Genomic DNA, 114,067 nt, shown 5'->3' with positions numbered 1-114,067 from the left:
GGGAGCGTGGACCACAGTGACCTCTACAGTATAAACAATTAGGGTTCAAATTTCTGTTGGCTTTTGCATGCAATGTGGTCATCTAACCACATGGTGGCAGTATTTTGACTACAAAGTGACACAGGACATGTTATAGGGGTATTTCCATCGCCAAGATCTTATCCCAGTATGTAGTAGGTGTAAAGTAAGGTAATAATATTAGCAAATACCTCCAGTTAGAAATGCAGTATAGTTCTTCTGATTCGGTATGTTGCTTACTCCATGTGCAGGGCATTGCAGTAGCTTAGATATCCATAGTTACGACCACTAACAAAAAAGGTCTTGATCCGGCGCCTCCTCTCTTCTTACAATTGCCATGCTCCTTCTTGCTTTGTGTGGATTATGCTTCCTACGTCACCCACATAATGTCCTCGCCATCGTACCCCTGCGCAGGCTCACTTCTCCCTGCCCTGCTGAGGGGAGAGCAAAGTTCGCGGGGAAAGGTGAAAGAGCACCAGCGCACACGCACTACAATACTTTGCTCTGCCCTCGACAGAGCAGACGAGTACGCTTGCACAGGAGCGTGATGCCGAGGACACTGTGTGGTGACATAGGACGCATCATCCACATAAAGCAGGGAAGGAAGATGGTGTTCGCAAGAAGAGAGGAGGGGCTGAACCAAGACCAGCGATGCGGATTGGACCGGAACGTCCCATAGTTGACTATTCTAAAAGCTATTTATTTTTTTTATGGAAAGCGCATTGGGGACCATACACATCATTCTAGAATGCTGTATATGAGGGTGTACAGGTGCTGCCCTACTTTATATGGGGAAAACTTGGTGACAGGTTGCCTTTAATAAAGGGTACTTAAAATTCTGTGGACCCCTACGGCATCCCTGTACACCTCCAATGTAGCACAAACATTTTAATGTAGAAGTGAAAAGATCTGCCATGAAAAGCGCAGCTCATAGAAGGTTGGGAACATTTAAGACTACATTCACACTTGCATTTTGTCATTCCGTTACATGACTGATGCAAACTGAAGCAGACTTCTAGGTTCTTTTATCTCTTTCTTTCTCTCGAACTTTCTGTTTCTTTCTCTTTTTCCTGTCTTCTCTCTCACTTATTGTCTTTCTCCCTCTCATTCTCAGGTCTTTTTCTTTCATTCTTTTTTTGCTTTTTGTATCAATCTTTATTTTATAAATTATATCACATGGCAAATGACTGTACTTTATGTGAAGGGAAGATTTAAAGAGCAATTAACAGAAAGTTTATGGGTGAGGCATGGAGGTTGTGGTGGTAAGCCTTTCTACTTCTCCTCCCACTGGAGACGGTCACTGGCAACAAGCTGTCCCATCAACACAAACACCCAAGGAGCAGAAAAGAGGTATGTAGTTGTCGTAGTATATTACAAGACTACATTTCTAATCCAGCATGCTAAATGGCATGTGGAAGAAAATGTAAAATTAGTATTGGGCAAATAATTTCTTTATGCTTTTTAGTTTTCCTCTACTTAGCTCCTGCCATATGGGTCACGTGTTGCTGACAACATATTCATGACTGTTGTATGTTCTCCTTGTCGTGACAAGACTTCTTCTGAGGACTTTGGTTTCTTCAAACACTAACAATTTACTAATAATTCCCTAATGTGTTCCCCATAGGGGACAAGGACTGATATGAATAGTGACATTTTCTGTACAGTGCTTTGAAATATGTTGGCCTTAAAAAATCTGCATTAAATAGACTTGATTTAGGCTCAACCAGATTAGATATATGTTACCACGACTTAATTGCACAAAGAAATCACATATAGGCCAAGTGTTAAAACATGTAAAAAGAATGTGTACACCAAAATGATGAGACAGGTGTATTTTGGACGCTTGGTTGTTTCCCAAATCCGCTTTTTCCTCAGCGCTGAACCAAATATAATGACATACAAAGACTGGTGCGTTTTTCCTTTTTGAAAAAAGCTCTTTGCGGTGCCTCAGGCTATCGATTTAGGCTGTGGATGAAGAACGGAGTTTCACCTTTTTTCGCAATATTTCAGCAGCATTACATTCCTCTGCTGGAGTTCTGTAAAAAAACCAAAAAAAAACAAACAAACCCAAAACTAAACCTAACATAGAAACAAAATGAACATATATCCTGCTATAAGTAAAACGCAACAGTGCATATAGATAACATGGGGCACTTAGTAAACACTGTTGTTGATAAAAATAAATAAAAAAAAGCGTAAAAGCCATCCCACCAGCGCCAAGGTGTACCCCATCGGGACAGTCCTAACCTCTACTGGAGGTCTGTAGCAAATATGTTCCATAGGAATGTAGCCTTAGATAACTGTTGGCTCAGGTGCTTGTCCAGCCAACAGCGGTCTCTTCTGACTCCCCAATATGTGGCCAAGTGTAGATGAGTTTCAATGGGAATAGTGGCATAAGCTACTGACAGACGCCTCGGGCGGCATGGTTTTCTCCTAGCATAACCAAGGAATAGGGTGTTAGAATGCAACAAGCTTGATCCGTCTCTTACTGAAACCATCTGTCTGGTGACAGTCAGAATACCCCAAGCTTAACAGATGGTCGGTGGGGCCCACTGAACCTAAATCATGGGGTTTGACTGACTTTTATCTCATATATGAGGCCTTTATAAATGATCATGGTTATATAATCTCCTTCCATGTATTTTCTGACTTTCAGAAAGGAAACAGAGGAAAGTCCAGGAGACAATTAACATGGACCATAAAATGGTAGTTCAAGTCTACTCTTCTAATGGTTGTCACTGCAAGTGACCTGTACTTACGTGTGGGGATGAGAAACAGTTTTATGGGCTAGGCTTGTGTTCTCATGAATATAACGTCAAGATAAGATATCTATTATACATTTCTAGTCAATAAAATGGCTGTGGGTGGTGTTTATGAGGTTATACTGAATTCTGGTGTTACTGAGTGGTTGCTGGTCAACCATTAACTGCTGTGAATGGGAAAAAACATGAACATAACTGTCTGCAAAGAAATGGGTCAGCACAGAATGACCGTTCAAACTAAATCCAGGCGCTCGGTGCTTCACCTGCTGGTTTTCATATATCTCCACCCTTCTCTGGCCCTATGAAGCCAGAGCTGTCAATCAAAGAGGGGGTGTGGAGATTAAGGGAAAACAAGCAGGTGGGAAGGTGTATTTAAATGATTGGCCTTGCTGTCAATCACCGAGCGGTGGGACTTAATTTGAACAGTCATCCTGTGCTGACATAGCCCCTTTAAGGGCTCGTTCACACTGGCAAGTAGCCAGCGTAAAACTCGGACGAGTGCTACCCGATGTTGCACTCGGATCGTACGTTATCCCAGTGCAGTCTGATATACGCCGAGTCATACAATGGAAAAGATGGAGAAATTAAAGAGAACCTGGCAGCAGGATTTTGCATTATAAACTACAGACAGGGCCATATTAGTGCTGTAATACTAATTAAAATGATACCGGTGCATCTCAGTAAATTAGAATATCATCAAAAAGTTAATTTATTTCAGTTCTTCAATACAAAAAGTAAAACTCATTATATAGAGTCATTACAAACAGAGTGATCTATTTCAAGTGTTTATTTCTGTTAATATTGATGATTATGGCTTACAGCCAATGAAAACACAAAGTAATTTGTGATGATACAGTGTAAAATCTTAATTAACCAGACGATTAGATTTGTTAATTCAAGAGAAAAACCTTATTGTGGTTTATTAGAGATTGCTGGCTGTATTTTATTAATGTTCTACTTGCTGGTCAGTTTACGTACACTAATTTAACTTATAAAGTGTCCAGCATTCCACTAATCTCATTAGTATCTCAGGAGCCTCGAACCATTGTTCAAAAAAAATCATCTAGGCCCATTGTGTAAGTGTTGAAAGAAGATACGGCGGAGCCTTCAACACAGGGAGTCCCACATGTAAACCCAGGTGATGATGTCACCTAAGAAAGATACCTCCACTAAAGGCCCCGTCACACATAACGAGATCGCTAGCGAGATCGTTATTGCGTCACAGTTTTGGGATCGCTAGGGAGATGTCAAACATGCAGAACTTCCCAACGATCTCGGCCGCCCCAGCGATCTAACCAACGATCTCGGCGGTCGTTGGGACACTTTCACACAGCAGCTATTTCAACGATCCACACCTTGATAGGGACTGTACTGTGTCACAAAGGCGTGCATAAAATTACTTTTCCGCGCCCTCCTCATCTCCAATTGGTGGACGCTACTGCGTTCTGATTAGGTGGCCTTGGTTTAACACTGCGTCTCTGGTCAGATGGGATTTCTAGTGCGTCTCCATTATAAATGGAAATTCATTTGAGACCCCAAACAATACCCACCTCGCTAAAGATGCCTGATTTCTTCAAAGTGGAGTCACAGCCGGAGAACGCTGGTGGGATCTGAAAAACAAGGACGCAGTAGCGACCACCAATCGGGGACGAGGAGCACAGAAAAGTCCAATTTATGCACGCCTACGTGTCTCAGTTCTGAATCGCTAACGAGGTCGTTGATGAGGTGGCAAATACAGCGATGCACACTGCCCAGTGGGAGCGCAACGACCCAGGAATGGTCCAGGAAGCTTTGTAACGATCAGCGATCTCACAGCAGGGGCCTGATCGTTGCTACCTGTCAGACATAGCGAGATCGCTATTGCGTCACCAAAACCGTGACTCGCTAGCGATCTCGTTATGTGTGACGGGGCCTTTAGTGTGCATTAGCTTTGGGTGGGGAGGATTGAGAGCAGTTCTGCCATTCAGGAGGCTGAGTCCGCAGAAGCAGAAGGGACATGTGTTTTTGTAGCAGTCAGACTTGAAACAGAGATTGGAGAAATACTTTACAAGGAGAATGAGAGACATCCTTCAGGACAGTAGATGGGTTGCACGGTGGCTTCATTTGGATTTTACATGATTCTAGTCTAAGGGTACCGGCCCTGACTGGAAAGATACGGATCTGCTCCATTGACCATCAGAGAGACATGGATACATTTTGGGGAGACCAGAGTTGGGACGAAGAAGTCACCTGGCCCCATGGATATGTTGTTTGGGGTTGCCAGGAGGGACCCAAGGGTCGCCTGCAACCTACAGAGAAGACAGATTGGGACCAGACGGTCATCTAGCCCCATGGAAACTCTCGGAGAAGCCAGGTAGGGACCCTCAGGTCTCCTGGCCTTGTACCTTGATGGACTGCTAGCTTCCTAAGCTTGCCGCTACCTCCTCTCTGTGGAGGTTTGTCGAAAGTAGGGGGCCACTGGTGGAGGTAGTTAGCTATGGAAGTCTCCAAACTCGCAGCTGTTCTATCTCAGGCGGGCGGAGAAGAAAGGGTGAGACTGTGTAATGTTGTACCATCGTGGGTATTTGCTGGTACTGTTCTGTATTTATTGTCTGTTTTGTGGTTCAATAAAGGATTGCTACGCTGTTTTACCCTCACCCTGTGTTGTCTGAGTAGCGTTACGCCCACGGAACATCCTGGGTCAACATAATTATCACAGTAAATTAAAATAATTAGCAAAAAACACCTGCAAAGGCTTCCTCAGCATTTAAAAAGGTCCCTTAGTCTGTTTCAGTAGGCTCTACAATCAAGGGGAAGACTGCTGACTTGGCAGATGTCTAGAAGGCAGTCATTGACACTCCACAAGGTCCCAGCGTTCCAATTTTCATTTAGAAATCAAGGTCCCAGAGTCTGGAGGAAGAGTGGAGAGGCACACAATCCAAGCAGCTTGAGGTCTAGTGTGAAGTTTCCACAATCAGTGATGGTTTGGGGAGCCATGTCATCAGCCGGTATAGGTCCACTGTGTTTTATCAAGACCAAAGTCTACCAGGAAATTTTAGAGCACTTCATGCTTCCCTCTGCCGACAAGTGTTTTGGAAATGAAAATTTAATTCTCCAGCAGGACTTGGCACCTGTCCACACTGCCAAAAGTACCACTACCTGGTTTAAAAACAACAGTATCACTGTGCTTGATTGGCCAGCAAACTTGCTTGACCTTAACCCCATAGAGAATCCATGGGGTATTGTCAAGAGGAAGATTAGAGACACCAGACCCAACAATGCAGACAAGCTGAAGGCTGCTATCAAAGCAACCTGGGCTTCCATAACACCTCAGCAGTGCCACAGGATGATCGCCTCCATGCCACGCCGCATTGATGTAGTAATTTATCCAAAAGGAGCCCCGGCCAAGTATTGAGTGCATTTACTGAACATACATTTCAGTAGGCCAACATTCGGATTTTAAAAACATTTTTCAAGCTGTTGTTATAAAGTATTCTAATTTACTGAGATAATGAGTTTTGTGTTTTCATTGGCTGTAAGCCATAATCATCAACATTAACAGAAATAAACACTTGAAATAGATCACTCTGTTTGTAATGACTCTATATAATATGAGTTTCACTTTTTGTATTGAAGAACTGAACTAAATTAACTTTTTGATGATATTCTAATTTAGGGAGATGCACCTGTACCTGCAGGGAAAAAAACAGTTTTGCGGTTCTTGTGTAATGAGCGTTTAAAGTTTTGCTGTACTCATGTCTTCGTGCATTGGGGCGGGACTAAAGGCAGGCTTGTTGCTCTGGCCCCCCGTCTGCCTCATGTTCCAATGACAGGTCAGTGATCCATCAGTGACCTGCCTCCTATTTTAAATATCGCGCCTCCGAAGTACTTTATTTTGTCTCCAAAAACGATTGTCTCTCAATCTGCGCATGCGCTGCCCACTGCGCCCAATGGGACCAGCGCAATGTTTATGGTCTCCTCTTCTGCGAGGTTTCCTCTTCCTCTTCTGAGAATTAGTATAGACTTGTAGATGCGACTGCACATGCACATGCGCCTCCGCTGCCATTTTGTGAGAGACCTAATTTTTTTGGGAGACAAAAAGTACTGCGCAGGCACGGTATTTATATTTATTCTTGCATGAGAGAATCATCAGATGCTACTTACCAGTGTGAGCGAGCCTTAAAGTCCCACATCAGCAGCATTTTCATAATACAACTATCCAAACTCATAAATGGTCTTTTCTGGCTTTGTGAACATTTGCCAGACCTCCTGCATTTTCTTGTAGGGCATAGGTCTTTAGCCAATCTTAGAGCTGCCACTAGTCATTGGTTATGGGGGCATGGCTACTGTTATAGCAGAAGTCTTAATGTAAAAATTAGATCGTGAGATCAATGGGGGAATTATCAAGGTCTATACTCCACTTTTCTGGCTTAAAAGGGGTTGTCCAGGTTTTATTGTGATTTTGCATGCGTTTTTTACTGCCGTTTTGTCAGTGTTCATTCATCTCTTGTGCATGCTGATAAAGTTTAGTGCCCAAAAAAAGTAACCCAATTCAACTTCCTCAGGTTTTGGCAGCAAAACCTGATACCTGCATTTTTTCGTGAAAAACGCTGAAAGAAAAAGTGATATGCTGCATTGTACAAAACCAAAGGTTTTGCACAAAATACTCAGGACAAAAAAAAAACAAGTTGGCTTTGCTTGTACTGTAAAATGCAGGTAAAAATTTGCAATCTTACAGTAAGTTAGTGTCAGAGTACAATTGGGGGAGAAAGGTTGAACTTGATGGACCTAGGTCTTTATTCAACCTATGTTACGTTACTAATGATCGTAGATTGTGAAGATCAACTGGACTTAAGTTGGTATTATTCTTTTTAGTGCCCCCATTCACACCTTACTGGGACATAGATGTTAAATGCAGACTAGTTCAATATGCTATCCAAGTATGATGGATTGACTGGACCTGCTACTCAGCAGCTATCCTTTGAACTGTATTTAATAGAATCACCCCAGACCGAGGGCATCGTCCACAAAACCTCCTTACCAATATCAGTAATACTGCTAGTAAAGGGTAGTGAAGCTTTGAGACCTTAGTGGCAACCCACCGTGAGGCAGACAGCTGAGGAAAATCCTAGACCTAACGTGGCAGGGTTTTCCGCAACTATGAAGCGGTCTGAAAAAAACCTCCAGACAGGCCAACATGAGACATAAGCCCAGACCTTAATTGGCATGGGGCCCAGCCATGGGGCTCAATGCGCAAGCCATGGGGCCCAGCCATGAGGCTCAAAGCGCAAGCCATGGGGCCCAGCCATGAGGCTCAATGCGCAAGCCATGGGGCCCAGCCATGAGGCTCAATGCGCAAGCCATGAGGCCCAGCCATGAGACTGAATAAGCAAGCCATGAGGCCCAGCCATGAGGCTGAATAAGCAAGCCATGAGGCCCAGCCATGAGGCTCAATGCGCAAGCCATGGGGCCCAGCCATGAGGCTCAATGCGCAAGCCATGAGGCCTAGCCATGAGGCTCAATGCGCAAGCCATGAGGCCCAGCCATGAGGCTCAATGCGCAAGCCATGGGGCCCAGCCATGAGGCTCAATGCGCAAGCCATGAGGCCCAGCCATGAGGCTCAATGCGCAAGCCATGAGGCTGAATAAGCAAGCCATGAGGCCCAGCCATGAGGCTCAATGCGCAAGCCATGGGGCCCAGCCATGAGGCTCAATGCGCAAGCCATGGGGCCCAGCCATGAGGCTCAATGCGCAAGCCATGAGGCCCAGCCATGAGGCTCAATGCGCAAGCCATGAGGCCCAGCCATGAGGCTCAATGCGCAAGCCATGAGGCTCAATGCGCAAGCCATGAGGCCAAGCCTTGAGGCTCAATGCGCAAGCCATGAGGCCCAGCCATGAGGCTGAATAAGCAAGCCATGGGGCCCAGCCATGAGGCTCAATGCGCAAGCCATGAGGCCCAGCCATGAGGCTGAATAAGCAAGCCATGAGGCCCAGCCATGAGGCTGAATAAACAAGCCATGAGGCTCAGCCATGAGGCTGAATAAGCAAGCCCTGAGGCTCAATACACAAGTCATGAGGCTCTATACACAAGCCATGAAGCTCAATATACTAGCCCTGAGGCCTAGCCATAAGGCTCAATAGACAAGCCATGGGGCCTAGGCCAACCAAACGGTGGTACGGAATCATTAAATGTAGATTCTTCCAGATTGATGTTAGCATTTCACAGCCCAACTGGGCCCCTGCTCACTGCCACTTACTAGAGGTTGGTATAGAACACAGCATGGTGTTCAATGATTCACGGCTGCTCCAGCGGTGTGCTCCAGGCTTCTACATCCTTGAGGACAGGAAACCACTTTGAAGGAGGAAGTGGGTCTTGCCTTTTTATTTTGTGCTCAGGGCTTCCTGTCCGGTAATAGGGGCAGAGCCTACTCTCTCGTATGGTGCTGTCATGGGTGAGGGGAAAAAAGAAAGTTTTTCTTGCGCCTCATCTGTTTTGCCTCCAATGTGCGGGTTTTTTTTTCTCATCCATTTTTAAAAACTGAAGGAGGAATAGTAATCAGTTAAAAACAGACCAAACACATGAAATCTGAAGAAAAAGACTTGTATTTTCACAGTTCCTCAGACTTTAATGGCATCCTGTCATCTAAAATAAGGCTGTTAACGTGAAGATATGGGGCTAATCTGCAGGTTAATGGCATTCTGACACCATTCAGTGCTGGCACTGAGAGCCCTGCTGCCTGGAGGAAAGAGATTAGTTACTTACCGGTAACGGGATTTCTCGGAGACCATGACAGCACCACGAGAGAGGGCATCTGCCCACCAAGGACAGGAAACCTACAGGCTTAAAAGGGGGCGACCCTCCCTCTCGCCTCAGTTTGGATTAAAGAGCATTGAGAGGACCGCCGGGTTAGTAGACATAGCAACATAATCATGAAACAAACAGTATATACATTTTCTTACAACACCAATGTGTGAGAATAAAGAATGAAAACAGATAAGAAGTGCTCCCAAAAAGGGGTGACGGGAGGGAATATAAGGGTGCTGTCATGGTCTCCGAGAAAACCCGTTACCGGTAAGTAACTAATCTCTTTATCGATCGACCATGACAGCACCAAGAGAGAATTGCAGAGATGAAGATTCTAGGGAGGGACCACCGCTTGGAGCACCCTTCTCCCAAATGTGAGGTCAGACGAAGCACCCAGATCTAGCCTATAGTGCTTATAGAAGGTAGAGGGAGAAGACCAGGTAGCTGCCTTACATATGTCCTCCATCGAGACGCCAGACCTCTCTGCCCATGAGGTTGCCACCGCCCGGGTAGAGTGAGCTTTCAGGCCACGCGGTGCTTCCTCTCCGCTGGATACATAGGCTAGCGTAATGGCCTCCCTAATCCATCTAGCTATGGTGGATCTAGAGACCTTAAGCCCCTTCCGAACCCCCTGATAGGAGATAAATAAGGAACTCTCTCTCCTCAAGGGCTGAGTGACAGCAAGGTACCTAACCACACACCTTCTCACATCTAAAGCATGGAAATCTGCTTCTATCTGATTACTAGGGTTCGGACAAAAAGAGGGTAATATTACTTCCTGAAGTCTATGAAACCGGGAAGCTACCGTAGGCAAGTATGCTGGATCTGCTCTAAGAATTATTCTGTCGTCCAGAACCTGGGTGAAGGGAGGGCCAGAGGACAGAGCCTGAATATCACCAATCCTCCTAGGTGATGTTAGGGCTACAAGAAGCGCTGTTTTGAGGGTAATAGATCTCAGGGATACAGAATCTATTGGTTCAAAGGGTGCCCCAGCTAACGCTTTCAGAACCAGGTTTAGGTCCCATGGAACGACATTAGTTTTGGTAACCGGCCTGGACCTACCTACTGCTTTTATAAAGAGGGAAATCCAATAGTTTTCTGCGAGGGAACAGTTATAGAGGGCACCTAGTGCCGACACTTGGATCTTCAAGGTGCTCGTTGCTAACCCCAGCTCGAAGCCCCTTTGTAGGAACTCTAAAATCTTCCCAATTGGCGCTCCCTTATCCACTGAAGATTTAGAAAAAGATAAAAACTTGTTCCAAACTTTTGCATAAATTTTGGTAGTGACAGGCTTTCTACTACGTAATAAAGTAGATACTAGACTCTGGGAAAAACCTTTTAGTTCTAGCAGGGACCTCTCAAATTCCACGCGGTCAAGTGGAGGCCCGAGCTCGCGGATGGAGCACTGGACCCTGGCTGAGGAGATCCGGAACTTCGAGCAGGACCCAAGGGTCCGAGATGGACATGTTCCTCAGGCATGAGAACCAGGGTCTTTTGGGCCAAAAGGGGGCGATCAAGAGGACCCTTGCCTTGTCCTCTCTGATCTTTCTTAGCACCATAGGCAGAAGGTTTAACGGTGGGAAGGCATAGGCCAGACTGAAGTTCCAAGGGATTTGGAGAGGGTCTACTGTCAGGGGCCTTTCTCTCGGATCTAGGGAGCAAAAAACCTTTGTCTTCCGGTTTTGCTTTGTGGCGAAGAGATCCACCACCGGAAGACCCCATTTCCGGACTAATAGGGAAAAAATGTCCTGTTTTAGTTCCCATTCGCCTTGCCTTAAAAAATGACGGCTTAAGAAGTCTGCCTTTGAATTTTCTTTCCCTTTGATGTGGAGGGCTGTTAAAGAGAGGAGATGGTGTTCTGAGATCTGAAAAAGATGATCCGCCACTCTCATTAGTGATCCAGCACGAGTACCCCCCTGATGGTTAATATAAGCTACTGCTATATTATTATCGGACAGGATCCTAATGAAGGAATGGTAAGAAATGATTAACAGCCCTATCAACTGCCAGTAGTTCCCTAGTATTAGAGGAAAGAGCTCTCTCAGCGTCCGACCAGAACCCCTGGGCAATCATATCCCCCAAGTGAGCTCCCCATCCATGTAGACTTGCGTCAGTTGTAATTATTTCAGATATTCTGACCACCCAGGGAACTCCTCGAGACAAGTTTTCTAAATTCACCCACCACTGTAGAGAGTCAATAGACCGGGGAGATAGGAACATCCGTCTCTCCAAGTGCCCATGTAACGAGACCTCATTCTGTAGGACGTCCCACTGTAAAACTCTGGAGTGGTATTGTGCCCACATTACCCCCGGCAGACAAGATATCAGGGTACCAAGTAAGGACATTGCAGCCCTAAGGGACATGACCGGGTTCGCAAGAGCTCCTTCCACCAGCCTTTTGACCTTCTGTTTTTTGGCTTCTGGAAGGAAACACATCTGGAGGTCTGAGTCTAGCATGATACATAGGAACTGCTGTACTCTCGAAGGGACTACCCTGGATTTCTCCAGATTTAGGATCCAGCCCAGGCCTTCCAGAATAGAGGAGACCAATTTAAGATGGGAGAGACAATGAGAGGCTGAGTCTCCAATGATCAAAAAATCATCTAAGTAAGGGATAATTAACACATTATGTTCCCGTACATGAGCCATCACCTCCGCTATCACCTTCGTAAATATTCTAGGGGCTATAGCGAGACCGAATGGCAAGGCAGCAAATTGGAAATGTCTGATTTCATCCCCTATGACCAAGGCCACTCTAAGGTATTTTTGGAAGCTTCTGTGTATAGGTATATGGTAATATGCGTCCTTTAGATCCAATACTACCATGTGACAGCCTGAGAACAATAGTTTTACAGTAGACTTAATGGACTCCATTTTAAAGGTGGGAATTAACAAAAAATTTATTCAGGGCCTGCCTGAGAACAATAGTTTTACAGTAGACTTAATGGACTCTATTTTAAAGGTGGGAATTAACAAAAATTTATTCAGGGCCTTAAGGTTAACAATACACCTAAAGGATCCGTCAGGTTTAGTGACCAAAAACAACGGTGAGTAGAACCCCAGTCCCTTCTCTGCTATCGGGACCTCCACTAAGGCGGCCTTATGGACCAGATTCAGGACCTCCACTTGTAGGGCCATCTGCTCCCGTGTTGAGGACCGGTTTGGGGTCAGGACGAACCTCCCACGAGGGACTCACTGAAAGTCGAGTCTCAGGCCGGAACCTACCAGACCAAGGATCCAATTATTAGAAGAGATATTTGTCCAGGCAGGTAAGAAGCCCAATAACCTCCCCCCTACCTGGGCCGCGAGTCATTGGCTCGGTTTTCGGGGGCCTTGGCTAGCAGAAGAGGATCCGAACAGGAGCCCTTTACCTTTCGGTCTACGGTCTTCCCATTTATCCGGACCCTTCTGGCGCTTATTACGTAGAAACCTTCTTTTCTGAAAAGGACGTTTGTACGTGGGGGCAGATAGGTTAGGAAAGCCCCTTTTTATGTCACTTGCTCTATCCAGTAGCTCATCCAGAACCGACCCAAAGAGATGTCCCCCTTCACAAGGGATAGCGCAGAGTCTTGTCCTCGCATGAATGTCCTCCGGCCAACATTTTAGCCACAAGGCTCTCCGGGCCGAGTTAGACATGGCGGCCGACCTTGCTGCTAATCTGACGGAATCTGCTGATGCGTCCGCCAGAAAGGCTGCCGCCCCCTGAAGAAGAGACATGTCCGCCAAGATTTCCTTCCTGGGGGTATTGTTTTTAAGATGGGCTTCCAGCTGGTCCAGCCAGATCATTAGGGACCTGGCGGTACAAGTAGCTGCCACCGCGGGTTTTAGGGCTCCCGCCGAAGTCTCCCAGGTCCCTCTAAGGAAAGAATCAGCCTTTCTATCCAGGGGGTCTTTAAGAGCTCCCATATCATCAAACGGAAGGGAGGAACTCTTAGAGGCTTTGGAAACGGCCACATCAATCTTCGGGGCTTTTTCCCAGGAGGAAGAGGCCGATTCCTCAAAGGGGTACTTCCTTTTGAAGAATGGAGGTAGAGCGCCCTTCCTTTCCGTTTTTTTCCATTTGCTAAGGATTAAGCCCTGGATTTTTTTGTTCAAAGGAAAACTCCTTCTCTTCCTTTGACCCAGCCCCCCGCACATAACGTCCTGGACTGACTTCTCCTGCCTGGCCTCTGTGATGCCCATGGTGGACCGAACCATTTTAATCAATCCGTCCACTTCACCAAGGGGGAAGCAATTTTGTCACACACCACTATCAGAGGAGGAAGCATAGGAAAAGTCTGCACTATCTGAATCCGACTCATAGGGAGAGGATAGGGGGTCATCCAAGACTAAGGGGATCTCACACTCCGAGTTCATTTTCTCTTTAACTCTCTTGGAGAGGACCTTGTGAATCTCTGTTTTAACTAAGGTTTTTAAACCAGAAGCTAGAGCAGGACCCTCTTCTGCCAGTGTCTGGTTTATGCACAACTGACATAGCTTTTTAGGGTATCCGTCAGGAAGAAGAGACTTGCATAGCGCACACTGTATATGCTTTGCCTTGGCGGTACATTTCTTCCCCTGATAAAATATGGAAGGGGAGAAGGGATACCATATTACTAAGTGAACTTACTCGAAGATCACTTACCCAGGCGGCTCAGGAAGAAAAAACAGTTGGTACCGGATTGGAGGAAGGACCCTTCTCAGCCGGGGGACCTTCCCTAGAGGCTGCAGATTCGTCCGTTCTACCCGAGCTCCGTTTTCCTGAGGATCGGCTACCAGGACCACGTGCGCGATGCGTTTTTTGGGGCTCCCCAGACAGCCGCTGAGATGGTGAAGATGGCGGCTGCTCAACCTGCTGCTGCAACTGGACACCTTCAGACTCCATAATGAAAGAATGAAGGTTTGGGAAGCACTGAGCCATGTTACCTGATAGGTTAAATAGGTACTGGCTCCTCCCCTCTAGCAGCGCCTCAGCACACTCCATCTATTTTATTTTTTTTTGAATTTCGCGCTCTTTTGCACATGATCGCCGAGTCGCCGTGACGTCATCGGGCCGCGACTTACCGAAACACGGAAGTATGCGCCGCACGAGCTTCGTGCGAGGACGCATGCTGTCAGCGCTTCCACAGGTAAGCCGCGCTTTCACGACGTACCGCGCTGCGTTCACCCAGGGCAGGGCGAGGGGACACAATCACCTTGGCCCTCGCCCCCCCTTCCCATACTTACGGAGGGTGATGGTGGGCTGTCACCCCCACTTGGAATGCAGACCCCACCGCACTTTTGGGGCTCAGCCAGGGCCTACACTCCCACGGGAGGCGCACCTGGCTGAGGCAGAAAAAGGGGATGCCACCCCAGACAGGGGCGCAGCCCCACTGCAAGCAAAAAAAAAAAAAAAAAAAAAAAAGAGAACCCCCAGTGCCTCAGGATGCTGTGCCTCTCCCATATAGGGGAGCATGAGCATCGGCCAACGCTGGAGCTGCCGTCCCCAGACAGGGGCGCAGGATCACAGCCGTCGCCATCCATGTTTTATGCCTGCGACCGGCTTCCTCCATCAAGGACAGGAAACCAAACTGAAGCGAGAGGGAGGGCCGTCCCCTTTTAAGCCTGTAGGTTTCCTGTCCTTGGTGGGCGGATTCCCTCTCTCGTGGTGCTGTCATGGTCGACCGATAAATTAACTTTATTCCTCCTGGCAGCATTAGGGGTGGCGCTGGCTCGGTTTCAGTCACTGAGTCCCCAGCACTGACTGTCGGCATTAATGCTGAGCCTTTCAGTCAGTGCTGGGTGGCACGGTTACAGCCGCCACACTCTATGCACAGAGAAGTGACTGAAATCATGCCGGCGCCACCCCTATGACTGGAAGCCAAACTCTGCCGGGGGAAATAAAGTGCACTTCCTCCCAGCTGCGGGGGTTCTCTGTGCTGGTGCTGCACAGTGTCAGAACACTATTACTCTGCAGATTAACCCCATAGCTGCAGATTAATAGAGTTATTTTACATGACAGGCTGCCTTTAATGGCAGTGTGTGATTAGCAAAACGGATGAGAATAAGATGTGCTGCGAGTCACATGGATCCATTTTTCAAATGCATGTGTGTACAGATCAATAAGACTCTATGGGCCTGCGTAGCACACAGACGACGGACTGATGCAATGGACTTCTTACATTCAATCTCCACTTTGACCAAGAGCTTTTGATTTATTAACAAAGGATCCCTCTTTTTTAACTGGAAATTCCACAATAAGTTCAGTAAAATGTGGTTTATAAAAAAGACAATCCTTTCAAACAGCTTTGTCGCACCACATTGTGCCAATGGTCCGGATAATATAAAATTGACCATCTATCCAGCGTAGTGGAAGATAATTTTTCGGGTACATGACTATATACATTAAAATATATTTTGGTACATGGCTCTAGCTCAATGTGTTTGTACCTATCAACCTTTTTGTCAGAATATTTTATTGTGCAAGAACATTTACTTAAGGCCATGGCCCCACTATCAGTATTTGGTCAGTGTTTTTTCTCAGGAGTGGGAGCCAAAACCAGGTGAGGAACAATCATAGAAAAAGTATAATAGAAACAAGTCACCAATTCTGCATTTATCATCCACTTCTGGTTTTGGCTCCCACTCCTGAGAAACAATACTGACCAAATACTGATAGTGGGGCCATGGCCTAAGAGAATAATCAGATCAGCTCCAAAAGAAGGGTGGCAGTATTTTACCCATCCATTACATCCCAGCCCAATGCCAATAGGAGGCAATGATCCTCACCTTATTCTCCCTCACACTCCATGGAATTACAGGGTAGAATGGAAGCTTCTATTACGTGATCTAGTGTTATTCTAAAGATTTACTTTCTGTTAAGTTTCAGGATCTAGGAGAATTACAAAGAATAAACTATAACATGGAAAATATCAAAATCCCGAAGATCGAACGACATCATCCACTACTCCAGGTACGTGGCCATTGTCAAAAAAAAAAAAAAAACACCTCTCAACCTGGTTCCGGCTTGCATTGGTTCATAAAAGTCATTAGATTATATTCATAACTTCCAATTTTACATACAATTTGTTTGTACAGGCCATTTAGAGTGATGGTAAAAGATTGGCATCCATCGGATATTGGAAAACCTGAATTGTTTGTTCCAGGAGGTGCACTTTGTGGGTATTACAAAGCTTATAAGTAATGGCTGGAGCTTTTGTTACACACTGTATTAATTTCCCGTATGGTTTGTGCAGGGTAATGGAAGAAATAATACTTACACTTTACAGGGGATGCTGGAAGTGGTTTCTGCCAGGACTAAGCAAAGTTGAGCCAGTCTTATTTTCAGCATCTTGGACATGCATTTCACTTTGCGGGTTTTAGTTTGTACCTTTCCTGGGGAATTTGTCTCATAAACCCTACCCTTTAGAGCTGACTGTGCTAGGAAGAGAAGAGCTGATAGAAGGGTTTATAATGTAACACAGCTAAACGCTATACTGCCCTTCCCCCACAGACTCATGCAGGAGGTTACGCCAGATTAAGGCTGTCTGTTTTTGCACATCTTACACACTGTGAAACTTGCTCTAATCTATTGTGGGGGCGTGTTCTTCTCGCTGAGTGCTGCTGCCTGCATATGATTGGCTAGCATCATACAGGGAGAAGTACACCCCACCCTCCACCACTGAAAACTGTCTGATAACTCCCACTTGGACTTAGAAATGTTAACTCATTAGGTGACAAATGCTTGGATTGCTAATGGCAAAATTAAAAAAAAAAAGATTCAGCTCTGCAGCCACTATTGTATTGTTTGTACAGTCCTACATTAAAAATGTGGTGAAAGGTCCTCATTAAATATCCCCATTAATAAAAGTTACACCGTTGGGGCTAGTGACCATGGATGCCACAACACTGTGTTCACTGTAGTTTTACCATTACACTGTTTATATAAATCACGACCAATAAGAATTACCTTATACAAATCAAACAAAGATGTTAAAGAGAATCGGTCAGCAGGATTTTGTAAAGTACAGACATGGCCATATCAGTGCTGTAATACTGATTAAAATGATACCTGCAGTGAAGAAATCAGTTTGGTGGTTTGTGTGTAATATTTAAGGTTAGCTTTCTGCTACACCCCATGTTAGGGTATGTGCACACTATCCGTAGTGTCAGCGCTTTAAACGCAGCATACTTTATGCTGCGTCCAAAGCGCTGCGTTATATGAATACAGGTGAATCCACATGTGTTCATTGAACCATGCGGATGCACTGCAATCAATATATTGCACTGATCTAATTTCTCTTGCGGAGACTAGCAACTCAGCAAGGGAAATTGACATGCTGCCGTCTGGGTGATCCGCAGGTGCACGGAGACTCATAGTGGGCATGTAATTTCTTGCACTTTGCTTGTAATGTGGAACGCTGCAGTTTGCAAGCAGTGCAAGTGCGCTGTGTCCAGTCCGCAGCGTTTCCTGACCGTGTGCAGATACCCTTCCAGATATCAGCTTCTAAGGCGTGATTTTCTTAGACTGTAGGACTGAGGAGGCCTGCATATTGTTCTACAGGATCAGCCATGAAAATAAAAACCTTTTTTTCCCTGCGATGTTTTTCAGGGTCTGTCGCACGGAGAGCGTTGCTACATGTTCAGCATTATCAGCGTCTACGACCCAACACCAGCTCGGAGGAGATTATACCACAAGCACAAGGTGCTCTGCAACAAGGCTCTGTCTCACTATAAACGTTGAGAAAATATCAGCATCTGAACCCCAAAATAACCATTCTGAAACAATAACAGAAAAAGGACATTTATTTGCCCTCTAAAAATACAGGCAGCAGTTCACAGGAATCATCCAGGACCCCATATTTCTTGTCGCCATCTTCAGAACCACCTTTTCACAGTGGGCAGAACCTCTAATCACACTTTATTCACTCACAGGCACCACAACTAATTCACAGCGTGACAAGGTGTCAGAATAAAAATAAGACACCCATCATCCTAAACTTCCAGAAGCATCGGCAATACGAAAAGGCAATGTGGTATCATACATGTATGTATAAAAGCTCCACGTCGGCTGTGACAGGTGTATGATCTAGTCTGATTGCTCCATTGAATGATGCTATACTACCAGACCTCTGTGATATCAAATATTACCAAACCTTTATACCAGACTGTCTGAGCTCCTATAATTTCTGTAATAAGGACTACAGGGACAGCAATATATACATATATTTATCAATTCTGCCAACAGTGAAGGTTGGGAATTCCAGGAATCAGACCCCCATTAATCTAATGTTGATCTCCCATCTAGGGGATGATTAATATATTCTGCTGGACTTTCTACCCCTCTTATCATATTTTCTGTCTCCGTTCAGTTTGATGAAGTCTAGAATAGTCAACTACTCCCAATAATCTTGAGACTAAGTAACTAGACCCAATCTCCAGTATAAAGGAAAAGCTGGCAATGCATACACAGGATACAGAAACAAATTGGGGGGTGGGGGTGATATGTGGATTTATAGAACCCCCTTTTATTTTAATTGTCAAAATATTGGAAAAAAAACCCATCTATTAGGATATGCCTCCAAGGTTCAATTGTACATAAAGTAGAATAAAATGGAGTCTTTTGGGGCTGCCCATAGAGGAGGGTGAAAAATCACTTGATTTATTTCAGGTAAATTAAAACCAAAATAAAAGAACGTGGTAAAAACAAAGATTGGTGGATAATGAAAGAACGCGTTTTAGATCCAGTACTTGGATCTTCCTCAGGTTTATACTGGGCTTTGTTTGGTTCCCAAGATAAATGCAGAACTTTTGGTGGCAAAAATAAGAAGTTGTCAGAATAATTTAAAAAAACACATGGAAGTATATAAAACCAACTATTAACATAAAGAACTTCATTATAGAAATGTAAAACTTAGATAGTCGCTTAGAGCAATGAAATATTATGTAATTATTTTAAGGAGATGTACAATAGTAGTGCAAGCGAGAGAGAAAGAGAGGGAGCGAGAGGGGGATCGAGACCTAGTGGTGAAAAGAATATATAGCACCCCTATAGTCGCTTACAGCAAGTGAAATAGGTTTCAAATGTTTTTAATCAAGTTTTCTATGTTAATATGTGTTTTATATACTTGCATGTTTATGGAAATATTCTAATGTATGACCTCCTGATGCCATTTTTATTGATAAAAGCACTGCATTTATCCGAGAAACCAACAGAAAGATCTGAGGACGAGCCAAATACTGGATAGAAAAATCCTTTATTTTCAACTGATCTTTGTTTTTACCATGTTCTTTTATTTTTGTTTTAATTTTCCTGAAATAAATCAAGTGCTTTTAACCCTCCTCTACGGGCAGCACCAGAGACTACAGTTTTATCTACTTTCTGCACATCGTTGATCCTGGGCTCATCTGGTATTTCGGCTAGGAGTGGCAGCAGTCCCACCTTGCTATGCTATATTGCAGAGCTCACAAAGTGAACATTCTTTATTCATACTACCTACGGGAGCTCCTCAGTCTCTTTGATTTATTCACAGTGTTATCCCTTCTACCCAGGTCCAATTGGTCCTAATCCTGTGAACCTCGACTATCGCTAGAGAGTGCCAATTCATCTCAGCTTTATATGATCAGTTATTGACTTTGTTAAAGGTAACCCATCAGCGGATTCATGCTGCCCATATCACAAGCAGCATGAATCAGTGCTTGGCACAATTGCAGCCATAGCTTCTCCCTGCACTGCTTCAGATGATTGACAGTTCTCTATCTAAGTAGATACATGGAAGAGACCTGTCAATCACCTGGACTGGGGCTGTGAAAAGCCTTCAAACTATATTTTCTCTAAAACATTGGGGCGTTTCAGAAAACAATATTTAGTTACAATTGTGCAGCCAGGTTCACATTCATGCTGTCCGTGGTTTGGGCAGCATGAATCAGCTGACAAGCTTTAAGCCGACAATGTAGCCCATTAAGAAATCCAAATGGAGCTCACAGACACAGTAGCAATTAGTTTTCCAGCCACTTTGTACTAGTGATTGTGAGAGGGAAGGGGGAGAAGAACTCGTGGCACATGGGCCGCATAGCCAGCCGCTCTAACTCTGCATCTCCAGTCTTAGTGGTGACATCTAGTAGGGAAGAGACAATTTAAAAGAAGCCAACAGAAATAAACGCTAATGCCCCATTCATATTAAACAAAAGTCAGCCCAACCAGCCGGTATTGGCAGATACTAATTTATATGGGGCCCTCCAACTCTCCCCAGACAGATTACGTAGGGGAACAGAAGGATCCAGCCATTGGAATTTCAAAGGCCGATCTTATGGGTAGGCAGGGAGATAAGCCGCTGCGAGAGGTGTCTGGTGGCACTCTCAGAGAAAACAGGAACGCTGGGTATTTCGTCTGTCATAACAACCCTCCTGCCTCCATCCTAAACTATACTTACTAATTGGTGGTCCTTTAATATTGGTCCGCAACAGATTCACCCTTGCAAACATTCTCTGGATTTCATGTTATCCCGTAACAAGTATATATGAGTTTCTATTAGCAGGGGTGGTCACACAGCTTAGTGATGGGTGAAGGGACTCTCCCAATAAATATTTCCATCTGATGCATGGTAGAGCCATTTCATAAAAATAAAAGTTGCATAAAAATAAAAATCCAAATAGCATCGTACGTCCTAACAGCCCATATCATCTGTGTCACAGCTTCTGCAGAAGTTCACCTATCACCCCTATGAAAAGGAGACTGCCACCATCATAAATATCAGCAAGTGATAATCCAGGCAGTGTTCCCTATTGGACAAGGCCTCTTGAGCGCCCCTAGTGGCAAGATAAGACTTATGCGGAGAAAATCTTACAATGTGGAGATAGAGGGCTGTGTGTGCGTGAGACAGGGCAAGTACAGGTGATGTCTTTCCCATGTTCAACCAGAAACATTGCACCATGACAAATCATTAAATGCTTGGCAACATGCCAACTATTCAGCCAATGTAAATACGATGGAAGTCATTCGCTCCAAAAGCAGCGTTGCATTTTGGGCACTTGCGCTGCCGCGTGTCGTATCTGGTTTTCACACACTCAAAGCAGAAGACGTGGAAACACTTTGTTAAGACAGCATCCATCTTGCGGGAGTTGCAGCAAGGACACGTCAGCCGGGACTGCGGTAGAGAAGAAGGCATGACATTAGAAAGGCTGTAATCTATAGATTACATACAGATTATCAGAAAAGCAAGGATTCGTATCATGTATCAAATCAGAAAACCTTAAAATGCCTTTCCCAGACTAATACCAACGGCTTAGCATAAGCTATCAATATCAGACTGGTGGAAGGTCCACTCTCACCGCCCATCGGTCAGCAGAAGGAAGAGAACCACCATTTCCTCTTCGTTGTTGCCCAAGCACAACTACGTAATGTTAGAAACGGTTGTGCCTCACATTAAAGCCTACAGAAGCTACACCCAATTCAAGTAAATAGGAAAAATCTCAAAATAAGTCACAGCCCACAGACCTTCCAAGTATCAAGTGTGTCTAGGCAATGTTCTGGCTACCATTGGACCCATCAGTCCATTTCAAAATATGGCTATAACCATGAGCAGTATAGGAACTACAATGCCCGGTCTGCTGGTGGGTCTCCAGACCCAAACTTACAGCCTGATCTGTGTCTTTCAGGTGGTAAGTTCTGGTCAGAAGACCTGCGGTCAGTCCAGGCATTGCAGTCTACCGGAAGCGACAAGTCAACACCATTAACGTCACCACTGTGGCTAGTGATTGGCTGCAGCAGCCATGAAGTGACAGGTCATCGCTGACTTCAGGTAAACAGAGATTGGGGAAGGCAAGGATTGGTAAGGTATGAATCTTTTGGATATTTTACACCATTGTATGGGGTCTTTTACCATCAACAAGTCACCTTAACTGCCTTGGTGACAACATTTAAAAATAATGAAAAAGAAAAAAAAAAAAAAAAGGGTAAATGTGTGCAAATAGGCAACCGATAATGGTCTATGATTAGCGGATTCCTCCCTACATACAGTTTGTATGTATGGAGAGATCCACTGAAAAAGTCCAACCACTTGTTACCTTGCACTCTTTTATTTCTTCCATTAAAATCTTATCACAGGTTGGTACAAGATCAGGCTTCTTGGTGGATTCCAGTTTCTTCCGAAGACGGGAGATATCCTCCTGCAAGAAAACAAGCAGGCACACAATTTAACCAGGCATAGGACAGAATATTGGGGACACATTCAAATAACCTGCTACTTTCTTAGTACATTTACTGTGACTTGTTACCACAGAACATGAGGAGCATCACAAGCAGTACTTTCATTTAACTCCCTAGACTTCACTGGAGAGAACTGCATGCCACGGAAGACACCTCGCTAATACAGACTAAGCAACTGGTGCCTGCCCTGCACCAGGAACCAAGTCAGAGAAACTCTGATAGGCATGTTGGGCATGCACTGCGGATATTCCGGGTAATCCCGGCATGCACTGCGGATATTCCGGGTAATCCCGGCAGGCACTGCGGATATTCCGGGTAATCCCGGCAGGCACTGCGGATATTCCGGGCAATCCCGGCATGCACTGCGGATATTCCGGGTAATCCCGGCATGCACTGTGGATATTCCGGGTAATCCCGGCATACACTGTGGATATACCGGGTAATTAAGGCATACACTGTGGATATTCCAGTTATTCACGTGACATGGAAAGGGAAAAGAACACTTTTTCATACCAAGTTTAAGAGCGGTTTTCGCTCGAAACGCGTCTGGTAGTGCACCCCTCCTTGGTGCCCCTGTGTTTCCCTTCTATTATTGTTCTTCCACCAGCTGGAGTTAAATTATCGCTATCTGGATATTTTTAAAAAATTCTAAATAAAAGACATTTGTTTTTATTATTGGAGTCTGTGGAGCTGGATCATCGTCTTTCCTATTACCTATTCACGTGACATACACTGTGGATATTTCCAGTATTCCCTGTGGATATTCCGGGTATTGACAGTATATATTGTGGATATTACAGGTATTCCTGGCATTTACTGTGGATATTCCGGGTATTCCTGGCATATACTGTGGATATTACAGGTATTCAACAAGTTTAAAGCGCACCTCTCAGCAGGATTATGCTCAGTAAACTACATACACTGTCAGATGGGCTACATTACATTGATTAAAACGATACCTTGGTTGATGAAATCCGTCCTGTGGTTCTTGTATAATCTTTATTTTCAGTTTGGAAATAATGATATGCTCGTGCTCCGGGGAGGCCTGTGGGGGGCACTCTATCTGGTGCTCTGCTTACATATTCATCTGTATGCTGTTATGACAGCTCACTGTGCCTTCACTGACCTGCCTCCTATTTTACCTAGCCCCGCACTACTAGATGCATTATGTAAAATAGGAGGCAGGTCAGTGAACGATCAGTGAGCTGTTATAAGAGCATACAGATGAGTATGTAAGCAGAGCACCAGATAGAGTGACCCCCACAGTTCCTCCCCGAAGCACGAGCATATCATTATCTCCAAACTGAAAGTAAACATTACACAAGAACGACAGGATGGATTTCATCAACCAAGGTATCATATTAATCAGTGTAATGTCGCCCACCTGATAGTGTATGTAGTTTACTGAGCACAATCCTGCTAACAGGTGGGCTTTAAGCACCAAACAATATGCACTATGCATCTGTCACTCTGCTCTGAGCTTGGTCAGTAAACAATAAAAAACAAAAAAACAAACAGTGGTGCTCTGCTACATTCAGCAAAATAATATTTGTGCATAGACGGAAGAAAGAGCCACTCACCATTTCCTAAAATTAAAGTCTTTTATTACAATTCACAAGACATGGACGCGGTGTGCAGGGGGTACTCCTCTCCAGTACCCCCCCCCCCCCTGCACACCGCATCAGTGTCATGTAAATTGGAATAAAAGGACTTTACATTTAGGAAACTGAGTGGCACTTTCTTCCATGTATACACAGATGCGGGCGCACGCACTGTGGATATCACGGGCGTTTCGGGCCCACGCACTGTGGTTATCACGGGTGTTTCGGGCACACGCACTGTGGATATCACGGGAGTTTCGGGCACAAGCACTGTGGATATCACGGTCATTCCGGGCCCACGCACTGTAGATATCACGGGCATTCCGGGCCCACGCACTGTAGATATCACGGGCATTCCGGGCCCACGCACTGTAGATATCACGGGCATTCCGGGCCCACGCACTGTAGATATCACGGGCATTCCGGGCCCACGCACTGTGGATATCACGGGCATTCCGGGCCCACGCACTGTGGATATCACGGGCATTCCGGGCCCACGCACTGTGGATATCACGGGCATTCCGGGCACACACACAGTGGACATCACAGGCATTCCGGGCACACGCACTGTGGATATCACAGGCATTCCGGGCACACGCACTGTGGATATCACAGGCATTCCGGGCACACACACAGTGGACATCACAGGCATTCCGGGCACACGCACTGTGGATATCACAGTCATTCCGGGCACACGCACTGTGGATATTTACAGGCATTTCTGGCACATACTGTGGATATTATAGGCATTTCTGCAAGATACTGTTGCTATTATACAGCAATGTATTTCCATTTTACCTGGGCTCTCTTGTAGTTAAAGGCATCCTTTTCACGGCTTGCGCTGTTTCCTATAATTTCCACCCGAAGGTCTTGCAACTTCTTCTGTGACAGCTCCAGCTGAGCTCGCAGCTCCTCTGCTTGTTGTGAGGCCTCCATTGCCTGATAATCATGAAATAAGGAGGTAATCGTACAAAGAACTGATCAGCAAAGTCTTGTATTCTCTATGGTACCCCGAAGCAGGAGTCTAAAATGAAATTGTATTGAGGACGTCCATAGAAAGCAGACAGAAGGCACAGGAGCGTGATGCTCAGCAGAAGCTTAGTCCCTCCATTAAGTGAGCAGTGGACATCGGAATCCTTGGACTTCCACAACTTCTCTTTTTCAAGGACTTTTAACAGGTAAATGACTATGACATACATTTTCATAAGTAGTTAAGGAAAATATGAAGCAGGCTCCGGAGCCGAGCATGCCTCAGATGTGGCAGATGTCGGCTGTGGCCATTGTGTGCCTGGAGGGCACATCAATCGCAATGGTTAAATTACAGTGGGGAAAATAAGTATTTGATACACTGCCGATTTTACACGTTTTCCCACCTACAAAGAATGGAGAGGTCTGTAATTTTTATCGTAGGCACACTTCACCTGTGACAGAATCTAAAAATAAAAACCAGAAAATCACATTCTATGATTTTTACATAATTAATTTGGATTTTCTTGCATGAAACAAGTATTTGATACAATAGAAAAACAGAACTTAATATTTGGTACAGAAACATTTGTTTGCAATTACAGAGGTCAGACATTTCCTGTAGTTCTTGACCAAGTTTGCACACACTGCAGCAGAGATTTTGGCTCACTCCTCCATACAGATCTTCTCCAGATCTTTCAGGTTTTGGGGTTGTCGCTGGGCAACATTGAGTTTCAGCTCCCTCCAAAAATGTTCTATTGGGTTTGGGTCTGGAGACTGTCTAGGCCAATCAAGTACCTTGAAATGCTTCTTACAGAGCCACTCCTTAGATTCCCTGGCTGTGTGTTTTGGGTCATTGTCATGCTGGAAGACCCAGCCCCGACCCATCTTCAATGCTATTACTGAGGGAAGGAGGTTGTTGGCCAAAATCTTGCGATACATGACCCCATACCTTTAACCCCTTCAATACTGTCGTCCTGTCCCCTTTGCAGAAAAGCACCCCAAAGTATGAGGTTTCCCCCACCATGCTTCAAGGTTGGGACGGTGTTCTTGGGGTTGTACTCATCCTTCTTTTTCCTCCAAACATGGTGAATGGAGTTGATAACAAAAAGTTCTATTTTGGTCTCATCTGACCACATGACCTTCTCCCATTCCTCCTCTGGATCATTCAGATGGTCATTGGCTAACTTCAAACAGGTCTGGACATGGGTTGGCAGGAGCAGGGGTACCTTGATCCAGGACAGCGTAGTGTGTTACTAACGGTAATGTTTGAGACTGTGGTCCCAGTTCTCTTCAGGTCATTGACCAGGTCCTCCTTTGTAGGTCTGGGCTGATTCCTAACCTCTCTCAGAATCATCATTACCACACGAGGCGAGATCTTGCATGGAGCCCCAGACCGAGGAAGATTGACAGTCACCTTGTTTTTCTTCCATTTTCTAATAATTGCACTACCAGTTGTTACCTTCTCACCAAGCTGTTGCCTATTGTCCTGTAGCCCATGCCAGCCTTGTGCAGGTCTACAATTTTGTCCCTGGTGTCCTTAGACAGCTCTTTGGTCTTGGCCATGGTGGAGAGGTTGGAGTGTGATTGACTGATTGAGTGTGTGGATAGATGTCTTTTATATAGGTAATGAGTTCAAACAGGTGCAATTAGTACAGGTAATAAATGCAGAGTAGGAGAGCTTCTTAAAGGGGTTGTCCAGTATTTTATATTACCTCCGCAATGTATCCCCCTGGGGTCCCTAAGGATTTTTGTAATTACCTTACGTCGCAGATACTGAATGTGAGCGGCGCTATCACTGGCCGCTCACAGGCATCACGTGACCCCCGGCTGCAGCCGGCTCTGACATCTGCTGATGTCACGACAAGTGCTGGCAGCAGCCGGGGGTCTCTGCCTTCCACGTTCCACGGTGGTTGCCAGGCTGTGGGCGGGGTCACCCCCTGCATCACACCCGGCATCCACCTCGCGCTGCCTCTCCCCATTCATTGGGAAAGCGTGCGGTGGACGCTGGGTGTGACGCGGGGGGTAACCCCACCCACAACCCAGCAGCCACTGCGGGGACCCCAGCGCTGAGACACGCCTCACTTGTCGTGACGTCAGCGGGGGGTCACGTGATACCTGTGAGTGGCCAACGATAGCGCCGCTCAAGGCAGAAACAGCAACACAAGGTATTTACAGATATACTTAGGGGCCCCGGGGGGATGCATTGGGGAGGAGGGGTAATATAAAGTACTGGACAACTTATTTAAAGAAAAACTAACAGGTCTGTGAGAGCCCGAATTCTTGCTGGTTGGTAGGTGATCAAATACTTATTTCATACAATAAAATGCAGTTTAATTATTTACAAATCCTACAATGTGATTTTCTGGTTGTTATTTTTATATTCTGTCTCTCAGTTGAATTGTACCTACGATAAAAATTACAGACCTCTCTATACTTTGTAGGTGGGAAAACTTGCAAAATCGGCAGTGCATCACATATTTATTTTCCCCACTGTATTTAATTTACTGTCTTTGACAGTATAATTTAACCCCTCGCCTACATTGCAATTTTCCACTTTTGGTGTTTTCAAAGAGCAATACCTTTTTTACAGGATGAGTTGTAGTTTTTTGAAAGGGACCATTTAGTTTACCATTCAAGGTACTGGAAAACGTGAAAAAAATCCAAGTAAACAGAAATTCCGCAAAACAAAGAAAACAATAAAAAATAATTCTGCAATTCTTTTTTGGGTTTTGCATTTACAGCGTTTCTTCGTGATGTTAAAATGATTTGGCAATGTGATTCTCCAGGTCTGTACAATTATGTCGATGAATGGAAAAAAATAAAACTCTGCGGCTATGTGCCCACGATCAAGAAGAGCAGCGTTTTGGACGCACCTCACCTGAGCTGAGTCCAAAACGCTGCGTTCTAATCATGCAGTTAAATACGCATACCGTACAGGCCAAAAGTTTGGACACACCTTCTCATTTAAAGATTTTTCTGTATTTTCATGACTTTGAAAATTGTACATTCACACTGAAGGCATCAAAACTATGAATTAACACATGTGGAATTATAAACTTAACAAAAAAGTGTGAAACAACTGAAAATATGTCTTATATTCTAGGTTCTTCAAAGTAGCCACCTTTTGCTTTGATGACTGCTTTGCACACTCTTGGCATTCTCTTTTTTGTGAAGTATATAATTCCACATGTGTTAATTCATAGTTTTGATGCCTTCAGTGTGAATGTACAATTTTCAAAGTCATGCTTCAATAGTCTCCATTGGAAACTAAATGTTGCGATTATCCGATCGCCTGTGCTACACACAGCAGGGTTTCAGCCCTGCTGTGTGTAGCTAAAGTGTTCACTTGCTATGACCACCGACCGCTGGGCTGCACTCATAGCATTCCGGCAATGACGACCGCAGGGGTCTACTGCAGACCCCGGGTTTAAATGCCAACCCATCGGCGACCCGCAGTCATGTGACACGGGCGCTGATGGGTGGGACTAGGGATGTGCTTCCGACACGGCGATGTTAAATGCCGCTGTCAGACATTGACAGCGGCATTTAAAGTGTTAACAGCCGCGGGTGGATCACGATGTTAGGGGCACATGACAGCTGATCAGATTTCATGTGCCCGGTTACATGCGGACTCAGCGCCGGAGCCCGCATGGAGTGCACGGATACCATCATGGACGTACTCATACGTCCAAGGTGGTAAAGATGTTAAATCACCACCTTTTCCCAATTCAAAAGTAAAGAGATTCAAAGATTTTAAAAAATGAACATATTTGGCATCATATCATCTGAAAAAGTCCAATGACGATATCAAATTATTGAAACTATACGTTAACCCCTTCACCCCCCGGCCTGTTTGCACTTTAATGACCAGGCCAAATTTGACAATTCTGGCCACTTTATGTGGTAATAACTCTGGAACGCTGATTCGGAGACTGCTTTTTCGCGACACACTGTACTTCATGATAGTGGCAAATTTATGTCGATATTTTTTTGCACTTATTTGTGAAAATATTGCAATTTTGGTGAAACTTTTAATTTTTATGCTCTTAAACCAGAGAGTTATATCACACAATATAGTTAATAAATTACATTTCCCACATGTCTACTATACATTTTTGCTAGCAAGTTAGAAGGGTTAAAAGTTGACCAGCGATTTCTCATTTTTCCAACAAAATTTACAAAAACATTTTTTTTGTTAGGGACCACATCACATTTGAAGTCATTTTGAGGGGTCTATATGACAGAAAATACCCAAAAGTGACACCATTCTAAAAACTGCACCCCTCAAGGTGCTCAAAACCACATTCAAGAAGTTTATTAACACTTTAGGTGCTTCACAGAAATTTTTACAAGGGTAACAGGAGAAAAATGAACTGTACAATTTGTTGTGCAATTTCTGCTGAGTACACTGATGCTCCGTATGTAGTGGAAAACTACTGTTTGGGTGCACGGCAGGGCTTGGAAGGGAAGGAGCACCATTTGACTTTTGGAGACAAATTTTGTCTGAAATAGAATGCCACACAAAATCCTTTTTGAAAATAGAATAAGTTTTCAATTTTCAAAAGGGATAAATTCTAAAAAAATTAACTATACAATTTGTTACACAATTTCTCCTGAGTATGCCAATACCGCATAAGTGGTTGAAAACTACTTTTCAGGCACAGTACAAAGCTCAGAATAGAAGAAGCGCTATATAGGAGTTCAGATTTTGCTGGACTGGTTTGCGGGTGCCATGCAACATTGGCAGAGCCCCGGAGGTGCCAAAAAAGCAGAAAAACCCCTTAAGTGACCCCATTTTACAAACTACACCTCTGAATAAATTCATCTAAGGGTGCAGTGATCATATTGACACCACAGGTGTGTCAGAGAATTTTATACCATTGGGCAGTGAAGAAAAAAAAAGACATTTTTGCCACAAAAATTCTGTTTTAGCCCCAGATTTTACATTTTCACAAGGGAAAATGGGTAAAAAGGGCACCAAAATTTGTCAAACAATTTCTGCAATACCCCATATGTGGCTATACAGTATTGCTTAGCCACAAGGAGAGACTCGGAACGGAAGGAGCGCTATTTGACCCTTGGAGAACAAATTATTGTAGAATAGTTTGCGAACTTCATATACAGAGCCCCTAAGTGCCAGAAGAGGAGAATCCCTCCTCAAGTGACACAATTTTGGAAATTACACCCCTCTGGGAGTTTATTTACAGGTGCAGTGACAATTTTGACACCATGGGTGTTTTTTCCACAAACATCAGCAGTGAATGCTGCTGAGTGAAAATTGTAAATCTGCCATCTATCCATATATTGTAGTAACCAGTACAAGCTGTAGTGACCAGTACACGTTGTAGTGACCAGTACACGTTGTAGTGACCAGTACACGTTGTAGTGACCAGTACACGTTGTAGTGACCAGTACACGTTGTAGTGACCAGTACACGTTGTAGTGACCAGTACACGTTGAAGTGACCAGTACACATTGAAGTGACCAGTACACATTGAAGTGACCAGTACACATTGAAGTGACCAGCTCATGCTCCTGGAGACATGAACCCCATAAATTAAGCGGGTGCTCATCGCTACAGAAATGCCAAATGTGGTTTAGGCACACTGTAGGGTGAAGGGCATTTGGATTTGGGAGTGCAGATTTCCCTGGATTTCTTTTAGGGGGTGAGGTGCCATAGCGCTTTTCCAGATCCTTTGTATTACCTGTAACGTGATAGGTCCTATATTTCCATTGACGGACCTGAGTAGGGACTTTCCTTTTTTCGTAGATTGAGTTGAAGCTTTTATTAGGAACATTTTACATAACATTTTGGATCACATTTATCCTGCACTCTACGCTGAGCACTTACATCGGGGTTTCCATCTTAATCGCTGAGTAACGTGATTCAGATGAAACCTCCGAGGGATCCATTCACTATAATGAGGCAGCAGAGTTAGTCTGGACTCTTTCCGACCTCTATTCATTCAGCAGTGTCCTTTCCAGAAGTGCACAAAACTGTGGCTGACCACACTTTTGTACACGCTTAAAAAGACAGACACTGCTGGATCAGAGGCCAGACGGCGTCCACAGTGCCTCCATCTGCCTCATTATAGGGAATCTTCTGCCAAGGTTTCTGTCTGAATCACGTATATCAGAGATTTACACGGAAACCCCGGTGTAAGCGCTCAGTATAGAGCGCAGGATAAAAGTGTGCAGAAACTTATTGCTATCTTTGGGAGGCAGAATAAACAAATTAACAGCAGGTGAAGAATTGATTTTATTTATTTTACACCGTCCCTCGTGTGGTATAAATAATTAGACGACTTTATTCTTCGGGTCGGTGTGATTCCAGCGATTCCAGATTTATTTAGTGTTTTTATGTTTGGTTGCCGTCGCACATTAAAAAAGGTTTTTTTTTTTGCAAAATAAAAAAAAAGTTTGTTTTACTTTTTTTTTTTTTTTCTTATTGGTACCATTTTCGGACACTGGACATTTTTTAATCGCTTTCTTGTCTAATTTTTGGGAGGCAGAATAAACAAAAACCAGCAATTGAGGAAAAGTTTTTTGGGATTTTTTCTTTTTATGCCGTTCCCCGTGTGGTAAAAGGCAGTTTTATTCCTCGGGTCAGTAGGATTACAGGGACACCACGTTTATATTATTTTTTTTTTATATATATTTTGCCGCTTTTACACAATAAAAATAATTTTATTAAAAAAAAAAAAGAGGGATTTTTGGTACTCACCGTAAAATCTCTTTCTTGGAGCCTTCATTGGGGGACACAGGACCATGGGTGTATGCTGCTGTCGCTAGGAGGTTGACACTAGGCAAAAAAAAGGAAAATAGCTCCTCCTCCGCAGTATGCACCCGCCTACAGGCACCAAGCTCACCAGTTAGTGGCTAGAGCAGTAGGAGAAGCATAAAAATAACCACTATGCAATGCCCAACAGGGCACAACCATGAAAACTAAATGAGATGCCCAACAGGGCCAACTGAGATGCCCAACAGGGCCAAATGGACATATGACCAAAACAGGGAGGGTGCTGTGTCCCCCAATGAAGGCTCCAAGAAAGAGATTTTACGGTACCAAAAATCCCTCTTTCTTTATCGCTTCATTGGGGGACACAGGACCATGGGACGTCCCAAAGCAGTCCCCTGGGTGAGAGAATAGAAGATGGTCACAGACTAGGTCAGACTGCGGCAACTGCCGCCTGCAGGACCTTCCGTCCAAGACTTGCATCAGCCGAAGAATAAGTGTGGACCTTGTAAAACCTTGAAAAGGTGTGAAGAGAAGACCACGTTGCGGCCTTACAGATTTGAGAGGCCGAAGCCTGATGGCGGGCCGCCCAAGAGGCCCCCACCGCCCTGGTGGAGTGAGCCCTTACTCCGGGAGGGGGAGGTTTGCCCGAGATGCGATGTGCCTCCAAAATGGTCGAACGTATCCAACGGGCGATGGTTGACTTGGAAGCAGGGAAACTCTTGCGGTGCCCCTCAGGGATGACAAAAAGGGCATCCGAGCGCCGAAGGGAGGCCGTTCTAGAAAGGTACACACGTAGAGCTGTGATCAGGTCCAGTTTGTGCAGGGACTTATCCCGTGGATGCACTGGAGCAGGGCAAAAGGAAGGCAAAATGATGTACTCATTAATGTGAAAAGCGGAAACTACCTTTGGCAAAAAGGAAGGCACCGGCCTGAGCACTACTTTGTCTTGATGGAATACCAGAAAAGGCGACCAACAAGAGAGGGCTGCGAGTTCTGCGACCCTTCTAATAGAGGTAACAGCCACCAGAAAAACCACCTTCCAGGATAGGAAAGAGGCTGGAATGTCCTGAATGGGTTCAAACGGAGGCTGTTGTAGAATACTTAGGACCATATTAAGGTCCCATGGTTCCACTGGAGGGCGATAGGGGGGCGCTAGATGGGCCACCCCTTGTAGAAATGTCCTGACCTGAGGACGGCCAGCTAAGTTACGTTGGAATAGAATGGGCAAGGCCGAAACTTGGCCCTTGAGAGTGCTGAGAGAGAGTCCCGCCTCTAGGCCAGACTGAAGAAAAACCAAAATGACTGGCAAAGAAAAGGACATAGGAGTTAGCTGATCCTGTTCGCAGTGACGAAAAAAAGGCTCTCCAAGTTCTGTGGTATATGCACGAGGTAGCGGGTTTTCTGGCGATAATTAGGGTCTGAATGACATTGTCAGAAAAGCCCGCCGTTTTCAACACCGCGGCCTCAACGGCCATACCATTAAATTTGGAGAACGAGAACTCTGATTAAGAATAGGACCCTGAGAGAGGAGGTCCGGGCGGTCTGGTAGTCTCTAGGGGGGAGTCGACAAGCAGATTTACCAGATCTGCGTACCAGACTCGTCTGGGCCAATCTGGGGCTACTAGGAGAACTGGTACTCCCTCTGTCTTGACCTTTTTGATGACTCGAGGGATCAAAGGTAGAGGTGGAAAGAGATAGGGCAGATGGAACTGTGACCATGATCGCGGGACCGAGCTACAAAGGACGGAACCTTGTGGTTTAACTGGGACGCCATGAGGTCGACGTCCGACGTGCCCCACCGTAAGAAGATTTGGTGAAACACCTCGGGATGGAGAGACCATTCTCCTGAGGCGAGGACCTGCCAACTGAGGAAGTCGGCCGCCCAATTGTCGACCCCTGGAATGTGGACTGCTGAGATTGCCGGGACTGTCCTCTCGGCCCAAAGTAGCAGTTTTGTCACCTCTTTTAAAACGGGCTTGCTGCGCGTTCCTCCCTGATGGTTTATGTATGCCACGGCCGTGGCATTGTCCGATTGTACACGGACTGGGAACCCTGCCAGGATTTTCTGCCAGAGACGCAACGCCAGGTAAATCGCCCTTATCTTCAGAATGTTGATGGGAAGGAAGACTTCATGGGGACTCCACCGGCCCTGGACCGTGTGTTGTCGAGGCCGAAGGGGAGGGCAGTGAACTGGTAATGCGCGTTCCTGAAGGAAAAGCGAAGGAACTTCTGATGTGACGCGCAGATTGGGATGTATAGGTATGCATCCTGAATGTCCACTGAACATAGATATTCCTCGGTTTGCATCGAGGCTATTACAGACCTGAGGGACTCCATCCTGAACTGTCGGATGCGTACATGTTGGTTTAGCTGTTTGAGGTCCAGAATCGGACGCAGTGAGCCGTCCTTTTTTGGGACGACGAAAAGATTTGAGTAAAAAACGGAAAACCTTTCCTGAAAGGGAACCGGGACTATGACTCCTGAGCGCAGAAGGGAGATGATGGCTTGAAGGAAACCGGGAAGCAGAGATGGTTGTGGGGGGCGGGACTTGAGAAAACGTGATCGTGGGCTGGAATCGAACTCGATTTTGTAGCCGGAAGTCACAATTTCTTTGACCCAGGCATGTTCTATTGCCAAGAAACTGTGAACAGAAGGAGATGGCCGCCCACCCTTGGAGAAGTCCCAGGTGGGAGTGACCCGTCATGCTGAGGAAAACCTGTTGGATCGAGATCGTGATCCAGAGGACTCGGAGGAGTGACTCTTTGGGCGCCAGTTAGGCGTGAGCCTAAAGGAGGGCTTACGACTGTCCCGCTGTGCTGGAGTACGGTCCTGTTGAGAGGAGGGGTTCGGTTGAGCGAACTGACGAAAGGACCGGGACTGAAGGGGACGTCTCCTAGGAAAAGGGCGTTTGGGTCTGGGCTGGGGGAGAGAGGTACTCTTACCCCCAGTAGCATCAGAGATTATCTGGTCTAGCTTGGATCCAAACAGCCTGGAACCTTGAAAAGGAAGATTAGTTAGAGATCTTTTGGAAGCCGGGTCGGCGTTCCAGGCTTTAAGCCAGAGAATTCTACGTAAGGCAACGAGATTACTGGAAACCTGGGCTGAGCATGCAGCGGAATCTAGGGACGCCATAAGTAGATATTTTCCAGCGTGGCCGATTTGATCAGCTAAGTCGGCCAGATCGTCCAGGGAGGCCCCTGCTAGGATGCCCTGTCTGAGCTGTTTGGCCCATGCGGACACCGCTTTTGATACCCAAGTTGAGGCGAAGGAAGGGCACAGGGAGATGCCCGCAGCCTCAAAGGCGGACTTAGTGAGGGCCTCAACCTGTCTATCCGTGGTATCCTTAAGGGAGGAACAGTCCGGAAGAGAGAGTACCGTCTTGGCGGAAAGGCGAGAGACGGGAGGGTCCACAGATGGGGACTCCGTCCATTTGCTGACTAGGTCATGGTTAAAGGGGTATAGGACGTTTAACTGTTTCTTTCCTGTAAAGGGCTTTTCTGGACGATCCCAATGCTTCTGAAAGACACTGTCAAATTCTGCATGGTTAGAAAAAGTGCATGCAGGAAGCTTAATCTTTTTGAAGGAAACTGAGTAGTCCCGGGAAGGGCTCTCGTCTTCTGTAACATGCAGAGTCTGATTGACAGCCGTTATAAGGCTGTCTATCATGTCCTGGATCCTGGAATACTGGTCTATGTCAGAACCAGAGTCTGAATCTGAAGCAGAGTTAGATCCTGGGGCGACCTCCGGGGAAGAGGTGTGAGACGCAGGGAGCATCTTGGAGTCTGGAGAGCTGGAGAATGAGCTTGCATGAGTCCGTTTCTGAGAACGTGCCGTCAGTCTGCCCCTGAGAGGAGGGGGGCAGGGGTGCGTGCGAATCGTCTGTGGGGACGTTCGGAGCGCTGGTGGCCGTGGATAACATAGGCAAACGTTCTGGCAAGCGTTCTAAGACCTGCACCAGAGATTGAGAAACCTTGGTGAGGTCAGAGACAGACTGACATAGCAACAGCCCACTCCGGAGAGGAGGGGGTTACCACGTCCTGATCGGCGGGGGGATCTTGGGGTGCCAGCATGGTGTGGGTTTTGCAAGTCGAGCAGAAGGCCGTAGTGAGACCCAAGGGCCACTTAGTACCGCAAAGAGCACAGGCGTAGTATGTGACAATGTGAGAGGGACGGACTGAGAGCTCCCTGGGTTTGGGCATATGTGCCTGACCAGGGATACTGCAGGGGAGGGCGCTGTGGGCAGGAAAGGGTGGGGGTCGGTGTCAGGACAGAGCCTACCCGATCCTGCAGAGAAGCAGTCCCGTGTCCCCCTGAAAGGCTCCGAAGGTGAGGCTGGAGCGGGTCACAGTAGGTGCCGACGGAGTAGGGAGCTGCGTGCGGCAGAGTGATAGCGTCGGTGTAGGGGGGAGGAGCAGGGGACGCTGCGTTGATGACGGAGCGCGTCGAGGCTCCGATAGGGGGATGGGAAGGGGGCGTGGCTTGAAAGGCCCCCTTGATAGGTCCGCGGAGGGCTCGAGGGCGTGACGGAAGCGTCACTATGCTCCTCGGCCCTGGTTGGTTAAATAGGAGGGGGCGTATAGCCGTCGGAGCGGTACCGCCCACCGGACACGCCCCCCGATGGATAAAAGCGCGGCAGATTTGCGTCGCATACAAAATGAAAAAGAAGGAGGAAGTACCGCCCACCGGACACGCCCCCCAGACGGGAAAAAGCGCGGCATTTGCCGCGCATACAAAATGACGAAGAGGGAGGAAGTGGCCCAGGGAAGCGCTGTAAGCGCCATGTTTGGTGAGAGGGGGAGGGGGGAGGGGGGATGGGGGGGAGGGCAGATAATGCTGGGGGACTGGAATCTACACTGAAAGACAGGGAAGTACCTGTCTTAGCGGAATCGTCTGTTCCTTTCTCTTGTTGAGGATGGTCTCAAGATGCCTTCCTGGATAGGGGGGGATCCTGGCTTTTCCTCCTTCCCGCACTGTCCGGTCCTAGACAGTGCAGGAGACGGTGTCAACCCCAGAAGACTGGGGGGGGTCACCCGCAGGGACCACCGTCTCCCTCCCAGGCCGCTCCGAGGAGGGGGCTGGGGTGAGGAACAGGCTAGGACTGGCCACTGAAATCACCCTGAGACACCCTAAGGTGACAGGGGATAAGTCCTGCCCAGTGGGTACGAGAGTGGGCGATGTGAGGGTAGCCACATTGCTCTCTCGGTCGCATGTGGGTTAACAGGGGACCCAGTGTTCCCTGTTAGCCTGAAGAGCTGTATCTGAAAGAGAAAAAACAAGGATTAATAAACACAACAGGGTTGGATCTGTGAAGATCCAGGTCTACCTCCTACAGACACTAAGCTTAAACTGGTGAGCTTGGTGCCTGTAGGCGGGTGCATACTGCGGAGGAGGAGCTATTTTCCTTTTTTTGCCTAGTGTCAACCTCCTAGCGACAGCAGCATACACCCATGGTCCTGTGTCCCCCAATGAAGTGATAAAGAAATAATTGTTTCTTTTTGATCGTGTTTTATTCCAGTTTTTGTTTGGTGGTATGATGAAAAAGCATAGTTTTTTGACACTTTTTATTTCTTTTTTCACTGAAGGGGTTAAAGAGAGCTTTATTGGTCGGGTGATTCAGGACGCAGCAATACCAAATATGTGTACTTTACTTGTTTATTTTTTTTTACATTAATGTATTTAATGGGCTTTTCTTTTATTTTTTGGTTTATTTTGTAATTTTTTTTATATTTTTGCAGTGTTTTTAAAAACTTTTTTTTACCTTGTCCCAGGATGGGACATCAACTTTCCCTGCTCTGATTGCGGATTTAATACTCTGCAATACTTTTGCATTGCAGGGCATTTGATCAGGCAATCACACACAGGCAGGAGGCGTGTCAGCTCCTGCTCTCATCAGGAGCTTACAGGCCACTGTCCTTGGGTGACCCTATGGCCATCTTTCGACCCAGGGTCACCATGGAAATCATCAGCACAACGCGATCATAATCGCCTTGTACCAATCGGAGCAGAGCAAGAGCTCCCTCCCTTTACAACCCAATCGATGCCGCTGTCATTATTGACTGCGGCATCAGAGGGGTTAAACGCCCATGAGTGGCGCTAGCACCGAGCATAGGTGTTGCCGCAGGGTGTCAGCTCTCATATAGTGCCGACACTCACTTTTGATCGTGCAGGCGCTTGGAGTGAGCCCACGTGATTGTCACTCCATACATGTACGGCGGATGTCGTGAAGGGGTTAAACGTCGAAAATAAAAATAATCTGTATGCCAGAATTGCCATTTTTCGGTCGCCACTCTCCCCCCTGCATCCTCCCCAAAAACAAACAAACAATTATAATTCAAAACAATGTGAATAAAACAGTCAGCTCATAGCAGAAAATATAACCCTTCACCCAGCTCAATAGATGAAAAAAAAGTTATGCCTCTTGGAATCAAGGGAGGAAAAAAGAAAGAGTAAAAGCAAAAAAAATTCCCTGGTCATTGAAGGGTTAAATAAGCTACAAGGTGAATAAAGCTTTGTTACCTTTCGCTTACTGAGATCTAGCGCTTGTGTGCGCAAAGTCAGCTCCTTCTCCCCTGTGGTGATGCTGCCCTGCAACAGATGCTCCTTTTCCTCTAGTTTTCGAAGAACTTGTAGCTGAGCATCCACCTGAAATGTAAGTGACATGTGTCTAAATATGTATCACTGGTCAGGTACAACACTCCAAGCCCTCCCCCACCCCACCCCACTCAGTCCTCCCCCACTGCACCCCACTCAGTCCTCCCCCACTGCACCCCACTCAGTCTTCCCTCCCCCCCCACTCCACCCCACTCAGTCTCCCCCCCCCCCCACTCCGTCTTCAACCCCCCCCACTCCACCCCACTCAGTCTTCCCTCCCCCCCCACTCCACCCCACTCAGTCTTCCCTCCCCCCCCACTCCACCCCACTCAGTCTTCCCTCCCCCCCCACTCCACCCCACTCAGTCTTCCCTCCCCCCCCACTCCACCCCACTCAGTCTTCCCTCCCCCCCCACTCCACCCCACTCAGTCTTCCCTCCCCCCCACTCCACCCCACTCAGTCTTCCCTCCCCCCCCACTCCACCCCACTCAGTCTTCCCTCCCCCCCCACTCCACCCCACTCAGTCTTCCCTCCCCCCCACTCCACCCCACTCAGTCTCCCCCCCCCACTCCACCCCACTCAGTCTTCCCTCCCTCCCCCACTCCACCCCACTCAGTCTTCCCTCCCCCCCCACTCCACCCCACTCAGTCTTCCCTCCCCCCCACTCCACCCCACTCAGTCTTCCCTCCCCCCCACCCCACCCCTCTCCACCCCTCAGTCTCCCCCCCCACTCCACCCCACCCCTCTCCACCCCTCAGTCTCCCCCCCCACCCCACTCAGTCTCCCCCCCCCCTCCGCCCCCCCACTCCACCCCACTCAGTCTTCCCTCCCCCCCTCCGCCCCCCCACTCCACCCCACTCAGTCTTCCCTCCCCCCCACTCCACCCCACTCAGTCTTCCCTCCCCCCCCACTCCACCCCACTCAGTCTTCCCTCCCCCCACTCCACCCCACTCAGTCTTCCCTCCCCCCCCCACTCCACCCCACTCAGTCTTCCCTCCCCCCCCCACTCCACCCCACTCAGTCTTCCCTCCCCCCACCCCTCTCCACCCCTCAGTCTCCCCCCCCCACTCCACCCCACCCCTCTCCACCCCTCAGTCTCCCCCCCCCACTCCACCCCACTCAGTCTTCCCTCCCCCCCCTCCGCCCCCCCACTCCACCCCACTCAGTCTTCCCTCCCCCCCCTCCGCCCCCCCACTCCACCCCACTCAGTCTTCCCTTCCCCCCCACTCCACCCCACTCAGTCTTCCCCCCCCACAGTCTTCCCTTCCCCCACTCAGTCTTCCCTCCCCTCCCACTCCACCCCTCAGTCTTCCCTCCCCCCCACTCAACCCCACAGTCTTCCCTTCCCCCCCTCCGTCTCCCCCCCCCACTCCACCCCACTCAGTCTTCCCTCCCCCCCACTCAGTCTTCCCTCCCCCCCACTCAGTCTTCCCCCCCCCCACTCCACCCCACTCAGTCTTCCCTCCCCCCCCACTCAGTCTTCCCCCCCCCCACTCAGTCTTCCCTCCCCCCCACTCCGTCTTCCCCCCCCCCCACTCCACCCCACTCAGTCTTCCCTCCCCCCCCACTCCGTCTTCTCTCCCCCCCCCCACTCCGTCTTCTCTCCCCCCCCCCCACTCCGTCTTCTCTCCCCCCCCCCACTCCGTCTTCTCTCCCCCCCCCCACTCCGTCTTCTCTCCCCCCCCCCCCACTCCGTCTTCTCTCCCCCCCCACTCCGTCTTCTCTCCCCCCCCCCACTCCGTCTTCTCTCCCCCCCCCACTCCGTCTTCTCTCCCCCCCCCACTCCGTCTTCTCTCCCCCCCCCCCACTCCGTCTTCTCTCCCCCCCCCCCACTCCGTCTTCTCTCCCCCCCCCCCACTCCGTCTTCTCTCCCCCCCCCCCACTCCGTCTTCTCTCCCCCCCCCCACTCCGTCTTCTCTCCCCCCCCCCACTCCGTCTTCTCTCCCCCCCCCCACTCCGTCTTCTCTCCCCCCCCCCACTCCGTCTTCTCTCCCCCCCCCCACTCCGTCTTCTCTCCCCCCCCCCACTCCGTCTTCTCTCCCCCCCCCCACTCCGTCTTCTCTCCCCCCCCCCACTCCGTCTTCTCTCCCCCCCCCCACTCCGTCTTCTCTCCCCCCCCCCACTCCGTCTTATCTCCCCCCCCCATTCTGAAAACTAAGGAAAGAACACTAGTTCCTTTCGCTGCTAGTTAGAGGAGTGACATCTGTTCTCAGCAATCATGAGAAAAGTGAGATGAATTGCATAGAGATGATTGGATCCATCTAGTGTTCCTGATCTAAAGATACAGTACCTGTGTACGCAGGGTAAGCAGTTGATCTGCCAGTTCCTCCTTCTCTTCTTTGAGTAGTTTATGGATCTGATTGGATTTTATTCTTTCGGACATCAGCTTGAAGTTGGCGTCATCTTTCTCTCTCAGCTGCTGCATCAGACGGATATTCTGCTCCTGCATATCTTCAAATGCCTGGCCTGTGACGTCCATTTCTGACAGCAAAGCATCCTCCTCCTGACAGGCGGAAACAAATATTTACCAAAATCCTACAAAATTCCCAATATAATTTTTATCATCATCATGGAATATACATATACACATTTCTGTTTTTCACGTTTTTGTTTTTTTTAAGACCACACAGGACCACTAAATAGCATTTAAAAATGATGTTTCGCTTTTTGTTAAAATAAATTTTACATATCGGACGATCATCAGGGCATGGTTACATACAGTGGTTCAGACTAGCATTGACAACCATCTTTTTTTTTTATTTAGTTTTCCCTATTGTTTTTCTTCCTTTATTTTATGTAATTTATGTCACATATTGTGTACCCCATAAGGTCATCAAAAACCTTTGGAGGAATTTAAACATTTTAAAAACACTTTTTTAATGCGGATTTACCCTGTAACTGGGGCTTGTATATCAACAGACCTAGATTATTATTATTTATTATTATAGCGCCATTTATTCCATGGCGCTTTACATGTGAAAAGGGGTATACATACATGAACTATTACAAAGATCTTTAACAAAACGTGACAATAACTGGTACAGGAGGAGAGAGGACCCTGCCCGCGAGGGCTCACAATCTACGAGGGATGGGTGAGGATACAGTAGGTGAGGGTAGAGCTGGTCGTGCAGCGGTATGGTGGAGCAATGGTTTCTGCAGGTTGTAGGCTTGTCAGTAGAGGTAGGTCTTCAGGTTCCTTTTGAAGGTTTCCATGATAGGCGAGAGTCTGATGTGTTGGGGTAGAGAGTTCCAGAGTAGGGGGGATGCACGGGAGAAATCTTGTATGTGCGATTTTGGGGAGAGGAGATAATAGGGGAGTAGAGCAGGAGGTCTTGTGAGGATCGGAGGTTGCGTGCAGGTAAGTACCGGGAGACTAGGTCACAGATGTATGGAGGAGACAGGTTGTGGATGGCTTTGTATGCCAGGGTTAGGGCTTTGAACTGGATTCTCTGGGCAATCGGGAGCCAGTGAAGAGATTGACAGAGAGGAGAGGCCGGGGAATAGTGTGGGGACAGGTGGATTAGTCGGGCAGCAGAGTTTAGGATAGATTGGAGGGGTACGAGAGTGTTGGAGGGGGGGGGGGGCCACAGAGCAGGAGGTTGCAGTAGTCGAAGCAGGAGATGATGAAGGCGTGCACTAGTGTTTTTGCAGATTCATGGTTGAGGAATGTGGAGATCCGGGAGATATTTTTGAGTTGGAGTCGGCATGAAGTGGAAAGGGCTTGGATATGTGGTTTGAAGGAGAGATCAGAGTCCAGGGTTACCCCAAGGCAGCGAGCTTGTGGGACTGGGGATAGTGGACAGCCATTGATGCTGATAGATAGGTCAGGTGGGGGGGGGATGAATGAGATAGTGGAAAGACGATGAATTCTGTTTTATCCATGTTAAGTTTTAGAAATCTGTCAGAGAAGAAGGATGAGATAGCGGACAGACATTGTGGGATTTTGGTTAGTAGGGAGGAGATATCGGGTCCAGAGAGGTAGATCTGTGTGTCGTCAGCATAGAGGTGGTACTGAAAGCCTTGAAACTCTATGAGCTGTCCCAGGCCAAGGGTGTAGATGGAGCAGAGCAGAGGTCCTAGAACTGAACCTTGGGGGACACCGACAGATATAGTGTGAGATGAGGAGGTGATGTGTGAGTGGGAGACTCTGAATGGTCCGGTCTGTTAAGTATGAGGAGATCTAAGATAGGGCCAAGTCTTTGATGCCAAAAGATAAGAGAATCTGTAGTAAGAGGGATAACCTCTACAGGCAGGCAGGGTCTGACTCTGCCCTATAACTGGGGGTAAGACGCAGCACCTCCTGCTCTCTCCCGGTACCTAACAATCACGATTGCAAGAATGGGTTTTCTTTTTTTCGAAACAGTTTACACAGCACTCATTGAGTGTTGTGTATACAGCAGTCAGGAAGGCAGAGATATATAAGAGACAAAGAAAAGCACCGCAAAAAGATGTGCACACCTGGTATAACAGTAAGTAATACAAAAAGTTTATTGAGCACAAGGACAATGGAGTTATAACCACTTAAAAAACCAACAAATGGTAGAATACATCCCTGGGTAATGAAATATAAATATATCAATGTAAGCAGCAACCTACATGTGGGACCAAGACACTCAGAAAAAATGTATATAGATATAGATGATCTCTTAGCAGAGAGTTTGGCCATCTCCCTGCAAGATTTCCATGCAGCTGCTCACTCTGCAATGACATTTTAAAATGTCATTGCAGAGTCATATGTGGAAAGACTTCAAATTTTAAGGTGTCAGGCGGTCCGCAAATTACTACAGTTAAAAAGAAATAACTCATATGCCCACAGTCAATGTGATTTTAATTTAACTGTCCAGACATGCACTCACTTGTTTGGCTGTTGACAGCCTCTTCTGCAGAGCCTCTGTCTGTTCCTCTGCCGCTCTCATTCGACGCAAAGCATCCTCATCCGCCATTTTTTTGCTGTCTCTACGTTCTCTCTCCTCCAATTCCCTGTGCCGTTGGCGAAGTTCTTCCAGCTTATGGAGAACCGAAAATGGGTAGAAAAAATGAGGACAGCTTCAACTATACTGATCAAGGTGTTGCAATGGAATATGTCACCTTACCTCTGCTTTGCTCTTCCTCTCTGCTGCCATTAGTTGCACCTTGTCCCTTTGCTCTTTGGGTGCTGAACGATACATATCCAAGAGCAGTTTCATGTCTCGTAGAGATTCCTGGACTCGCCTGGTTCAAAAGGTAAAAGAAAATCAAAGTGTTTTATTATCAGCCAATTGCTGTTTGTTGATGAACGGTTTGCTCTTCTGTAACCACAGATGAAGGCGATATGTCATGGCTACAGAAGACTTTAATTAGACCACAATAAGTGACATTCCTCTGTTAAAGAGTTGCTCCATTTATTTAATATTGATGATGATTATGACCTTTTGATGGGTCATCAATATTAGATCGTTGGAGGTCCGACAAATGGTACCCCCACTGATCAGATGTTTTCAATGCAAATGGTAGTTGGATGTTAGCTCCATCAACTGTGTAATGCCTGATGCGATGTACTACAAATCCACTGCTATTCATTTCAATACGGGGTGGATTTCCTGTACACAACAGCAGCCACTATGTAGTTAATGGAAATGTGCTACTCAGCTCCACAACATATTTATATTAGCTTATATGGCAACAAAATGAGTGGGGGGTACCGGATGCCCACTGATCTGATATTAATGACTTATCCTTAGTTTAAAAAAAAACCTTGCGACTATATGAATTGACAACTATTACCATTTCCCTAATCTAAGGAGCTTTTCACTACAAACTATGGCAAGGTCTATTTAGTGCTCATATTGTAAGACTGTTTAGTGATACAGCCTCATAAATAAAAGGGAATAGTAACAGTTACATAGGCTGAAAAAAAAAGGACAGAAGTCCATCAAGTTCAACCTTTTTCCACCAGTTATACAATATGTATCCCCAGATTAGTAATAACCCACAATATCATTTGTTGTGAGAAAATATCCAGCCCTTCATAGATACTGTTATAGTGTCTGCCATTACGACCTCTTGTGGAAGGACATCCTACAGTCTGACTGTAAAGGACTCTTTCCTATTTTGGTGCCGTAATCTCCTTTCCTCCACATTTAAAGGGATTTTCCCACAAACAAAGTACATTTTAATCAATAGATCTTGGAATAATAATAATTTTCACAATTGTATGTGTTTAAATAAAATGTTCCTGTGCTGAGATAATCTTATAAAGGTGCCCCTGGTTTGTACTGTGTAATGGTTGTGTCTGACCTAACAGGGCCATGGTCTGATCATACCACATCTCCTGGGCAGGGGAGGAAGAAAAGAGTATACAGACATTACAGCAGGGGATCACAGCTGATTCTTTTTGTGAGGTAAAACATTTCCCTGCCTGTTTTTAAGCAATGTTTTACCTCAAAGAAAGAATCAGCTGTGCCATCTACAGGTGCATCTCACTAAATTAGATCATCATCAAAAAGTTAATTATGTCATTATCTCAGTAAATTAGAATAATTAACAAAAAACACCTGGAAAGGCTTCCTAAGCATTTAAAAAGGTCCCTTAGTCTGTTTCAGTAGGCTCCACAATCATGGGGAAGACTGCTGACTTGACAGATGTCCAGAAGGCAGTCATTGACACAATCCACAAGGTCCCAGAGTTGCAAGTTTTATTTGGAAATCAAGGTCCCAGAGTCTGGAGGAAGAGTGGAGAGGCACACAATCCAAGCTGCTTGTGTTCTAGTGTGAAGTTTCCACAATCAGTGATGGTTTGGGGAGCCATGTCATCTGCTGGTGTAGGTCCACTGTGTTTTATCAAGACCAAAGTCAGCGCAGCAGTCTACCAGGAAATTTTAGAGCACTTCATGCTTCCCTCTGCCGACAAGCTTTTTGGAGAAGGAATTTCATTCTCCAGAAGGACTTGACACCTGTCCACACTGCCAAAAGTACCAATACCTGGTTTACAAACAACAGTATCACTGTGCTTGATTGGCCAGCAAACTCGCCTGACCTTAACCCCAGAGAATCTATGGGGTATTGTCAAGAGGAAAATGAGAGACACCAGACCCAACAATGCAGATGAGCTGATGGCTGCTATCAAAGCAACCTGGGCTTCCATAACACCTCAGCAGTGCCACAAGCTGATCGCCTCCATGCCACGCCGCATTGATGCAGTAATTGATGCAAAAGGAGCCCCGACCAAGTATTGAGTGCATTTATTGAACATACATTTCAGTAGGCCAACATTTCGGATTTTAACCCCTTAAGCCCCGCGGGTGGTTTGCACGTTAATGACCGGGCCAATTTTTACAATTCTGACCACTGTCACTTTATGAGGTAATTACTCTGGAACGCTTCAACGGATCCCCCTGATTCTGAGACTGTTTTTTCGTGACATATTGTACTTCATGATTGTGGAAAAATTTCTTCGATATCACTTGCGTTTATTTGTGAAAAAAACGGAAATTTGGCGAAAATTTTGAAAATTTTGCAATTTTCAAAATTTGAATTTTTAAGCCCTGAAATCAGAGCGATATGTCACACAAAAGAGTTAATAAATAACATTTCCCACATGTCTACTTTACATCAGCACAATTTTGGAACCAAAATTTTTTTTTGTTAGGGAGCTATAAGGGTTAAAAGTTGACCAGCGATTTCTCATTTTTCCAACAAAATTTACAAAACCATTTTTTTAGGGACCACATCATATTTGAAGTCACTTTGAGAGGTCTTTATGACAGAAAATACCCAAAAGTGACACCACTCTAAAAACTGCACCCCTCAAGGTGCTCAAAACCACATTCAAGAACTTTATTAACCCTTCAGGTGCTTCATAGGAATTTTTTGAATGTGGAAGAAAAAAATGAACATTTAACTTTTTTCACAAAAATGTTACTTTAGACCCAATTTTTTTTATTTTCACAGGGGTAACAAGAAAAAATGGACCGCAAAATTTGTTGTGCAATTTCCCCTGGGCACGCAGATACCCAATATTTGGGGAAAAAACACTGTTTGGGCGCACTGTAGGGCTCGGAAGGGAAGGAGCGCCATTTGACTTTTTGATTGTAAAATTTGCTTGAATAATTAGCAGACACCATGTTGCGTTTAGAGAGCCCCTGTGTGCCCAAACATTGGAGCTCCCCCACAAGTGACCCCATTTTGGAAACTAGACCCCCCAAGGCACCTATCTAGATGCATAGTGAGCAGTTGCAACCCCCAGGTGCTTCACAAATTGATTCGTAAAAATGAAAAAGTGAAAAAAAAAAACACTTTTTCATTTTTACGAATCAATTTGTGAAGCACCTAGGGGTTCCAAGTGCTCACTATGCATCTAGATAGGTGCCTTGGGGGGTCTAGTTTCCAAAATGGGGTCACTTGTGGGGGAGCTCCAATGTTTGGGCACACAGGGACTCTCTAAATGCAACATGGTATCCGCTAACAAATTGAATGGAAAATCGGCTCAAATTGTTAGCGGACACCACATTGCGTTTGGAGAGCCCCTCTGTGCCCAAACTTTGGAGCTCCCGCACAAGTGACCCCATTTTGGAAACTAGACCCCCCAAGGCACCTTTCTAGATGCATAGTGAGCACTTGGAACCCCCAGGTGCTTCACAAATTGATTCGTAATAATGAAAAAGTGAAAAAAAAAAACACTTTTTCATTTTTACGAATCAATTTGTGAAGAACCTAGGGGTTCCAAGTGCTCACTATGCATCTAGATAGGTGCCTTGGGGGGTCTAGTTTCCAAAATGGGGTCACTTGTGGGGGAGCTCCAATGTTTGGGCACACAGGGACTCTCTAAATGCAACATGGTATCCGCTAACAAATTGAATGGAAAATCGGCTCAAATTGTTAGCGGACACCACATTGCGTTTGGAGAGCCCCTCTGTGCCCAAACTTTGGAGCTCCCGCACAAGTGACCCCATTTTGGAAACTAGACCCCCCAAGGCACCTTTCTAGATGCATAGTGAGCACTTGGAACCCCCAGGTGCTTCACAAATTGATTCGTAATAATGAAAAAGTGAAAAAAAAAAACACTTTTTCATTTTTACGAATCAATTTGTGAAGAACCTAGGGGTTCCAAGTGCTCACTATGCATCTAGATAGGTGCCTTGGGGGGTCTAGTTTCCAAAATGGGGTCACTTGTGGGGGAGCTCCAATGTTTGGGCACACAGGGACTCTCTAAATGCAACATGGTATCCGCTAACAAATTGAATGGAAAATCGGCTCAAATTGTTAGCGGACACCACATTGCGCTTGGAGAGCCCCTCTGTGCCCAAACTTTGGAGCTCCTCCACAAGTGACCCCATTTTGGAAACTAGACCCCCCAAGGCACCTTTCTAGATGCATAGTGAGCACTTGGAACCCCCAGGTGCTTCACAAATTGATTCGTAATAATGAAAAAGTGAAAAAAAAAAACACTTTTTCATTTTTATGAATCAATTTGTGAAGCACCTGGGGTTCCAAATGCTCACTATGCATCTAGATAGGTGCCTTGGGGGGTCTAGTTTCCAAAATGGGGTCACTTGTGGGGGAGCTCCAATGTCTGGGCACACAGGGGCTCTCCAAACGCAACATGGCGTCCGCTAACAATTTGAGCCGATTTTCCATTCAATTTGTTAGCGGACACCATGTCGCGTATAGTGAACATTTTGAACCCCGAGGTACGGCACAGAATTTGTTTACATTAGGTCATCATATTGAATAAGTTGTCATTATTCTTGAGCGCAAGTGCTCGCTACTTGAGTTTGCATCGGGTACTCAGGTATGCACCATGTACAGCGTGTGCTCGAGTGACATGCTCGAGTCCCTGCTCCGCATGTTTCACGGCTATTAGACACCCAAAAAAAAACATGCGGGGATCGCTCGTGCATGGCAGGCAATCCCCGTAAAGTTTTTTGGCCGCGAAGCATATGGGGCAGAGACTCGAGCATGTCACTCAAATACCCACGCTACTCAATGCATACCAGAGCACCCAATGCAAACTCAAGTAGCGAGCACTTGCTCTCAACACTAGTCGCCATATCGTCATCTTTTTTTTTTTACTTTTGAAAAAAATCCCAACCCCAGCCCTAACCCCAGCACAACCCTAGCCCCAGCACAACCCTAGCCCCTAACCCTAGCCCAATCCTAACCCAAGAGTTTATTTTTGACGCCGTTCCTTGTGCGGTATAAGTGATTAGACGACTTTATTCTTCGGGTCGGTGTGATTACAGCAATGCCAGAATCATATGGGGTTTTTATGACTGACAGCTGTCACACACTAAAAGACGCATTTTTTGTAAAATCTAGTTTTTGCATCGCCATATTTTGAGAGCTATAATTTTTCCAGATTTTGGCAGACAGTCATGTGACGGCTCGTTTTTTGCGGGATGACTTGACGTGGTTATTGGTGCCATTTTCAGGCACGTGACATTTTTTGATCGCTTTCTATTCCGATTTTTGGGAGGCAGAATAAACAAAAACCAACAATTCAGGAATTGTTTTTTTTTTTTTTTTTTACTCTGTTCCGCGTGTGGTAAAATTGATGAGGTAGCTTTATTCTTCGGGTCAGTACGTTTACAGCGGTACCACATTTGTATAATTTTTCTATGTTTTGGCGCTTATACACAATAAAAGCTATTTTATAGAAAAAAATATTTTTTAGTATCGCTTTATTCTTAGAGCTATAACTTTTTTATTTTTCGGCTGATGGAGCTGTATGTCAGCTTGTTTTTTGCGGGACGAGATGTCGTTTTCAGCGGTATCATTTTTATTTATATGCGTCTTTTTGATCGCGTGTTATTCCACTTTTTGTTTGGCGGTATGGTGATAAAGCATTGTTTTTTGCTTCGTTTTTTTTTTTTTTTTTTTACCGTGTTCACTGAAGGGGTTAACTAGTGGGACAGTTTTATAGGTCAGGATTTTCCGGACGCGGCGATACCAAATATGTGTACTTTTATTGTTTTTTTTTTATTTTTTTTATAATAATATTTATTGATGGGTACATTATATTTTTATTTTTGGTGTATTATTTTTTTTATTTTTTTATAATATTTTTGCACATTTTTTTTTTTTTTTTTTTCCACTTTCACACAGTTTATACACTTTATTACTTTGTCCCACTCTGGGACTTTCACGTTTTTTTTTCTGATCGCCTGCATGGCACAGGAATGGAGCACCATCCCTATGCCATGAAGGCTGTCAGAAATGCACAGTGTGAAGATTGCTTGGAGATGCACTGCGCATGTCCAAGCAATCTTCCTGCTCTCTGGTGACCCGGATGTTGTCATGACGACATCGGGTCGTCATGGCAACACCCGGGAAGCCTTTGCAGACTGCGCTGGAAGCCGGAAGAGGAGGTGAGTATCGCCGATCACCTCCCCTTGCCCCCGCAATGCCGCGATCGACTTCGATCGCAGCATCGCGGGGGTTAATGTGCTGGGAGCGGTGCAGGACCGCTCCCTGCACATTGTCACAGCTGACACCCGGTACTATCAGCTGACACCCGGCGGCGATCGCGCCCGCACAGCCTGTGTGCGCGCGCGATCGCGATGACGTACTAATACGGGTCTGGCTCTTAAGTCCCAGGGCACAGACGCGTATTAGTACGTCAGATGTTATTAAGGGGTTAAAAACATTTTTCAAGCTGTTGCTATAAAGTATTCTAATTTACTGAGACAATGGCTTTTGTGTTTTCATTGGCTGTAAGCCATAATCATCAACATTAACAGAAATAAACACTTGAAATAGATCACTCTGCTTGTAATGACTCTATATATAATATGAGTTTCACTTTTTGGATTGAAGAACTGAAATAAATTAACTTTTTGATGATATTCTAATGTAGTGAGATGCACCAGTATATAATCTCTTTTGCGTCCTCCCCTGCCCAGGAGATGTGGTATGATCAGACCGTGTTCCTGTACGGTCAGACACAGCCATTACACAGTACACAGCAGGGGAACATTTATAAGATTATCTCAGCACAGGAACATTTTATTTAAACACATCCAATTGTAGAACCTATTATTATTTCAAGATGTATTGATTAAAATTAACTTTGTGACTGGGGAAAGCCCTTTAATGAGTGCCCCCTGATCGTTAAGGTCTTCGGAAGAAATAAATCATGTGCCAGTCCTTTGTATTGACCACATGTATTTATACATATTATATAAATGAAATCTCCTCTTACGAGTCTTTTTTTTTCCAAGCTCGTTATCAATTTTATTTAATTAATTCCCAGGAGCAATACTAGGGGTGCAGCAAAAGAGATGCAATAAAATTGCTATTTCATGTGGGTTCAACAGATATTTGTGAATGGACACTGAAATGGAAATGGGCTAGAATGTATAGTGCACTCACTTGAGTTCGGCCTTCATCTGTTTGACACCTTCCGCATCTTTGCGTTTGGTATCTGGTTCATGCTTTGACTTCTCCTTAGAGCCATCTCCTCTGTCTTTCTCTCTCCCCCGATCCCTTTCCCTTTCTTTTTCCCTGTCCCGTCTTTCTCTCTGTTGGGGCTGTGCTTGTACATCCTCCTCCTCACGCTTTACCACGGGCTCTGGCTGTGATGAAGCTGGTGTTGGAGGGGCACTTTCTTCAGGTTCTGTCTTTATTTCAACTGTTTCTTCTTTTGGCTCTTCTATGCTGGACTGTGAGGGTAGCAGGAAGAGACCACTACTACTGCGAGAACGCATCTAAAATACAGAGGAAGTATAGTCATGCTGTTCATGCTTTGGCAATCCCTACTCATCATACTTTCTCATTTACCTTGTTGATATCTCCCTGGATTTCTCGGAGACGCCTCTTGTACCGCAACACCTCACCCTTTAACTGGTGGTTGTGGTTCTGTAGGCTGCTTATTAAATGTCTCATCTCCCGATTAATAGGACCTACCAAAAAAATAAAAACACATAAGGAGCATTTTAACTTATATTTCTCAATAAAGGGGTCAACATAGGCATCAGGGGCATATCACTAGGATATGCCAGCACTTCATCTTCAGTTGATTGACCATGTGGCCACTGGAGAAAGGCTACATACAAAGACTTTAACAAGTCAACCATGTAGCACTCAAAGGAAGTCAATTGGATCTAGTGATCAGCAGTGGTCGGATATCAGTCAATCATACACTGACGGCATAGCCAAGCTATGTCATTAGAATTGGAAAAATGCACGTCAGACTTACCAGCCTGTTCATTGGCAGCCAGAGTCTGTTCAAACTCAATCCTGAGCATCTCATACTCCTTCCTTACTTGAGCAAGTGTGTCTTCCAGCTGAATAACCTCGGTACGCACTTTCTTCTGAAGGGAAACCTCATCTCTCTGGAAGACATTCATAGAGGAAAAATAGGTGGAAAGTTGACATGGCGTCGTTGACATAAAATGTTAAAAAGGAAGACAAGCAGAACATACAGATTTCATCTAAAAAAAGGCAGAAGGGTCTCTGGTATCACTGCTGACTCTTGTATCACTGCCATGTGCTGCTGGGAAAAAAAAAGGAATTCTTATCCAATTCTAGAAACCATAAAGATTCCTACTGGCAGTAATTTACACCCTCATGAAGTACATTATTCTGCAAAAGTTTTAGGCAGATGTGGAAAAAATACTTCAAAGAATGCCTAAAAAACTAAGTATGCATAGTTTATTTTTTATAATTTATCAAAATTCAAAGTGAATGAACAAAACAGAAAACAAAGTCAAATCAATATTTTTTTTGTTGTGACCGCCCTTTGCCTGCCAAACAGCATCAAAGCATCAATACTTCTCGGCTGTATTTTTGGGGCACTGTCTTGCTGCAGAATAAATTTGGAGCCCATCAGACATCACACTTATGTTACTTCATGAGGTTTAAGTATCTGGCTATATTTTTCCGCATTGGTATGATACAAGGACCACTCTCTTGTGGTTAATCTGCACTGTTGTCTACTCCAAGAATGTAAATTGCCGAGTTTCTTTGTTACAACCGAGAATCTGCAGGACCTCTGCCATTGCTTGACGATTGACTTCCTCCCTGATGGTTGATGTAATGTAGAAAGTAGAAAAAGTAATTGCTCAGAGTTCTAGGATGTTGATGAAAAGAAGGACTTTGTGACTCTTCTACCAATCCTGCAGTCAATTTCCAAAAGACTGCTCGCCAAACAAGAAGACTGGCTTCCGTCGTCACAATCTGCCAGTGAATAAAGAATGACAGAAAAAAATGAGGGGAGAGACCCGCTACCAGATCAGACTGGGGAAAGGTAACTGGGCGATCAAGAGAGAGGACCGACTTGTCCCAACAGGAAAATGGAGCAAGTTGTAGAGGACTGGCATAGGACTAAGCCAATGGGATCGCTTCGATGGCCGCCACCAATCTGCCTAGAACACGGAAGAGGCGAGGAAGGGGAGAAGGACGGCTCAGAGACTGGATTCCTGTTTTTAAAGCCGACATTTTGTACTCGGGAAGGAAACCTTTCTCTTAGATGGTGTTGAAAAGCATTCCCAGGAAGATGATGCGCTGAGCCAGGATCATAGACGACTTTGATTGGTTGACAATCTATCTGAAGCGGAACAGTGTCCAGTGTGATTTGCAGGCTCTCAGAGTAAGGCCATGTTCACATGCTCAATGTTTAGTCAGGAGAGGAACAATCAGAGGAAAAGTATAATAGAAACACGTCACCACTTCGGTATTTATCTTTTGGCTTACAAATACGGAGGTAAAATACTGACCTTATATTTTGCGGGAGGGGGAAGAAGGGTTAGGGCTTGGGGTTTGTGCGCCTTAGTAGGTACCATTCTAAAATTTTTGAAAAGTTCAGTTCAAAACACTGAACGTGTGAATGTGGCCTTAGAGGGAGCCTTGACGAGGATGACATACACGTAGGGGTTGACCACTATCCCCCTGACTTGCAGAAGAATCATGACAGCAGACATGACCTCTGTGAATACCCTCAGGGCCATAGCCAGCCCAAAGGAGAGAGCCACAAACTGAAAGTGGGAATGATTGATAACATAGCGAAGAAACTTCTGGTGTGGGGAAACATGGAGATGTGGATATAGGCATCTTCAATGATAGCATCGTTGTTAATAAGGAAATGGACCTGTAAGATTATGCACGTAGAGGGTCTTTACCAGGTTTTGGTAGCACTATAATGACAACCTGACATTGATTTCGGGAGTTCCCTCCTCTCCAGTGATTCCTACAAAACTTGAAGTAGTCTGGGCAGGAGGATCTCCTTTTGTTCTATAAATAATTAATTCACTAAGGAGACCGTCCACCCCCAGGGCCTTATTATGTTGATATGTATCAAGTGCATCCTCTAGCTCTTCCAATGTCATCTAGATCAGCCCTCTGGTCCACCGCTAGAATGAACAATTAAATCTTATCTAGGTATCCAACAATCTTCTGAATAGATTTAGACAATCTAGAGCACGGGCGGGCAATTCATTTTCCAGAGGGGCCACATGACAGACCGTGACTGTTGTGGAGGGCCGATGCAATAGGCTGAAATAAATTCTGTTCAATATTAATATTAACATATTAATTATAATTATTTATATTAATATTAATTGTATCACTTAATATTGAGCAGAGTTAAGTTTGCTGACATCCCCCTATATACCCTATGAGCGCCCACACATTCTCCTATATACAGTATATATAGGTGTCTACATCTATCCAGAGATAGATAGATAGTTTGGCGCTTTCTATATTGGGAGATAGCTGGCAAGTTCCTTCAGTTTAGTGAACTCACCTCAATGAGCTCGAGCTGACGCTGATGATTGCCACGTGTTCCATGTAAAAGGGAACGAGCTTCATCCAGCTGGGCTTTCAACTGTAGAGATTCATTATACAAGACAGAAAACTGAGACTGCATGCATCGATATTCTGGAGACACTCGAACGTTTTCCTCCACAGCATTTGCCAGCAATGCCTGATGGTAAAAAGAACAAGAATTTCAAACAGGAGCGTTTATATGACGGTGATGGGCAACTGGCAAATCTCAAGTGCCCTAACTGCATCCCCAAGCTCCATTGCCATATTAAGTTCCCCTATGACGCAAGCTTCAATAAGGTTTCCTGTTTTCGAGGAGACGTAGTAAGTGTGGCCGCTTAGTACATGAGAGCTGGAAGGCTAGCAGCACACTTTAGTGGACAGAACTGAGCCATTTCCATCAGTCATTATTGCATCTTGTACCAAAATAAACTCCTCATGGGCAGGACTTCCATAGTAAGCCTTCTGTTGGCGCTACCTGTAAATAAAAGTGGCTAGGTTTCCTCAATTGTAATAACTAATGGACATTTACATGTAACAAACCTCACTGTAACTTTCTCATTTCATTTTGATGCCAACTGACACACAAAGATTCATGTTGCAAAATGACTTCTGCACCAGCAATAAAGACTACAGGAGAATAAAGCTACCTGAAGTTCCTGGTTCTCTGAGGTCACATCCTGCAGGTCCTGTCTCAATTTGTCCAATTCCTGCAGGCGGTTGACTGCTAACTCTGTATTCATATCCACTTCTGACGTCATCTCTTCAAACTGCAGGAAAACGAAGGAGATCATAAAATATCTGTCGCATATATAAATACAAGGCAGGCTGGAAAGTGGAGTAGCTGCAAACCTCCCCATCCAGAGGGTCCAAGCTCTATTTTGTGACACTCCAATAAGAAACCAAAGTGCATTTGTACCTTTCCTCCAATGCATCTATAATACAGCAACTTGCTGTAAGGTTGTGTGTATACAGCTCCTATACAGAACAATGTGCACCGGATCTTGCAGCATCTCTTGTCTGTCTCACTAACATATTCATGAGTAATGTAGTGGAATCTGTGGTCTGCGCAGGTCAGGGCTATTCACACAAAGAATGTTATATATCATCAAGGACACTTCTGAGCTGCATTTTCACCTAAAATACCAGCTCGTACAGCCTTAAGAACGGGAAGGAGACACGAGCATGCTGGCCAGGTCAACGGGAGAAGAAAGAAGGAGGGGAAATGTGCTTTGACATTGCAGCTTCTCAGCCAAACCTTTTAGAGAAGGAACCAGAGGCCTGGTGCACTAATAACAGACTACATAATCAGACAACATGATACCTTATAGGCATTGATCCATTAATCAGTACAATACTTCACCTTCTTAGAATTGATGGTTATGGTTCCTCCATACAAGCTGCTTCCTGCACCATACACTTTGTAGCCCTTAGAATTGACCTGCCAGGATAATGACGGTTAATGACGATATATCAGAAATAATGTTAGTGCCATCTTCCACATCAAAATCGCTTACCCTCTCCAGAACCTCAGACAAGTGTCTGTTCAGGCGTTGCTCTCTTTTCCGGACCTTATCAATGTCCCATTGCAGATCTTCAATAAGACTGTCTAGCACAGAGACTCGAGACTCTGCATTCTCCAAACGCGTCTGCAACTGACTAAACTAAAATATGGAGGAACTAGAGTTACGTCAAGTCATACATTGTGACAAGTACAAGCTTAATATTTTGCACATACGTATTTGAAACATTACAAAGTACGGTAAATTTCTTCCCTTCTCCACTATCACTATATTCCCTTAAAGGGGTATTCTAGAGTTATTAAATTACTTTAATTAGTTAGACAGAATGAAAATAAGCAAGTTTTGAAAACAAATTGCTTTTCAATCTGCTGTAATTCTCCTGCAATAAGAGCTTTTATCTTGCATAGTGTACAGCTGGTTTCCATGGAGCTCGGCTACCAGTTCCTGCCCAGAGTGCACAGTAGTTACATTCCAGGAGAGGTGTTATCACCTAAGATCTCAGCCAGCTCTCTCCAGCTCATTCCTATGCAGCAGTAATCTGCTCACCTCCCTCTTAGCCCCTGAGAAGCTGCTGTTGAAAATCTTGCAAAATCACCAGTCTACAGCATCAGCTTATCCCAGAGCAGGTCTCTGCTCTGCGAGAGAAGGTCTGGGGCTGTGTGCTTGTCCAAATGCCCTGTTATCTCTATGTGTATATGAAGTGATACCAGTGTACACTGTGTTCCAAATTATTATGCAAATAATATTTTCTCAGATTTTCCCAAATTACCTATATGAATTGCAGTCATTGTAATTTTCCAGTCAAATAACTATTAGAGTACAATTGAAAGGTTTTTGTACAAACTGCCTATGATAACAGTATATTTTTAAAAAAATAAAAAACTCAAACTGCACTCAAAATGCATGTTCCAAATTATTATGCACAGCAGAGTTTTCAACCTTTTCATTTTAATAAAGAACAAAACAATGGTCATTTTTGAAATTATAAGCATTAGCAGGTTATTACAAACTGAAATCAAACAGTTTTCAACTCAAAACTTTATTCTAGGTGATGTTACATTTGCACATAGAACCTCTTGTTCAAAAGGAGCTTCTGAACTCTCTCGTCCATTGAATTTGTCAGGTTTTGGATGGTTTCTGCTTCAATTGTTTTGCATGAGGACAGAATACCCTCCCAGAGCTGTTGCTTAGATGTGAACTGCCTCCCGCCATCATAGACACTCCTTTTGATGATGCTCCAGAGGTTCTCAATGGGGTTGAGGTCAGGGGAGCATGGGTGCCACACCATAAGTTTGTCCCCTTTTATGCCCATAGCAGCCAGAGATGCAGATGTGTTATGTGCAGCATGAGACGGGGCATTATCATGCATGAAATGATCTCGATGGTCCAGATTGATGGAGTGGAGGATGGCTGGTTGATGGACACCCCATGCAAATACGGCTATGGCGCTAACAAGGAGGAGGTGGAGTAATGTTTTGGGCTGGAATCATGGGGAGAGGGATTGTCGGCCCTTTTAGGATCCCTGAAGGGGTAAAGATGAACTCCATAATGTATGTTGAGTTTCTCAAACAGCACTTCCTGCCATGGTTCAAGAAGAAGAACCGTGCATTCCGCAGCAAGATCATTTCATGCATGATAATGCCCCATCTCATGCTGCACATAACACATCTGCATCTCTGGCTGCTATGGGCATAAAAGGGGACAAACTTATGGTGTGGCACCCATGCTCCCCTGACCTCAACCCCATTGAGAACCTCTGGAGCATCATCAAAAGGAGTGTCTATGATGGCGGGAGGCAGTTCACATCTAAGCAACAGCTCTGGGAGGGTATTCTGTCCTCATGCAAAACAAGTGAAGCAGAAACCATCCAAAACCTGACAAATTCAATGGACGAGAGTTCAGAAGCTCCTTTCGAACAAGCGGTCCTATGTGCAAATGTAACATCACCTAGAATAAAGTATTGAGTTGAAAACTGTTTGATTTCAGTTTGTAATAACCTGCTAATGCTTATAATTTTAAAAATGACCATTTTTTTGCTCTTTATTAAAATGAAAAGGTTGAAAACTCTGCTGTGCATAATAATTTGGAACATGCATTTTGAGTGCAGTTTGAGTTTTTTATTTTTTAAAAATATACTGTTATCATAGGCAGTTTGTACAAAAACCTTTCAATTGCACTCTAATAGTTATTTGACTGGAAAATTACAATGACTGCAATTCATATAGGTAATTTGGGAAAATCTGAGAAAATATTATTTGCATAATAATTTGGAACACAGTGTAGACTTCAGAACAAACCACTGATAGCTGAATGTGCTACAGCAGAACTTGTGCTGAGCTTTATAGTTCTACTAATACTATAGCTCTGCTACTCACCAGAACTGTCACTCAAAGATGTGAGCACACCCTGCCAGAAACCAGGAAAAAAAGGGACTGAATAGTTCGGAGCTGCTCAAGAGACAGCTTTAAAATCAGAAACGATATAAAAGAAACACTGTTTGCTGTTTACAAGGTTAAGGTGACTGCTTAAAATAGCCGATTTGGTCAGTTGGTAACAACGGACCAATAACAGCGCGGTCATGGGTACATTTCCAAAAACGGCACGCTGGATTTATTTAAATCAGAAACATTTAGCACATATTTTTCAGACTATAGGATGAATACTCTTAATTTTCTTGATCTATGGTAGAATGGGGAGGTAAACATTAATAGACAAGTCCTGACTTGTATATAATGCACATACAGCCGACAAATATTGCTCTCCAACACGCACACTGTACACTCACTCAGCACACATGCTAACAACTATGCATTACATATATGCACACAACACTGCTGCATGCACTGTAGATACACACAAAACCCTGCTACAAACAGTCATACAAAAAGTTCTGCTGCATACATACAGTATACACACACACACACACACACACACACACACACACACACACACACACACACACACACACACCTCTGCTGAACAAACAAAAGCACAGCTCCAATGTATACATACACACACAGCTTTAAACACATACACACCTATATACACACATATCTATACACATACACACATAGCTCTCCTGCATATATACAAACAGCACTATACACATACATATACAACATACCTCTTCTGTAAGCATCTTACGCTCATTTTAATCATGAGTAGTTTATTTCCAAGTGTGAAGTCTTCTTAGTCCACACAGTTTCAAGTTCCTTTCAGGCAAGTCATTGATAACATGTCTGCGACATCATGGAAGGTCCTCCAGCTAATTAGGAGAAATGATCTTTTCTCCTGTTACACTGGGAGGTCTATACAAGTCACATTCAGCTTTCTCTCCTACCTTGCTGTGATCAGATAGATGAGTATTGGGAAGGAAAGGAGAAAATTGTGCAGCTACACAGTTCTCTCTGATCTGGAGGAACACTATGTGAGCTCTCAGCTTAAAAATGAAGGAAGGTGACAGGGGTGGGAATTAATTGTTCCGAGGGGCCACATGAGAGACCGTGACTGTTGTGGAGACCAAACCAATAGGCTGAAATTAATTATACTCAATATTAATTTTAACATACTAATTATAGTTATTTATATTAATATTAAGTGCATTACTTAATATTGAGCAGAATTAAGTATACAGAATGAGCCTGCACACGGCCCCCTATATACAGCATGAGCCCGCACACGGCCCCCTATATACAGCATGAGCCCGCACACAGCCCCTATATACAGCATGAGGCCGCACACGGCCCCGTATATACAGCATGAGGCCGCACACGGCCCCGTATATACAGCATGAGGCCGCACACGGCCCCGTATATACAGCATGAGGCCGCACACGGCCCCGTATATACAGCATGAGCCCCCACACGGCCCCCTATATACAGCATGAGCCCGCACACGGCCCCCTATATACAGCATGAGCCCGCACACGGCCCCCTATATACAGCATGAGCCCGCCCACGGCCCCCTATATACAGCCTGAGCCCGCCCACGGCCCCCTATATACAGCCTGAGCCCGCACACGGCCCCCTATATACAGCATGAGCCCGCACACAGCCCCCTATATACAGCATGAGCCCGCACACAGCCCCCTATATACAGCATGAGCCCGCACACAGCCCCCTATATACAGCATGAGCCCGCACACAGCCCCCTATATACAGCATGAGCCCCCCATAGCCGCTTATATACGGGTCATTCCAAGTCAAGTGAACCAATGGATATTACCACTATATTTTTAATTCTTTTAAGAATTTGTTCTTTGGTAATTCTGTGCTACAGGATGCAAAATGTGAAGAAAAATAAAATTCTATAAATTTTAGCTTTTTGGTTTTTTTATTTACTTTTCAAAGTTGTGAAAAAATGTGACCTTCTGTGCTGCATGCCTTTACTCAGGCAAGAAATAAGATACAGAAATTGGAAAAACACCATTCAACTCAGAAAGCACAGGCTTTCAACAGAGATGTTACAAGACTATCTTTGTTAATATTTTACCCATGCGGAATCAAACGCAAAATTTCAAAAATGCATTTCCGAAAAATCAATAGGATATTAAATTTCCAAAAAAATTCACCTGTGTCTCCTATGCTCCTAACCACATCTGCACCAAAATTCAAGTTGGGCTCTCAATGGGATCATACTTATAAAAAAAAGATAACAAAAAAAAACCCTATATAAACAGTGTCAATGAGAAAATCTTGAATTCAGATCTGTTCAGCCTGTGATCTAAAAGTGTAGGGTCTATGTTTTCCAAATAAAAAAATCATGCTTTTTAGATATTGGGAGGGTGGAGGAATGCTTCAGCTGCTTCTTCACACGGCGAACAGATGACAGGACCGTGCGATGAGCTTTATAAACACTCTCATCCTCCCGCTCAGCTGCTCTCCACCAATCCAGTCGCATCTCCCAGGTCAGCCCAGTAACGGACAACCTGAGCAGATTCTAGAAAGGCGAGTACCCCAAGCACACCCCAGAAGGGGTGCGGAATAGAGCAAGAATTACAATAAAAATGAACAAATTAATAAAAGCCTGAAGGGGAAAATTAAGGGGTTAATACAGACAGAAGTGACTTCTTATTTTAAAAGTGAGAGAGGCAAAGGAGAACCCATTAAAGGGACTCAGCAGTACCACACTTATTCCATGTAGTGAAACAGAAATAGAAACAAGGATTCAGCTATGACAGTGAAGTCCATGAAGTGATTGAAGATGGCACAAAATTGGCAATGGATGACATAACTGGGTACGTGACCTGTGAATATGATCAGCACTGCTGGCGGGCTAATGGACTCTCCAAAGATTATAATAATGAAGAAGAAGAAGGGACTTTTCTGCACCTTCTGGTCCATCCCCATCCTTTGTGTATCCAAAAAAAGCAGACATATTAACCTTAACGACCTCGGGTTTTTCCATTTTTATGTTTTCATTTTTTACTTCCCTTCTTCCCAGAGCTGTAACTTTATTATTTTTTGGTCAATATGGCCGTGTGAGGGCTTATTTTTAGTGGGACAAGTTGTACTTTTAAACGACATTACTGCTTTTACCATATCGTGTACTGGAAAACAGGAAAAAAATTCCAAGTGCGGTGAAATTGCAAAAAAAAATGAAATACCACAGTTTTTTTTTTTTGAATGCTAAAACTGACCTGCCATTAATATTCTCCAGGTGATTACGAGTTCGTAGACCCCAAACATGTATAGGTTCTTTTTTATTTAAGTGGTGAAAAAAAAATCCAAAGCTTGCTAAAAAAAAAAAAAAAAATAGCTGACGTTTTTATTGATAACATTTTAAGGTAGATCCGATGTTTTGATCACCCGGCTTTTTATTGCAATGTTGCGGTGACCAAAAAAAACGTAATTCTAGCGTTTAGAATTTTTTTCTCGTTACGCCATTTACCGATCGGATTATTTTTTTTTTATACTGATAGATCGGGTGATTCTGAACGCGGCAATACCAAATATGTGTATGTGGTTTTTTTTTTAATTATTTTATACTGTCTGCATGCTTCAATAGTCTTCATAGGAGACTAGAAGCAGCAGTTGTCTGATTGCCTCTACTACATACAGGCAATGAGCAGATCGCCTGTATGCAGTAGAAATGCTCGCTTGCTCAGAGCGCCGACCACTGGGTGGCGCTCATAGCAATCGAGACATGACAACTACGGGGGTCTGCTGCAGACCCTGTGTTGTCATGCCAACCCATCGGTGACCCGCAATCATGTCACGGGGTCACTGATGGGCTGGGCCAATGCCGCACTTCCGGCGCGGCAATGTTAGATGCCGCTGTCCGAGATTGACAGCGACATTTAACTGGTTAACAGCCGCGAGTGGATCGTGATTCCACAAGTGGCTGTTGCGGGCACATGTCAGCTTTAGAAATCATCTGACATGTGCCCGGTTCAACGTGGGCTCACCGCCGGAGCCCCCGCTGAAACGGCCTTTCCGACCTGGTGCGTACTATTACTGACCAGGTCGGAAAGGGGTTAAAAGTCACAAAAATCAGATATAACGCAGGTGGACCCAAACCCAATAACAGCCGTATATAGTGACACAAAAGGAAATGGCCCAGTAGAAGGGACAAATTGATGAAAAAAGCTCAGTTTAAAGACTTACTATTAATTGTTCAGACTAGTTCATTTTGTTTTATTTTAAAGCTTGATGATTTAACTACTATACTCTGTTTAAAAACTTGAAAAAGGATATGTCTAGTATTGTAATAACAATAAAAAAAACAAAATGTATATTTAAATATTTAATATTGCTTCTTTTACTTTAGTATTAAACATATTAGGATGAGACTATATTTAGAAAATCACATTTGAAAATATGATCCCAAGGAGAGCCCAACTTGAATCTTTGTACAAATGTAACCAAGAACTCAAGTAACACATATGCCTTTTTTGAAAATTTTATAACATATTGTTTTTTCAAAATTGTGCATCAAAATTTGGAATTTGACTCCTCAAAAACAAAATATCAAACATAATCTTGTGACATATCAAATTAAAGCCTGTACCGTTCCAAACAAAACGGTGTCTCTCCCACCTCTTTATTTCATTTCTAACCCGACATATGATAAAAAATGTATCACACAAACCCAAAATTCAGACTTTCAAAACTTTAGAAATCTATAAAAAAATAACTAATGAAGATAAAAATGCAAAACTTTTTTTCTTGTAATTCATTAAAGTAGCATGTCAAAAAAAATCAATGAAAAATAAAAAATATTCAGATTTGGATCACTTGACATGGAATGACCCATACAGCATATGCCCCCCCATAGCCACTTATATACAGCATGTGCCCCCCATAGCCTCTTATAAAAAAGCATGTGCCCCACATTGCCTCACTCTATATAAATATAGAGTATGAGCCCCCACAAAGCTACCAATATACAGTGAGCCCCCACAAAGCATTCATATAAGTCTCCACTAGAAGGAGATAAAGGGCATAATGTATAAGGTGTCATGATTGTGTGCCCCTACTGGTAGCCCATTGGGCATTCACTCAGAGTGAGAAAACAATTCTCCAAACCTCTTGAGTCATGTTTTGTTGCTTTTCCTGCAGCCGCTTGCACACTTCCTGCAGACGTATGTTCTCATTAGTTAACATGGAGCTCAACTCTTTGACAGCTTCTTCCATCTGTGATGGGTCTGCATAAAAATGGGCAAAGAGTGGATATCAAAGCCTCAGCACACTCAGAAACCATCAAGATACGATGTTGCTAAATGTCAGGATTTCTTACCATTGCTGTTGAGTTTAGCAGACACCTGGTCCAGCCGAGCATGTAACCGATCGTAGACCAACACAATGCGGGCAACGGCTCGGCGAGAGGATTCTACACGTTCCTGCAGCTGAGATTCAATCTCTTCACTGCTGCTGCTGGCCAGAGTGCCCAAGAAAGAGAAGGAGGACTCAGTCAGCCCATCCCCTACAAGTAAAAGGCCATTAGTTAGTGATAGATCAGAAAAAGCCACAGTCCTGTATCTTCAAAAAATCTAGTGGTTGTTCGGACCAAATAACCCATTAACGACATGTGACATCCATTTTTGCCACAGGTCAAATGCAAGGTGTATAGAGTGGGCTCAGGAGCTGAGCCTTCTCTATACTAATCAGACGCCAGCTGTGTTTTACAGTTGTCATCAGCCTATAACAGCTGTGACTGGAGCTTTAAATAGGTGGTCCATTACTAGGACATCCACTTCTTGATCTAAATGTATGGCCCCCGATAAAATGAAAAAGCTTATACTCACATCCCGTGCAGTCGCCGTTCCAGCGGTGTCGGCACTCACGCGGTTGTTGAGATTGGCACCCAATCAGCGCTGGCGTCACTGTCCCCGCCTTCATACAGTTAAATAATTAACAGGAAGTGAGAAAGCAGCCGCAGCCCACAGTTCCTGTTAATTACTTAACCGCACGAAGGCGGGGACAGTGACTCCAGCACTGATTGGGCGCCAATCTCATGAGTCATAAAAAACGCACGAGAGCCCCGGGAACACGAGTGCCAACAGTGCTGGAACAGCGACGGCGCGGGAGGTGAGTATAAGCTTTTTTTTAAATTTTATTGGGGCCAAGCGTGGGGTATGAAAAGGGGTTGTCCAAGTAGTGGACAACTTTTTTAACCATTTACATGCTATTGTTAATTATTATTATTATAGGGCCATTTATTCCATGGCACTTTACATGTGAAGAAGGGGTATACATACAAGAACAATTACAATAATCTGGAACACAATGTGACGGCGACTGGTACAGGAGGAGCGAGGACACTGCCCGCGAGGGCTCACAGTCTACAAGGGGTGGGTGAGGATATTAATCACTGATAGTTGCATTTAACACCTTAACGACAATTGTTTCTACATAAACCGCTGCAGTATTGATGGAGCCGACACCACTTCATACATGACATAACAGTAGCAGCCGGAACTAGTTCCAATCGCTGCTGTCAATCACTGACAGCAGCATTTAAATGACCTGTTAGCTGATGCACATGTTGGGTTTTCATGGCAGCTGGGAGATAACTAAAGGCACCTATGTCTACCAGCTTCACCCTCCTTGGATGCTCAGCTACGGGCAGGGCTTCAAAGGAGAACCATAATCTTACTATATACTGCAATATTGCAGTATACAGTTTGAGTGAGCAAAGATCGTAGGTCCAAGTCCCCTTGAAGAACTTAAACACTGTTTGTCATTACTTCCTCTTCTTCCAAGAGCAATAATTATTATTTTTTTTTTACAGCGTTCATTATACAGTAAAAATGACCTGAAAATATGATTCTCCCGGTCAGTACGATTATGCAGATATCAAACATATGTAGTTCTTTTTTTTTAAGTGCTGAAAAAATTTGAGTCAAATTTTTTTTTAAGAAATAGCCATGTGAAGGCTTATTTTTTGCAGGAATTGTAGATTTGAAAGATACTATTCATTTTACTGTATAACATGCTAAAAATGGGGAAAAAAAACCCTAAAACAGTGAAAAAAAAAATACAATTCTGCTATTGTTTATTTCTTTTGGCTTTGTTTTTACAGCATCCATTGTGAGGTAAAAAGGACTTGGCAGTATGCTACTCCAGGTCAGTATGATTACTGTGGTACCAACTTAATAAGGTTTTTTTTTCTACATAAAAGGTCCTTAAGCCGTTGAGCGCGTCATTCTAAAGCCAAAATCTTGGATCACATGGATCCTTAATACAGAGTCCAGACTGCCCTGGCTCCATACTGAGACACTAGACAGAGGTCAGAGATCACTACTACTCTGAATCCTAGCCATGTACCCCACTTTAATCAAGCACATTACCAAAAATCTGCAGGGTATATCTCTCACCTCTTTCACTGTCCTTGCGCTCTGAATTACTGTCAGAATCTGGCTCGGGCTCTGGGATCACCAGCGCTTTCCGTTCACTGAGAAACTCTCCCAAATCTTGGTCCAAATCGTAACGGCCAAGGAGGATCCGAATGTTTTCATCAAACTGAAATGGAGGAATGTTGAGTATATGGTAAAAGGAAATCTAATGATTCTGTCAGATCGACATCCTATTGTACAATGGGAGCCATTTTTTTTGCCTGCAGTCCAAGTTAGAGCAAAGCCTTTCCACCATAGACCTCTCTCCTCCACCTAACTCTCGGCTGCTGTGTGTGAATTGCACATATTATCAATCTCCCGGCACAGGACTAGGACTGTCAATCACAAGGCTGCAGTCCTGCTCACATTTAACGGCTTACATTGTCACAAAACTGCCCAGTACAAAATAAGTAAAGGTTTTACTACTTTAGAAGCAAATTTGTTATAGTATGCAAAAACAAAGCACTCCTGAACCAGGCCTTAAACGCAATGTCAGCAGGTTTTTGCCATGCAATATGAGAACACCATAACGTAGGAGCGGAGACCCCCAGTCCAGCGATGTGTCACTTATTGGGTTGTGCTTGATCTGTCAGTACAATAGTGTTTATCAGCAAGAGATTATCACTACAGGACAACTGGCCTTGTGCATCCTAGTCCAACCACGTCCCCAGTCATTCTACTACGTACACAGAAAGCTGTGGTGTGGGTGGGATTATACACAGCTCAACATCTCAGCTCTGCTAGAAAAACTAGCAGAGAAAAACTGTGATTATCACAACTGCTGCACCCAGTAAACTAAGTAATACATTGATGGAATCAGGGTCTCTGCCCCTACTTTGTGCTGCTGTCATATTACAAAACAAAACCTGCCAACAGATTCCTTTTAAGGCTGCGTTCCCATGATGAGTATTTGAGTTTTTGATGTTGCAAATTTTCTGCAATATGGGTATGTGCACAGGTTCAGTATTTGCAGCAGTAAAATCTGGAGTTTTGGCAGGAAAAACGCTGCGTAAAATTTGCATGTTTTTGAGGCACTGGTCAACTGTTATGTTCTGACTACACATGCAATATAAAGATACTTTCTCTGGGTTTCTGATATGTGGTCATGGCACTTTATGTGCATTTATACTAAGAGTAAGACTATTTGGGACCTACATGTGGAATATTGTTGTGTTTGCTGAACTGTTACTAGATGGCAGTGGGTAAATGTGATTTTAGGCTTATCCGAGCCTTTCTGATTTATCAGGATGCAGAAGCATGTCTTGGCCTGATGGTGGGGGCCCACATAATATAGCATCAATGGCCGGCGGGCGTGCACCTGTTCTCTACACTGAATGTCATATGACTGCTACACAAAGCTTTGTGCGGATTGCAGGAACTAAAGGGCCCTACAGTCCATAACAGCTGTAACATATGGGAAGCTAAAGAGGAGTAAGAAGATGCAATAGCCGAGTACAGATGAGAGGCCGGTGGTGGCATTGCCACAGCAGGACAGACCTGACTCCAGTAACGATTAATAATAAGAAGAGACGCATCATCTGTGGCCTGACGCTTCTCCAGGGTCTCAATGCGGTCACGCAGCTCGTCTTCTATGGCCTGTCTCTGGTCCAGCATGCCAGCTAGCTTCTTGTTCTTCACCTGCAGGGTGCGCAAATCCTGCTCCTCCTAGAAGAACAAAATCAAATTAACAAACAGAAAAAAGAAAAATAAAAAAATTTCTGTGAACAAGACTTACCGTGGATGAGACGCCCCCCAGCTTTATAGTTTCCACTGTGGTCCCAGAATCCTCCACTGCTGCCTTTTTTTCTGGGGGAGCAGAGGGGCCAGCATCCCCTGCCGCTCTCTTACTACCAGCACCTGACATCCTGGGAGTTTTGAGCAGGAGAGGTGCAGTGTCCTAGAGGGTTGTGCCTAAAAAGTATATAAAGTAGTAATGATATATGCTGCCACCTACAGGCCAGTGTACGCCGGTGCCCTTTACACATGCCCCATACAGTGTGCATAGCATGGTACCTAACTTTCTGAGAATTCTCTATGGATGTGTATGGGAGCCCTTATAGTCTGGCTAATGAGTATATCCAACCACTTTCAGTGGCCATTTATTCACCCTGGTGTATTCCATACCCAAACCTCTGCCATTTACTTTCATTTGGTTAACTCTTTAAAAAAAAAATCACAGATTCTGGCTAAGATGAAAGAAACCACAAAAGTAGAGTGTTTTTATGTATTAGGTTATCACATTTTTATTTATTTTTTTAGTACCAGGGTTTTCATGCTTTATTTTTTCAACATATTAGGGGTCCTTTGCACAAGAAGTGAATTAAATATATTTTTTAATTAAATGAATAGTTCTTTATTTTGTGTGAACTAAGGTGTGTTAGAATGGGTTCAGCATTTTGCTTGATTCCTTTGGGTATAGTTTTGGGTGACTGGAGCGGCTGTGGTTGGCATAGAGAATGTCTTTCCTACTTTTATCATTTTCTAGGTGCTACTGTAAATTGGGCATCCACAGGAGCCGGCCCACCCGCCCCAAGCCACTTCTACACCCCCGGCCCAGGCCACTTCTACCCCCACCCCGGACTGCCCGACCCAGGCCACTTCTACCCCCTCGGCCCGCCCAACCAAGGCCGCTTCTACCCCCCACCCCCGGCTCGCCCGACCAAGGCCGCTTCTACCCCCCCGGCCCGCCCGACCAAGGCCGCTTCTACCCCCCCGGACCGCCCGACCAAGGCCGCTTCTACCTCCCGCTTGCCCGACCCAGGCCACTTCTACATCCTGCCCGCCCGACCCAGGCCACTTCTACCCCCAGTCCCTCTGCACAGTACATGCACTGTAGCCAGTTGTACTGTCAGTGCCCCGAGAATCACATGTCTGATGAAATCTGGCCATATTATGTGCTCAGAATTCCCCTGGATGATCATGTTACATGACATGCTGGCTGGTTTCTGTTCCCACTTTTCCTTCCGCTTTCCACGCAGCCCACCAGCACAGCACCCTAAAAATACACAGCAGCAGGTGGGTGAACCTTGCTCATGGTGTGATGGAGATAACTCTCCACTGATTCTAGACATTCGCTATAGACCACAGGCGTATCTGGCCAGCAATCTGTATAGTGATAGTAAATATGGTTCATGTGTGTAACTAAAACCGTCACTCCGGACCTTGTGGCTATTACTGCAGCAGTTATTGGGATGGAGGGCACAGCAGTCACTGCGGCTAGCACCATGCTTCTGTAACTGGGTTTGTATCTAAGACTGGCTGTCCTGCAACTATTAATGTTAGGCCATGTGCACACACTCAGGATTTGGTCAGTATTTTACATCAGTATTTGTAACCAAAACCAGGAGTGGGTGATAAATACAGAAGTGGTGACGTGTTTCTATTATACTTTTCCTCTGATTGTTCCTCTCCTGATTTTGGCTTATAAATACTGAGGTAAAATACTGACCAGATACTGAATGTGTGAACATTGCTTTACCTAGGGTCCTGCGGCTGATACCGGGACTCCCTTGCAAAATGTTACCTGGGACCTGTTTCTATTATTGGGGGTCCTTCGACCAGTACAGCAACTATCAATGTTACATAGGGTCCTGCTTCTGTTAGTGGGGGTCCTACAGCTAGTACGGAGACTATCAATGTTACTTGGGGCTCATACAGCTAGTATTGTGACTATAAATGTTACTTGGGGCTCATACAGCTAGTATTGTGACTATAAATGTTACTTGGGGCTTTGCAGCTGTTACTAGGACTCCTCTGGATTGTACTGAGACTATCAATGTTAATTGTTGCTCTGCTTCTGTTACTGGGGGTCCTACAGCTATCACTGTGACTATCAATGTTAACTGGGGCCCAGATTCTGTTACAAGGGTCCTACAACTAGTACTGTGACTATCACTGTTACCTGGGGCCCGCTCCTGTTACTGGGGGTCCTACAACTAGCACTGTGACTATCACTGTTACCTGGGGCCCCACTTCTATTTCTGGGGGTTCTTCAGCTAGTAGTGCGAATATTAAAGTTACCAACTGCCGTTAATGGCACTATAGATGCTAGCGGGGGCCCTATGGCTATTATTGTAGCTATCAATGTTACTGTGGTCATCGTTTTTACTGGGGGGGCTAAGGATATTTATTGTGATATTCAAAATTTACTTGGAAGAATGCTGCATATAACGGCATACACTGTTGAATACAGTTTGCCACCCTTGAACTAATGGCTCGTTAACCAGCAATCAGGGCACATACGCAGACTCTGGGTAGGGTATACATTAATGGGTTACTTCCAAAACAGTAAGTTATCCCTGCTCGGGGGTCTGATCGCCGGGACCTGGAGTGGTCCCAATATGGTGGGCCTGTCTTAAGAGGATTAGTTGTGCGCACTGGACCTGGACTCCATTCATTATCTATGGGACTAATGGAGAGAGTCGATCTCAGCGCTGTGTTTCCAGCAGGACCATAGACAATCAGTAGAGTGAGCACAGCTCTGCTCCATCCTATGCCCCTTATAGATAGGGGTAACTCACTAGTGTGGGGATAACCCTGTGGGCGCCCCTTCCCTATAGGATTCTATACCCTACACATCAGGAGCCGTCCACAGGATGCAGCCTAGCTGACAGCTCCCCTGGCTGCAGGGAGACCCCTCCAGCCTGCCCCACACTCCCAGCAGAGCCCCTGCCGCCTGCACCGTGCCGGGCTCACACTGGGGACAGCTCAGGCCACTTCTCTCCTCTCCTATTCTAAGACATTCTACAACATTTACCTTTAGACACAGATAAGCCCAACACAGCAGCAGCCCGGAACAGGAAGTGACGCGCTGAGAAACCACAGAGCGACTGACAGGGTGGGATTAAAGAGGCCATGTTGGTAAAGGTGTCCGTTACTAGTGACGTAATCACTTCGGAAGCGTCAAGTCGCCATGTTGGTAAAGCACGTCGCATGCTGATCACGTCAAGACAGAAGTTGTGCGTGAACCGCAATAGCAGGCAGCCATGTTGGTTGTGGCAGAAAAGGTGTGTTTGTACTCCAAGGCGTGTTGGCATGGAGTCAGAGGATAAACAGTGAGGGCCGTGTCCCTGCACCGACTCCGCTTTATGTGGTCAGAATTAATTAAGGTATGAGCTACATCATAATGACAATGATTCGTATTACAAGGCAAGCAGCCTGGCACTGGTTTGTCGCCTTACATGCGGGCACACCTTGCGAGAACTGTGACCTTCATTCCATTCTAAACCCGTTTCGTTTGTTTGCCAAGTTTAACCCGTTCATGCCTGGAAGGTCTTCACCTCTTTATGCTTGGTTTTTTGGGATTATGGCATCACATAGAATCAAAGGTGTTGTTCACCTTTGGGGATGTTTTTTTCACTTAAATGCTTGTCTTTGGGGCTAAAAATATTTTTTTGCAATTGAATTCTATTAGATATTTTGCACTGTTTGCCTTTTATAGCTTCTGTTTTCTGGGATTCTTAAATTTGATGACCTATCCTAAATATCTGATCGGTGGAGGTGCGACACCTGGCACCCCTGCCGATTAGCTGGTGCCAATATTGGCTGGAAATTCTAAGCTGTGGAGCTGCACAGCTCTGATCTGCCTAGTGGCCATGGCTAGTTATGAGCTAATATGTTGGAAATCCAATCTCCAAGCTTAAGTTCGACACTAATGTGGCACGTTCGGATTTGTGATCGGAAAGGCGAGCATTTTTCATTCCTGACCCTCGTCACCAGACGTTAACCACTGGGGAGGGAGGTGATCCTGATGAGACTCAGATACCTGAGGCTCATGCAGACTGTACTGTGCTGGCAGGGCAACAAGAGGAGAAGGGTCACTCTCCTCTTGTCACTCACTAACGGTCCAGCAGTTTGTCCGGGTAACCATACTCCGCCTTCTCTCAGCACCGCAGCCAGCCCTCGGTCCCGCAGTTGTGGTCACGTAAAAGATTGTTTCCTCTTACACATGACAATGCTAAGACGTTGAACTCTACAATCTCCAATCTGTTGGCTACGGAAATGCTGCCTTTCTGCCCAGTAGATACAGACGGTTTCGGAAAGCTGATGGCCGTCGCAGCCCCCCAGTACTAGTTGCCCAGTCGCCATTACTTCTCTAAGAAAGCAGTGCCTGCGCTACACCAGCATTTCACAGACAACCTCACCCGTTCCTTGACTAAATCTATATCTGCCAGGGTGCATTTCACCACCAACACCTAGACGAGTAAGCATGGCCAAAGGCGTTACATCTCGCTGACTGGGCACTGGGTGACTCTGGTGGCTGTGGGGGCAGGAGGGGAAGGGGCTGCTCCACAAATCTTTTAATCCCCAAGGCATGCAGAACAAACCTGTATTTCACACTTCCTCCACTGCTTCTGCCTCCTCCACCTCCTTTAGGGCCTCCCTTCCACCTGCACACTCAGCCTCTGCCTTAATGAGACAACAGTGCAGAGCGAATCTACACCACCTCCGTACTGCGCAGTCAGGGCTCACCGCAAGCAGGCAGTCTTAAAATTAATATGCCTTGGAGATCGCAGTCATACAGCTGAAGAGTTGTGGACAGCTCTCAAGGCTCACTTTGAGCAATGGCTGTCTCCGCTGAACCTAAAACCAGGGAAGGCCGTGTGTGACAACGATGCGAACCTGGTGGCGGCCCTAGGCCGAGGCAAGCTAGCACACGTGCCCTGCATGGCTCACGTCCTCAACCTGGTGGTACAGCGATTTCTCCACCACTATCACGGCCTGGATGAGCTGCTTCAGAAAGCACGGAAGCTGTGTGCTCACTTCCACCGTTCGCACCCCTCATGTAATTGACTTGCATCGATACAGAAGTCTGTGTCCATGCCAGTTAACAGGTTGATATGCGATGTGATGATGCGGTGGAATTCCACTATGCACATGTTGCAGTGACTGTGGCAGCAGCAACGAGCCCTGACGCCGTTCGTAATGTCGTATAGCCTGGGCCAACGCACTACGGATGTGGGGCATAGCATGTTTACGGAGTGGAGACAGATTAAGGACCTCTGCACCCTTCTGCACAGTTTTGAAATGGCTACTAAAATGGTGAGCGCTGACTATGTCGTCATCAGCATCACTATTCCGGTCATCTACATGCTGGAGCAGACTTTGAATAGCCTTCGGCAGGAGGTGATTGTCCCAGGAGAAAAGGATGCGGAAGGGATAAGAATGTCTCAAAGTTCCAGACTGTCATCACACAGGCGGATGCCAAGTGACGTTGGATTACTGCGATCGAAGGGGTTTGGTGATACCAGACATACTATCAGTGAAGGTGCAAGAGCCGAGGAACAAATGGAAGAGGAAGAGGTGATGGATGAACAACAGTCAGAAGATGAAGAGGATAATCATCTCCTCTCTGTTGAACGTGGTGGTTGGCAGGAGGAAACAAGCATCAGTGTTACGCAGCCATCAATACAGCCTGGCTTTGGACCTCCTGGAAGAGCACAACATATGAGTGTCTTCTTGATGCACTATCTGCAACATGATCCCCGTATAGTTAGCATTCGAAATAATGCTGACTACTGGGTTGCCACTCTGTTAGATCCACTTTATAAGAGTCAATTTTGACAGATGCTTCCCGCCCTGGAAAGGAACCTGCTAATGCTGGAGTATCGAAACCAGCTTTTAGGCAACCTTAAGAGAGGTTTTTCCCATGATAGCAGTGAGGCACAAAGTGTGCATCGCAGCTGTAGTCTTTCAGCCTCCGCCACTTCAGTTCATCAACGCCAAAACATTAGCAGCAGTAGCAGACTAAATGGCAGAAGCAATTTCTGTGAGTCCTTTCACACATTTTTTAGACCAGATCGTTTACCATCACAACAGAGTACAAGCCTGACACGTGGTGAACGACTGGAGAGGAGGGTGCAGGAGTGTCTAGAGCTCAATATGAATACCATCAGGGAGGATGTGTGGACCCTTTTACATTTTGGTCTTCAAAAATGGATGAACGGCCTGAGCTCGCCTGTCACGCCTTGGAGGTTTCATCACGCCCGGCAGCCAGCGTTCTCTCAGAGCGTGTCTTCACCGCTGCTGGTGGTGTCCTGACTGATAAGCGAAGCTGGCTGTCCCATGAAAGTGTAGACCGCTTAACTTTCATCAAGATGAACAAGTCATGGATCTTCAAGGACTTTTGCATCCCAATCGCAGACTGTTCAGACTAGGCGATGTTTGTAGTTTTTAGTGTGCTGCAGTCTGTGATATGGCTTCTGTGCCTGCTCTTGCTGCTGCAGGTTTTAGGCCCTAATTTTTTTTAAATGTGAACACTCCTGATTGTTTCTTCATCTGCTGGGTTGGCTGTAGTGGAAGAGGTGTTGGTCTCCATTATACTACTTCTACTCTAGTGAAATTGATGCCACTTCGGTGGTGTTAAGCCCTAATTTAGGGAAATTTGAACACTCCTGATTGGGTCTCCATCTGCTGGGTTGCCTGTAGTGGAAGAGGTGTCGTTACTAATTCTACAATTTCTACTGTACTGAAATTGATGCCACTTTGCTGGTGTTTGCCACTAATATTTGGAAATGTGGAGAATCCTGAAAGGGTCTCCATCTACTGAGTTGGCTGTAGTGGAAGAGGTTTTGGTCTCCATTAAACTACTTCTACTCTAGTGAAATTGATGCCACTTTGGTGGTGTTCAGCCCTAATTTAGGGAAATGTGAACACTCCTGGTGAGATCTACATCTCCTCGGTTGGCTGTAGTGTCCAGCAGGAGAGAGGGAAAAGAAAGCAGAGAGTGCACCTATCTAAATGTAGATGTATGGTCAGATCATAGATAGGTGTTAGTTGCACTCACCTTTATTAGGACTTGGTCACTTGCTTATAGGTCCCTTTTGAACCACAGAACATCCAGTAATGATCTTCTTTTTTAAGCGGTATGCTGCAGATCCCTGGTGGCTATTGTTTAACTTGGGCAAAGTTATCATAGGAAAAATATCCGAAAAAGATTTCCTCCTTTTGTTAACAAAATACCTGAGGAAGACATTTTATTTGTCCAAACGCGTTGTATGTACATGTTTTTGGAGAAATAATAAAGATCCATATAGGATAATACTACAGCTTGTACTTACAAGTTATTCGGGAGCGCAAATAGCCTGGAGGAAATCTTTTTCGGTTGGCTGTAGTGGAAGAGATTTTGGTCTCCTTTACAATTGTTATACTCTAGTGAAATTAGTTTTTTGCTGCAGATATTGTTCTCCACACAGGGGTACACAGATATGGTAAACTCAAAATTGGTTTTCTTACTGCCGTGGTATATAAAGCAGGCTACATCTCAGCTTAAAATTCTTTGGTGCAAATATTGTTCTCCATACAGGGAGGGGGGGGAGAAGTAGGGTCCGCGCAGCTTCCTGATCCTTGTCACTAGACATTAACCTGCGGAGGGGGGGGGTGATACCTGAGGGTCATGCGGACTATACTGTGCTGTCAGGGCAAGAAGAGGAGGAGGGTGACTCTCAGTTCGAGGAATGGGATAACACATTGGATGATGATGAGGTTATAGATCCCACTTGGTGTGAACCCAGAGGCATGCAGCTGAGTAACTCATCTGAGGGGGAAGACAAGGAGGTTACGTTGTGTCCTATGGTGCAGAGACTGAGTGATGCAAGCACGAGGAGCACTGCATTCTTAGCCACAACTGTGGCTGTGGCCAGCAGCGGTCGCGGGTCTGCAGCTCGCAGGGGCGGCAAGGGTTGCCTAGCCTGGGTCTTTTTTGACACTGCAAAGGATGAGCCAGCTCACGTTATCTGCAAACTTTGCAAGAAAAAACTCAGTAGAGGAAATAAGTGCAATAATTTGAGTACTACATGCAAGAACCTTCACATGCGCAATCAACATGCTTTACACTGGCAATCTCACTGCGATAAAATGTGGACCTCAACAACCATCAGCCGCCCCATCAACCGCATCTGCTGCTTCTTCCTCCTCCTCTGTTACCATACCAAGTATTGTCATGCAGGTCTCCGACCGTAGAACCTACGGTTGTATACCCACTCCTGTCACCCTGAGTGCGAGTCTGTCAGCTGTAACGGAAACGGACATACCTGCTGTGTTTATTTCACCGAGCACACCACATCTTTCTCAATGCACCGTAACGTCTCTGCCTGCACCTCACTCACGGTCCAGCAGTTTGTCTGGTTCACCGTACTCCACCCTCTCTCAGCAGAGCAGCCAGCCCTCGGTCCCACGGTTGTGGAGTTGTGGTCATGTAAAAGATTTTCATCCTACACATGACAAAGCTAAGAGGTTGAACTCCACCATCTCCAATCTGTTGGCCACGGAAATGGTGGTGTCAGGCCCTAATTTTTTGAACTGTGAACACTCCTGTATGGCTGCTTTTTTTTACTGAGGAGGAAACCGGAGAACCCGGGGGAAACTCCCGCAAACACGGTGAGAACATACAAACTCTGATATCTAACATGCTGGAGAAACTTGCACCTACTGCCACTCGGTGTCTTCAGCTCCTTTGTGAGAAACTAATGTTTGGGCAGTCACTCAGTCTACCAAATAAAATTCCTGAGAAGGAAATTGTGGATGGGTTCGCTTCTTGTACTGGGTGCACTTCTTATACCATAGCGTCGTGCAATAAATCACTGGAAATATTCCAGGCTGGTTGGAGACAAGCTCTTTCCCACAGAAAAGTACCAACAGCAAGCTAAGGAGATGGTGGCCTCTATCATCATAAAGGAGTAAGCTCGTTGTCTAGGAGACCAACCACCACTGCTGTGTACTTTGTGAACATTGTGTTGAAGCTTGCAAGGTGTCACTGGTTTACCGTGACAGAGAGGAGCCAGAAGACCGCAGCGTCTGATTCCTCCCACTCCTGCAGTCATTAGAAGCCTTTCGCCTTCATATTAATTGGTGCAGGGGTTAGTTAATCTGCTGAGTTGTGAGCTCCTGGAAGCTTACCATGATTTAGGCTCTCAGCAGATTTGTCCCGTGCATCTCACCTACTGTGTAACGCTGTACCCCAACACATCAGACTCTCGCCTACAGTGGAAACCTTGAAAAGGAAGCTAAAGACCCACTTCTTGTGAGAAGCGTACAATCTGCGGTAACCCTCGCTCCAGGATACCGCTGCATGATTAGCTGTACCCTGACCTACTGTATCCTCACCCATCCCTTGTAGATTGTTTGTGCACCCTCGCGGGCAGGGTCCTCTCTCCTCTTGTACCAATCGATGAGTCACCGATGGTGACCCCTGTTCACATATAAAGCGCCACGGAATAAATGTTGCTGTAATAATTACAGTACTTGTACTCTGGGTCAATTGATGGCACTTTCTAGGTGTCTCCCCCTAATTTGATGTGTTTTGGCAGCTTTTGGACCCGTTTGAAGGTGTTGTATATGCGTTTGTTTTTTGCTTTTCTTTGCCCCCACCACTCCCTCCTCCCCCATTGAATCTTATGGCGTTCGGTAATGTTCGGCGAATAAATCGGTGAATATTGCAGATTCGACGATCGTAATCTGAACCGAATATTGAAATATTCGCTCACCTCCAGCCACTGCCTGATACTGCACATCCGCCCCCTATTGATTGAAATGTGCAGTACCCGGCCACTCCCTCGTGATGGAGCTGTGCGGTGTAGCTCCGCAGCTGAGACTGAGAACCAGGGCTGCCACCAGGAATTTCAGGGCCCCATAATGGCAACATTTTCAGGCCCCCTTGAGACTCCACCCAGGTTCCACCCCTTGAACCTTCCAGAGTCCCACTGCCCACTCTTGGAAAAACTCCACTTCTACTCTCTGTCCTCACCAATCACACATTAACAGTTCCCATTGAACCCCATATCACATACATAGCCTGCAGCTTTTTGTTTTGGCCAAAAGATTTTTAAGCCGCCACCACGACAAGGTAGACTCTTCTGGCCGGGCCCTACTCTAAAATATCCAGTATCCAATATCATTTTAGGTATATTTTTATTTATTTTTCTTTAAGGGAATGTGTCACATACATTTTTTAAAATGACCAATAATATCACATACAACGGACAAATACCGTTACACCATGGCCAGACCACATCTTACCACCACATAGTGACCTAATAATGCAATACTGATCATTAAAGAAGTTGTCCACTACTTTTACATTAATGCCCTTTTCATAGCTGTTATCGGTGGCGGCGGCCGCCTGCCGGAAGTTCTCACCTGCGGGGCTCCACAGTCAAGTGATAGTGGCCGCCACGGTGTACTGCACATCCGCCTCTCATTCAATTGAATAGGCGGCGGATGTGCATTACACCGTGGCGGCCACTACCACTTGACAGCGAAGCCCCACAGGCGAGCATTTGCGGCGGCGGCCGCCGCCGATAACAGCTGATCGGCGGGGGTGCCTCATACGGGACCCCGGCCGATCATACATTGATGCCCTATCCTATGGATGGGGCATCAATGTAAAAGTAGTGGACAACCCCTTTAATAAAAAAACACAATACTGATATTACCATAAGTGACATTATACACAGGAGCTCTGTACATAGTATACAGTGTATAGTGTCAGTGTACAGGTAATACAGTGATCACCAGTGACATTATACACAGGAGCCCTGTGTATAGTATGTAGTGTATAGTGTCAGTGTACAGATAACACACTGACTCACCAGTGACGTCTCTAGTTGAAGTCCTTCATCCAGCGCAGACCGCCATCACATCTGCCAGCCAGGACTCCTCTCTGCAGAAAATAACACAGTTATCTAGAACACATTCCCCAACTTCTAAATTACGCAGCTGAATACAGACGTGCACCCACCATTAATATATAATTAGTTATTATGTAACCCACCATTCCAAATATAAATTGTAATCCACCCCTGTGCCCCCCACTAACTGTAAATAGCCACTTTCCCCACCTAATAAATATATAAATTAATTAAATTACTCTTTCCCCCAGTTCATTACCCGTCACAGTCAGTCATCCTCAACGCCCCCTCTTTCAATTCATTATATTTACATGCCCCCGTCCGCCCCAACTCATTTTGTCATGTACTCTCTCCCACCACCCACACTTCATCATCATTTGTTGTTCCCCACCCTCAATTCATTATTATTTACTCTCCCCACTCCCAGTTCATAATTTGCTCTCCCCACCCCCAAGACCATTTAATTAATTCTGTTAAAAAAAAAAAGCTTTTCATACTTACCCCTCACCTCATATGATCCTCTACAGGTGCAGCTCCACTTCTGGACTGGTATCCTGGCGCTCGATGCCGGCAAGTACACGATGACATCTTCGCGTATGCGCCTTCTCCAGTGCGTTGCTGAAGAGGCGGAGGGACTCCCTTGGAGCAAAAGGGCCGTTCGGCCGTGAGAGCTCCAAGGCTGAAGCTCCCTGCGCTGAGACGTAAGCCACCGCTGGCAGCTCACCAGTATGCGATTCCCTGGGGCCCGGTAAGCAGAAACACGAGGGGGTGCTCCAGACCGGACCCCCGCTCTTTACTGCTGTTCATCGTGCCCCATACAGCAGTAAGGGCAGTAGTGCCCTGATGGCGACCCTGCTGAGAACAGCTGATCTGTGGTCTGATATTGATAACCTATCCTAAGGATAGGCCATTAATGTAAATGTCCAGCACAACCCCTTCAACTGAGTATCCCGCAGTGTGCTTGTTCTGACAATCTGATGGGGAGCTTGTCACTCTGTTATCTGTCTTTTTCTGAGCCCCCCTCATTTAGTTTATGATCACTGCCTAAACCATTCTCTTCAATGCTCTGGTGTTTCAGAGAAAACCTAGTTGAAATATCCGTCAGGGGACCATAAGAGGAGACCAGAATAAACGGTTGGTCCAAAACTAATATTGTTTTTATCCTAAATTGTCTACTGTAAAAATCAAATCTCTTTTCTAGTATACTTTAGTTTAAAAAGTCTTTACCACTCCCGCTCTAATTTAACTGCTTTTTTTTTTCTTTCCTACTTCTGTTGTGATGACATTTTGTTTTATAATCCCAAGTGCGTGTCACTGACGCATCCTCTGTCCTACCCTGAAACGAAGCGTCATCAGTGATGTCCAGTACAGGGGCTGGGCTAGTCCCTGCTCTACTGAGTATGTGTTGATGCAAGCTCTCTTATCATTATACAGTATTCTTTCCAATGCACAATGACAGTGCGCTCCCTCACCGGCTCTAATAATAAGTGACGAGCCAGCAAAAGAGTGCACTGTCAGTGCTCATTGTAAGGAGAAATGGTGGTGAGCAGGAAAAGCAGAGAACAGCACCCCCCCCCCCAAAACAGATGTCACTTTTGGGAGCAGGGCTGGTCTCTTGCCAGCTCATCACTTCTCATAAAAGCCGGCGAGGGAGCGCACTGTTGCTGTGCAAAGTAGTTCGTACTGAGCAGGGACTAACCCAGCCTCTGAAACAGATGTCACTGAAGACATTGGTTCATGGTGGTGACAGAAGCTGTGTCAGTGACCACAGCCTCTGCCCCCTGATGACATCCTGTTTGATTATCCCAGCATGCACTGGAATTCTCAAATGGAATGTCATCAAATGGAAGTAGGTTAAAAAAAATCATTTTAATGAATGTATATTAGAAAAACCAATTTGATCATTATATTAAATAGACTTTTAGGATTAAAATCAATATTAGTTTCGGACCACCCCTTCAAATGATATGTCACAAGATTTTTGCCACCTAATCTGAGATCAGCATGATGTCGGAGCAGAGAGCCTGATTCCAGGGATGTCACTGCTTGCTGTAGTTTTTATAAAAGCACTGCTTTATCAGCAGGAGATTATCACTAGACCACTAGTAAACCTGCTGCCATGTAGACCTCCATATTCCTGAGCTCTGTATAACCCCGCCTAGGGGCGTAATGGTCACAGAGGTCGCAAACCAGGTCCGTGTGGGTGAGGTGGATGTGCTTCCTCGGATGCACATTCAGTTGAAGTGTATTGCGGTGCAGAGACGCGCCAAGTCTGTGCGCTGCAATACATGCTTCGGGCCAATCAGAAGCCAGCAGTTGACATTGGCATGCACGTGACTGGGGGCGCATGGCAGTGCTCCCATCGCTTGCACGCTGAATTCAGTTGCCTGTTGCAGAAGAGGATACCGTGCGGTGGGGAAACAGAGGGAAGGTGAGTAGGATCATTTATTTTTTTCTATGCATTAAAGAACAGTGGCAGAATGGGGGACATATGCCAGGAAGGGGGATCTATATACCAAGAAGTGGTCCAGGATAAGGGAACATACATCCCAGGATGGGGTATATATATACCAGGTTAAGTGACACACAGTCATGGCCAAAAGTGTTGGCACCCTTGAAATTGTTCCAGAAAATGAAGTATTTCTCAAAGATAATTATTGCAATTACACATGTTTTGTTATACACACATTTTGTTTTTTTGTGTGTATTAGAGCAGCACAAAAAAAACAGAAAAAAAGGCAAATTGGACATAATTTCACACAAAACCACAAAAATGGGCCAACAAAATTGTTGGCACCTTTCCAAAATTGTGGGTAAACAACTTTGTTTCAAGTATGTGATGCTCATTCATACTCACCTGTGGCTAGTAACAGGTGTGGACAATATGAAAGTCACACCTGAAACCAGATAAAAAGGAAAGAAGTTAACTCAATCTTTGTATTGTGTGTCTGTGTGTGCCATACTAAGCATGGAGGTTCAAAGTTCATTTCTAGAGATCTTAATATTCCTTTGTCCATGGTGCGCAACATAATCAATAAGTTTACAACCCATGGCACTGTAGCTAATCTCCCTGGATGTGGACGGCAGAGAAAAATTGATGAACGGTTGCAACGCAAGGTAGTCCGAATGGTGGATAAGCAGCCACAATCAAGTTCCAAAGAAATTCAAGCTGTCCTGCAGGCTCAGGGTGCATCTGTGTCAGCACCAACTATCCGTCGACATGAGAATTAAGTGAAACGTTATGGCAGGAGACCCAGGAGGACCCTACTGCCAACACAGGGAGATAAAAATCTAGACTGCAGTTTGCCAAAATGTATGCAAGCCAAAATCCATCTCGGAAAGCATCTTGTGGACATATGAGACCAAGATAGAGCTTTTTTGGTAAAGCACATTATTCTACTGTTCAGCGAAAACTGAGGCCTACAAAGAAAACACAGTACCCACAGTCAAATATGGTGGAGATTCAAAGATGTTTTGGGGTTGTTTTTCTGCCTCTGGCACTGGGTGCCTTGACTGTGTGCCAGGTGTCATGAAAACTGAAGATTACTAAAGGATTTTGGGTCTCAATGTAGTGCCCAGTGTCAGAAAGCTGGGTGTGCGTCCTAGGTCATGGGTTTTCTAGCAGGAGAATGACACCAAGCATACTTCAAGAAGCACCCAGAAATGGATGGAAATAAAGCACTGGAGAGTTCTATAGTGGCCAGCACTGAGTCCAGATCTAAATCCCATTGAACACCTGTGGAGAGATCTTAAAGTTGCTGTTGTGAGAAGGCACCCTTGAAATATGAGAGACCTGGAGGAGTTTGCAAAAGAAGAGTGGTCCAAAATTCCAGTTGAGAAGTGTAAAAAGCTTGTTGATGATTATAGGAAGCGATTGATTGCAGTTATTTATTCCAAAGGGTGTGCAACCAAATATTAGGTTCAGGGTGCCGACAATTTTGTCCGGTTTGGGGTTTTGTGTGAAATTATGTCCAATTTACTTTTTTTTTTTTTCTTTGTTCTGTGTTGTTCAAGTACACACAAAGGAAATAAACGTGTTTATTGCTATAATTTTCTGGGAGAAATACTTCATTTTCTGGAACAATTTCAAGGGTGCCAATACTTTCGGCCATGACTGTATATACCAGAATGGGGCACAGGATAAGGGACATGCAGTATATCACAAAAGTGAGTACACACCTCACATTTTTGTAAATATTTTATGAGATCTTTTCATGGGACAACACTGAAAATATGACAATTTTGATACAATGTAGTCAGTGTACAGCTTAACAGTGTAAATGTGGTGTGCCCATTAAATAACAACACACAGCCATTAATGTCTAAACCACTGGCAACAAAACTGATTACGCCCATAAGTGAAAATAGCCAAATTGTGCCCAAAGTGTCAATGTTTTGTGTGGCCACCATTATTTTCAAGCACTGCCTTAACTCTCTTGGGCATGGAGTTCACTGGACCTCAACAGGTTGCCATTGGAATCCTCTTCCACGTCTCCATGATGAGATCACAGAGCTGGTGGACGTTAGAGACCTTGCGCTCCTCCACCTTCTGTTTGAGGGAGCCCCACGATGCTAAATAGGATTTAAGAATAATCACCAATATCCAAAACAATATATACTCTTCAAAGAGCAATTCATACAACAACACTCTGTTGAGTCCAGGAACATCGACCCAACAAATCATGAAGAGACTCTAATATTATAAAAATATAATTTTATTGAAAAAAATTCCTAAAAATATACACATAATAAACAGACAGGGAATCTAAAAACCGTCAAAACGGCAGATCCATATACAAGGAAAGTAGGGTTTTATTTATAGCAGCACATAGTAACTTGATAATATATAAGAGGTCTTATAGCTCCTTTGCCCAAAGAAAATAGTCCAAAGCTACAAAAATTGTGTTTTCATCCTCTATGGGGCTAGTCTATACAGAAATTACCATTCTAGGCAAAGTGATAAGGCCTGATATAGAAAAATGCTATTGTATAAAAATTAACTCCATAAATACAGTTATGTGAAAAAGTTTGGGCACCCCTATTAATCTTAAGCTTAATGTTTTCTAAAAATTTGTGTTTTTGCAACAGCTATTTCAGTTTGATATATCTAATAACTGTTGGACACAGTAATGTTTCTGCCTTGAAATGAGGTTTATTGTACTAACAGAAAATGTGCAATCTGCATTCAAACAAAATTTGACAGGTGCATAAGTATGGGCACCCTTATCATTTTCTTGTTTTAAATACTCCTACCTACTTTTTACTGAATTACTAAAGCACTTTTTTTGGTTTTGTAACCTCATTGAGCTTTGAACTTCATAGCCAGGTGTATGCAATCATGAGAAAAGCTACTTAAAGTGGCCACTTGCAAGTTGTTCTCCTGTTTGAATCTCCTCTGAAGAGTGGCATCATGGGCTCCTCGAAACAACTGTCAAATGATCTGAAAACAAAGATTATTCAACATAGTTGTTCAGGGGAAGGATACAAAAAGCTGTCTCAGAGATTTAACCTGTCAGTTTCCACTGTGAGGAGCATAGTAAGGAAATGGAAGAACACAGGGACAGTTCTTGTTAAGGCCAGAAGTGGCAGGCCAAGAAAAACATCAGAAAGGCAGAGAAGAAGAATGGTGAGATCAGTCAAGGACAATCCTCAGACCACCTCCAGAGAGCTGCAGCATCAACTTGCTGCAGATGGTGTCACTGTGCATCTGTCAACTATATAACGCACTTTGCACAAGGAGAAGCTGTATGGGAGAGTGATGCGAAAGAAGCCGCTTCTGCAAGCACGACACAAACAGAGTCGGCTGAGGTATGCAAAAGCACATTTGGAGAAGCCAATTTATTTTTGGAAGAAGGTCCTGTGGACTGATGAAACCAAGATTGAGTTGTTTGGTCATACAAAAAGGCGTTATGCATGGCGGCAAAAAAACACAGCATTCCAAGAAAAACACTTGCTACCCACAGTAAAATTTGGTGGAGGTTCCATCATGCTTTGGGGCTGTGTGGCCAATGCCAGCACCGGGAATCTTGTTAAAGTTGAGGGAGGCATGGATTCCACTCAGTATCAGCAGATTCTTGACAATAATGTTCAAGAATCAGTGATAAAGTTGAAGTTACGCAGGGGATAGATCTTTCAGCAAGACAATGATCCAAAACACAGCTCCAAATCTACTCAGGCATTCATGCAGAGGAACAATTACAATGTTCTGGAATGGCCATCCCAGTCCCCAGACCTGAATATCATTGAACATCTGTGGGATCATTTGAAGAGGGCTGTCCATGCTCGGCGACCATCAAACTTAACTGAACTGGAATTGTTTTGTAAAGAGGAATGGTCAAAAATACCTTCATCCAGGATCCAGGAACTCATTAAAAGCTACAGGAAGTGACTAGAGGCTGTTATTTTTGCAAAATGAGGATCTACTAAATATTAATGTCACTTTCTGGTGAGGCGCCCATACTTATGCACCTGTCAAATTTTGTTTGAATGCAGATTGCACATTTTCTGTTAGTACAATAAACCTCATTTCAAGGCATAAACATTACTGTGTCCAACAGTTATTACATATATCAAACTGAAATAGCTGTTGCAAAAACACCAATTTTTAGAAAACATTAAGCTTAAGATTAATAGGGGTGCCCAAACTTTTTCATATAACTGTACCTCTATAGTATCTCCATATGTCCCAATCATAAAAAGAACTGACAATTGAGACTAGAACAAGGCAATCCTTAATAGGCAATGTATATTGCTGCCATATGTCTAGCATATATCTCTTCAAGAGAGATTTCTTTTTAATGTTAATAGAATTTCAACCCGAAGTAAAGGAGACTCGTAGCAACAGATATGTATGAAAAGACTGTCTCAGAAAGAAATATCTCACATAAGAAACAGATACCGGAACATGTGGGAACATGTAACAAAGTAAACTCAGGGTCAAATGAAGTCAAACTTACTGCTGCAGCAGGATCTGCCCACACGTGCACCCCGACGCCGCCGTTTCGCCTATTGCTTTTTCCAAGGGGCGTTAACAATCATACAGAAGGTGCTCATTAAATATCCTGATGTTTGGATCCGACAAATCAGGAGGAGGCGTTGTCCCAGCCACTAATTGGCGCATGAAGCGCCCTACAGCCGCCCATCTCAAAAGTGACTTCCATCTGACACTTCCACCATCATGCTTTTCTGTAGGCAAGACGCACTTGTCTTTGTATTCCTCACCTGGTTGTCACCACAAACGCTTGACACCATCAGAACCAAATAAGTTTATCTTGGTCTCACCATACCACAGGACATTGTTCAAGTAATCCATATTTTTTTATGGCTTGGGTCGTTATGGATGTGGCGATAATAAACGTGCACTTTTTTGTGTTTACTTTAGTTTACATATAAAACAGCATTTTTAGTGCCCAATATTTTTTCATGCTTTATTTTATTTTTTCTTTTTTTTACAATTTTATTTCCCCCAATTGGCCACATACAGTAATATTGTCTTACAATTAGCATCATATAGTAATAATGGAAAACATCTTGTAGTAATGTTCCCCATCCAAGTCCCCATCTTGTACTAATGTGCCCCATCCAGGTCCCCATCCTGTGGCTATGTGCCCCATCCAGGTCCCCATCCTGTGGCAACGTTCCCCATCCTGGCGCCCATCTTGTACTAATGTGCCTCATCCAGGTCCCCATCCTGTGGCAATGTTCCCCATCCAGGTCCCCATCCTGTGGCAATGTTCCCCATCCAGGTCCCCATCTTGTGGCTATGTGCCCCATCCAGGTTCCCATCTTGTGGCTATGTGCCCCATCCAGGTTCCCATCTTGTGGCTATGTGCCCCATCCAGGTCCCCATCTTGTGGCTATGTGCCCCATCCAGGTCCCCATGTTGTGGCTATGTGCCCCATCTTGTGGCTCTGTGCCCCATCCAGGTCCCCATCTTGTGGCTATGTGCCCCATCCAGGTCCACATCTTGAGGCTATGTGCCCCATCCAGGTCCACATCTTGAGGCTCTGTGCCCCATCCAGGTCCCCATCTTGTGGCTATGTGCCCCATCCAGGTCCCCACCCTGTGGCAACGTTCCCCATCCTGGCACCCATCTTGTACTAATGTGCCTCATCCAGGTCCCCATCTTGGAGCTATGTGCCCCATCCAGGTCCCCATCCTGTGGCAATGTTCCCCATCCAGGTCCCCATCTTGTGGCTATGTGCCCCATCCAGGTCCCCATCTTGTGGCTATGTGCCCCATCCAGGTCCCCATCTTGTGGCTATGTGCCCCATCCAGGTCCCCATGTTGTGGCTCTGGTCCCCATCTTGTGGCTCTGTGCCCCATCCAGGTCCCCATCTTGTGGCTCTGTCCCCCATCCAGGTCCCCATCTTGTGGCTATGTGCCCCATCCAGGTCCACATCTTGAGGCTCTGTGCCCCATCCAGGTCCACATCTTGAGGCTCTGTGCCCCATCCAGGTCCCCATCCTGTGGCTATGTGCCCCATCCAGGTCCCCATCCTGTGGCTATGTGCCCCATCCAGGTCCCCATCTTGTGGCTCTGTGCCCCATCCAGGTCCACATCTTGAGGCTCTGTGCCCCATCCAGGTCCACATCTTGAGGCTCTGTGCCCCATCCAGGTCCCCATCCTGTGGCTATGTGCCCCATCCAGGTCCCCATCCTGTGGCTATGTGCCCCATCCAGGTCCCCTCTTGTGGCTATGTGCCCCATCCAGGTCCCCTCTTGTGGCTCTGTGCCCCATCCAGGTCCCCATCCTGTGGCTATGTGCCCCATCTAGGTCCCCTCTTGTGGCTCTGTGCCCCATCCCGGTCCCCATGTTGTGGCTCTGTGCCCCCTGTGCTGTTCTTCACACACATAAAATAGAAAAAAAAAAAGATGATTCTCACCTGTCCTCCGTTCCCTCGGCGGCCTTCCTGCAGATGTGGCCCGCAGGCACCACAGAGTCCGACCCCTTGACGATCCCGACCTGGTCCAGGAGGAGCCGCCGATAGCAGCGCTGCATTGCCGCACAGAGACTGTCTCCCAGCACAGCATTTTCAATGTCAGCCGCCGGCCAATCAGAGGCTAGCAGCTGACATCTGCATATGGCAATGACGTCATACTCGCTGCGCCGACACGCAGATATCAGCTGCTGGCCTCTGATTGGCCAGCGGCTGGCATTGGAAATGCAGTGCTGGGAAACAGTCTGTGTGTGACAATTCAGCGCTGCTGTCGGCGGCTCCTCCTGGACCAGGTCGGGATCGTCAAGGGGACTGTGCCTGCGGGCCGCATAAAGCAGCCTCAGGGGCCGCATGCGGCCCGCGGGCCGCGTGTTTGAGACCCCTGGCCTAGACCATCTTTATGTAGAGCAACAATTCTTTAACATCCTCAGAGAGTTCTTTGCTATGAGGATCCAGGTTGAACTTCCACACCTTCTCCTCCATCATACCTGAGACTTTAAAAACCTCAGGTATTATTAGCATAATGCTAATTTTCCTTAACTGCAAAATTGACCTACATTTGGATACTGAGTATCCAGAAAAAAACACTTACAAAAAATAAAATCAATCAAATGTTATTAATATAATATTAAAAATTACATTTTACCATACAAATGTTAAAAAGGAAAGAAAACATTTGCATGGAGGTGGGACAAAGTGGATTGCTCAAGTAAAAACAGGTGATAAAACCCCAGGGTAAGACTATAACATCAAATCACATCTCCTTCTTACAATACATAGCCATTCATAGAGTATAGTGTAGATTAGTCTCAATAGACTTATAGCGGTCAGGCAAAAAATACCTATGAAGCAAGAGAAGCAAAAGTAGCATCAAGTAATGTCTTGCCCATTTTAGCACCAAATAGCAAGGGCCACCACAAGCACTCCGACGCGCGTTTCGCACTCACTGCTTTCTCAAGGAGAGTGTGTTAACAGTCTACTCCTGTCATGCTTATACTCACTTCATAATCTTATAGGGGCCAATAGTAGTAGCGCATGCCGAAACCGCCCCCGGATCCCAGGTGCATTTGGCTCCGGCACTCATCTCCAGAGAAAAGTACCTCACTGACGTCATTGACATGCGCAGGTAGTGACAGTGGCCTTTGCCGATGCAGTGATTTCCAGTTTGGTGCTCATGTGCATATTCGCGCCATTTTGGTGAAGTCCATGCATACGGTAATTCAGTCACTCTCATAGAGTTCACCGAAAGCAACCATCCATATGCATCTCAACAGGGATAGTCAGAGGCTGCACCGATACAAGGTTCAAAGAGTTTACGCGAAAAGGGACATAACTGAGTAATAATATTAGATGGTAAGTATATCTATCCCTTATACCTGTTCAAGAGGTGTGAGGAAACCACATTCATACAGTATTGTGTTATAACATCTGATATACAGTGCATGTCCACCTAAAGTGCCTAGTGCAAAGAATATCTATATATATAATCGTCTTATCCCGTCTGTCTGTCTGTCTGTCCAGGAAATCCCGCGTCGCTGATTGGTCCAGCCGCGGCCAATCAACAACGCGGGATTTCAGAAAAAGATGGCGGCCGTTAGCGGCTCATCTGCGGGACGGAGGTCCGCGGCGATGGTTGCGCAGCTCATCTCCCCGCTGCAATCAGCATTATTGGGGCCAAATTTAAATCCTGCTCTGCTGATTGTTCGCGGTTGCCGGCCGCGACCAATCAGCGATATTGGCGCCAAATTTAAACACCGCTCTGCTGATTGGTCGCGGTCGCGACTAATCAGCGATTTTATCGCCAAATTTAAACACGCTCTCCAGTCCTCACTAACACTGTTCACTGATTTGTCGCGGCCGCCACCCGCGACCAATCACCGATATTGCCGCCAAATTTAAACACCGTTTTGCTGATTGGTCGCGGTTTCCGTCCGCGACCAATCAACGATTTTGGCGGCAAATTTAAACAACTCTCTGCTGATTGCGCCTGGTCGCCCGCATACATATTCTAGAATACCCGATGCGTTAGAATCGGGCCACCATCTAGTATACATATAATTACAAAGATCCCCAAGGGAATCCCCACCATCATTTTACTATGTCATATTGCTCGTGCGGATATGCCCCACGGAGACCATTATTATAACTTCACCGGTGTCAGTCATAAAATTATATAGATGTAAAGGCATCAGCACGGTATATCTAGAAATATAGGCACCTATTTTAGGAAAGCACCTCATATGATTATTTAATGTATTCAGCAATCAAAGAAGCATGACCAAATAATTTTGAATCAAGTCCTCACGTCATCATGGGTGTACAAAAAAAGACAGAAGGAAAGATGAAGTAAAGGAGAGGAAAACGGGGGAAATGTATGAGGGATGAACTAGGAACACATACAGAAATTGTCCCAGCACAAGGATATCAATCAATGCTACAGTAGATACATGGAAGGAGGTGTATAATAGTAAGTCTATATTACGGTATATCTCATCCTACATCCTCTCTTCATGTGTTCCGAATTAAAGTCCTCCCCCATCGATTCCTAGTGCTTACAGATGTTGAAGACATTCTTCTGATTTTGCCTCCGTAGTCTGTACTCCTCAACTGAAGTGGATAGATGGAAGATTCTAGACATCATGTAGAGTAATAGACAGGAATTCTTTACTGTAATCCAAGCAAGAAAATAAATTAAACACACAAGATATATACAGCTAAAATGCAGAGCTTACAAGAATGGGGAGAAGCTAATCTTCTCATTAAGTCCATCAGGGAACATTGTTCCCACATCCACGATCCATCTGAACCTGAGCGTGCTAAGGTCTTTTTTGTATCTCCACCTCTGACACCGCAATGGATTCTATCTATTCCTCTTATCTGGAATCCACGAGGGTCTGAGTTACGATTAAGTTTGACGTGTTTGGGTATAGTTTTAATATGGAAAGGTCGTCCACCTCTCCTGCTGCAATAATGTCCATTACATGCTCCCGGGTCCTAATGCGTAACTTTCTGGATGTCCGTCCAATGTATATCTTGTTACATGGACACGTAGCATAGTATATAATGAGTGATGTGCTACAGGATATGTAGTTGGTGATTGCAAAACATTGAGTCCCAACTGACGAGACAAAGGAATTGGCTCTCACAATATTGTTCTTATTGCAGGCCGGGCAGCTCCCACAGGGAAAGCATCCCCATCTTTGTTTACAATTGCCAAAAAAGTTTTTGGTCTCACTAGGTGGTCTTTGAGATTTTTGCTCCATCTCGCTGTCAGAGGAATTTCGGAGATCTCCTTTCCTAATATTGCATCCGTCAGAAAGACGGGCCAGAGTTTTTTCTAAATGTTTTTCATAGCATACCATTCGCAATTGAGGGTGGAGATGAATCTCATCTTGAGATCTCCATCTTTTTCTTTTTGGAAGCGGTAAGGAGCCTTTCCAGTGGGGTCGCCTTGGCTCTACTGTATCCATGTTTAATAGCTCTGTGGCTATATCCTCTATCTATGAACCTGTCTCTCAGGTCCCTGGCCTGATGCTCGAAGCTTGTCTCTGTAGAGCATGTATGCTTGGCCCTCAAAAATTGGCCTATTGGAATGGCCTTAATGGTGGAATACATATGGGCCGATGAAGAGTGTAGCACTGAATTTACTGAGGTGTCTTTACGATGAATGTCAGTCTGGATCAGACCCATATGACCAACTGATATCAATATCTAGAAAATCGATCTCACTTTTGCTCCACTTGTGGGTAAGTTTGATGTTATACACTTTATTATTCAATTCACCCATTAAGTTGTTTAGTTCAATTTAAGAGCCTTGCCAAACGATCAACAGATCGTCTATAGTGAGACAAATTTCTTTTTCCTCCAGCAAAATGGTACTTGCGCAGTAGCATCTATTGCTTGCCGATAGATGCTACTGCGCGAGCAGCACCATTTTGTTGGAAGAAAAAGAACTTTGCCTACAGCAATATGGCACTGCCGGCCGCGCTTGCGCAGTAGCATCTCTCGATTGCCGAGAGATGCTACTGTGCATGCGTGGCTGGCGGTGCCATATTGCTGCAGCCAATTTCTTTTTCCTCCAGAAAAATGGCGCCTGCCCATGCGCAGTAGCGTCTATCGCTTGCCAAACCAAACCGGAGATCCCTACATCGGCAAAGGCCTCTGTCACTACCGGCATATGTCAATGACGTCAGTGAGATACTTTTCTCCCAACACGCTCTGGAGATGAGTGACGGAGCCGAATGCACCTGGAATCCGGGGCGGTTTCGGAAAACCCGTATGTGAGTATAAGCATGACAGGAGTAGACCGTTGACACACTTCCCTTGAGAAAACAGTGAGTGCGAAACGCGCGTCGGGGTACTTGTGGTGGCCCTCTCTATTTGGTGCTAAAATGGGCAAGACATCACTTGATGCTACTTTTGCTTCTCTTGCTTCATAGGGATTTTTTGCCTGACCGCTATAAGTCTATTGAGATTAATCTACACTATACTCTATGGATGGCTATGTATTATAAGAAGCAGATTTAATTTGAAGTTATAGTCTTACCCTGGAGTTTCATCACCTGTCTTTACTTGAACAATCTTGTCCCACCTCCATGCAGATGTTTTCTTTCCTTTTTAACATTTGTATGGTAAAATGTAATTTTTAATATTATATTAATAACATTTGATTTTATCTTTTGTAAGTGGTTTTTCTGGATACTCCGTATCCAAATGTAGGTCAGTATATGATACAACCAGGGCTGTGGAGTCGGTAAGCCAAACCTCCGACTCCAACTCCGACTCCTCAATTTTCATGACACCGACTCCGATTCCCTCATACATGGCTTATGTTTAAGTGATAAATTTACTGTAGCACAGATTCATCTCCGCTAAAAGTCTAGACCCTTAGATCAGGAATAGGACAGACATTTATAGGACATTTCATAACTTTCCCAAATTCTTATGAAAAAAATATTCCCCACAAGCTGCATTGAACTACTGTACCCAATTTATTATATATTTTAGGAGTTGGAGTCGGTCCATTTTATACCGACTCCGATTCCGACTCCATCAAAATGGACACTGACTCTGACTCCACAGCCCTGGATACAACCCACTGCACTTTACTCTATGAATTTGTGAATGGGGAGACATAATACTATGTCTCCAGCTAATATGAACCATATATGCAATTTGAATATTTGTCTGAGTATAATTATTTCTGTGTTATTCACAGCTGTAAATTCAAAGTATATCGACCTTCGGTCACGTGATCTGCAAAATTGATAGCTATCTTATGCATTATATCGGACTTAAAAGAAAAGGGATAAATCGCTGCTACAATATATCAAAGACAAAAGAAAAAATAAAGAAATGATCCAACTTTCCAATATCATTTGAAGGGGTGAAAAGTGCTTAAAAAATCCTGAAATAATTGACATGCTACGTCTTGGCAAAAATGCTGCATTTTTTTTCCTTTTAATAAGGTGCAATGTATTTTCCTCTTTGCAGGCATATTGTTTGCTCACAATACATTCTGGTGGTTGGCCGTTTACCTGCTGTATGCATTTGTATGCAGTAGGTGGTGCACAATGACCGGATTTTAGCATGTTGAACTGCTTAGTTTCCCTTTTTGTTCATTTCTGTACAGTTTGTTGGCGTAACTTAAAATCCTCTGTGTACTCAATCTCTCCCAGATTTGCTGCACATTTCAGGCAATTTTCCCTTTTGCTCGGCCAGTCTAGTAGGACTAAAGGAATAAGGAGTTTAAATAATACAATATATACTGTACCGATTAATGTCAAATGGCTGCTATGACATCATGTCTGAGCGAATCCTTTCAGGATCTAGGATTCCCTATCACGGTGGCTGCAGTTAGTGTCCACGATGTCCTTCCAAAGGGTGACCAGTAGGTACTTCTCTTTAGTGCCACAGCATTTAGGTTATAACCATGTCCTCGTAACCAAGCACTGCTTGGAGTTTACACATATGCATTGATCATTAATAACAGAGCGTTCTTTGGCGGCAGTGTTCCCCCACCATCAGCAGGATCGGTCTTGGACATCCAAGAGAGTAGGAGCTAGAAGCTGTCAGTGACATTCTGACTCCAGGCATTTAGTAGCAAAAAGACTCCGCACTATCGTCACTCTTCTTTCCACGTCTTAATGGTGTATTCTCATGTTATTCTACATTTATGGCATATTCACAGAATATTATGAATGCATGATAGCAGCGGGTCCCACCTATGGGTGTGCCATAAATGTAATAAGTTGGAAAACTCCTTAGGGTATTATTAATTCCTTCATAGTCCTGAGTGGATTCTACCCTTTTCTGGCTTCCAGATCAAATACGGTATATGGAATTTGTATAAGCACATAGAAAGTCACTATATCATAAGTAATTTAACCCATTAGTACTTAAAGAGTAGGACTTTGATAAGTGTGGTAATACACCAGATTAATCAGATAATCATATAAGAAAAAAAGTGCAATTATAACCCAAGAGTATAAAAGAAGTAAATCTTTATTGAAAAATAATTGTTAAAATATGGGACATACAGTTAAGCCAAAATTGTAAAATGGCATCACACTCCAGCAGAAAAAGTATATATAACTCATATATTGGTAACCACTATATGGACCGTAGTATACATCAATAAGGTAGCCCAAGGAAACAATGTAAACATAATAAGTAGGTAATCACCCAGGACACAATAGATGGCGGCTCTAGCAATCGGTTTTGCATATACTGTAGCAGCACAGTAAGGGGTAAGGTGAAAATAAATATACATAAGTAGATAGTTACCAGTGCTGGAGGTGAGTGGCAGGTCTCCGGAAGAAGGCATTAGTGCTGAAACGCACCTCGGGGACCTGGCACTCACCTTCAGCACTGGTCCACCAGACATCCACTTTTTTATCCGTAGTGTAAATCTGCATATGTTCTATTGCTAAATCTGTAGTATATGAACCAAATCCATGGGTTGGAATCCATATCTGATGCATGAAAGTTATAATAGAGTAATAAAATACTTCACATCTATTGACCAAGGGAAAATGCACGTCTTTCAGGCGTATTCCGCCTAAAAAAAGAGCTAAAGAAATGGTAAAAATAATGAACATATGCACAGTAATGACAAAACTACTTGCTTGGGTTATGTGCCATACGTTGTTGCTGCTTTTAAAGGGAATCTGTCACTACTTTGGAGTTGTCAGACCTCTACTATGGCATACAGGGTATAGAAATGTAAATCTATACATACCTGTATGGCCCATAGTAGAGGTCTGATTTCAGAGAAAAGCGCTTTAATCAATTCTATTTTGTACAGGCTTGGCGTCCCCCGGACTCCAAGCAATCCCCGCCTATGTGCTTATTATTCCCCCATATCCCCGCCTGTATGCTTAATTATCATATTCCACTCTCCCCTGCACGTCACATGGCCCTGTGACATGCACTGTGCTCCCTGACTTCCCACGCATGCGCAAAGTGCCACTCACATAGAGTACGCTTTGCTTCATCCTGACCCAGTCTCTCCATGCGCTGCGCCGCAGGTTTCTATTGCGCAGGCGCCGTGGAGTCACTGTTCCTTCCCGGTGCCTGCGCAGTAGAACCCTGCGGCGCAGTGCACATGCAGACGGGGCCGGGATGAAGCAAAGCGCGCTCTATGTGAGCGGTGCTTTGCCCATGCCCAGGAAGTCAGGGAGCACAGTGCATGTCACAGGGCCATGTGACGTGCAGGGGAGGGGGGGGGGATATGATAATTAAGCATGTAGGTGGGGATTTGGGGGAATAATAAGCACATAGGCAGGGATTGCTTGCGCTTTTCTCTGCAATCAAACCTCTACTATGGGCCATACAGGTATGTATAGATTTACTTTTCTATACCCTGTATGGCCATAGAAGAGGTCTGATAACTCCAAAGTGGTGACAGATTCCCTTTAACCGATTCAGACTTTGAAACTCTTGAAGTGGCTAAAAGAAGTGACCAGCCCATTCTTCTGGCTGCTTCTGCTTGGAAGCTGCTACTATGTTAAATATAGAATAATAATAAAAAAAAACATTGCCGCAAAAGACATCAGAAGACACACTTCAGGGAAACCACTGTCTGCTTAAAAAATGATGCTAGTACACTGGCATCTAAAAGATTTTGTGTGCACATACCCATAGTCTTTTAAAGACCTGGATAACATTAGTTCTCCTGGTTTCGATGGAGTCATGGAGTTAAAATGACACTTCCCTACCGACCTCTCAATTGCCCATCATGTCTCAGGATTAAACTGCCTGATTGTTGCCTACTATCACTCAATGGATGTAAATCTGCCTCTTTCCTGATTTTATTTTTTTATTTATTTATTTTGTTCCCGTTCAATCCAAATTATGGGCATATAGCTCTTAGGTCATTAGTCTCTACGCTGTAGATATCTGCCCTTGCCTGTGGCCAATAGACAGGGCTGAGCAACTCCTCTGTAGTTTTCAACACCTTGAATTATTATTTATGTTAACCTTAACGTTATCATCATTACTCTAGGAGTAGGAGTTCCCTTAAGGATCCAGAAGACCTCTTAATGCCATTTACTGCCTTTCTCTAAGACTACACACCTGACTTCTGGGAAGCTCAGTACTTTACACTTTGCTCATGAGGTAGATGGCGCTTCCCTCCTTGTCACTTCTCCTCAATGTGCCCTCATTTAGCTTTAACACTTCTACATTACCACTTATCGTGAAGCCAATGTAAATCACACTTTAGTCTATGTTCAATCAGTTCCATGTCTTGCCTCTGTTTTTTAAACCCCTGACCTCAAGACAACCAATAACTTTTTCCTTATTGTAGAACTTAAAAATCTGAGCCAGGTTACCTGTACATGGAGGCCTAATAGATCAAATGTTATACCATTCTCATATATTTTTAGTGCTACAGACTCTCGGGAAATGTTTACTGTATGATATCCTGTTGCTAGTACTCCATAAATGGTTCCCAACCACTCCTTAAGATTGCTGGCTTTTGGAGAGCTGTTCCATGTCTCGCATTCGGTGGAGTTGACCTTCTGCAACAAGTTTCTGGTCAGTGTATGTCTCCCTGACTTCCACAAAGGGGATCTATTGTGTGTTCCCTCTGAACCAAAAATCTCTTTTACGGCATCGCCTGTAGTTCATGCTGCTAGAAGTTACCAGTTTCCCTTGACTCTTGGCGACTGGTGTTCGGTAAGATTACTTTCTTCCAAAGAAAGGAGAAGCTTGATGGCTTTACCCCTGAGGCTGTCACACATTACACTAACATGGTGCCATTGCACTTAGTTTCAGTCTTCAGCAGTCTTCTGCATCCTTACGATATAGGAATTCTCCACATAATCTTTTTTTCTGTCTATTAACTGGGGTTCACTAGCTGTCAATACTTTAACCTCGCTTTTGCTCCTTTGTGATTGCGGGTTTTCTCCTCCACTGTTTTTTTTTTTTTTTTTTTCTTATTTCTCTCAGTGTCCTCTTTCCTCTCCAGGGAATGTCTAGGACTCCAAAAGATGACATACTAGACTTCCCTTCAGCGATGTCTTCAGATATCACGATGATCATACCTTCTGAACTAGTATAACAGTAAATCTGAAGGAGGGGAGGGAAACTCTAGATGCAGATTTGTTTTTGGTGTAAAGATTGGAGGAGACTCCAGAGCTCATTAAAGGGTTGTTCCCAAAAGAACGAATTATCCCCTATCCTTGAGAATAGGGAATAATTTTCTCATTGCTTGGGGTCCTACCCCTGGGACCACCAGTGATCCCAAGATCATGGCTCTAGAACCCTGAGAACAGGGCTCTGCAGCCCTTTTTTGATTGAAGCATTTCTGCAAATGCTCTGCCTTCACTTCATTTATTAACTAAGGAAATGCTGGAAAAACCAATCACTGTACTCTTCTCCTTTCTCTGGCAGACCCATTACCAATAAGTGGAATGGAGGCCGAGCATGAGCACATCTACTCCATTCAAGGGAGCGCTGAAGTCTGAGCCCCAATATCGGGGTTCTAGAGCCTTGATCATGGGATCACTGGTAGCCCCTCCGGTTGGACAAATTCATATTTTTTGGAATAACCCTTAATGAGAACCTGTTAGCACGATTTTGTCATATAAAGACAAGACATGGCTGTAATACTGATTACATTGATACCTTTTAGTGAATAAATCCACTTTGTTGTTCTTCTGTAATCAGCCTTTGAAGTTTTCTGCTAATGAGATTTTAGTGCACAGGGGCGGACTGTACGCTGGGTCTTCTCTTATTTCTCTGTGATACCCCGGCCCCTCCACCTGCCTCCTCTGTTTGAAATCTTAGCAGTGACCTGTCATTCACAGACCGGCAAGCGGAGGCGCTGGGGAATCATAGAGAAAGAAGAGAAGACCCATTGTACATTCTGGCCCCTGTGCACTAAAATCTACAGTAATTAGCAGAAAACGTCAAAGGCTGATTAAAGAAGAACCACAAAGTGGATTTCTTCACCAAAGGTATCAATTAATCAGTAATAGAGCGGCATTACAGCCATGTCTTAACTGTACATTACACAATCGTGCTGACAGGTTCTCTTTAACCACTTCGCACCAGAGCCTGTTTTTGCCTTCGTGACCGGGCCAATTTTTACAATTCTGACCACTGTCACTTTATGAGGTAATTACTCTGGAACGCTTCAACGGATCCCCCTGATTCTGAGATTGTTTTTTCGTGACATATTGTACTTCATGATAGTGGTAAAATTTCTTCGATATCACTTGCGTTTATTTGTGAAAAAATCGGAAATTTGGCGAAAATTTAGCAATTTTCAAGCTTTGAATTTTCATGCCCTTAAATCAGAGCGATATATCACACAAAATAGTTAATAAATAACATTTCCCACATGTCTACTTCACATCAGCACAATTTTGGAACCAAAATTTTTTTTTGTTAGGAAGCTATAAGGGTTAAAAGTTGACATTTTTTTTTTAGGGACCACATCTTATTTGAAGTGACTTTGAGGGGCCTTTATGACAGAAAATACCCAAAAGTGACACCATTCTAAAAACTGCACCCCTCAAGGTGCTCAAAACCACATTCAAGAAGTTTATTAACCCTTCAGGTGCTTCACAGGAATTTTTGGAATGTGGAAGAAAACATTGAACATTTAACTTTTTTTCACAAAACTGCTACTTTAACCTCAAATTTTTAATTTTCACAAGGACAGCCAGAAAAAATGGACCCCAAAATGTGTTGTGAAATTTCTCCTGAGCATGCTGATACCCCATATGTGGTGCAAAGCCACTGTTTGGGCGCACGGCATGGCTCGGAAGGTAAGGAGCACCATTTGACTTTTGGAATGGAAATTTGACTGGAATCGATAGCGGACGCCATGTTGCATTTGGAGAGCCCCTGAGGTGCCTAAACAGAGGAAACCCCCCAACAAGTGACCCCATTTTGGAAACTAGAGCCCTCAAGGAACTTATCTAGATGTGTGGTGAGCACATTGAACCCCCAGGGGCTTCACAGAATTTTATAATGTTGAAGTGTGAAAATAAAAAAACACATTTTTAACACAAAACTGCTACTTTAGCCTCAAATGTTTAATTTTCACAAGGGCAGCCAGAAAAAATGGACCCCAAAATGTGTTGTGCAATTTCTCCTGAGCATGCTGATACCCCATATGTGGTGCAAAGCCACTGTTTGGGCGCACGGCATGGCTCGGAAGGTAAGGAGCACCATTTGACTTTTGGAATGGAAATTTGACTGGAATCGATAGCGGACGCCATGTTGCATTTGGAGAGCCCCTGAGGTGCCTAAACAGAGGAAACCCCCCAACAAGTGACCCCATTTTGGAAACTAGAGCCCTCAAGGAACTTATCTAGATGTGTGGTGAGCACATTGAACCCCCAGGGGCTTCACAGAATTTTATAATGTTGAAGTGTGAAAATAAAAAAACACATTTTTAACACAAAACTGCTACTTTAGCCTCAAATGTTTAATTTTCACAAGGGCAGCCAGAAAAAATGGACCCCAAAATGTGTTGTGCAATTTCTCCTGAGCATGCTGATACCCCATATGTGGTGCAAAGCCACTGTTTGGGCGCACGGCATGGCTCGGAAGGTAAGGAGCACCATTTGACTTTTGGAATGGAAATTTGACTGGAATCGATAGCGGACGCCATGTTGCATTTGGAGAGCCCCTGAGGTGCCTAAACAGAGGAAACCCCCAATTTTACAATCTACTCCTCTGTATAAATTAATCTAGTGGTGGGAAAATAAGTAGATAGGTAAATGGTCACTAAACCCATAGATGAATTCCCAGAGAGGTGTCATTTCCAAAATGGGGTCACTTCAGGGGGGATTCTGCTGTTCTGGCACTTTTCAGAGGCGCTAAGTACCAGAACTAAAGAATCCCCCCTGAAGTGACCCCATTTTGGAAATGACACCCCTCTGGGAATTCATCTATGGGTTTAATGACCATTTTAACTCAATGGATGATTTCCAGAAACAAGCACGCAATGGAAGGTTTAGATTCTGGAGAACCCCCCACCCCCACCCCTGGAAATTAAGTGAGCTCGACTCGAATGTGTCATTCACTAAATGAACCAAATGTTTGAATGACAAATTGGGATACATTTTTACAGTTTAAAAACGTGGTTCTGTTTGGAAGATTTTAAAGCAGTCAGTGACGCATAAGGCTGGCAATGATGGGCATTGTGGGCAATAGTAGCGGGTATCACGCCTCATTCCTCTCTTAGTACATACACGACATCTTTTCTGGGGGTTCCTTCTCATTTCCGTTGCTGGAATAAGTGCAACAAAATGTCGCTCAGTGAGTCTTTTCACATCCTCAGATTCTAATGGATGAGCGGGGCTAACACTTTGAAAAACAAGATTTTCAATTACCTTTTCTTGATAGTCAAGAAAAGGATCTGAATTTCCTGCTTTTTGTACAACACAAAAGAATTGTATGTGGCCACCTGAAACAAATAAATAACCAACTTTTTATACCAGGTATAGGACTTTCTTGATACCTGGTATGGCTGTAGAACCTGGTCTGCAAGGTCCACCCCCCCCATGTGTTTGTTGTAGTCAATGACTGACACAGGTTTTTGCTTCGGAGTGGTGGATCCTAGTTCTACAGTGGCCCTTGTGGCATCTGTGTGGATCGAGCTGAGGACAAAAATATCCCTCTTATCCCTATATTTCAGGGCAAGCAGCTCTCCGTTGCGTACAGCCCCTGACTGCCCCTTTTGAAACTTTTGGTTGACCAATGGTTGTGGAAACCCCTGACGGTTTTTACGGATGGTCCCACAAGCTCCGATGTTGTGTTCAACCAGACTTTTAAATAGGGGTATACTGGTGTAATAATTGTCCACGTACAGATTGTAGCCTTTTTGAAAAAATGGACTTAACAGCTCCCAAACAATTTTCCAGATGTCCCCAGATAAGTAGGGCATCCTGGTGGGTTTAGTTGGCTATCTTTCCCCTCATATATGCGAAAAGCGGATGTGTATCCGGTTGAACTTTCGCACATTTTATAGAGCTTTATTCCAAACCTTGCCCTTTTAGATGGGATAGATTGACTGAGGTGCAGTCTTCCTTTGAATTTTACAAGGGACTCATCTATAGAAATATTTTGTGTTGGGGTGTAGAGCCTTAAGAATTTTTCTGACAAATTTTCAATGATGGGTCTAATTTTATATAACTTGTCATGTTCTGGGGCATTTCTGGGCAGGCATTGACTATTGTCGTTAAAATGCCAAAACCACATGAGCATTTCATAACGGGTCCTAGTAAGAACAACTGAAAACATAGGGGTGGCTTGAACAGGGTGGTTGGACCAGTAGGATCGAATGCTCGGTTTTTTAACAAGCCCCATGGCAAATGTAAGTCCTAAAAAATTTTTTATTTCCGGGACATTAGTTGGTGTCCATAAATTTGCCATAGCATAGTAAGATCGGGGATTCTGGCTTATGAATTGGGACGCATATAAATTTGTTTGCACGACAATATGCTCTAGCAAGCTGTCTGTAAAAAACAAATTAAAAAAATGAATTGGTCCAAAATCTTCCACCTCCACATTTATACCAGGAATGGCGTTGAAATCAGGGCTGAATGGAGCAGCCGAATCCGAAGCCTCCCATCTGGGAAATGCTAGATCATGTGGCAAAGCCCCTTGTACACTGGCTTGCGCCAATTCACTAGTAGCAGGGACAGCGCTTGTACTGGGCAGTGTTCCCTGATTTGGAGACATTTCTCCAGTAGCGCTATTTGCACCTATTGCTGTACTGGTCCTTGGGCTTGAGGATGGACCAGAATCACTGCTCATTTCTGAGCTCTCAGTGTCGCCGCTACTAAAGCCCTCAAAATCCACATCTCCATCTGAGATTGCACTGTCATCGCTATCAGAACACAGCAGGGCATACACCTCTTCTGCGGTATAAGTCTGACGGGCCATTTTATTTTTATACTTTTTGACGGGACTGACTGGACGGGACTGACTGGACGGGACTGACTGGACGGGACTGACTGGACGGGACTGACTGGACGGGACTGACTGGACGGGACTGACTGGACGGGACTGACTGGACGGGACTGACTGGACGGGACTGACTGGACGGGACTGACTGGACGGGACTGACCGCTCTGACGGGACTGACCGCTCTGACGGGACTGACCGCTCTGACGGGACTGACCGCTCTGACAGGACTGACTGACCTTAACTCTTACTTTCTTTTTTATTTTTATTTTTTCACTTTTACTGTGGCAAGGCTGACAGCTCTTGTCACACTGTTTCTCCTCTGCTCTCTCACTGACATCCGAGGAGAAACAGTGTATTTATCAGCCAGATCGCCCGGGAAAGTTTACTGCTAAAACAAACTGCCCTAGTGATCTCTCTGATTGGCTGGTGTGACGCTGACATCATCGAGACCTGAGCCAATCAGGTCTCGATGATGTCAGAGGTCACAGCACCGGGATCCCCACCGCTACTAAGGTATGTGGGGGGTCCCGATCGCCGACCACTGGCTGTCACTATCTTTTGAATGCCACGATCGCTATGGATCGCGGCATCTAGAAGATAGGAACAGGTTAACATCATGGGGACCTGATCCAATCAGGTCCCCATGATGCCACATGTCAGAGCTGTCGCTCTGAACCGGTACCACAGCACTTGCAGGACCCTGGGGGTCCTGAGCGCTGCGGGACCACCCACCGTTTTTAAACGTCAGCGCTGCACAGAGCCCAGCAAGCGCCGACGTTTATCTACAGTAGGGCGTCGCGAAGCGGTTAATATAGAGAGTAGGAGACCATGAGATGAAAACCAGATTTGGGCTCATGTCTGGGTTTGAATCCTGTTCATTAGTCTCACTGGTAAAGAAGTACCGCCCCATACAGTGTGAGCGGGCAAAGCTGATGGTGATGTCGGCCAAAAGGGGACCACAGCCATGCTGGGTAGCCTAGAACAGTGGTCCCCAACCTTTTTTGCACCAGGGACCGGCTTGAAGCAAGATCATTTTTCCATGGCCCAGCAAGGAGGGGGTGGGGTGGGCGGGGCTTTGGTCATATGGGGGCGGGGTAATGGAGGGATTTGGAGTTTAGTGCATACTTATCATATAGTGTAGACCAGGTCCCCGCCAGGAGCTATGCCAGGAGCCCCACATAATGTGCTGTGCCAGGAGCCGCATCACTGAGGCCCCATCACGCCCTGCAGCAGGACAGGGCAGCTGTCCTGACAGCTGCTGTTCAGCTGCATTTACTTCATCCCAGGGGCGGACACAGACTGTAGTGGGCCCCTGTGCAAGAAATTTTTGGGGGCCCCCCCCGCCCTTCATAAGGCAACAAAGTTATGTAAACATAACCCCCCCATGTGCATCTCTCACCCCCCCATGTGCAGCTCACCCCCGTGCATCTCTCATCCTCCTCCGTGCATCTCTCATCCCCCTCCGTGCATCTCTCATCCCCCTCCGTGCATCTCTCATCCCCCTCCGTGCATCTCTCATCCCCCTCCGTGCATCTCTCATCCCCCTCCGTGCATCTCTCATCCACCCCCCGTGCATCTCTCATCCCCTCCGTGCATCTCTCATCCACCCCGTGCATCTCTCATCCACCCCCCGTGCATCTCTCATCCACCCCCCCGTGCATCTCTCATCCACCCCCCCGTGCATCTCTCATCCACCCCCCGTGCATCTCTCATCCACCCCCCGTGCATCTCTCATCCCCCCCGTGCATCTCTCATCCCCCCCGTGCATCTCTCATCCCCCCCGTGCATCTCTCACCCCCCCCGTGCATCTCTCATCCACCCCCCGTGCATCTCTCACCCCCCCGTGCATCTCTCATCTCTCCCCTCCCTCCCATGTGCATCTCTCATCTCTCCCCTCCCTCCCATGTGCATCTCTCATCTCTCCCCTCCCCCCATGTGCATCTCTCATCTCTCCCCTCCCCCCATGTGCATCTCTCATCTCTCCCCTCCCCCATGTGCATCTCTCATCTCTCCCCTCCCCCCCATGTGGATCTCTCATCTCTCCCCTCCCCCATGTGCATCTCTCATCTCTCCCCTCCCCCCCATGTGGATCTCTCATCTCTCCCCTCCCCCATGTGCATCTCTCATCTCTCCCCTCCCCCCATGTGCATCTCCCATTCCCCCCACTCCTAGTTAATTGTATTTAAAAAAAAATAAAACTTGTTATACTTACCCCCATGCGATCCCTGCAGAATCCTGGCGCTCGTCCAAATCGCTGACACCAGGTTCTCCTGACTTCCGGCCATGTGACGGCGCCGTCACATGACCGGAAGTCAGGGGAATCATGAAGGTGCTGCCACAGCAGCGCAGCGCTAAGATGTCCCGGACCCGGCGCTTAGCATGCGGCCGGGGGCCCCATGAGGAGAGAGACGCACAAGAGGGGGGCTCCGAGGGGGCTCCTACCGGCCGGGCCCCATACTGAAGTCAGGGCAGTCATGCCCTGATGGCGGCCCTGCTGGAGGCTGGAGGGGCCCCCTCTCCCCGCGGACCGGCTGAAAAACCCCAACGGCCCGGTCCTGGTCCGCGGACCGGCGGTTGGGGACCTCTGGCCTAGAAGACAGATTTGGGAAGCATTTTCGTACTCTTTACACTACATTACATGCATAGTTATGAGGGTTAATGTCATTTTTTTATTGAGAAAATATATTTTAAGTTAATTATTTTTTTTTGCTTTTCTTTTACAGTGATGCTTTGAGATTTAAACTCATGATGATTATGCTGGGGAGGAAATTAATGACCTGAAGAAGATGATGGATTCTGAGACATGATCGTCAAGGAGAGGTGGTCTAATGAATGTTGGAGGGATCTGCAACCCACATCATGCGTTTATCTGCTGTAATCAGGGCTCCTTTTTTCCACCTCTCGTTCATCTACATCTGTACTCTACTTCTAGCATTTTTCTGTTTCCGCAGCTTTTTATATTCGCCCTTGTTTTCTCGCAAACTCTATCTCCAACAAAAGAGTCAGGATTTCTTACAGCAAAACTTGAAGGATGGGACTAATGCCCTGAAACATTTTCATAGGCTTCTATCTACAGAACAGAGTAACCTATCGATCCCTTGCAACCACAGACCCCTGGAGAGCATAAAGGCTTCACATGCAGGCACTGGCACACTCCTTACCATTACTATTATTACAACCCAACGCCGGCCTGAATATCACTACCTTCTGCAAGTTGCAAATGGATTTCTGGATCTGCTAAATGACTGTGGCACAGACTGCTCTGGCTTTAAGCTACTAGTTTGCAATGTAGACCCTCACCCCAGTGTTCACACTGATGCCTGTCTCCTTTCCCAGCTTTTGCCAGCGATTGCACGCTATATGAGTGAACATGTTGCTGAGGCACCCAACCGTTTTGAGCAGGAGAAACGAGATTATGCTTATTGCCTGTCTCAGTCACTGGAGCTCTACGCTCCAGAGTATGTGTTACTGGTTGAGGATGATGCTGTCCCACTCGCGGATATTTTCAGTGCCTTCTTCCAGTTGGTACAAGTGCGTTTTCCCAAAGAACCTCTAGGAGGAGGTCTTTATGCAAAACTATATCATCCAGAAAGATTGCAGGGCTATCTGAATCCCGAACCAATGCGTATTGTGGAATGGATTGGTCTAGGTGGACTTTTGGGTTTAGTTCTGACTTGGCTGTACACAATTATTTTTCACCGACCACGGTTTAGCTGGTGTGTGTTTGTGGCCTTGACTATTTATACCATGCTGTTGGCAGAGCTTGCAGGTAGGCATTATCTTTTGGAACTGCGGAGGGTGTCCCCAGCTCTTTACAACGTAGTGCCTGCCACCGAGTGCTGCACTCCAGCCATGCTGTTCTCTGAAGCTTCTGCCCGGAGGACACTGGACTATCTGAAGGAATTACAATGTAAACCGGGTTATGCCAAGGATATTGCGCTCTACAAGGAACTTAAGAAAAGAAAGGAGTGGGCATGGGCAATAGAGCCCAACCTAGTGAAACATGTGGGAATGTTTTCTTCTCTCAGAGGATGGTATGATGGAGAAGAACCTAAGTTGCTGTGATTGCATGTTTAGTGAAATAAGAGATAAAAGTACACCCTTGGGGATAGGATATTTTAAGGTGCCCTACAAGAAAATGATTGATGAGATGGAGAACCGTCTCGAGACAGCTATGCCTAATATTGGCTGAAGACAACTAAAAGATGTTGAGTGAAGCTACTATTCTTGAGGAAGCAATCACTTAAATACCAAAAATGTGCTCTTAAGAGAGAACTGTGAGCTACCTCTACATGTGCATGGTCTCCCAAAATGGGACAAGTAGTCCTATATTTTTTCATATCATTGGGATGCTAGTGATGCCATGACATTCAGAGGATGAGAAAATTGTGCCTATAACTTGCAATGTGACTTATTTTCATTAGTCAGTAAAGAGCAACCCACTAGTTTGAGATATATCCGGACTACATGCCATCCAGAATCAGTGTGAACTTTTCCACATTTTTTCACATTACACCTACAAACTTAAATGTATTTTATTGGGATTTTATGTGATATACCAACACAAAGTAGCAAGTATTTGTGAAGTGTAAAGGAAATGATACATGGTTTACTAAATATTTAAAAAAATGTAAATCTGAAAATTGTGACTTTCATTATATTCAGCACTCCTGAGTCAATACTTGGTAGGACCACCTTTCCGTGCAATTACTGCTGCAAGTCTTTTGGGGTATGTCTCTACCAGCTTTCCACGTCTAGAGGCTGAAATTTTGTCCATTCATCTTTGCAAACTGTCTCTAGCTCAGTGAGATTGGATGGAGAGCACCTGTGAACAGCAGTTTTCTAGTCTCGCCACAGATTCTCAATAGGATTTAGGTCTGGACTTTGACTGAGCCATTCACACACATAAATATGCTTTGCCTTAAACCATTCCATTGTAGCTCTAGCAGCATATTTAGGGTCGTTGTCCTGCTCGAAGGTGAGCCTAAGCCCCAGTCTCAAGTCTTTTGCAGTCTCTAACAGGTTTTCCTCCAGGATTGCCCTGTATTTGGCTCCATCCATCTTCCCTTCAACTCTGACCATCTTCCCTATCCCTGCTGAAGAAAATCATCCCCAGAGCATGATGTTGCCAACACCATGTTTGATGGTGTAGATGGTATTTTCAGGGTGATGTGCAGTGTTAGTTTTCCGCCACACATAGCATTTTTCTTTTAGCTCAAAAAGTTTTTATTTTCTCATCTGACCAGAACACCTTCCACATGCAAGCTGAGTCCCTTACATGGCTTTTTCTAAACTGAAAACAGGACTTCTTGTGGCCTGCTTTCAAAAATCTTTCTTCTTGCCACTCTTCCATAAAGGCCAGATTTGTGAAGTATATGACTAATAGTTGTCCTGTGGACAGATTCTCCCACCTGAGCTGTGGACCTCAGCAACTCCTCCAGAGTGACAATGAGCCTCTTGGCTGCTTCTCTAATTGGTGCTTTCCTTGCTTGGGATGTCCGTTTAGGTTGACCGCCATGTCTTAGTAGGTAGCAAGTTGTGCCATACTCCTTCCATTTCTTTATTATGTCTTGAACAGTGCACTGTGAGATATTTAGACCTTGGAGTTTGTGTTTTTTTTTATAACCAAACCCTGCTTTACTCTTCTCCACAACTTTATCCCTGACCTGTCTGGTGTGTACCTTGGTTTTCATGATGCTGTTTGATCACTAATGTTTTCAAACAAACCTCTGAGACCTTCACAAAACAGCTGTAGTTATACTGACAATAAATTACACACGGATGGACTCAATTTATTAATTATTGACTTCTGGAGGTGATTGGTCACTCAGGATTTTATTTATTGGTATCAGTCTACAGGGGGCTGAATACAACGGTACGTCACAATTTTCAGATTAATATTTTAAAATAATTAGAAAACCATGTAACATTTCCTTTACACTTCAAAAATACTTGCTACTTTGTGTTGGTATATCAAATTAAATCCCAATAAAATACATTTAAGTTTGTGGGTGTAATGTGAAAAAAAATGTGGAAAAGTTTACGGGGTATAAATACTTTTTCAAGGCATTGTATGTCCAATATATTTCTCAACGACAATCTTAGTAGAAGTATTTAAAACTTGTGACAAAGATGATTACTATTAGTGATTTTTCTATAAAATCTCAGGGCGCTTTTGTTGTAAATATTTCTAATATCATGTGCTTTACAATGTGCAATGTAGAAACAAACGTATGTGTTCCCGTCTGAGAAAAGTAGGCTGCTGTTAATGGATCTTTTGTACTTTTTACTTGCATCTATTTAAAACAAAACTGATACCAGGATTTTGCCACCTGATCAGAGAACAACATAATAAAGAGACCCTGATGCCAGGGATGTGTCACTTGCTGTAATTGTGATAAAATCACTATTTTATCTACAGGACATTATCACTAGAGGACTAGTAATCCTGCTGCTATGTAGTCCTCCATATTCATGAGCTCTGTAAAACTCTGACCTAATCACTGATTGGCAGCTTTCTGTGTATACTGTGCATAGGCAGAAAGCTGCCAATCAGTGATGTGGGTGGCTTTATACTGAGCATTCTTTTTTGAATCAGATTATTTTTATTAAACAAACCCACTTTACATACAGTTTTCCGTTTTCTTTTTCCAAACAGGAAAAGGGAAACAATAGGATATTGACATAGTTACAGATTAGTTCAAGGCAATCACAATTATATTTTATTTGTATATAAAGATGTCAATTAATCAAAAACAACAAAGTAGCAAGAATTGGTATAAACTAGCCTTTGAGCAGAGACCATATCCATCCATCTAACAAAGAGCTGATTCCCATTGACTGTTCTGTCATAGGGTCTCTAATTTTGATTATTCCTTCCTTTATAATAATAATAATAATAATAATTTTTATTTATATAGCGCCAACATATTTCGCAGCACTTTACAATTAAGCGGGGACATGTACAGACAATAAATTCAATACAATTTAAGACAGTTTAAACAGTTACATCAGGAGTGAGGTCCCTGCTCGCAAGCTTACAATCTACAAGGAAATGGGGGGACACAATAGGTGGAAAGTGCTTGTTATTTCAGGTCTGGCAATTATAATAAGTCGGGATTATCATATAAAGTTGCATGATCCGGTCATCAGCCTGTATGTTCAAGTGCAATACTCAATTACCGAGTGCAGTTATCGTGTGCATGGAGGGTGTAGAGACAGATGAACAGTAGGGGGCAGATTCTGAATAGTATTTAGGAGGGAACAGGGGAAGTTAGTTTACTGGATATTTGAGGTGGTAGGCTTGTTTAAAGAGATGGGTTTTTAAAGCGCGCTTGAAGATATGGGGGCTAGGCATCAATCGGATCGTCTGGGGTAGAGCATTCCAGAGAACTGGCGCAGCACACTCTTTTTTTCTCCAGGCCTAAGTGTACTATTACTATGTAGGAAGGCAAACCGGGAGTATCTAAGCGGGGTCCCCACATCGCCTCATTTACGCATGGAGTTTCTCTTTTGATACACTCCTCTCTACATAAATATATTATTCATTTTATTCTTCAATTCTGTTAAGGTTGAAGGTTTCGGCGCCAATGATATGCCAGCAATTTACATGCCTGAAAATAGCTCAACATTCATAGATCTGGTAGATCTTCTGCAGATAAAACTGTGATTTTTATCAAAACGACTGCCAATAGCCCAGAAAGTGACACATCGCTAGAATCATGGTCTTTGCCCTTACATTATGCTGTTCTCAGATTACATAGCAAAAACCTGGAGACAGACTCCCTTGAATGACTTTCAAGGAGAGAAACATCCACCAGCTGGAGAGTTCATTAGTTAGCTGTTATAGTGTGGTGTCTTACAAATGCCAGAACCCATTGCACCTTAAGAAGTGCTCCTTGCTCTGAAGTGTTTGGGTAAAAGTTAAAATACGGATGTATATGGCTATGCTCCTGACTTTGGGCTTTAAGAGTCCTGTGTTGGCCAACTAACTGCTCATCTATGAGGCAACCAACAAACTCCATGTCTGTGGCAGGTTAAAGATAACTTTCACAGAACTGCCTTACACCTGAATAAGGAACTGGGTGCCTTACTTACAAGGCCTGGGTTATTCCTATTGGTATTTATACCTGAAAAGCAGGATCTCCCCAGAGTTAGTATGTCTTCCTTGGGTTTTTGTTCTCCAAATTTTTTGACCACACTTAACAAATTGTGAATGTGGAGAACGTATACAGCTTGCCATGGCTATCTGCACTTTATAAAGCTGGATGCTATCATTTTGACCGAATCGTGGAAGAGTCTTGCGTTTTGTATGGTCAGTTCAAATTAAAGGGAAAGTATAGTTAGAAAACAATGAACAATTTGTGTACTTGCTTTTCAGTGCAAGAAGGCTGCCTTATAATCATTTACAGAAAGGATCTATAATTATAAGAGGTTTTTACTAAATCGGATTAGTAATGGCAGATGAAATAAGGTGAGGGATGGCATGATTTGACTGTTGCCAAGCTGCTTTTCTGCTTTCCACATTGGGTCATTGGACTTTACGTCTTATGAGACATGCCTGTTAGTAGTGCTGCCATCTTTACCTTGGCTGGATAGCATGGTTCTGTAATTTTGGAGGTGTAACAAGAGTTTATACAGCGACTCACCAACTAGCTTCCATAAGGAAACCTGCACAAACTTTTGAGTGTATAAAACCAATTCAAAAAGTACTGTAGTCCAAATAAGGATAAAAACTTTCTTACTTTATTTGCAATGTAGAGTAAAATCCAAAGTGCAAATATCCAGATAAAGTGACAAATGAAGCCTTTTCTAGACTATGGTGCTTTTGGAATTATTTTGGAGGTGTGCCTTGATGCAAAGACTTTGTCCTCTACTGGTATGTTGGGTGGTGAAATGGTTGACACAATATCCTTGTCTAGCTCTATAAAATGTATCAATGAAAAATCTCTTTAAATGATTTTGGGAGAGGTAAAATCACTGTGGCTGTCTGACAATAGGATAGGTTACGATTATGTCCATAATGGAAAATATTTGGATCATGTTAGAATATATAAATTATTATATTTGAGAATCTTTGTGTTTTTGACTTTTTATTTTTACCTTTTTATGGAGTCCAGAATCTCTAGCTTGTTCATAGACATCAACCAAGCGTCCTACGTCACAGAAACTGCATGAGCCGTTAATGAATTGCAGATATATGTGTAGGACGCGAGCAAAAATGCAATATGGAAATACCAGGGTTATGATGCTGGGATCAGCATTACACATCCACTGCAATTCATATATTCGTTGCAATTCTGCCTCTCCTGATGTCTAGGGACTCTGTATTATCTACTGTTCTTTTTCTCTTTCTGCCACTCTCTTCACAGCAGGCATCCTATAAAGATAAGCATTCCTGGTCCAATCAGCCAACAGCTTCCATCGCCAAATTCAAAGAGCGCTCCCATTAAAGTGACTGTCCATGCAGGATCTAACACATGATATGTAATATACTACCAACAGGGAATGATAACATACCATAATATGTGTGTGTCTAAGATCTTGCCAATTGCCTACTCTTTAGCTTCTCTCCATTAGGGCAGACCGTTTTCCGTGACTCCATTTTACCAGCAATGCTTACAGTGAGTCTGAGGTAGTCTCAGACACGCCCCTGTCTCATCATGGTTCTGACTGCTGTTATTTCCTATTTTCCTGCAGCTCTAACTCCTCATATTGGGGATAAACACAGGATGTCGGTGCATGGAGGACTGATTTTTATTACACAAGGGCAGAATGATTATGACACAGAAGCAGAACATACTACTAGACACAAATGACAAAAAGATGAACATCTAGTGATATCTTCACATGTACATTAGCAAGGGTTACCTGGAGAGTCTCTTTAATTCACTCAAATATATAAATTGGTAAGTCATGACAACATTACCTTGTAAAGACTCATTCATATGAGTGCGTATATACCGTCTTTGAAAAGTAAGATTTTAATCAATATCTCACTGAATACAACAGGGGTCTCAAACACGCGGCCCGCGGGCCGCATGCGGCCCCTGAGGCTGCTTTATGCGGCCCGCAGGCACAGACCCCTTGATGATCCCGACCAGGTCCAGGAGGAGCCGCCGACAGCAGCGCTGCATTGCCGCACAGAGACTGTTTCCCAGCACTGCATTTCCAATGCCAGCCGCTGGCCAATCAGAGGCCAGCAGCTGATATCTGCGTGTCGGCGCAGCGAGTATGACGTCATTGCCATATGCAGATGTCAGCTGCTGGCCTCTGATTGGCCGGCGGCTGACATTGAAAATGCTATGCTGGGAGACAGTCTCTGTGCGGCAATGCAGCGCTGCTGTCGGCGGCTCCTCCTGGACCAGGTCGGGATCGTCAAGGGGTCTGACTCTGTGGTGCCTGCGGGCCACATCTGCAGGAAGGACGCCGAGGGAACGGAGGACAGGTGAGAATCATCTTTTTTTTTTTATGTGTGTGAAGAACAGCACAGGGAAAACATAGCCACAGGATGGGGACCTGGATGGGGCACATAGCCACAAGAGGGGACCTGGATGGGGCACATAGCCACAAGAGGGGACCTGGATGGGGCACATAGCCACAAGAGGGGACCTGGATGGGGTACATAGCCACAAGAGGGGACCTGGATGGGGCACATAGCCACAAGATGGGGACCTGGATGGAGCACATAGCCACAGGATGGGGACCTGGATGGGGCACATAGCCACAAGAGGGGACCTGGATGGAGCACATAGCCACAAGAGGGGACCTGGATGGAGCACATAGCCACAAGAGGGGACCTGGATGGGGTACATAGCCACAGGATGGGGACCTGGATGGGGCACATAGCCACAGGATGGGGACCTGGATGGAGCACATAGCCACAAGAGGGGACCTGGATGGGGCACATAGCCACAAGATGGGGACCTGGATGGGGCACATAGCCACAAGATGGGGACCTGGATGGGGTACATAGCCACAAGAGGGGACCTGGATGGGGTACATAGCCACAAGAGGGGACCTGGATGGGGTACATAGCCACAGGATGGGGACCTGGATGGGGCACATAGCCACAAGAGGGGACCTGGATGGGGCACATAGCCACAAGAGGGGACCTGGATGGAGCACATAGCCACAAGAGGGGACCTGGATGGGGTACATAGCCACAGGATGGGGACCTGGATGGAGCACATAGCCACAAGAGGGGACCTGGATGGGGCACATAGCCACAAGATGGGGACCTGGATGGGGCACATAGCCACAAGATGGGCACCTGGATGGGGTACATAGCCACAAGAGGGGACCTGGATGGGGTACATAGCCACAAGAGGGGACCTGGATGGGGTACATAGCCACAGGATGGGGACCTGGATGGGGCACAGAGCCACAAGAGGGGACCTGGATGGGGCACAGAGCCACAAGAGGGGACCTGGATGGGGTACATAGCCACAAGAGGGGACCTGGATGGGGTACATAGCCACAGGATGGGGACCTGGATGGGGCACATAGCCACAAGATGGGGACCTGGATGGGGCACATAGCCACAGGATGGGGACCTGGATGGGGCACATAGTCACAGGATGGGGACCTGGATGGGGCACATAGCCACAGGATGGGGACCTGGATGGGGCACATAGCCACAAGATGGGGACCTGGATGAGGCACATAGCCACAGGATGGGGACCTGGATGGGGTACATTAGTACAAGATGGGGACTTGGATGGGGAACATTACTACAAGATGTTTGCCATTATTACTATATGATGCTAATTGTAAGACAATATTACTGAATGTGGCCAATTGGGGGAAACAAAATTGTAAAAATCCAAAAAATAAAAATAAAGCATGAAAAAATATTGGGCGCTAAAAATGCTGTTTTATATGTAAACTAAAGTAAACACAAAAAAGTGCACGTTTATTATCGCCACATCCATAACGACCCAAGCCATAAAAAAATAAACACGGAAAAAATGTTCAAAAGGTGTATACAAAAAAAATGGTATCACTAAAAATGTCACATTGAACAAAGAATGCGGCCCCCCAAATTCAAATTTTTTCCATGTGCGGCCCATATACCCAGCCGAGTTTGAGACCCCTGGAATACAAGAACAATTTCCAAAACTTTCACAAGACTGAATTTCATAGAACATTTTTTAACCCATAACATAAAAGTAATAACTTTCATTACAAAATCTCCAGTTTTATTCAAATTAGTTGTTCCAAAATTAATACACTCCACATCAAAAACGACTTCATCTAGTATTTCGTATGATTTTCAAGGACAGCACCACGTTTTCTAGGCATAGAATGAACAAGTTGGCGACATATTGCAACCTCTGTCTTTTTCT

At 45.0% G+C, this 114,067-nt stretch overlaps 2 protein-coding genes across 2 annotated transcripts; one reads left to right on the top strand and one right to left on the bottom strand.

The window, feature by feature from the left end:
* Window positions 1–18,308: 18,308 nt before the first annotated feature.
* On the bottom strand, window positions 18,309–70,631 carry RNF20 (ring finger protein 20). The gene is made up of 20 exons (XM_073684384.1): window positions 70,480–70,631; window positions 67,459–67,634; window positions 67,221–67,388; window positions 65,706–65,850; window positions 63,626–63,811; window positions 63,415–63,533; window positions 55,883–56,029; window positions 55,729–55,806; window positions 55,016–55,135; window positions 54,346–54,525; window positions 51,802–51,937; window positions 51,384–51,505; window positions 50,976–51,310; window positions 43,722–43,839; window positions 43,485–43,634; window positions 40,919–41,131; window positions 38,554–38,679; window positions 25,128–25,268; window positions 22,587–22,688; window positions 18,309–21,667 (listed from the first exon to the last, which is right to left on the bottom strand). Exons 2-20 carry the CDS (start codon window positions 67,585–67,587, stop codon window positions 21,491–21,493), a joined length of 2,892 nt encoding a protein of 963 aa, XP_073540485.1. The 5' UTR covers window positions 67,588–67,634; window positions 70,480–70,631; the 3' UTR covers window positions 18,309–21,490.
* Window positions 70,632–70,656: 25 nt separating this feature from the next.
* PGAP4 (post-GPI attachment to proteins GalNAc transferase 4) lies at window positions 70,657–107,660 on the top strand. Its single transcript, XM_073684385.1, has 2 exons — window positions 70,657–70,831; window positions 104,444–107,660. The coding sequence occupies exon 2, from the start codon at window positions 104,553–104,555 to the stop codon at window positions 105,783–105,785; it is 1,233 nt and encodes a 410-aa protein (XP_073540486.1). The 5' UTR covers window positions 70,657–70,831; window positions 104,444–104,552; the 3' UTR covers window positions 105,786–107,660.
* Window positions 107,661–114,067: the final 6,407 nt, after the last annotated feature.

Source organism: Phyllobates terribilis, unplaced genomic scaffold (genome assembly GCF_046119375.1).
Source record: "Phyllobates terribilis strain yellow unplaced genomic scaffold, ASM4611937v1 Scaffold_5__5_contigs__length_657084704, whole genome shotgun sequence".
NCBI classification, from domain to species: domain Eukaryota; kingdom Metazoa; phylum Chordata; class Amphibia; order Anura; family Dendrobatidae; genus Phyllobates; species Phyllobates terribilis.
The sequence above is the reverse complement of the archived record's forward strand: the minus strand, read 5'-3'. Positions and strand labels throughout refer to the sequence as shown.

What these genes read in the sequence shown, in the direction of transcription:
- RNF20 (XM_073684384.1), bottom strand. Translation starts at nt 67,587, where the DNA reads ATGTCAGGTGCTGGTAGTAAGAGAGCGGCAGGGGATGCTGGCCCCTCT. An exon ending in AACAAAACATGACTCAAGAG is followed by an intron (nt 56,030 to 63,414) that starts GTTTGGAGAATT and finishes TCCATATTTTAG; the next exon opens with TTTAGTCAGTTGCAGACGCG. An exon ending in TGCTTACCCTGCGTACACAG is followed by an intron (nt 38,680 to 40,918) that starts GTACTGTATCTT and finishes CTTACATTTCAG; the next exon opens with GTGGATGCTCAGCTACAAGT.
- PGAP4 (XM_073684385.1), top strand. Translation starts at nt 104,553, where the DNA reads ATGTTGGAGGGATCTGCAACCCACATCATGCGTTTATCTGCTGTAATC.